Consider the following 122,087-nt stretch of genomic DNA (forward strand, 5'->3'; position numbering starts at 1 on the left):
GGCTTTACAGGTAAGTGTGCAGAGAAGTACATGCTGATGTAGGGCAGAATGATTTGAACAAGAGATTCAAACTACCACCCTGGGGGGCACATCTGGATTGCTGTATATGTTACAGATTTCAGTTTGAGCTGAATGTCCAAAGAATTTGATACAATATCTCTGTTCTCTGTTGCAGTTCTTCTTCCGAGCCAGCGGGACTGCCAGTGTACCATCTGACCTACCCAGCTGAGCACATCATGAGCCTGGGCCGTCCTGGGGTGCGACCAAACTTGGCTGTGGCTGGGACCGAGAAGCTCAACCCATCTTTAGTTCTCAGCACTTGGCCAGTCGTAACAGCCGCACCACATCCAACTGGGTCCACATTGACATGGGACACCACCTGGTGTTCACACCTGCAAAAACTGAGGACTCGAGTAATTTTGACATTACTGAAAACATGTTTATTTGTTTCTGTAGAAGTTTAATTTCGTGTTTGTTGAGTCTGAATGATAATTTTGGTTTAGGTGTCTACTACTGCTGGCTGAACGGACATCGGGCAGCTGAGATTCGTCTGCTTGTCTACCTGTATTTAAGACCACGTCAGTCGGTGACCTCACACCCTGAATTCTTGTTAGCTCTCAGGACTGTGTTGATGTCATATGTCGCCATTACAGCCCTGTTTTGTGTGGTCCTGTTGATCAGGATTGGAATCCAAATTTTCAGAGACTCTTGTCAAAGAACATTCTGATTAAACTTCACATTCTGAAAATGTCTAAACAGTTGTGCGAGCAGTTGAGTGAAAAACCAGAACAGATAATGAATGCAGATGTTCTTCACATATGCACTGCATGGTGCAATTAAGCATCACACTTCTAATCAGGAACTGCATGTGTAAAATGTTGAACACGCCCAGGAATGAGGGCGTGTATTTTGGAAGAATGATCTTCCACCTGTCCAGTCGAGGTCCAGAATGAGATGAGAAACACAAACGTTCCCCTTAATAAATTAATTTCCACAATGTAATATTTGATGATTTCATTGGTAACAGACAGCAGCTATAATGAACATGCATGTAAATCCATTGAGATGTTGTCTGCAGGTGTCTTAGAACTTTTAATGATGCTGCATGTCATTATTGTAAATAAGATTTTTTTTTTTCTTAATAACTTACCTGGTTAAATAAAGGTTAAATCAAATATGTTCAATACATTCTCAACGCTGTGTTATATGTCGGACGCAGCCCGGAGAACCGACCAGCGTTTGAAGGACCCAGTATGAAATAAGCAGAGCACGGTACAAAGGCTAACTGAATTTAATACATAACAGTAATACAAAAATAACAGAAAGTGCGGTCTGGCGTGGTGCGCTCCCAGCAGCGCTAACGGTCCGGAGCCAGAAGCTGTTCGGACCCAAGGACCCCGCCGACACCCCCCAGGTGGCCGCAACAAACCGAGTCTGTGAAAGAAGGAACCATTATGCGAGTCCACACTCTACACACAGAGAGAACACTTAAAGGTGTACAAACAGCAAACACTTCCTGGCTTGATTACTAATCAGCTTCCCAACCTGCAGGCATGGAACATCCAGTTCACAAAACTCCACTGCAGTGGAAGCCGATACATGACTAACATACAGCTCAATATAATAAAGGTGTGAGGGACACCACATTTACTGACTGTATAAATGTTAGTCACAAAATCTAACGTACCTCAGGAAGTGTGCTGACGAGCGTGAGACCTCACCCCCTCCTCTTTCACAGACCGTGCATCACACCCTGGACGTTCTCTGCATCCACTGATGATGAGATGGCTCCCGAGACGACGATCTCACCCGTCTGGTCACAAGGTCGAGTCTCTGGCAAATACACACTGTATACTCCAGTCTTAAATGCCACCATGTTCCAATCCATATAGATGCACCTCAGCTGTGAGTCCTGACGAGCCGCAGGTGATCAGGGTGAGGTCCTGATAAACTCAGCTACACAGCCACTCAGTCCCAAATGCAAGCCACCTGGAAGGAAAAACAAAAGACAGAAACAAAAAGGCAGCCAGGCCCCCCCAGCCATACAACACGCTGAGCTGTTCAGTCGCTATCCAAGAAGTTTTATCTGTACTTTGCAAACTGTGGTACTGTGTATTTTGCACTTAACCTGGGTAAAATTTGGTCTGTGTGTCTCAGTGGCAGGAAAATATCAGAATCTGAGGAAATAGTTTAAACAAATTTTCAATTTGTAATGAATATTCATGAATATAAAACAAAAATCACATAAATGCCTTCAGAATTCAGTTTCAATTGCTCTAGGTCAAGATGGGGACAAATACCTTTATTCTGTCTTCAAATCATTGACTAATTTACATTCTGTTTCTACTTTCTTTAATTAAATACTATGTTTCCATGGAAATCATCAATCAGATGTCCATTATCCTGCCACATTTCCAGCCTGGTGTTTTTAATGTGTCAAGTTCTGGAATGGCCAGAGTGTTGGAATATGATCCAACAAAGAATCAGTTCATCATCAAGTTATTGTTGATATCAAACCAGATTAATTTGCATTTCATTGTGCATTGTGAACAAATTTAAATTACAGCAGGTGTAATACATATAGCTCTGAAGACATTTTATTAGAAACTGAACTACTCAGAATAGCATTTGCTGGAGTACATCTTTCAAGACCCAAAATACTTCAGATACACTTTTAATGGCTGAATCCAGGAAGTGTGTATCCTAGTCCAGATTCAGGACCATCACAAACCCAGAAACTCAAGGTTAAATATTAATTCAAAAGTCCTACAAGTTAGTGGGATCTGATGGAATCAGGAGTACACCAAAAGAGATTGTAGAACACTTCATTCTCCCATCTGCTGACAGGTCTTATGGAGATGCTGATTTCCTCTTGCAGCAGGACTTGGCATCTGCCCACAGTGCAAAAATTGCTCATATCTGATTTTATGACCACGGTATTACTGTACTTGAGTGATCCCACAGACAATCTCTCACAGATTTTCTGTGGGGTATTGTCAAGAGAAACATAAGAGGCACGAGAACCAACAATCCAGATGAGCTGAAGGCTGCTATCAACTCAACCTTGGCTTCTACAACACCTCAGCAGTGCCAGAGGCTGATCACCTCCACCCTCCACCTTGCACTGATGCAGGACTTCATTCACAATATGCATAAATGAACATACTTTTCAGAAGTTAGACATTTCTGTATTATGAATCCTTTTTAATCTCTCACACACACTCATCTTCAACTGCTTAATCTAATCAAGGGTCGTGGGGGGCTGGAGCCCATCCTAACCTGCATGAAAATACAGTAAGGTATATTTTATATATTATATTCCAATTCTAAGGTGCTTTGTATACTATGCCAGTATACAAAGGTATATCTAAATGTATAAAAAGGAAGAGTAAAATAGGAGAGTAGAAAAAAGTAGAGCCATAGGTGCCTGGTCTTGAGAACCAAGGATAGTAGGTTAAAAAGCTTTTTTATCCCATGGGAACTCTCCTTACCCATCCAAGCAGCTCAAGAAAAAGGGAATATATAATATAATAAGTAATAAGACATAAGAAGGATAAGACTTCACAGGAGAAGATTGTTATCAAAGGAACCAACTATTTTGTAAGCTACAATGAATGTTGCTAAGGCCGGCTAGATATGTCTTTGGATGTGGGAAGAAACCAGAGCACCCAGAGGAGACCCACGCAAACATGGGGAGAACATGCAAACTCCACACAGAAAGGCCACAGGTGGAAATTGAGCCCATGACCTTCTCGCTGTGAGGCAACAGTGCTAACCACTAAGCCACCGTACTGCCCCCCTTTTTAAACTGTTCTTCTGAAATATTCTAATATTTTGAGATATGGATTTTTATTTTTAGAGCTATAGGCCGTAATTCATTTTCAAAATTAAAATTAAAAAAATGAAACATTTTAGTTTCTATGTGCTGAAACTACTCACTCAGGTCACGGGGGGTGGAGCCTATACCAGCAGGTATTCAAACGAAGTAAAATTTTCACTCTCTGAAATACCTAAAAAAAAAAAAAAACTTTTTGAAGATTTTCTATTTTGTTTTTTGTTTTTTTAGATGCATTATAGTTGTGACTTTGATTTTGTATTAGGATAATGAGTTCTGCGTTCTGTAGAGTTTCGTATTTCGGATTGGTTTGTAACTTATTTTATATTTTAGTGATTTAAACGTGGTTCCTCAGCAGGATGCGCGCTGCAGAGTGCACGTTGTCCCGCGCCGGCGTGGCTGAAGCTCTGATCTTGGACACTTTCTACATCGTGCTCTTGTCACCGGACACAGAGGTCCGAGTCCAGCATCATTAACGGAGGTGAGAGCTGCCGTCTGCGGCACGTGGCGCGGACGCATCACTTTTGGAACTTCCGTGCGTCCGACCCGTGCACGCGTCTTTGGACTTTTTTTTTCCAACTCGGATGTTTGACTTCACTACATTTTGATTTCATGGATCACTGCTTTGTAACGTGGATGAGCCCGCGAGAACGTGTGCGTTTTTGAAAACGTGAGCAAAGAAGAGGACGATGGAGGGCTTGATTTTGACTTTTGTCCTCTTTTTTGTTAAAGAGAATCGAGCGTTTCGTTTGGGCGACGATCTTCAGCCCTACATGTGAGAAAACGTTTATTATACATCTACTCATGTCTAAACTTTCTTTTTTCCTGAAATGTTTTTTGTGCTGCCGTATAGTTTTCATCTCCTTATGGACAGTGTTTCTTTTAAAATTCTTTATGTTATCATGAGTGACAGATATTTTAAAACCCATGAGCAGGTGGAGGTCGATTCCTGTTCTGAGGTTTTTTGTGTGCTGGTGGAAATGTGTCAAACATTCAAAGTTCATGTTGCAGTGAGGGTCAGGATTTTTTTGGATCTTCTGTGCAGAGCCGCACAGTCTGAAGAAGACAACAGTCAGACAGACTGAGGTCCACAAAAACATCACAGAGGAAGGATCTGGTGGTGAAAATAATACCTTTTTCCTGTCATTTAGTCTTCTGTCATCACAGAAATAATGTTATTGTGGCTTCTTTACTCTATTAATCTATTTTAATACAATGTGTGGTGAAATTACTGTTCTATTCATAGGAGTATGACGGGAGGCGGGGGGGTTTGCTTCTGAAGTCCACACAAAAGTAGATTTTTCTGAGTTTCCAATAAAAATGGGAAAAATGCTACCAATAGGTGGTGCTTGACATCATCTTGAGTTAATCTGTCTTCCAGCTTCACTTCTGCTCTGCTCAGTCACTGTTATAAATGGAATGGTAAATGGACTGCATTTATATTGCGCTTTTCCATCTGCATCAGATGCTCAAAGTGCTTTACAATTATGCCTCACATTCACCCCGATGTCAGGGTGCTGCCATACAAGGCGCTCACTACACACCGGGAGCAATAGGGGATTAAAGGCCTTGCCCAAGGGCCCTTAGTGATTTTCCAGTCAGGTGGGGATTTGAACCCATGATCTTCTGGACTCAAGCCCAACACCTTAACCACTAGACCATCACTGTTCCAGCTTAAGGCCCCTTTAAATAAAAAAAAAAAAAAAAAAAAAACATTAGTTTATTATCCTTGATATCAGAAAGTGATGAGGGAGGGCAGGTTTAAAAAATAAATATACGTATTTTTATTTTTTTAGTTTTCTCTGATATAACAAGAGAGAAGGATTTTCTTCAAAAGAAGGTGTGAAATTTCAGCTTCAGTTTGCCAGAAGGCACACGGAATAGATTGTGTCAACACAGACCTACAAATCCCTGCGGAAAAACTCACCTTGCACCCCTTGTACTTAGTGTCCACGCTACCTCCATTGTCAAGAGTTTAAGTTCTGGGCCCAGATCAGTAAACTTCGGCTGTCTTCAGCCAAAGCATACTTGTCACCTAACGGATGTGCCGGTTCTTGCACCAGCTGTACCGCCATCAATAAAATTCAACGGAAAAAAAAAAGATGCGGGCCAATTTCGGCATGCAGGCGTGAATGATAAACTATTGTTTTTTATGGGACCTAAGAGCTGATTCAAGTAGTTCTATCCTCCACAAATATGACACAGATAATCTCAAAAACAGTACTTCTGATACTGCAGTCACATGAGAGAACAATGGAAAATTCTACCTCTGGTGCTGACAGCAGCAGCCACATGTGGCAATGGTATGTGCCATCAAAATTATTTTTGTTTATTTATTTGTTTTTTACACTTGCTGCATTGACAAATTCAAACCAAATTACAAATTATGCCAGTCCAGATTCGAGATCAGTTGGGAGAAAAAATCCTATTCATACAGGGGGTAGCTTCATTCCTTTCTTGCTGGTAATGATGGAGAAGCATTTGTCTTCTCATCGGTTAAGAAATTAGCAATTTTCTTTACCTACTTCATTCGGAAAATGGGGATCTCAGAAGGTCCTAATTTCCCAAGATACAGAGACCTCATTGCAATGCACAAGCTCTGCTTATATTTTGAACAGGCCCAGCGCCAGAAAAAAATATTAAGGCCCCTCCCCCCAAAAAAGTGCGCACCGGAGGGGACGTGCCTCTGAGCGTGCGTAATGAATTGGGTGCACTCCTGGAAAGCTTGTGTATTTAGGCTACACCGTTGTAAGAGACGGGTCAAAGATAAACCTTTCATGTAGATATATTTACAACACTACATAACTTTAATATCTGTCATTGTGGGCGACTGGCCATGAACAGAGGGACTCAGAAAATGCATGCCGTACGACAACAGCATGTTATTTACATTATTATCACTTTTTACTGAGATACACAACACGTAACGCGTACATAAAAAGTTGGCTCACTTAACTTCTGCCTTGTAGCCTGGTGCGCGCGCTGCTGTACAAATTCAGCAGGGCGTCCTCGCTGGCTGCTTTAGCTGCTGTTCATTGTCGTACTATCCTTGAGAAAATCATCCGGAATATCCATATTGGGGCCAAAACACACTTCTCGCCTTTTCATCTTTTCCTCTGCGTACAGTTTCTCTCCTCTGCAGACAGTTCTTGGGCTGCGCACGCTATGATGTCATTTGTTTACACATAGCGGGCGGGTATAGCCAGGTACCATTGACGTAAATCTACGATACCGGCCCAGCAACGCCCCGGTAAAGTGATAATAATATTGAATAACTAATATTTTGCTATATTTTCCAGTATTTCTTTTTCTTTCTTTTTTATTTTTTTTGATAACTCTCACATCCGAGGGGGCGGGATTGATGACGTGAGGGGGCGTCGTTGCCTCTCATAATGGGCCTCATGTATCAATGTTGCGCACTTGTGGCGTAAATTTACGGCGTAAACTTGAAATACATCAAAGTTGCCGTGACATGTATCAAGCAGTGTGCACGTGCCCATTTCCGGCGTACGCCTGACGTGACCTTGATAAATGCGGCGGGTGGAAACGATCGTGATTATAATAAACACGCCCATAAATATTCAGACTCCGCTTCAGACACACCCTCATTTTACGACATGGAAGCCAGGAAGACGGCAAAGAAAAAGAACTCCACCAATCACGACGCGTGCCAATAGAGCATCAAAAGCGGCTGTCATATCAATTGTTTTTTAGTTGTTTTTTCTCTTGTGTGTAAACACTGTCAAAGTTCAAACCTTAGTAGGAAAAACTGTTTTCAGGCCCAAACATTTGTTTGAGAAACAAAAATAGAACGTATTCCTATAAATAATTATGATGGCATTTAGAACTAACGAATTTAATTTTAACGATCAACGAACGAGGTCGGACACATAAGAAATTAATAATAGTGACTCGCCAGTATGTCACAGATCGGGCCTCTGCGTCCTGACGCTGCGCCTTTTTCCACTCACACCTCGCTGCAGCAGGTGTCCGTTTCCGTGTGACAAACTCAGTTATGAGTACAGTTGTTATTATCAATTTGATTGTCTAAAATGATCACACCACATAAAGTTAAGCTCAGCGCTGCTCTGGCTCCAGGCTCGACATCTGGAGAAAAAGGTGAGCAGCGCTTTCTTTGCTGTCAGCGCTGTGGCCACGGATCGTGCTCGATAGACCAGCAATCCCGCAAAAGCGGGATTTGTATTGATTATTATGTAGTATGATCAGGAAGGTGTTATTTATGTAACATATGCATTGATTTGTATGATGGCACTGTTTATCATATTTTATTTTATTTTTTAGCACTGTTGTCGTGTGTTACCTGTGCTGGTACACAGCCTGCCCAGTGGATTTTTATTTTATTTTTTAGCACTGTTGTCGTGTGTTACCTGTGCTGCTCCACAGCCTGTTCAGTGGATTTTTATTTTATTTTTTACCACTGTTGTCGTGCGTTACCTGTGCTGCTCCGCAGCCTGTCTAGTGGATTTTTATTTTATTTTTTACCACTGTTGTCGTGTGTTACCTGTGCTGCTCCACAGCCTGTCTAGTGGATTTTTATTTTATTTTTTACCACCGTTGTCGTGCGTTACCTGTGCTGCTCCACAGCCTGTCTAGTGGATTTTTATTTTATTTTTTACCACCGTTGTCGTGCGTTACCTGTGCTGCTCCACAGCCTGTCTAGTGGATTTTTATTGTTTTTTGCCACCGTTGTCGTGCGTTGCCTGTGCTGCTCCGCAGCCTGTCTAGTGGATTTTTATTTTATTTTTTGCCGCCGTTGTCGTGCGTTACCTGTGCTGCTCCACAGCCTGTCTAGTGGATTTTTATTTTATTTTTTGCCGCCGTTGTCGTGCGTTACCTGTGCTGCTCCACAGCCTGTCTAGTGGATTTTTATTTTATTTTTTGCCGCCGTTGTCGTGCGTTACCTGTGCTGCTCCACAGCCTGGCTAGTGGATTTTTATTTTATTTTTTACCACCGTTGTCGTGCGTTACCTGTGCTGTTCCACGGCCTGTCTAGTGGATTTTTATTTTATTTTTATTTATTTTTTTACCACCGTTGTCGTGCGTTACCTGTGCTGCTCCGCAGCCTGTCTAGTGGATTTTTATTTTATTTTTTGCCGCCGTTGTCGTGCGTTACCTGTGCTGCTCCACAGCCTGTCTAGTGGATTTTTATTTTATTTTTTACCACCGTTGTCGTGCGTTACCTGTGCTGTTCCACGGCCTGTCTAGTGGATTTTTATTTTATTTTATTTTATTTTATTTTTTTTTACCACCGTTGTCGTGTGTTACCTGTGCTGCTCCACAGCCTGTCTAGTGGATTTTTATTTTATTTTTGCACCGTTGTCGTGCGTTCGCTGTTGCCGTGCGTTACTTGTGCTGCTTCATGGCCTGTCTGGTGCCTTAACTAAAGCACTCCTTCTGCTGAATCACCTCTAAATTATTTACACATTATTCACTTTGCGTGTTTTTAGGAATCCACTAGGTTGCGTAGCTACTAGCTTTTAGCCGATTTAGCATGGCGGCTTCTCCTGTCTCTCCCGCACTTTTCTGCTCTGGTTGTGAAATGTTTAGCTGTTCCTCGGCCTCCTTTAGCAGTAACGGTACTTGTAATAAGTGCAGCTTATTCGTAGCTTTGGAGGCCAGGCTGGGCGAATTGGAGACTCGGCTCCGCACCGTGGAAAATTCTACAGCTAACCAGGCCCCTGTAGTCGGTGCGGACCAAGGTGGCTTAGCCACCGTTAGTTCCCCCCTGGCGGATCCCGGGCAGTCGGGAAAGCAGGCCGACTGGGTGACTGTGAGGAGGAAGCGTAGCCCTAAACAGAAGCCCCGTGTACACCGTCAACCCGTGCACATCTCTAACCGTTTTTCCCCACTCGACGATACACTCGCCGAGGATCAAACTCTGGTTATTGGCGACTCTGTTTTGAGAAATGTGAAGTTAGCGACACCAGCAACCATTGTCAATTGTCTTCCGGGGGCCAGAGCAGGCGACATTGAAGGAAATTTGAAATTGCTGGCTAAGGCTAAGCGTAAATTTGGTAAGATTGTAATTCACGTCGGCAGTAATGACACTCGGTTACGCCAATCGGAGGTCACTAAAATTAACATTAAATCGGTGTGTAACTTTGCAAAAACAATGTCGGACTCTGTTGTTTTCTCTGGGCCCCTCCCCAATCAGACCGGAGAGTGACATGTTTAGCCGCATGTTCTCCTTGAATTGCTGGCTGTCTGAGTGGTGTCCAAAAAATGAGGTGGGCTTCATTGATAATTGGCAAAGCTTCTGGGGAAAACCTGGTCTTGTTAGGAGAGACGGCATCCATCCCACTTTAGATGGAGCAGCTCTCATTTCTAGAAATCTGGCCAATTTTCTTGGATCCTCCAAACTGTGACTGTCTAGCGTTGGGACCAGGAGGCAGAGCTGTGGTCTTATACACCTCTCTGCAGCTTCTCTCCCCCTGCCATCCCCTCATTACCCCATCCCCGTAGAGACGGTGCCTGCTTCCAGACCACCAATAACCAGCAAAAATCTATTTAAGCAAAAAAATTCAAAAAGAAAAAATAATATAGCACCTTCAACTGCACCACAGACTAAAACAGTTAAATGTGGTCTATTAAACATTAGGTCTCTCTCTTCTAAGTCCCTGTTGGTAAATGATATAATAATTGATCAACGTATTGATTTATTCTGCCTAACAGAAACCTGGTTACAGCAGGATGAATATGTTAGTTTAAATGAGTCAACACCCCCGAGTCACACTAACTGTCAGAATGCTCGTAGTATGGGCCGGGGCGGAGGATTAGCAGCAATCTTCCATTCCAGCTTATTAATTAATCAAAAACCTAGACAGAGCTTTAATTCATTTGAAAGCTTGTCTCTTAGTCTTTTCCATCCAAATTGGAAGTCCCAAAAACCAGTTTTATTTGTTATTATCTATCGTCCACCTGGTCGTTACTGTGAGTTTCTCTGTGAATTTTCAGACCTTCTGTCTGACTTAGTGCTTAGCTCAGATAAGATACTTATAGTGGGCGATTTTAACATCCACACAGATGCTGAGAATGACAGCCTCAACACTGCATTTAATCTATTATTAGACTCTATTGGCTTTGCTCAAAAAGTAAATGAGTCCACCCACCACTTTAATCATATCTTAGATCTTGTTTTGACTTATGGTATGGAAATAGAAGACTTAACAGTATTCCCTGAAAACTCCCTTCTGTCTGATCATTTTTTAATAACATTTACATTTACCCTGATGGACTACCCTGCAGTGGGGAATAAGTTTCATTACACTAGAAGTCTTTCAGAAAGCGCTGTAACTAGGTTTAAGGATATGATTCCTTCTTTATGTTCTCTATTGTCATATACCAACACAGAGCAGAGTAGCTACCTAAACTCTGTAAGGGAGTTAGAGTATCTCGTCAATAGTTTTACATCCTCATTGAAGACAACTTTGGATGCTGTAGCTCCTCTGAAAAAGAGAGCTTTAAATCAGAAGTGTCTGACTCCGTGGTATAACTCACAAACTCGTAGCTTAAAGCAGATAACCCGTAAGTTGGAGAGGAAATGGCGTCTCACTAATTTAGAAGATCTTCACTTAGCCTGGAAAAAGAGTTTGTTGCTCTATAAAAAAGCCCTCCGTAAAGCTAGGACATCTTTCTACTCATCACTAATTGAAGAAAATAAGAACAACCCCAGGTTTCTTTTCAGCACTGTAGCCAGGCTGACAAAGAGTCAGAGCTCTATTGAGCTGAGTATTCCATTAACTTTAACTAGTAATGACTTCATGACTTTCTTTGCTAACAAAATTTTGACTATTAGAGAAAAAATTACTCATAACCATCCCAAAGATGTATCGTTATCTTTGGCTGCTTTCAGTGATGCCGGTATTTGGTTAGACTGTTTCTCTCCGATTGTTCCTTCTGAGTTATTTTCATTAGTTACTTCATCCAAACCATCAACATGTTTATTAGACCCCATTCCTGCCAGGCTGCTCAAGGAAGTCCTACCATTATTTAATGCTTCAATCTTAAATATGATCAACTTATCTTTGTTAGTTGGCTATGTACCACAGGCTTTTAAGGTGGCAGTAATTAAACCATTACTTAAAAAGCCATCTCTTGACCCAGCTATTTTAGCTAATTATAGGCCAATCTCCAACCTTCCTTTTCTCTCAAAGATTCTTGAGAGGGTAGTTGTAAAACAGCTAACTGATCACCTGCAGAGGAATGGTCTATTTGAAGAGGTTCAGTCAGGTTTTAGAATTCATCATAGTACAGAAACAGCATTAGTGAAGGTTACAAATGATCTTCTTATGGCTTCGGACAGTGGACTTATCTCTGTGCTTGTTCTGTTGGACCTCAGTGCTGCTTTTGATACTGTTGACCATAAAATTTTATTACAGAGATTAGAGCATGTCATAGGTATTAAAGGCACTGCGCTGCGGTGGTTTGAATCATATTTGTCTAATAGATTACAGTTTGTTCATGTAAATGGGGAATCTTCTTCACAGACTAAAGTTAATTATGGAGTTCCACAAGGTTCTGTGCTAGGACCAATTTTATTCACTTTATACATGCTTCCCTTAGGCAGTATTATTAGACGGTATTGCTTAAATTTTCATTGTTACGCAGATGATACCCAGCTTTATCTATCCATGAAGCCAGAGGACACACACCAATTAGCTAAACTGCAGGATTGTCTTACAGACATAAAGACATGGATGACCTCTAATTTCCTGCTTTTAAACTCAGATAAAACTGAAGTTATTGTACTTGGCCCCACAAATCTTAGAAGCATGGTGTCTAACCAGATCTTTACTCTGGATGGCATTTCCCTGACCTCTAGTAATACTGTGAGAAATCTTGGAGTCATTTTTGATCAGGATATGTCATTCAAAGCGCATATTAAACAAATATGTAGGACTGCCTTTTTGCATTTACGCAATATCTCTAAAATCAGAAAGGTCTTGTCTCAGAGTGATGCTGAAAAACTAATTCATGCATTTATTTCCTCTAGGCTGGACTATTGTAATTCTTTATTATCAGGTTGTCCTAAAAGTTCCCTAAAAAGCCTTCAGTTAATTCAAAATGCTGCAGCTAGAGTACTGACGGGGACTAGCAGGAGAGAGCATATCTCACCCGTGTTGGCCTCTCTTCATTGGCTTCCTGTTAATTCTAGAATAGAATTTAAAATTCTTCTTCTTACTTATAAGGTTTTGAATAATCAGGTCCCATCTTATCTCAGGGACCTCGTAGTACCATATCACCCTAATAGAGCGCTTCGCTCTCAGACTGCAGGCTTACTTGTAGTTCCTAGGGTTTGTAAGAGTAGAATGGGAGGCAGAGCCTTCAGCTTTCAGGCTCCTCTCCTGTGGAACCAGCTCCCAATTCAGATCAGGGAGACAGATACCCTCTCTACTTTTAAGATTAGGCTTAAAACTTTCCTTTTCGCTAAGGCTTATAGTTAGGGCTGGATCGGGTGACCCTGGACTATCCCTTGGTTATGCTGCTTTAGACGTAGACTGTGGGGGGGTTCCCATGATGCACTGTTTCTTTCTCTTTTTGCTCTGTATGCATCACTCCGCATTTAATCATTAGTGATCGATCTCTGCCCCCCTCCACAGCATGTCTTTTTCCTGGTTCTTTCCCTCAGCCCCAACCAGTCTCAGCAGAAGACTGCCCCTCCCTGAGCCTGGTTCTGCTGGAGGTTTCTTCCTGTTAAGAGGGAGTTTTTCCTTCCCACTGTTGCCAAGTGCTTGCTCACAGGGGGTCGTTTTGACCGTTGGGGTTTTTCATGATTGTTGTATGGCCTTGCCTTACAATATAAAGCGCCTTGGGGCAACTGTTTGTTGTGATTTGGCGCTATATAAAAAAAAAGTTGATTGATTGATTGATTGATTTCTATGTGGATTCCAGCGCTGGTTCATTTTGGTGTATAATTTACGCCACCTCTCGACCTGGTGTATATTTTCAGCGCAGCGTACGCCAACGACCAGATTGATAAATGCCAAGTGGCGCAGCCGTTTTGGCGTACACCCCATATATACTCAAATATCACCGTACGCAACGTTGATACATGAGGCCCAATGAGTGGAGTTAAACTAGCAAATGTGTAGAGAAACACACAGGAAGGTAAAAGTGTAATTAAAGAATAGATAGAATGTGTGGCTGGGGATGGTGCCAAAGTGTTTGCCGTTACTGCATATTACTAATGGCTAACTTGAAACACTGCTTTGAAACTTTCACCTGTTTCACTGTTCCAGAGTTTGCATATAATGGAAACCATCACCAAAATGTACAACAGAACAGGAAAGTAAAACAGTAATAAATGAAGAGAGAGAGCATGTAGTTGAGGATGGGGCAACATTTTAATCTGTATTGCAAATGAGCCATTGTATATTGTATATTAACTACTGCATATATTGCTGCATTGACAATAAACAACAACCAAAATATTGTTCCTTTTTTGACAGACAAAGTTGCATTTGCCAATCCCAGTTTTGGAATTATTCCTATTCATACCATTGCTTTTATGGCCTTTTTACCGTTGCTTTGACCATGCTAATCAGAAACAAACATTTTTAGATAAGATAGGTAATTGTTTTTTATGATCCGTGTTTAGACTGACGACATTAAAGGAATTTTCCTCCCAAGTCTTTTAAAATAAAAAATATAATGCAATGCTAAAGTACCCTCGGCCGTATTTTCTTTGTAATTTGCAGTTGTTTAATTAATTATTAAGGTCCTATTTTCTGATGTACAATTTGTAAATGTTCAATAAAGCCCCTCTATCAATCAATCAATCAATCAAAAACAATATTTATGTTTTAAGAACAGAAGTTGTGAAATCAAGGAATATTTGTAGATCACCCTCTGTGCATTTGCAGGTATTAATGAGCAGTGATGCCGGTAACGCGTTACTTAGTAACGCGTTACTCTAATCTGACCACTTTTTTTAGTAACGAGTAATCTAACGCGTTAATCTTTCCAAATCAGTAATCAGATTAAAGTTGCTTCTCCAAGTCACTGTGTGTTACTATTATTTTTGCATTATGGGTCGATAGCAGCATTAAACTTGTTCCGTGGGCAGGGGGTCGGGGTTTGACTGAACTGCCCACTTTAAGAGAGCTGTGAGCTTTTCATCCGTGTTTTTCTGCAACAGCTACAACTCGTCCTCACCTCTTAAAGTGCGGTGACAACAGCACACCTGCACTGAGCTTTACAAAGACATTTTTATGCTTTTTTCCCCCTCTGAGCCGCTCCGTATCTGCTGCTAAAAACAGCTGATCCTCCGCGACGTGTCAACCACAAACACTATTTTCCACTCAAATGCACCTAAACTTTCTTTCTGAGGACCACATGATGTGAAAACGCAATAAAACTGTCTTACCTGTAACTCTGGTCATGTTTTCTGCATAAATAAATGTTATCCATTCTTTGTGCTCAAACGCCAAAGCAGGGGCGAATCCAGATGGAATGGGGGTGTGGGGCAAGGATGTGCCCCCCCCCACAACACCCCTAGATTAAAGGTCCAGTTTTGAATCTTTTTTTACTACAGCTACTAATACTACTTAAAATAATAATAATTTCGACAAGTAAAATGTTTAGAGAGAATTTAAATGTTAGAAAAATGTTAGAATGAATTTAATAGTTACATTTATAAACAATGTAGGTTAGAAATTGCAAGTTTTACTGTTACAGTGCTGTCAACAGTTAAATATGAGGTCAAGAAAGATGTCTTTATTTTACTTTTTATAAAACAAGTATTTATTTTCATTGAAGCCAAGAAAGGGTGACTATAAAGTGAGTTTTGGCAAAACAAGTATCATTGTCATGTTGAGGTGGCAGAGGGTTGTTGTCGGCAGCTGGAGAAAGTAACTAAAAAAGTAACTAGTAATCTAACTTAGTTACTTTTCCAATTGAGTAATCAGTAAAGTAACTAAGTTACTTTTTCAAGGAGTAATCAGTAATCAGTAATTGGATTACTTTTTCAAAGTAACTGTGGCAGCACTGTTTAACTCCATAGAAAGTTAGCTTTGAATTAGTGGAAGTTAGCATGCACACTAACATCTGCAAAATGTCTTGTAGAGACAGAGGTGTTATCAGGTTACATAAACAGCGTTTTCAGTTTTAGAAGTGTTTATTTCTCTCTAGCTTTTACATAACATATGACACAGAGGTTATATTTACACACAAAACTGAGTTTTGTAGCTAGGTACCAGCCTGTGATGTCACCACGCTAAAGTCCATGAAATGTCTTGTAAATACGTTCAGAGGTGTTATTAGGTTCCAAAAACATCGTTTTCAGTTTTAGAAATGTTTCTCGCTAGCTTTTATGTAATATATGAGAATCATATATAAAACACAAAATGAAGCAATTTTGGAGAGAGCAGCCACTAATGTCACAGTGCAGCTCTACTCTGATTGGGTGTCACGCCCGTCACTCAAAAACAAAACTGAACAGATTGAAACTAGGCATGTGAATCTCATTATTGACAACGATTCGATACGCACCTCGATACACTACCAGCGATACGATACATATAGTGATACATGACGATACTGATAATACAATTCACCCCTGTTCCCGATTTGGTGCGATTTGATATGTATTTGATGGTGATTAAATTTGTCGCAATGTGATATGATGCAATTTGGTGCGATACGATTAGGGATAGGTATCGATAAGATTTTATCGATACCGATGCCATTATCAATTCTGCTTATCATTCAGATTCTTTATTGATTCCCTTATCAATACCTTTTGTGAATTTTCTGTGTACTAAAAGTAAGTTTTACAGATTTTCTGTGTCAACAACATTTTATTGAGTCTTAAAGTAAATAAATATGAAATTGGTCACTGGATCCTTGATCACTGGACATGAATAAAAATCAATAAAATGTGTACATGGTCACTAGATCCTTGATGTAAATGATGGATCCTTGATATCTGAACAGAAATAGAAATAAAATCTTTAGTTTTTGTCAAAAGCATTTCCTTTCAGATATTATGACACAAATGTAACTCCATAGACTCTGAGCTGAGCTCTTCAGCCGGTTGCGCTGCACATCAGGATGTACAGTGGGGTAAAAAAAAGTATTTAGTCAGTCCCTGATTGTGCAGGTTGTCCTACTTAGAAAGATGAGAGAGGTCTGTAATTTTCATCATAGGTGCACTTCAACTGTGAGAGACAAAATGAGAAAAAAATTCCAGGAAATCACATTGTAGGATTTTTAAAAAATTCATTTGTAAATTATGGTGGAAAATAAGTATTTGGTCAATAAAAAAATTTCATCTCAATACTTTGTAACATAATCTTTGTTGGCAATGACAGCGATCAAACATTTCCTGTAAGTCTTCACCAGGTTTGCACACACTGTAGCTGGTATTTTGGTCCATTCCTCCATGCAGATCTCCTCTAGAGCAGTGATGTTTTGGGGCTGTCGCTGGGCAACACAGACTTTCAACTCCCTCCACTAATTTTCTATGGGGTTGAGGTCTGGAGACTGGCTAGGCCACTCCAGGACCTTTAAATGCTTCTTACAGAGCCACTCCTTCATTGCCCGAGCGGTGTGTTTGGAATCATTGGCCTGCTGGAAGACCCATCTTCAATGCTTTCACTGATGGAAGCAGGTTTTGGCTAAAATCTCACAATACATGGCCACGTTCATTCTTTCCTTAACACAGATCAGATTGTCCTGTCCCCCTTACAGAATAACAGCCCCAAAGCATGATGTTTCCACCCCCATGTTTCACAGTAGATATGGTGTTCTTGGAATGCAACTCAGTATCCGTCTTCCTCCAAATATGACTAGTTGAGTTTTTACTAAAAAGTTCTGTTTTGGTTTCATCTGACCACATGATATTCTCCCATTCCTCTTCTGGATCATCCATATGTTCTTTGGCAAACTTCAAACGGGCCTGGACACTTACTGGCTTAAGCAGGGGGACACACCTGGCACTGCAGGATTTGAGTCCCTCTCTGCGTAGTGTGTAGCCTTTGTTACTTTGGTCCCAGCTCTCTGCAGGTCATTCATCAGGTCCCTCTGTGTAGTTCTGGGATTTTTGTTCACCGTTCTCATGATCATTTTGACCCCAACGTGATGACATCTTGCGTGGAGCCCCAGATCGAGGGAGATTATCAATGGTCTTGTATGTCTTCCATTTCGTTACAATTGCTCCCACAGTTGATTTATTCACACAACCTGTTTGACTATTGTAGATTCACTCTTCCCAGTCTGGTGCACATCTACAATTTTCTTCCTGGTGTCCTTTGACAGCTCTTTGGTCTTGGCCATGGTTGAGTTTGCAGTCTGACTGTTTGAGGCTGTCGATAGGTGTCTTTTATACAGATAAGAGTTACAACAGATGCCATTAATACAGGTAACAGGTGGAGGACAGAAGAGCTTCTTAAAGAAGAAGTTAGAGGTCTGTGAGAGCCAGAAATCTTGCTTGTTTGTGGGTGTTTCTGTGTAGGCTCTCAGTTGTCCAGGTGGTTTCCATAGTAGAGAAGCTTGAATCTTGGTAGGAGGGGTCTGGTTAGGTTTAAAACTCCAGCTTTTGTGACTTCTTGATTATTCTTCTCTACAAGAGTCAAGACAGAAGTCAGACCACCAGAGCAAGAATTTTAGCTGAGGAAGCTTCTGCGATTTGAAGCGAAACGTCCTCGCGTCAAGCAACCCAGTCCAGTCGAAGATTCAAACTTCTCTAGTATGTTTGTGGGTGACCAAATACTTATTTTCCACAATAATTTACAAATAAATTATTTTAAATCTAAAATCTTTCTATAATGTGATTTCCTGGAATTTTTTTCTCATTTTGTCTGTCATAGTTGAAGGGTACCTATGATGAAAATTACAGACCTGTGTCGTCTTTCTAAGTAGGAGAACGTGCACAATCAGGGACTAACTAAATACTTTTTTACCCACTGTAATTCATAAAAAATGAAGGACGTCTCATTTTGGGAAAAAAACGGGTTTGGTCAGTTGTAATTTATTGTTTGTATTATAACATTTGAAAAGAGGTGTCATTTGATTTTAAAATGGCGATTTGCTCAGAAGTTATTAATTCTGACTGAAATCTGCACGGCTCTTTGGAGCTGTGCACTTAGTCCCACGATATTATTATTTATTATTTCCATTACCTGATGGACAACTTCAGTTTACTCTTTGGTGCTTAGTTTGGTGCTCAGGCCAGTGGACTTGCCACTTCCAAAAACCAGCGAACAGTGGGTCGAAGCGCTGCTTCGTTGCTTCAAGTTTCAAACAGACCCATTGCAGTCTGCAATCAATGTAGAGAAATGATCATTTTCCAATAAACACCCTCAAAAACAATGGCCACTCCAGTGTCCCAAACGTAAGCACAGATAAGGAAATCTTTAAGCAAAAAGGCTTTTGATGTTATCGTGTTTGTTGTGGTAGAAATGTGCTTTCTGGCTTCCATCCGTGGTGCATTCAATCTGCATCGGAAAAAAAATCGATGAAAGCAGGCAGCAAGCGATCCATTGCGATTCAACCTGTCAAATGACTCAATGCACACTGAATGAATCGATGCACTTGCATCGCACACGTTTGAAGCTAGATACGGATTCGTATGGATTAATCTCCACATGCCTAATTGAAACAATATGAGTTTTTAACTTCTTAAAATACGTCAAGGTTAGCCATCTTTGAACTTGTCCAAGGTCTGTGTCCGAAGAATGTTCCCTGTCAATTTGAAGTCTCTGAGAGTAATAGGACTGGACTTATGCTGAGCACAGACAGACAGACAGACAGACGGATGCAAAGCCTTCGCAATACCCGATGGCATATCTAATGGCCATCGGGTAACAAATGGAAAAAGTATAACCGTGTTAAACACAATACGCTTGTGAGCATTATGTTCTTGACAACCATATTTCTTATGTCTTCATAAATTACTCCTCTGCCATCTGTACATCTGTAAAACAACTCAATAACAGTTTGACACGTTAAGTGTTTTTCTTTTAGGCCAAATGTGTGTGTGGAGAGGGAGCTGGCGCTGGTAGCCCAGAGGCAGCCGTGCGTGCAGGCTTTCACACGTATGGTTAAAGTGTGGAAACAAGGCTGCGTGGGACAGACGTGGTGCACAGGCTATGAGAGGAGGTGAGTAATAAACCTCATCGGTAGTCTCCTGATCTCCACCTACTATCTACTCTGTTTTGCTCCAAGCCTCACCTGACGGGTATGCAGTGTTCTGTTTAGAAAAATCTTTTAATGTTTTGTAGTGTTCAGAAGACATTCACCTTCTGCTGCTCTTGCCCAATCCATGGGTGTGGATCTTCCCCTGCTTCCTCTCATTCACCGGTCTGGTAGCTTTTGAGGTGTATTTGCCTGCTTGGGATGGTGTTACATAATGAGGTGTTGTTACATAATGGGGTGTAATATGTGTGCCTCCTGCACTTACTGGGTGTTACTGGGAACAGTAACACCTTGGGCATGCTAACTGGGGCACATCAGGCCCCTGCATTGTTTGGCTAGGGGTTCCCGTTTTTATGGCTCTCAGGGTTTGGGACCCATCTGAGGTCTTGAGGTTCCTCTGTAGCACTGGAAAATGGTGTTACACTTCTGTTCCCTTCAAGCTGTTACATCACTGTCCTAACTCAATATTCAATTCTTCCAATTGTTTTTATCTACTTTCTTTAATATTGTTTATTCTCACGTGATTTGGATTTGCTGTCAGTGTTTCAGATGTTACTTTTCATATGTTTCTGTGAACTACTAGTGGTGATGTTTCCTCTTTTAGGCAAATTACTTTTTATTGTAATTTGTGTGCACCCTAACAACGCTAAAAAAAACAACAACCAACCAACCAACCAACCAACCAACAAAACAAACAACAACAACAAAATCACTGTTGTGTTGTGTTGGTGTCAGAGAATTTTCATGTCATGTTGGCACCTTTCCGATCACCTCCCAGTCATGCAGCCTGCATTTTGTGCAAATAACTAAAAACTATTGGAATGTACAAAACCCATGTAGGAAAAGCATCTTTAGACAGTGTGGCCACTTCTCAACCTTCTCTTTGCTCTATCTTTTTATTTCTCAGGCTCTGTAATAATGGCTTTGAGCCTCTCATACAGTTAAGTACAAGGTGTTGTTCCACTTCGTCGACTGTCACGGCTATTTGGCGCTAGGCTAACATGTTAGCCTGTGTTTGTGAGTCACCTTCGCGCTGCACCTCTCTGCTCATTTTCTCTGCAGTATTTGTTGTGTGACAAAGTCAAAGTGAGCTTTGCATGCAGCCAAAGCCACAATTAGTTGCTGTAAACAAAACATGTTTCTCCAGTGTGTAATGGATGTGAAGAAATAATAGGGGTCCCAAAGTACAGGGACGCGCACCCTTCTCTGAAGTGGAGTCTAGCATTCACGCTGACACTTAAATCAGGGCTTAAGTCTGGGAAAATGTTGTCTTAATTGCATGCTTCTGAGAGGACTGCCAGTCATTTGAACAGATTACTACCAAAGCTTTGTTTGTTTTTCTGTGATTTACCAAAATCCAACCACATAAAACATCAGAATTGTTATGTCTTACTTAAAAGTTAAATATAGTCCTAATAAAACATGCTCACACGCTATTATTTTGGAGTGGAATGCTAAAATTAGTGTTTTATTTTCCATTTCCATGCCTTGATAGAGTTTTCTTTGTTAGATGTGTTTTATACCTTTATTTCAGCAGGTTTAGTTGAAAGATTTATAACTTAATGTTTATCTTGGCAACAGGACGGTTTACTACACAGCGTACAGACAAGTGTACCGACAGGATTACCAGACTGTGTATAAGTGTTGTCCCGGATGGTCTCAACTCAATGGAGAGGCAGGGTGCCTGTACCGTAAGTAATCTCATTTATTAATACTCTCTGTGATGCATGGAAGAGAAAATCACTACTTTTTTTTTCCGTAACTGAGATTCTGTTTTGTGCCGTCACTTTGTGTTCCTGCACTCTGGCACATATGCATCGCTTTCGGCTGATGCAAACAAGAAGCACCAATAGGCACCCCAGCCATCTCAGGAGTACGTAAAGGGCTTGTTATGCAGTGTTGCCAACTCCTCAGTAAAAAAAAAAGTAGCTATTGGCTGTCCAAAAATGTCATCATCTAATCTGCATATTATTTGCATAGTATGATGTCATAACAGATGATGCTGTAGGGAAAAAAAAAAGTAGGATAGACCATTGAAAACATTATCAACCTTTTAATATTGTTTGGTAAATTCCATATTCATATTCAGGGTTGAAAAGGAATTTACACGGACTTCTGGCTGAATTTGAACAATATATAAGCAGACTCTCCCAAATGTCACTTTTAAAAAAGAATTAATGTTAAAGAATCCCTTTACTTTTGTTACTGTACAATTTATTTTATTTTCTATCTCTTTCTATTTATAATAATCCTGTGAATGTTATTGTGGCCTTAATTGTTTATTTACTGTTTGTTAATGTATTTGTTGAAATAAAGTTTTGAAGAAAAAAAAACAGTGTGTTAGAGACAAAAAGTGAGCAAAACCACCTTCAAAATATTTTGAACCACAAATAAACTTGATTCTTGGTTTGTTTATTTATTTTGCCATTAAAATTGAACTTCTCAAAATAAAATAACTTCTCAAGGCCAGGGCTTCTCAGTCTGGAGACTAATTAGTCAGCACAGCAAACGACGCATCACGTGGGAGTGTTTGAGCGCGGAGGATTGTAGATGTCCCTCTGCTCAGTGCTTTACAGTCAACTGCGGCGGAGGTGACAACAGAGACTTTCACTTTTGAGTTGCCAAACAACAGAAAAGTCTCCACTGAAGCCAGGACAAGTAGCTAGATTTATTGCTAGTTGCTTTTGAGAAAATAAGTCGTAAAGAGGTTTTCAAAAGTCGCCAGTTTTAGCAAGAAAGTCGCCAAGTTGGCAACACTTGTTATGACTTCTTCTTCTTCTGGCTGCCATCAGGGATCATGACCGCAGATCATTGTTCTACATCTCAGCCTGTCCTGTCCTCTGCATCTTGTTCAGTCACATCAACAACCTGTATGTTCAAACTCATCACATCCTTAAACCTCCTCTTTGGTCTTCCTCTTTTTCATTTACCAGATGGCTCTATCCTCAGCATCCTTCTCTCAGTTTACCTCGCAACCCCCTTCTGCAGGTGTACAATCTATCTCAATCTCACCTCTCTCACTTTGTTTCCAAACCATCCTCCCTACATCTTCGCTCTGATATGATCATTTGTAATCTTGTCCATCCTTATCACTACCAAGGACAATCGTAGCATCTTCAGCTTGGCCACCTCCAGTGAAGGTGTGGGATAGGCATATAATCTCATCCATGACAACGCTTCGATACGCACCTGAATACACTACCAGCGATAGGATACATATTGCAATACATGACGATAGTTACGACACGATGCAATATGATTCACCCCTGTTCCTGATTCGATGCGATTTGATATGTATTTGATGGCAATTCAATTCCTCACAATGCGATACGATGTGATACAATTAGGGATGGGTATTGCTAAAATTTTATCTATCAGTGCCATTATCAATTCTGCTTATTGATCCGATTCTTTATCAGTTTCTTTATCAATATCTTTTGTGAATCTTCTGTGTACTAAAAGTAGGCCTTACAGGTTTTCTATGTCAACAACATTTTATTGAGTCTTAAAGTAATTAAATATGAAATTGGTCACTGGCAGTGGTGGGCACAGATAACAAAAAAATTAACTTCGATAACAGATAATCAGATAACTGAAAAGTTATCTTTGATAAAGATAAACTGATAAACCACCCAAAAATGTATCGGAAGTTACAGATAATCGATAAATTGCAGTGTTGTCTCTGGTACATTTGCAACTACTAACAAGCTGAATTTGAGTTTTAACACCACGATCACTTTTGGAAACGATATAAGACTCAAACAAGTCAGCATTTCTATGTTTGAACATGCTGCCCTCTGCTGGAAGCTACACGGCTACAGCACTGAAGCACCCTGAGAGCAGTCACAAAGCCAGCTCTCTACCAATCACAATGCTTCGGTCAGGCGGAGGTCTTGAAAAATAAAGGCATCCTGACTTATGGTTTTGTGTGAATAGTGATAGAATAACTCCATTAATGTAAATTCTGTCATTTGTACAAAGTTAAAATATAACATATATCTTTTAATGTTGAATAATGCTCTAATTCTGAGGTTTTGTAACACACACAGACAGATCGCAAAGGATTCTGGGTAAAATGTGCCTCTGCTAAACACTGATTGATTCAATCATTCATTATGTAAACCAACACGTTAATGTGACGTATGTCGTGTGTTGGTGTTTACAGATAATTGAGATAAATGTGCTTTTGTAAAATATTCCATTTTTTATTTGTAAAAACAGGCATTTTTACGGAGCCCTGGAAGTGTCATCGCAAAATCTTTTACATGTGGAGAGAATGTGCGCACGTTTTATGATGTTGTAAAACGTGCACTCAATATTGATACATAAATGTTGGCTTTACACTGTGCAAGAGAATTTTTTGGACCGAGTTTCAGGTTAATTGCGCATCCTGCATCTTGTAGTGTACATGGAGTAACTAGCTGCGTTTAACATCTGACAACCACCTCCTGATCGCGGATCGTATGGTCAAATGAAAATCAAACCTGTTTGATATTATTCTGGTCAGCCGTCGTGAGGGTATCCTGCTGCTGCAGAGCTACAAGTGTCCAACCGCTCGCACTGTGCCTGTGCAAACACCGCAGAGCTGTCTTGTAATGGTTTTTGTTGTTGTTGTTGTTGTTGTTTTGTTTTTAAACTTGGCCAGTAGATGGCAATAGAGGCCTTGAAATCTTTCCAAAACAAAATCCCAGATAATCCGTCTGCTACATTTAAGATGCGTGGAATTTAACAAATGCAAATACAATAATGTCTATAAACCCAGAGAATATATTCACAAGAGTTTTAGGCACTAGAGTTTAATGCTGCTGGCCGTGGAGCCTGAACAGAGTGTCTGAAATACATTTGTCCTGTCGTGAACACCCTGTCCTACTCATAATGCACTGCTGGGCTCAGCATGTGCTCACAAAACCTTAAAATTTAGCACATTATTTTAAAACTAAAACATACGAGGTCTGTGAGAAAAGTATCCGACCTTATTATTTTTTAAAAAACCACATGGATTTGAATCACGTGTGATTACATCAGCCAAGCTTGAACCCTCGTGGGCATGCGAGAGTTTTTTCACGCCTGTCGGTGATGTCATTCGCCTGTGAGCACGCCTTGTGGAAGGAGTGGTCCAGCCCCCTCGTCGGAATTCCTTTGTCTGAGAAGTTGCTGAGAGACTGGCGCTGTGCTTGATCAAACTTTTTTCAAAAACTGTGAGGCACATCCGAGTGGAGACCATTCGAGAAATTCAGCTGGTTTTCGGTGTAAATTTTAACGGCTGATGAGAGATTTTGGATTGTTTCTATCGCTGTAAGGACTTCCCACGGAGCGGGATGTCGCGCAGCACTCCGAGGCGACGTCGTCATCCTGTTTCAAGCTGAAAACCTCCAAATTTAAGCCTCTGTTGACCCAGGACGTCATGAGAGAGAACAGAGAACTTTCAGAAGAGGTCGGAATCAGCAGTTTATCCGGACATTTCACTGTTAAAGGAGATGCCCTGCTGTTAAACAATTTCTCAGATACTCACTCAACTGAAAGCCACCAAAACCCGCCTGGATTTTACAAATGGTTATCAACACAGAGGTGTTTTTCTCCATCCGCACGTCTTTCATTAAAAAAAATCTCCTTTAACAGTGAAATGTCCGGATAAACTGCTGATTCCGACCTCTTCTGAAAGTTCTCTGTTCTCTCACGACGTCCTGCGTCCGATTGCCAGCGTATCAGTATGGTGTTAAAGGAAATGTTTTTTTGTTTGTTTTTTTGTGACTAGTTCTCCTTTGCCTGCAGAGGTAGAGTGGTATTTCCTGGAAGTATCTCTCTACTGTTTGCAGAGGGTAGAACTATATACATCTGTTAGGAAACTTTTAACAGGTAGGTCTGAACTGATTTAAAATTTTAAAAATGTTTGCTGTTGTTCAGCTGGGTTTACTGCATTATCGGTCTAAAAGTTATCGGAGGACAATTCATCGGAAGTTTTTGAAGTTATCTAAAAAGATAATCTGATAAAGAAAACATTATCTTCGAAAATTATCTGTTATCGGATTATCAGAAGTGTGCCCACCACTGGTCACTGGATCCTTGATCTGTGCACATAAATAAAAATCAATAGAATCTGTACATGGTCACTGGATCCTTGACGTACATGGTGGATCCTTGATCTCTGGAAATAAATATAAATAAACAAAATCTGTAGTTTTTGTCAAAAGCATTTCCTTTCAGATATTATTGATACAAATGTAACTAGGGATGTCCCGATCCGATCATGTGATCGGAAATCGGGACCGAGCACGTGGTTTCAGACTTGATCGAAATCAGACGTTGCATCCTGATCAGGAATCCAATATAGATTTTATCCTCATTATTTTGATCAACGCTATTTCTGTTGTGTGGGCTGCTGAAGAGGAGGTACTGCTGGCCCACCACCACCAGAGGGCGCCCTGTCTGGAGTGCGGGCTCCAGGCACCAGAGGGCGCTGCCGCCTCACAGGAGCAGCCGGGGTGACAGCTGTCACTTATCGCCTACAACAGCTGTCACCAATCATCCAATCAGCAGTGGTATATCAGCAGGACGACATCTCCACCTCTTTGCCGAGATATCGCTCTACCGAGGAGGTAACGTACTCAGCCGACTTTGTTGTCTTCCTGACAGGAATACCTGTTACTTTGTGTGTTGGATAGCAGATATTTTGTTTCCTTTTTTCCGACGAGAGGTGGAGGTGGTTTTCCACCATACGTGTTGCTGGGTGCAGACGCACCCACATCTAACTGTTTTTGTTCCTCGCCAGCAGTACCAGATCCGACAAGCGGAGGCAGTGGCCACCTGGGAGTTCGGGACTTGGCGGCTCCAGTATTCCCGGGGTTCGGTGGCGGAGGAAATCATGTGGTTCCGGTTCTGCTTTGGACAGACGTCTCTTATCTTCGAACCTGCCCACGCGACACATTTTTGTGAATTGACTTCATTGACTATTATTGTAATCTGCTGTGTTTGTTGTGCTTATTCACAACGGTAAAGTGTTGTTATTTGACTTCCTCCATTGTCCGTTCATTTGCACCCCCTGTTGTGGGTCCGTGTCACTACACTGTCCCAACAATTTCAAGCTCATTATTGCAGATTAATGGACATAACAAGTTCAACCCAATCCAACTTTCGACGCTCTGAGCTGTGACGTAGCTTTGCGCTGTCCAATAGGAACGACGCATTGGGCCAAAACACGGAAGACTAGTGGCAGAAACTACTGATCTGTACAAAACAGATCGGTGCAGAAACCACTGATCTGTACAAAACAGAAACTTGTCACAGGACTGCTCATTTATGGAGCAGTTTTCTGAAGAAAAATCCTTGGAAATGTTTTTTTGTTGTTGTTGTTTGTTACCTCAAAATTTCTGATTACTGTTTAAAAAAAAGTTTAGAACACTAATTAAAATAGCTAAATCAATAAATCGTTCTTTAGAAACCTTTCATCTGTAAATTAAAACCACCTGTTATTTCAGATTAGATAATTTCTTGTTTAACATAAGGAACCTTGGACATTTATTATTAGACAAATAACATGGAAATTTGTACATTTTTTAAGTCTAGTAGATTATTACTTGATTGTTCAAGATACCTCAAGGAGAAGTGCACTGTATAAGTGATAATAAAATAAGATGATTAAAATGAAAATATTATATATTTAGCATTTGTTCATTGTTCATTCAGTTTTTTAAAGAATTGGATCGGGCCTCGGTATCGGCAGATACTCAAAATCAGATGGCTCGGAATCAGATCAGTGCCAAAAAAAACCTGATCGGGACATCCCTAAATGTAACCCCATAGCGTCTGAGCTGAGCTCTTCAGCCAGCTGCGCTTCACGTCAGGATGTAATTCATAAAAAACACAGGATGTCTCATTGTGGGTGAAAAAAACCCGGGTTTGGTTGGTTGTAGTTTATCCTTTGTATTATAACGTTTGGAAAGAGGTGTCATTTGATTGAAAACAGTGATTCACTCTTAAGTTATTAATTCCAACCGAAATCTGCGCAGCTTTTTGGAGCTGCGCACTTAGTCCCATAAAACAAAGGATGTTATTATTATTACTGTTATTACTATTATTATTATTATTTCCTTTACCTGATGAACAAGTTCAGTTTACGCACTTGGCTGGTGCTCACGCCAGCACACCTCTGAAAACCAGCGAAGCACAGAACCAGTGAACAGCGAGTCAAAGCGTTGCTTCAAGCTTCAAGCAGACCCGCTGCAGTTTGCAATCAGCGTAGAGAAATAATCCTTTTCTCGATAAACAACCTCAAAACAATGGCCGCCTAATGTCCCAAACCGTCCGTGGTGCATTCAATGTGCCTTGGAAAAAAAATCTACTGAAGCAGGCAGCGAGTGATGCAACAACTATTCAACCTGTCAGTTGGAGTGATGCACACTGAATGAATCGATGTACTTGCGTTGCGCATGTTTGTATCTAGATACTGATTCATATCGATTAATCTCCACATGCCTAGTGTGGGAGGAAAAAGTGTACACTGAAGTAAACTGGCTAAATTCAAAAGTACTATTTACAGTGCATCCGGAAAGTATTCACAGCACTTCACTTTTTCCACATTTTGTTACATGACAGCCTTATTCCAGAATGGATGAAATTTTAAATCTCTTGCATAAATACTGTAAATCAGTGAAATGTCTCCCTTAATCTGAACTGAAAAGATGCTAATTAGCATTCCTGCTATCCAAAACACATAGTCATAAAACTGCATGAAACTATAAAAGACAACACAATTTGAGCTAGGCACTAAACATGACATGAAAAGAAATAACTACAAACCTTGTGCCTTGATCAGCCAGGTGATAATTCAACAATATCTCTTTTCTTCCCGTCATCAGCAGCCACACTTAAACTATACAGGAACACTGATGATAAAACTCCAGATGCTTCTGTCTTCCGGTGGGATGCTTTTCAAAATAAAAGCAGCAAATTTACTGTGTGTTATGATTGAAGAAATAATAACCTGACCTTAAAGAATGCTCAGGAAATGAATGAATAAACGTAAAAAAAAAAACACAATCAGAGATTTCTGATGCCTGCCAATCTGGATCCAGATCACCTCCAAAATTCAGTGGAGTCTTCCATACCCACATATCTATCTGTGGTGCAAACTTGGTGGGAATCCGTTAAGTAGTTTTTAAGAAATCTTTCAAAGCCTATATAAAGGGAAATCTTGATCTACAATCTGGATCTGGGCCCAGATCACTTCTGAAATTCAATGAGTCATGTCCTAATATGTATCTATGTTAAAAGTTTTGTCAAAATCCGTGCAGCAGTTTTGACATAATCCTGCTAAAGGTAATCCTTCAAAGCCTATGTAAAGTGAAACGTGATCCAGAATCCGGATCCGTATAACCTCCAAAATTTAATGGATTCTTCCATCGCCAACTATGTATCTGTGGTGAAAATTTTGTCGAAATCCGTGCAGTAGTTTTGACGTAATCCTGATAACAGACAGACAGACAAATAAATAAACTCAATGATTTTATTACGTCCTTGGCGGACATAACATATTTTTAGAAATAGTCTGTTTATACTAAAGGTCATTTGCACTGGGTATTTAATTCACTAATATAGCAGCTCCCCACCTTGTTCCTGATAAAGTTAATTTCAGAATAATGCTACCCTGAGTTCAGAACTGTCAGTGATACATTGTGTTCTCTTCTTACACAACTTGGCGACCTTCTCGTTAAATCTGGTGACTTTCGAAAATCTCAGATTTTAAAAAACACTTTTGTTGGTTTTGGTCACTGAATTGTTCCCACAATCCGTGCCGCAGTGCAAAGCTCACTGACTGATCCGTATGGAATGGCATCAAGTTTGTTGAAAACCTCATGTGCTCAATTAGGAAATCTTCTCAAGTTTGGAATTGTGGCATTTTTAGGCCACAGTATACCGTGAAATCAGTAATTGGCCCCTACCTACTTACACTGAGGATATGGAGCCATGTTTTCCAAAATCCAGTACATCTTTTCCTGATTCTACAGGAGGGAGAAATGTGAAAAGAAATGTGAGAAATGTGAAAGTGTTTTCAGTGGGAAGCCAAAGGGTCAAGAGGTGCTTTGGTCATCCAGAGTGCTCTGCAGATGTTATCTCTCAGTGCCATGTCCTCGCTGCCTCTGTTGTTCCAATAGTCCGACAAGATATGCACACTAGAATAGCTCAGCATTGAAAGCACACAAGTGTTGACATTTGGGGCATCCTAATGATCTCACACAAATTCCATATAACTGCAGTTTTGCTGGTTTGATTTCTACGTCGTATCCAGAAAGTATTCACAATGCTTCACTTTTTCCACATTTTGTTATGTTACAGCCTTATACCAAAATGGATGAAATTCATTTTTTTCCCCATTATTCTACACATAATACCCCATAATGACAATGTGAAAAAGTTTTTTTTTTTTTTTTTTTTTTTTTAGATTTTAGCAAATTTACAAACTAGGACTACAAGCAGTCATACTCGGGCCCTAGTGCCGCGTGACTGCCTACCCAGGCCAGCGCATCCCCTTGTGACTAGATGTGGGTAGGTGCATACAGGGGCCAACCCTCATCACACAGTTCAAGTTTCAAGCAAATCAGACAATGCATCAATCAATCAATCAATCAATTTTTTTATATAGCGCCAAATCACAACAAACAGTTGCCCCAAGGCGCTTTATATTGTAAGGCAAGGCCATACAATAATTATGTAAAACCCCAACGGTCAAAACAACCCCCTGTGAGCAAGCACTTGGCTACAGTGGGAAGGAAAAACTCCCTTTTAACAGGAAGAAACCTCCAGCAGAACCAGGCTCAGGGAGGGGCAGTCTTCTGCTGGGACTGGTTGGGGCTGAGGGAGAGAACCAGGAAAAAGACATGCTGTGGAGGGGAGCAGAGATCGATCACTAATGATTAAATGCAGAGTGGTGCATACAGAGCAAAAAGAGAAAGAAACAGTGCATCATGGGAACCCCCCAGCAGTCTACGTCTATAGCAGCATAACTAAGGGATGGTTCAGGGTCACCTGATCCAGCCCTAACTATAAGCTTTAGCAAAAAGGAAAGTTTTAAGCCTAATCTTAAAAGTAGAGAGGGTGTCTGTCTCCCTGATCTGAATTGGGAGCTGGTTCCACAGGAGAGGAGCCTGAAAGCTGAAGGCTCTGCCTCCCATTCTACTCTTACAAACCCTAGGAACTACAAGTAAGCCTGCAGTCTGAGAGCGAAGCGCTCTATTGGGGTGATATGGTACTACGAGGTCCCTAAGATAAGATGGGACCTGATTATTCAAAACCTTATAAGTAAGAAGAAGAATTTTAAATTCTATTCTAGAATTAACAGGAAGCCAATGAAGAGAGGCCAATATGGGTGAGATATGCTCTCTCCTTCTAGTCCCCGTCAGTACTCTAGCTGCAGCATTTTGAATTAACTGAAGGCTTTTTAGGGAACTTTTAGGACAACCTGATAATAATGAATTACAATAGTCCAGCCTAGAGGAAATAAATGCATGAATTAGTTTTTCAGCATCACTCTGAGACAAGACCTTTCTGATTTTAGAGATATTGCGTAAATGCAAAAAAGCAGTCCTACATATTTGTTTAATATGCACTTTGAATGACATATCCTGATCAAAAATGACTCCAAGATTTCTCACAGTATTACTAGAGGTCAGGGTAATGCCATCCAGAGTAAGGATCTGGTTAGACACCATGTTTCTAAGATTTGTGGGGCCAAGTACAATAACTTCAGTTTTATCTGAGTTTAAAAGCAGGAAATTAGAGGTCATCCATGTCTTTATGTCTGTAAGACAATCCTGCAGTTTAGCTAATTGGTGTGTGTCCTCTGGCTTCATGGATAGATAAAGCTGGGTATCATCTGCGTAACAATGAAAATTTAAGCAATACCATCTAATAATACTGCCTAAGGGAAGCATATATAAAGTGAATAAAATTGGTCCTAGCACAGAACCTTGTGGAACTCCATAATTAACTTTAGTCTGTGAAGAAGATTCCCCATTTACATGAACAAATTGTAATCTATTAGACAAATATGATTCAAACCACCGCAGCGCAGTGCCTTTAATACCTATGGCATGCTCTAATCTCTGTAATAAAATTTTATGGTCAACAGTATCAAAAGCAGCACTGAGGTCTAACAGAACAAGCACAGAGATGAGTCCACTGTCCGAGGCCATAAGAAGATCATTTGTAACCTTCACTAATGCTGTTTCTGTACTATGATGAATTCTAAAACCTGACTGAAACTCTTCAAATAGACCATTCCTCTGCAGATGATCAGTTAGCTGTTTTACAATTACCCTTTCAAGAATTTTTGAGAGAAAAGGAAGGTTGGAGATTGGCCTATAATTAGCTAAGATAGCTGGGTCAAGTGATGGCTTTTTAAGTAATGGTTTAATTACTGCCACCTTAAAAGCCTGTGGTACATAGCCAACTAACAAAGATAGATTGATCATATTTAAGATCGAAGCATTAAATAATGGTAGGGCTTCCTTGAGCAGCCTGGTAGGAATGGGGTCTAATAAACATGTTGATGGTTTGGATGAAGTAACTAATGAAAATAACTCAGACAGAACAATCGGAGAGAAAGAGTCTAACCAAATACCGGCATCACTGAAAGCAGCCAAAGATAACGATACGTCTTTGGGATGGTTATGAGTAATTTTTTCTCTAATAGTTAAAATTTTGTTAGCAAAGAAAGTCATGAAGTCATTACTAGTTAAAGTTAATGGAATACTCAGCTCAATAGAGCTCTGACTCTTTGTCAGCCTGACTACAGTGCTGAAAAGAAACCTGGGGTTGTTCTTATTTTCTTCAATTAGTGATGAGTAGAAAGATGTTCTAGCTTTACGGAGGGCTTTTTTATAGAGCAACAGACTCTTTTTCCAGGCTAAGTGAAGATCTTCTAAATTAGTGAGACGCCATTTCCTCTCCAACTTACGGGTTATCTGCTTTAAGCTACGAGTTTGTGAGTTATACCACGGAGTCAGACACTTCTGATTTAAAGCTCTCTTTTTCAGAGGAGCTACAGCATCCAAAGTTGTCTTCAATGAGGATGTAAAACTATTGACGAGATACTCTATCTCCCTTACAGAGTTTAGGTAGCTACTCTGCACTGTGTTGTTATATGGCATTAGAGAACATAAAGAAGGAATCATATCCTTAAACCTAGTTACAGCGCTTTCTGAAAGACTTCTAGTGTAATGAAACTTATTCCCTACTGCTGGGTAGTCCATCAGAGTAAATGTAAATGTTATTAAGAAATGATCAGACAGAAGGGAGTTTTCAGGGAATACTGTTAAGTCTTCTATTTCCATACCATAAGTCAGAATAAGATCTAAGATATGATTAAAGTGGTGGGTGGACTCATTTACTTTTTGAGCAAAGCCAATAGAGTCTAATAATAGATTAAATGCAGTGTTGAGGCTGTCATTCTCAGCATCTGTGTGGATGTTAAAATCGCCCACTATAATTATCTTATCTGAGCTAAGCACTAAGTCAGACAAAAGGTCTGAAAATTCACAGAGAAACTCACAGTAACGACCAGGTGGACGATAGATAATAACAAATAAAACTGGTTTTTGGGACTTCCAATTTGGATGGACAAGACTAAGAGACAAGCTTTCAAATGAATTAAAGCTCTGTCTGGGTTTTTGATTAATTAATAAGCTGGAATGGAAGATTGCTGCTAATCCTCCGCCCCGGCCCGTGCTACGAGCATTCTGACAGTTAGTGTGACTCGGGGGTGTTGACTCATTTAAACTAACATATTCATCCTGCTGTAACCAGGTTTCTGTTAGGCAGAATAAATCAATATGTTGATCAATTATTATATCATTTACCAACAGGGACTTAGAAGAGAGAGACCTAATGTTTAATAGACCACATTTAACTGTTTAAGTCTGTGGTGCAGTTGAAGGTGCTATATTATTTTTTCTTTTTGAATTTTTATGCTTAAATAGATTTTTGCTGGTTATTGGTAGTCTGGGAGCAGGCACCGTCTCTACGGGGATGGGGTAATGAGGGGATGGCAGGGGGAGAGAAGCTGCAGAGAGGTGTGTAAGACTACAACTCTGCTTCCTGGTCCCAACCCTGGATAGTCACGGTTTGGAGGATTTAAGAAAATTGGCCAGATTTCTAGAAATGAGAGCTGCTCCATCCAAAGTGGGATGGATGCCGTCTCTCCTAACAAGACCAGGTTTTCCCCAGAAGCTTTGCCAATTATCTATGAAGCCCACCTCATTTTTTGGACACCACTCAGACAGCCAGCAATTCAAGGAGAACATGCAGCTAAACATGTCACTCCCGATCCGATTGGGGAGGGGCCCAGAGAAAACTACAGAGTCCGACATTGTTTTTGCAAAGTTACACACCGATTTAATGTTAATTTTAGTGACCTCCGATTGGCGTAACCGGGTGTCATTACTGCCGACGTGAATTACAATCTTACCAAATTTACGCTTAGCCTTAGCCAGCAGTTTCAAATTTCCTTCAATGTCGCCTGCTCTGGCCCCCGGAAGACAATTGACTATGGTTGCTGGTGTCGCTAACTTCACATTTCTCAAAACAGAGTCGCCAATAACCAGAGTTTGATCCTCGGCGGGTGTGTCGTCGAGTGGGGAAAAACGGTTAGAGATGTGAATGGGTTGGCGGTGTACACGGGGCTTCTGTTTAGGGCTACGCTTCCTCCTCACAGTCACCCAGTCAGCCTGCTTTCCCGGCTGCTCGGGATCTGCCATGGGGGAACTAACGGCGGCTAAGCTACCTTGGTCCGCACCGACTACAGGGGCCTGCGCTAACTGTAGAATTTTCCACGGTGCGGAGCCGAGTCTCCAATTCGCCCAGCCTGGCCTCCAAAGCTACGAATAAGCTACACTTATTACAAGTACCGTTACTGCTAAAGGAGGCCGAGGAATAACTAAACATTTCACACCCAGAGCAGAAAAGTGCGGGAGAGACAGGAGAAGCCGCCATGCTAAATCGGCTAAGAGCTAGTAGCTACGCTAAGCTAGCGGATTCCTAAAAACACGCAAAGTGAATAATGTGTAAATAATTTAGAGGTGATTCAGCAGAAGGAGTGCTTTAGTTAAGGCACGTAAAGATTACACTGGGAAACAAATCGTAATCTAGATAACTAGATCAATCTAACTGCGCAGATTAAACAGCTAACAGATACAGAAAAACACCGCTGTGCTCCGGAACAGGAAGTGATACAATGCCGCAGTGAGAGCCAACCACCAGTAGAGGCAAGCAAGAGGATGCATGAAGGAGTTATGACAAGTTGATGGTTCATACACTAGGGGACGCTCAGTGCACAAACAGAGAGGCCAGTTGTGTTGACCCTCATTACACATGTGAAGTTTTAAGTCAATCAGGCAATGCATAAAGGAGTTATCATGACTTGAAGTTTCAAGGCGAAGGGTCAAAATATCGGCGCGATAGCGGCCACACCCTTCGACATCGAGAAAAGCTTTCGACAACTTTTGATCAGTATAGTCTCTGGATGATCTGAAAGAAATTTTAAGTGCTTTGGACAAAATCCCTAGGAGGAGTTTGTTCAAATACAATGTGTGGAAATCACGTCAAAATGACACGAAAATTCAAAATGGCTGACTTCCTGTTTTGAGTAGACCAATGGTGCAAGAGACTTTTTTGTACGTCTATGCAGGTCACACGTGTACCAATTTTCATCTCCCTACTCCAAAAAAACTCCTATGGGGAAGGTTTTTTGAATGATTCAAGGGGGCGCTATTGAGGCATTTTGCCCCGCCCATGGGCGAAGCCCCTATGAATTGTATGAGGTTGTCATGCTTGACCTGTGTATCAATTTTCATGATGATATGATAAAATTAAAGCCGTCAAAAAGAAGAATGTAATTTCATGGGGAAAGGGAGATATTCGGCATGCCGCCACATGGATGCCATTACTCGTAACTTCACAGCGATCATCGCCATGTTCACCAACTTGTTCTGCATGTTTTAGAAGTGGAATGAAGTTGATGGTGTTAACTATGTGACATCAGGACCTGTTTAAGTATAATGTTCCATGGCGAAGGGTCAAAATGGTGGCACCATCGTGGCCACACCCTTTGACATAGAAAAAAAGCTTTTGATAGCTTTTGATCAGTATCATCTCTGGATGATCTGAAAGAAGTTTTAAGTGCACTGGACAAAATCCCTAGGAAGAGTTTGTTCAAATACAACGTGTGGAAATCACGTCAAAATGACACGAAAATTCAAAATGGCTGACTTCCTGTTTTGAGTAGACCAATGGTGCAAGAGACTTTTTTGTACGTCTATGCAAGTCACACATGTACCAATTTTCATCTCCCTACTCCAAAAAACCCCTATGCAGAGGGGTTTTTGAATGTTGCAAGGGGACCCCATTGAGGCATTTTGCCCTGCCCATGGGTGACGCCCCTTTGAATTGTAAGAGGTTGTCGTGCTTGATGTGTGTATCAATTTTCATGATGATATGACAAAATTAAAGCCGTTAAAAGGAAGAACGTAACTTCATGGCGACGGGTCGATATTCGGCACGGCGCCACAAGGACGCCATTACTCATAACTTCATGGTGATCATCGCCTACATTCACCAACTTGTTCTGCATGTTTTAGAAATGGAAATAAGTTGATGGGTTTAACTATGTGACATCAGCACCTGTTAAAGTAAAAATAGGACATTTCCTGTTACCACCGGGGAGTGCTATGCGTTAGGTGGGGGGTTAATATATGCAGACATTCAGGGCGGAACCCTCATCATGTCCAGCAAGTTTGAAGGATCTACAATGAAATATGTGGGCATGACAGCCGTTCAAAGTGAAACGGCTTGCTCTGAAACGCTCGCCAAAGTTTGATGAACCCTAGCAACCACACCTTTTGACCTACAGAAATTCTTTTGATAACTTTTGATCAGCATGGGATCATGAAGATATGGACCAAATTTGAAGATGATTGGATGAAATCCCTAGGACAAGTTCATTCAAATGTAAGTACTGGAAATGACCAAAAATGGCAAAAATTACCTCAAAATCGAAACTTAAAATCAAAATGGCTGACTTCCTGTTGATTTTTCACCATGACGTTGAGACTTTTTTGTGCATCTTAGCATGGTAAATATGTGTACTGAATTTCATGAGGCTACGATAAAAACCCCCAATGCGGAGGGTTTTTTGAAAATTTGTAGGGGGCGCTATTTTGCCATTTCACTGTGCACATCGTCACCCAAAAAATATCAAATTTCGGATCCAGCCGTTAGACTGGAAAGTTTGAGTTGTGTCAAGAATAATAAATAATAATAATACAAAAACAGCACAATTACAATAGGGTCCTCGCAGGATGTCCTCCTCGGGTCCTAATAAGAAATCACATGTATTCACAGCCAACATAAGTATTCACAGCCTTTGACATGAAGCTCAAAATTGATCATTCTTGCTTAATTGGAGTCCACCTGCGGTAAATTCAGTTAATTGGACATGATTTGGAAGTCACACACACCTGTCTACATATAAGGTCCAACAGTTGACAGTGCATGGCAGAGCACAAACCAAGCATGAAGTAAAGGAATTGTCTGTAGACCTCCGAGACAGGGTTCTCTCAAGGCACAAATGTGGGGAACGGTACAGAAACATTTCTGCTGCTTTGAAGGTCCCAATGAGCACAGTGGACTCCTCTTCTTCTTTGTCTTTCGGCTGTTCCCGTTAGGGGTTTGCCACAGCAGATCAATCGTTTCCATCTCACCCTGTCCTCTGTATCTTCCTCTGTCACACCAACCACCTGCATGTCCTCTCTCAGCACATCCATGAACCTCCTCTTTGGTCTCCCTCTTCTCCTCCTGCCTGGTGGATCCATCCTCAGCATCCTTCTCCCTATATACCCTGGGTCCCTCCTCTGCACATGTCCAAACCATCTCAATCTCGCCTCTCTGACTTTGTCTCCAAACCGTCCCACTTGTCAGCACATTACCATGTGCATCTTTTACCACCCTAACCTGCTGCACATCCTTTCCAGCTCTGTCCCTTTGTCTGGCCAATCGGTACAAGTCCTTTTCTCCTTCCTTACTATTCAACTTCTTGTACAGCTCGCAATATGCCTTTTCCTTTGCTTTTGCCACTTCTCTTTTCGCCTTACGTCGCATTTCCTTGTACTCCTGTCTACTTTCTTCATCTCTCCGGCTATCCCAATACTTTTTCGCCAACCTCTTTCTCCTTATGCTTTCCTGGACCTCTTCATTCCACCACCAAGTCTCCTTGTCTTCCTTCCACTGTCCAGATGTCATACCCAGTACTGTCCTAGCTGTCTCCCTCACCACATCTGCAGTACTTTTCCAGTTGTCCAAAATTGCTTCCCCTCCAACCAGTGCTTCTCTCACCTGCTCGCTAAATTTCACACAACAGTCTTCCTCCTTCAGCTTCCACCATCTGATCCTTTGTTGAGCTCTCACTCTCTTCTTCTTTACCTATAAAGTCATCCTACAAACAACCATCCTATGCTGTCTAGTGACACTCTCTCCTGCTACCACCTTTCAGTCTGTGATTTCTTTTAGCTTGCATCTCCTATAAAGAATGTAGTCCACCTGTGTGCACCTTCCTCCACTCTTATATGTTACCCTGTGCTCCTCCCTTTTCTTAAAGTAGGTATTCACCACAGCCATTTCCATCCTTTTTGCAAAATCAACTACCATCTGTCCTTCCCCATTCCTATCCTTGATACCATATCTACCCATTACTTCCTCATCACCTCTGTTCCCTTCACCAACATGCCCATTGAAGTCTGCTCCTATCACCACTCTTTCATGCTTGGGCACACTCTCCACCACCTCATCTAACACACTCCAGAAATCTTCTTTCTCCTTCATCTCACAACCTACCTGTGGGGTATATGCACTGATGATATTCATCATCACCCCTTCAATTTCCAACTTCACACTGATCACCCTGTCAGACACTCGCTTAACCTCCAACACACTTTTAACATTACTCTTCCTTTAAAATGACCCCAACACCATTTCTCTTCCTGTCCTCACCATGGTACAACAACTTGTACCCACCGCTGATGCTCCTGTTCTTACTTCCCTTCCACTTGGTCTCTTGCACACACAATATGTCTACCTTTCTCCTCTCCATCATATCAGCCAGCTCACTCCCTTTACCAGTCATACTACCAACATTCAAAGTCCCCACTCTCATTTCCACCCTTCTAGTTTTCTTCTTCTCCCACTGTTCGTGGCAACGTTTTCCTCCTCTTCTTCATCGTCTTCGCCCAGCAGTAGCCCAATTTCCACCGGCACCCTGTTGGGCAATAGCACCGGTGGCGGACGTTGTTAACCCGGGCCGCGACCGATCCGGTATGGGAATTCGATTCTGAGTCTGCATAGTTGGGTTGGCATGTTTTACGCCGGATGCCCTTCCTGACGCAACCCTCCTCATTTATCCGGGCTTGGGACCGGCACTCAGAATGTACTGGCTGCACACCCCATGTGGCTGAGCTGGACTCCATCATCCATAAATGGAAGAAGTTCAGTTCAACCAGGACTCTTCCTAGAGCTGGTTGCACGTCTAAACTGAGTGATCGGGGGAGAAGGGGCTTAGTCAGGGAGGTGACTAAGAACCCGATGGTCACTCTGTCAGAGCTCCAGCAGTCCTCTCTGGAGAGAGGAGAACCTTCCAGAAGGACAACCATCTCTGCAGCAATCCACCAATCAGGCCTGTATGGTAGTGTCCAGACAAAAGCCACTCCTTAGTAAAAGGCACATGGCAACCCACCTGGAGTTTGCCAAAAGGCACCTGAAGGACTCTCAGACCATGAGAAACAAAATTGTCTGGTCTGGTGAGACAAAGATTGAACTCTTTGGTGTGAATGCCAGGTGTCATGTTTGGAGGAAACCAGGCACCATCCCTACAGTGAAGCATGGTGGTGGCAGCATCATGCTGTGGGGATGTTTTTCAGCAGCAGGAACTGAGAGACTAGTCAGGATTGAGGGAAAGATGAATGCAGCAATGTGCAGAGACAACCTGAATGAAAACCTGCTCCAGAGCACTCTTGACCTCAGACTGGGGTTCATCTTTCAGCAGGACAATGACCCTAAGCACACAGCCAGGATATCAAAGGACTGGCTTCAGGCCAACTCTGTGAATGTCCTTGAGTGGCACAGCCAGAGCCCAGACCTGAATCTGACTGAACATCTCTGGAGAGATCTGAAAATGGCTGTGCACCGACGCTCCCCATCCAACCTGATGGAGCTTGAGAGGTGCTGCAAAGAGGAATGGGCAAAACTGCCCAAAGATAGGTGCACCATGCTTGTGGCATCATATTCAAGAAGATTTGAGGCTGTAATTGCTGCCAAAGGTGCATCAACAAAGCTTTGAGTAAAGGGTGTGAATACTTATGTACTTATGATTTCTTAGTTTTTGTATTTTTAATAAATTTGCAAAAAATAAAAAATAAAACATCATGGGGTGTTGTGAGTAGAATTTTGAGGGAAAAATGAATTTAGTCCATTCAGGAATAAAGCTGTAACATAATAAAATGTGGAAAAAGTGAAGCGCTGTGAATACTTTCTGGATGCACCGTATGTTGCAGGAAGCTTCCACAGTCACTCACTCCTATCCAATACCCTTGTCACTAATGCATAGCACATTTTAAATGCAATAATGCAACCTCCTGAGTTCAATGGTATAATATCTCTTGAGGTGAAAGATGGAATGTTCCATTCAACGAGGTGAATATTCATTCCATTAAAAGAATGTAAAAACATTCATTATTTGTTTTATATAACGGCTAAAATCGATCCTTGTCATTTGATATTTTATTAATTTATAAACAGAAAAGGGACTTACATTTTGGTGTTCCACTGGTGCTTAACAGTTCAACACAAACTTTAAATTGGAGTCCAAAATTGCAACGATGTAGTCCGTGATGCTATGCACTGACATTGTGCACTTCCAAAAAAAAAAAAAAAAGACTTTGTGTAGTTCCTCAGTCCAGCAAAAAATCACATCAGAAATCTGTCCAGCTTTTCATCCTAACAGCTCTTCAGGCTTACAGTGTAGTGGATTTGTTTTTTTGTGTTAGAAGAATTAGCAGCGTCAATTAGCTCCTTCAAATCTTTGTCCATCAGTAAAACAAACTCCACTATGTTTAGCTAAATGCCGCCCCTGGTAGTGTGAGCATGCGCAGTGGTTGGGGCGTGCAATAGCACATTTCATATAGCACCAAAATTGCACGCTAAAAAAGGACTATTGCATGGTCAATGAAACACAATGGTGAATGGAAAGAATAATCCATGTCAGGTGACATACAAGCCATCAATCAAATGATCCACTCAGCCATTATACAGTAGTGTTCAGAATAATAGTAGTGCTATGTGACTAAAAAGATTAATCCAGGTTTTGAGTATATTTCTTATTGTTACATGGGAAATAAGGTACCAGTAGATTCAGTAGATTCTCACAAATCCAACAAGACCAAGCATTCATGATATGCACATTCTTAAGGCTATGAAATTGGGCTATTACTGTAATAATCTACGAAAGTAGTCAAGGTGAGACCAAAGCTGGGCACAAGTACTACAACAACTACAACATTCATTCATTTGCTATACCTGCTACCTGCTTGCTCCAGTCAAAGGTTCACAGGGGGACACTGGAGCCTATTCAAGTAGGCATAGGACGAGAGGTGGGGTTCACCCAGGACATGACAACAATCTATTGCTCTTACATATATAGTCAGATAAACTCATTCACAACCACATGCACACCTATGGTCAGGAAATGTGGAAATGGGAGGAAGCCAGAGCACCTAGAGGGAACCCACATGAACATGGGGAGAACATGCAAACTCCACACAGAATGGCCCAGGCGGGAACCAATCTCAGGTCCTCCTTCCTGCTAATACCCCTATTCCACTTTACTATCCCTCACGATCCAGAAAAAGTGCAAAACAGGATGAAATGGCTTACTCCAGCATGCCTTCTATCAGACTGGCTTATAAAGTACAGACCTGGCAACTGGCTGACTTATAAAGTGCATACTTGGCACTCGAAAATGAAAGTAAAGTTGCACACGGCTGCGTTCTCAGACAGACCCGCAACAAACGCTGCTTATGCTTCACACTTTTACCTCAGTGGAACACAATCAAACAAGTATCAAGCTGTACTGTATAAAGATGTTTGAACATGACTGAAGCTGTTAAGACTCTTTTATGGTTATACCCCTATTCCACAGAGAGATGTTCCTTTTGTTGCATTCTGAATAGCAAATCGGGGCATGTTTTGAAGCATCACAGTAACTTCTTGATCCATCTTTTGTCAGTCTTGAACATACTTGGTATACGTAGTAGTTTCGGCCCTCATTGGCACCAGTTTTGAAATCAGGGTGAAATTTTTGAGCTGTTAAAAAATTTCATCCCCATTTGGCAAATAGGCGCTAGTATGTGGTACGTGCCAGGTGTTTGTAGTCTTACTTTCATTTTTGGGCAGATGGCCAGGTCTGCACTTTATAAACCAGCCAGTTGCCAGGTATGCACTTTATAAGCTCGTTAGGAGGCAAGCTGGAGTAAGCCTGCTTTTGTACTTTTTTTTTAGATTATGGGCAATCGTAATAGAACGGTACCCTGTGGAATAGGGGTGTAAGTAGTGGTGGGCACACTTCCGATAACCCGATAACATATAATTATCGAAGATAATGTTTTCTTTATCGGATTATCTTTTTAGATAACTTTAAAAACCATTATCGGACCAATTATCTTCCGATTAATTTTTGTCCGATAACTTTTAGACCGATAAACAAAGTAAATAAAGCTGAACAGCGACAAGCATTTTTAAAATTTAAAATCAGTTCAGCACCTACCTGTTAAAAGTTTTGTAACAGACGGACAGTTATACCCTCTGCCAGTGGTGGGCACACTTCCGATAACAGATAATTATCAAAGATAATGTTTTCATTATCTGATTATCTTTTTAGATAAATTTAAAAACCATCATCGGACTAATTATCTTCCGATGAACTACCGTCCGATAACTTTTAGACTGATAATGTACTAAACTAAGCTGAACAGTGAAAAACATTTTTAAAACTGTTAAGACCTATCTGTTAAAAGTTTCCTAATAGACATGTTGTTCTACCCTCCGCAATCAGAAACCACTCTATTGTCTGTAAGCAACGCAGAACTAATGACAAGACAAAAAAAAAAAAAAAAAAAAAAAAAAAAAAAAAAAAATCATTTCCTTTAATACCATACTAATATAATCGCAATGTCACCAAGTCATCCACAGGCATACATGTTTAACTTATGGTTCAAATTTTAACCACTCATTTTAGACAAGTTATTTTGGTTATCACTGGGTGTAAGTCATTGTGCGACCCAGTACTACAGCACTAGCCACAAATGATTCCATCTCTTTCAATTACGACAGTGGTGACTGTCTCATGTATTAATCAAGGGTAAAGTGGTGTCAGTAGATGGAGCTAAGTTTTTTTTATTTATCATTATTCAGGCCATTCTTCAACTTTATTAAGAGTACGAGGTCTGTCCAAAAAGTATCGGACCTTTTTATTTTTTGCAAAAACCATATGGATTGGAATCACGTGTGATTGCATCAGCCAAGCATGAACCTTCATGCGCATGCGTGAGTTTTTTCACGCCTGTCGGTTGCGTCATTCGCCTGTGAGCAGGCTTTGTGTGAGCAGTGGTCCACCCCTCTCGTCGGATTTTTATTGCGAATAAATGTCTGTATGATTTGGAGCTTTGCTGCATCAAATTTTTCCAGAAACTGTGAGAGACCTCCAGGTGGACACCATTCAGAAAATTTAGATGGTTTTCAGCGACGATTTTATGGGGATTACACAGATTAAGGAGTGCTCCAGCCGGTTTAAAGACCGCCCACAGCGTCTCACATGTCCTGTGAGGCTTCATCACGGCGTTGCTTTGCGCCATGCAGCTCTGCCACGACGCACGGAATTCCTCCGCACGTCTGTCTCAATGTGCCGAAAAAGTGCTGATGTCCACGTCTTCCACAATTCCTGTGGTAGTCAGACAACATACCGGATCAAGACAGCGTCCAGTTTAGAAATGAACGGCACATTCCACTGTTACAGGAGTTTTTGTCATGGAAAGAGGAGCGGAGGAATTCCGCGCGTCGCGGCGGAGCCGCATGGCGCAAAGCAACGCCATGATGAATCCTCACAGGACATGTTGGGGCATGTCCAGCTCATGCACAATTTCTCGGATACTCAGACGACTGAAAAGCAACTGGAAGCCGTCTGAGCCATCTGAACGCCGTCCTGTGAGACCAACACGGAGGTGGTTTTGTCCCGCGCCATGAGCGGCACGGTGGCGCAATCTTCCGCTTCTCTTTCCATGAAAAAAACTCCTGTAACAGTAGAATGTGCCGAAAAAGTGCTGATGTCCATGCCTTCTGCCTTTTTTGTGAAAGTCAGATGACATCCCAGATCAACAAAGCCTTCACGTTGGAAATGATCTGGTTGTTTGAGCGGGGTTTGAGCCTGTCGATCAGCGCTCGGAGCGCGGCGCGCTCTCAGACGCTGTAGGCGGTCTTTAAACCGGCTGGAGCACTCCTTAATCTGTGTAATTCTCATAAAATCATCGCTGAAAGCCATCTAAATTTTCCGAATGATGTCCAGCTGGAGGTCTCTCACAGTTTCTGGAAAAATTTGATGCAGCAAAGCTCCAAATCGTTCAGACATTTATTCGCAATAAAAATCCGACGAGAGGGGTGGACCAGTGCACACACAAAGCCTGCTCACAGGCGAATGACGCAACCGACAGGCATGAAAAAAACTCACGCATGCGCACGAAGGTTCAAGCTGATGGCTGATGCAATCACACGTGATTCAAATCCATATGGTTTTTGCAAAATATAAAAAGGTCGGATACTTTTCTAACAGACCTCGTATTTTTTATTTTTTTGTCCTTGGAAGACAATTTAACAGCAGCTCATCTCTGTGTGGATAAGATTAGCTTCATATCACTGAGATGGCGTTGTCTGCTGTGTTGGGGTTTTACAACCTCACATCACACAGTCTGCATACCATGGAGTGCTATAAGCACTTTCTCACCTGTGAGGCTGGTCAGAATGTTCCCACTTTCATATTCTGTGTGTTCTTCCCGAAACCAGCTTGCACAAATGGGTGCAGTCTCAGAGAGAGTCCTCTGAAAGGATGGAGAGCGAGAGATGATCTCCTGGATGCACCTGTCATCAGTGTCTTATTATGGCATCCGTACTCTGTTGAAAGCACTCTTTGTTCCCACAGAGAAGGTTACAGTGTTAAATTATACACCGAAACATTACATTAGGCTGATTGATGTTCACCGAGCCTGTTTTAATGAACGCTTAAAGAAACACATTCCTCAGGACGGCCCCGTGTCTCCATGCCGCCCCTCACTTGAATCGATGAGGGGATTTGTTTCTGTTTTTCTTCGACAGTGTCCGCTGTCTTCTGCATGAGGCAGCACTTTTATCTTCGTAACCAAAGATGTGGCAGCACTTTGAGATGGTCCAAACTAATCGCCCTTTTCTCTGAGCCATTGAAGTAGGATAAAAGGCAGCTCACACCAGAAAGCTGCCTCTCCTACTCCTGCGTGCTTTTTGGCGTTATCTGCACTGTTCTTCATTCAGCACAATGTCATCAGCAGCAGCTACAGTGTCCAAAACTAATAATCAGTTTTGTCAAGTGGACAGAAAATCCTTTGAAAAGGCCTAAATTAGAGGAAGATGGGAATGCTTTGTGTTGAGATAGTGATTCAGTGTCTGTTCTTTTTCTTTCTTTGTCTGTGTTCCCTAATAAAATGTCAGTGAGAAGAAATTAGGTGAACGAGCTGCGGCTGTAAAAACAGCCCACGTGGTGCCTTGGAAGTGACTCGATGTTAAATAGTTGATTGAAGTTGCTGTCTGTGGTAGATCTGTGTTTCACAGTTGGTTGCATGCTTACTAAAACTGTGCTGCCCTGAAAGAATACCACAGCACAGAAACTGTCTACTTAAGGTGTGAACCCACCTACAACAACAAACCTAGATGCACCTTGACTATTTTTTTCCATGATGTGCCCGACATATTTGTCTTGTAGTCGTGTGTCTATAGAACTGTAAATTACCTTTGCCCAAGGCACTGACACAACCCCATACATGACAGACCCTGGATTTCAGACTTGTTGCTGATAACAGTCTAGGTGGTGCTTTCATCTTTGGTCCATAGCACAAGGTCTCCATTTCTTCAAAAAAAAGATTTGGAATACTACTTCATCTAACCACAATGCACGTTTCCATTATGTGATGTCCAATCCGGACGCCACTGAGCCCAGAGAAGTAAATGCCACTTCAGGGTAAGTCAATATGAGGCTTCTTTTTTCATTCATTCATTTTCTATACCCATTTACTCCAATCAAGGGTCATGTAGTCATAGGGCATGAGGCGAGGTACACCCTGGACAGGTCGCCAGTCTATCACAGGGCTAAATATAGACAGACAGAAACACTCAGACTTGCACACAAACCTATGGTTTATTTAGAGTCACCAGTTCCCAGGACCTTCTTGCCGTGAGGCCACAGTGCTAATCTCTAATCCACTATGCCACCAGTTTCTTTTTTGCACAGTAAAAATTTTAAGTGGCATTTTTAATCTAATTCCATACTGCAGTGCCTGACAAAGGGTTCCCAAAGTAATCCATTACTCATGTGATTATATCAGTTGTTGATTAATGAGGGTTGAGGAAATTCTTTTTCAACATTTCAATTATTTTCTCATGCATCTGTTGACAAACTGGAGATTCTCTGCCCAGCTGTGCTCCTCAAAGATCTTCTGTGGATAATAGTTTTATAACTAATCACCTGTTTGAAATAACATCATCATTATTATTATTATTTTGCCTCATTACTTGCCCTCAGTTCCCCTGGTCCCAACTTTTTTGGAAAGTGTTGCAGGCGTGGTGTTCCAAATGAGACACCTGAAACCCTGGTTTTGTGTCACTCTCTAACCGGAGCCCACAGTAGATAAAGGGGGCAGGTCCAGCTGAACGCGGCAATCGCTAATACTTGGAATGCAGGAATTGATATATTAAGAAATGAAAATAAACAGAATCAGTGTTTTTTCCCCATTTTCCAAACAGTCCCAAATTGTTCTGATTTAGGGTTGGACATTTAACGTATCAATCTTCTCTTTGTTGGTAGAATTTCAATTTAGTTATTCCTGAAACACAAATAAACCATATTATGCACAAACCGTCCAAAACTGGTTTTATAGAAGAGTTATGGTGCATTTATGGCACTACACCAGAGGTCATTTTGGAGCTGTATTACTTGTACAATATGTAAAGTATGTTCCCATTCATGCACATGCCAGCGCTTCCTTCCAAAAAAATTACCTATAATCTCAACTTTCAACATGTCCAGCTACATGGAAACAATGGTAATTGTAGTTGGAAAACTGAAGGAGGACACAGTGTTTTTTAAACATTTCAAAACACTGTGATAACCGTTCACCTGCTGCAACCTCATTGTGATGTAGAGATCAACTGCAACAAGAAACATGGGCTTATTTACAGTTTATTACATTTCTTTTGTAAAGTTTATTATTAAAGATCTTAGGCAGGTGTATTCTAAAATTTACAAAACATTCCTGAAAACCTCGTTTTACCTTCAAAAAGTCGGTCAGTTGACATTGGAAGTGATACAAGTTAAGTTTAGAACACTTAATTAAACGTAATTAAAATAGCTAAATCAATAAATGGTTCTTTAGAAACCTTTCATCTGTAAATTAAAACCACCTGTTACTTCAGATTAGATAATTTCTTGTTTAACATAAGGAACCTTGTACATTTATTTTTAGACAGATAAAATAACATGGAAATTTGTACATTTTTTAAGTCTGGTAGATTATTACTTGATTGTTCAAGCTACCTCAAGGAGAAGTGCACTGTTTAAGTGATATATAATAAAATAAGGTGATTAAAATTAAAATATTATATATTTAGCATTTGTTCATTGTTCATTCAGTTTTTTAAAGTATCGGATCGGGACTCGGTATCGACAGATACTCAAAATCAGGTGACTCAGAATCGGATCGGGGCCAAAAAAACCTGATTGGGACATCCCTACATAATGACGATCTGGTTCTCTCAAAATTGCAACACTCATCTTGACTTTGTGATGGTGGCTTCCTCTTCTTAAATGTCAAGAGGACCACTCATTCAAAGAGTAAAATGTTGGCCTCAGCAGATACTTTTGGTTGGCTGGGAACAATCGGTTATGTTGATTGATGGTAGTAAAGACTTTTATGATGGGCTGAGGAGCAGGGACAATAGATCCTCCAGTTTCTCATTCAGCTGATGAATAGGACCCAGGACTCCTTTTGTGGTGGGACCAGCTTGGCGAAGGTAGCTACTGGTGAAATGGGCCCAGTGGAGGTACTTTCAGGCCATGGGTGGTCTTTGTGTGAGTGTGTCATTGAACTCCGCACCAACTATTCAGTCTTCATTGGGGGCAACGGAGACTCTATCACTCACAGAATGTCACAGAGGAACTGACCACTATGTCAAGCAGTATCGTAATTTGCTAAGTAAAAACACTGTAATACGTTGTACTGACAATCAGTATGGTGCAGTAGATGTAGCAGTACTGGTACTGTTTTGTCCTCGAGGCTGGTGCAGTCTCTAATTGATCTAATTTGATATGCACCCCGAGCAAATGTCACCAAAACATCAAGAAGTGCACTCCAGCACCTCTGGCAATGTGAAAAGGTTATCACATCCATCTGTTGTCCAGCATTTTTAGGTCTTGATCTTACCTTCGATCTTGACTGATGAACTTTGATCTTGACCTTTGATTTTGTTCAATCGACTCTGATCCTGATTGCTGAGCTTTGACTTGTGAACCTCACCAATAAGATTATGTTTTCATTGCCATTCATCAGTCTCTGTTGCCTTAATCCTTCATCTCATAGGCTGGACTTTGATCATTTATCTTTGATGCTGGACCTCACTGCTAAACTTTGACCTTGGTCATTTATCCTGATGTCTTATCATTGGTCCTGATTGCTGAGCTTTCATTTTTGAACCTCACCAACAACATTATGTTTTCATTACCATTCTTCTGTCTGTCTTACTTTGATCCTGATTACAGATCAAAGAATGAAGCTTAAGGGGAAGATCCTGGCCTTTATGTAGATCCTGACCTTTAACTGTTAGACCCCAAAGAGTATTTTCTCAATTTTACCATACCTTCAGTAATTTCCCTTTTAAGGTACTTGCATGTAGTATAATACCATGTGTGAGTGTGTCACTGAACTCAGCAACAGCTATGTAATCCTTCATCGGGGCAAAATGTTCAGAACAAGCTCAACTTTCTGAATGTAAGAAATATATTTGTATAGAAAACTGTTTCAAGATATATAATATAATATAAATAAAAATCTTTGAAGCCCCCAAATCCCCTTAGTGCAGCAGATAACTGAATCGTGCAAATGGTGATACAAGCACTAAAGTTGGTACAAATACTCTTTAGATATTACTCTTTTGAACAAATCGACTGGCCACTTGAATTTTCAATAAGCGGCCAGGTAGGGGTCAATTGAAGAATTACACAGGGGTCAAAATTAAAAATGCTCAAATCATTTTGAAAGCTACACCACATTATTTGTCTGATTGTAAAGATTCCAAAAAGGTATAGTTTGGACTACCTATGACTGAATGATCAGGAGTTATGGGGTAAAAACAGCAAAAATGGTGACAAAGGTCAGTTTCAGTTTGTACAGGGGTCAAAAGTTAAAGTTCCTTCAATTTTGGTAAAAAGTGATGCAAATTATTGGTTGAGCTAATAGGATTAATAAATGGAATAGTTTTGATTGTGTTGAATGTTTAGTCTCCAAAGTAAAGGTCAAACAAGGTCAACGTCCATTGGATTCTTTGACATGTGACATATGTTACCCCGTAACATGATAACTAAGCATGATACATGGTCCAAACTATTCCTTTTTAAAACCCTGTTAACTCAACTAATAATTTGCATCAAATTGGAGCATCTTTAACTTTTGACCCCTGTACAAACTGAAACTGACCTTTGTCACCATTTTTGCTGTTTTTACCCCATAACTCCATAACATTCAGTCATAGATAGTCCAAACTATACCTTTTTGGAATCTTTATGATCAGACAAATAATGTGATGTAGTTTTCAAAATGATTTGAGCATTTATAATTTTGACTCCTGTGTAATTCTTCAATTGACGCTTACCTGGCTGCCTATTGAAAATTCAAGTGGCCAGTCAGTTTGTTCAAAAGAGTAATATCTAAGGAGTATTTGTGCCAATTTTGGTGCTTGTATCACCATTTGCATGATTTTGCTCTAAATATTCTCTTAGCTGCTGCACTACCTTCATTTTGTACAACTATGGTCATAACAGTCCCTAGTTGCACAAGCATTTCACAATTTATATTTCTATTACATACAGTAATTTATGATGGCACAATCACATTATACCACAAGTATATTATTAATGTCTTTAAATGAAAATATAGTCAAAAATTTCAAGATGCACATAGAACCTTTGTTATTTAACATACATAACAGTGCCTGACTGTTTCATTGCTCCATGAAAGTGCTATGTTAAAAATTGCCCAGCAGATGTCACCATATTAAATTGTATCAAATGCTTCGAAACACAACCATTTCAACACAATTGCTTCATATTGATTCAGAGGCTCAAAATGCTTTGGTTTCTCCGTCACTAATATTAGCAATAAAATGCATCAGTAACCACACATTTTTAGCGCATGTGCATGGATAGACTTACAATCATGAAGACTTACTAACCAGGACATTAAATAACGTGCAGCATGCCCTTTAAATGACCTAGCCCCTACATATATCGCACATCAGACGTTTACAACTGTATCAACACACAATTGGACTGATTAGGCTACGTCTGTCATGACAAAGGACCCAATTTTATTAGATAACAGATTATTTGATTTGTTAGGCTATTTATTGGCTTACCTTGTCATCCAAAAAGTGGTCGACTTAGAAACAAGCTTCAAAGCTATGCTCGAACGTTTTTCAGGGAATTAACGATAAGAGAATACTGTAGTCAGAACGCTGTAAGCAGATGTTAACAGCTGTTTTGTGTGTGGGCCTTAAACTCCTCTCTTTTCATTAAGAAATAATGCGCTGTGATCTGATCTGCGCTAATCTAGTCATCAACAGAAAATTAACGGGAGCCATTTTAATTTTGGTGTGACATTTCTTGGTTGCGTGAAAGTTGGCAACCCTACGTAGGGTGCATCATTAGGGCTCTAAGGGTTAATGTCACTGAACTAATCAGCAAACCAGACTTTAAGGAATCATGATGAAATATGAATGAATGAATGAATGAATGACTGAATTTATTCGGCACAGAAAACAATAAAAAAAATTCACATCACAACAAATCATCTCAGCAACAAACCCGTGTGACCGAAAGGGTGAAGGCAGAAGCAAAGCTTATAAAAAATCCACCCCTTATGCCATAAAAATTAGAAATGTATACTAAATCCGTTAAGGCTAAGAGCTAAGCACATCATTCTGCAGTTTGTATATGTCCGTAAATGTTAATAAAGCCATTTAATAAAACCAAGGCTGGATAGTCCATGACAACGACCAACCCGGAAGTAAACAAAACTGTCGCGCATGGAGCTGTCTCTCGGCAACAGCACACATGAGGCCGTTATGCCAGTGAAAACAGTCAACTAAGGTAAGACAGCTAATCTGCAAGTTTAGCTATCGATGTGAAACGGTGATTAGACGGATAATGTTGGGTGACTAACTGTAGTCCACTAAGAAAGTTTAGTAGACTGAAAGATTAGGTTGCTTCATGAAACCGGGCCCAGATGCAAAACAAAAGCTCCTAATATTCACATTTTAAGCTTCTGCAGCAGAGTTCATTCTGACATTGTGCACAAGTCTTTGAAAGAAACTGCCAGAGCTGCCTCTAGTTTCCAAAACAAACCTTTGTAATGACAAATTCTTCGGCAGAGCAAAACACGACGTGTTGCCTCAAAATGTGCTTCTTGTGCCGAGCGTTGGGTCTTTGTGTCTACGAGCAGCGCTGAAAGCGGTCTCCCTCTGAGTTGCACTCTGGGGGTTTCACAGCTCCGCACAGGCGGGACAAACCCACTGATATGTGCAGAGTTTTTGAGGGTGACACCAGCTGATTAGTTTTCACTTTTTCTACACGGGTTTGTGACCGTTGCTCTCTCAGTGTCATTTTTCTTTTGTAGGCGCTCCTAATTCTCTCAGAGAAGGTGTCTTTGTAATACCGGAGGCATTTGCTGTGACAGATGACAGTGAGTTTTGTGCCACACTGCATGCCAGATTAAGGAATCATTTCAGGGAAGATTAAACAGCGTTGAGGGGTTGAGGATGGGAACAGCTTAAAAATGCTGTGGGAGCTGCCAGTTCTCTCTCTGCCTCATAACACAGAATGGGGATGTACAGAGACGTCTGACCTTTTACTTTATTACTGGTGATTTGGTTAAATTGGGCTTTTCGCCACAATTTGGGAGCAAAGCAAGTGCTTCCTACAGTGCACGACCCGCCAGATCGCAAGATGAAACTCTCAAGGAAATATCTGAACTGGTTTTGTATCGTGATGATTTTGGTGTCAAATCATTCCCAGCATACAAAAATATTTACTTGTCTGCATTATGTCACCACAAATGGAAATCTAGTTATTCTTTCAATTCTATTAAAAGGTCCATAATAATTCATAAATTTACTGATCTGCTCCTAAAATATATCAAGGTCAAAGATCAAATCGGGAAGTACTGATCATTTTAGGAAGTAAATTCTATACAGGTCCTGAGGTTCATTGGTGCTAGTGTTAATCTCTGAACACCACAGTGTGAAGTTGATGAGACTCCAGGACTGCCCCTGAATGGGACGCCAGTCCATTGCCGGTTACCTCCTCAACCAAACCTGGAATCGTTTCCAGCTGGGTGGACTGGGACAATGCAGAGAAATTTAGACTATGACCGGTGCATCCAACATGCAATGACAAGTGGACAGATGGAAAGTTGGGCATTTGGTTTATTCAGGTTGGTGAGATAGCCTCATTGGTATGCTGGTCCTGCAGTTTTGCATCAGTTTAGACTTTCACAGCAGATTGCATCATGGGGCACAATAATTTGGGCAGAATGAACCAGACTTTCTTTGGCTCTTTCATCATCTGTTGCTCTCATGACATCAGAATGTTCTCACGTTATGTAGTCACAGTGGAGATACTTGTGTTATTTTGAAGTACAGAGTATGCAGCCGTACACTGCTCATCACTGCAGATAACCAGTTAAAAGACGATCTTCCTGTTGGAGTAGAATTTCAGAGATTTTGAAGTGGGGATTTTTAGATTTTTTTAAGTTCATGGGCGTAAGAACATGGGTGATGCAGACAAAATGCATCAGTTTTGTCATGTTTGCTGGGATGTTTAGGTTTTGGGGTTGTGGTTTTTGTACAGTACGGCCAGTGTGTATGTGAGAGTTCTTTGTTTTACACTAGGGAGTCCAAATGTGGCACAGGTGTCTGAGTATGGAGCCAGATGACAAGGGGATGTTTAGACTCAGTATTTGGTCTCCAAGGAGTGCTCTGGAGCTCCGGAGCAAACTGCATGAAATGACTTTGGCTCATCTGTGATGATTTGAGAGAACACTTATGTTGACCCTCTTTGCCTCTAATGGTTAGATCATTTCTAGTGGAGGAAGTGCTCAATGTCATACTGTAGACCAGGGGTCACCAACCGTGTTCCTGGAGGGCAACTGTCCTGCATGTTTTCCACGTCTACCCACTCAAGTGACACCTGATTTTTTTTTAAAAGCAGTGTCTTCCAGTTCTGGATAGGCTGAGCACACTTGATAGAGTTAATTGCCTGGGAATGGAACAGGGAGAGTTAGAAAACATGCAGGGCAGGTGCCCTCCAGGAACAGGGTTGGTGACCCCTGCTGTAGACACATGGGATATACATCCCCAAAAACACAATTTAATTCCCTGAGCACAGTGACTGTATCTCTCTCTGTTTTAAGTATTCAGAGTGGATACAGTACGAGGTCTGTCAATAAAGTAACAGTCCTTTTTATTTTTTCAAAAACTATATGGATTTCATTCATATGTTTTTACGTCAGACATGCTTGAACCCTCGTGCGCATGCGTGAGTTTTTCCACGCCTGTCGGTGACGTCATTCGCCTGTGAGCACACCTTGGGAAGGAGTGGTCCCGCCCCCTCGTCGGATTTTCATTGTCTGGAAATGGCGGAATGAAAAGGACTTTTTTCCATCAGAATTTTTTCAGAAGCTGTTAGAGACTGGCACCTGGAAACCATTCGAAAAATTTATCTGGCTTTCGGTGAAAATTTTACGGGCTTCACAGAGAATAAGGACTGTTACTACAGCTTTAAGGACCCCTTTAAGGATGCTCGGCGCGTCGCGCTCCGAGCTGTGACGACGCGGCACAAGCCACCGGACCATTTCTAAACGGATGGCTCTGTGGATACAAGACCGTCGTATACTCTTTCTCTGGTTATCACAAGAGCTGGACATGAGCCATTTTCCGGCAGATTTCACTTTTAACAAGAGATTTTGTCATGGAAAGCCGCGCGGAGGCTTCACGCGTAAAGACCGATTCGCTTTGGAAGCGAGACAACGGAACACCTCCGTTTCGGCGTGTCAGAGGACAAGTTTGGACGTGTCCAGCTCTCCACAATTTATCTGATACTTACTGGACTGGTAAGCATTGAAAGCCGAGATGCATTGATTACAGAGGGCTGAACGAGATCACGGTTCGCAACCGATACCCGTTACCTCTGTTGGATTCAGTGTTCACGCCCCTGCATGGAGCCCAAATTTTCACAAAATTGGATCTTAGGAATGCTTATCACCTGGTTCGGATCCGGGAGGGAGACGAGTGGAAGACGGCATTTAACACCCCGTTAGGTCACTTTGAGTACCTGGTCATGCCGTTCGGCCTCACCAATGCGCCCGCAACGTTCCAAGCATTGGTTAATGACGTCTTGCGGGACTTCCTGCATCGGTTTGTCTTCGTATATCTAGACGATATACTCATCTTTTCTCCGGATCCTGAGACCCATGTCAAGCATGTACGTCAGGTCCTACAGCGGTTGTTGGAGAACCGGCTGTTTGTGAAGGGCGAGAAGTGTGAGTTCCACCGCACTTCTTTGTCCTTCTTAGGGTTCATAATCTACTCCAACTCCGTCGCCCCTGATCCGGCCAAGGTTGCGGCGGTGAGAGATTGGCCCCAACCAACGAACCGTAGGAAACTACAACAGTTCCTCGGTTTTGCAAATTTCTACCGGAGGTTCATCAAGGGCTACAGTCAGGTAGTTAGCCCCCTGACAGCCCTGACCTCCACAAAAGTCCCCTTCACCTGGTCGGATTGGTGCGAAGCCGCGTTTAGGGAGTTGAAACGCCGGTTCTCAACTGCACCGGTTCTGGTGCAGCCCGATCCCAAGCGCCAGTTTGTTGTTGAAGTGGATGCCTCTGACTCAGGGATAGGAGCCGTGCTGTCCCAGAGCGGGGAGTCCGACAAGGTTCTCCATCCATGTGTCTACTTTTCCCGCAGGTTGACCCCAGCTGAACGGAACTATGACGTCGGCAATCGGGAACTTCTTGCGGTGAAGGAGGCTCTTGAGGAGTGGAGACACCTGTTGGAGGGAGCATCGGTACCATTCATGGTTTTCACGGACCATCGGAACCTGGAGTACATCCGGACCGCGAAGCGTCTGAACCCCAGGCAAGCCCGCTGGTCGCTGTTCTTCGGGCGTTTTGACTTCCGGATCACCTACCGCCCCGGGACAAAGAACCAACGATCTGACGCCCTGTCCCGGGTGCATGAAGAGGAGGTCAAGACCGAGCTGTCAGACCCCCCTGAAACCATCATCCCAGAGTCCACTGTCATGGCCACCCTTACCTGGGACGTGGAGAAGACCGTCCGGGAGGCCCTGACACGGAGCCCGGACCCGGGGACAGGTCCGAAGGACAAACTGTACGTGCCACCAGAGGCCAGGGCTGCGGTCCTTGACTTCTGTCACGGTTCCAAGCTCTCCTGTCACCCAGGGGTGCGAAGGACCGTGGCAGTGGTCCGGCAGCGCTTCTGGTGGGCATCTATGGAAGCCGACGTCTGGGAGTATGTCCAGGCCTGCACCACCTGTGCCAGGGGCAAAGCCGACCATCACAATTTGGGAGCAAAGCAAGTGCTTCCTACAGTGCACGACCCGCCAGATCGCAAGATGAAACTCTCAAGGAAATATCTGAACTGGTTTTGTATCGTGATGATTTTGGTGTCAAATCATTCCCAGCATACAAAAATATTTACTTGTCTGCATTATGTCACCACAAATGGAAATCTAGTTATTCTTTCAATTCTATTAAAAGGTCCATAATAATTCATAAATTTACTGATCTGCTCCTAAAATATATCAAGGTCAAAGATCAAATCGGGAAGTACTGATCATTTTAGGAAGTAAATTCTATACAGGTCCTGAGGTTCATTGGTGCTAGTGTTAATCTCTGAACACCACAGTGTGAAGTTGATGAGACTCCAGGACTGCCCCTGAATGGGACGCCAGTCCATTGCCGGTTACCTCCTCAACCAACCCTGGAATCGTTTCCAGCTGGGTGGACTGGGACAATGCAGAGAAATTTAGACTATGACCGGTGCATCCAACATGCAATGACAAGTGGACAGATGGAAAGTTGGGCATTTGGTTTATTCAGGTTGGTGAGATAGCCTCATTGGTATGCTGGTCCTGCAGTTTTGCATCAGTTTAGACTTTCACAGCAGATTGCATCATGGGGCACAATAATTTGGGCAGAATGAACCAGACTTTCTTTGGCTCTTTCATCATCTGTTGCTCTCATGACATCAGAATGTTCTCACGTTATGTTCTTCGGGGCGTTTTGACTTCCGGATCACCTACCGCCCCGGGACAAAGAACCAACGATCTGACGCCCTGTCCCGGGTGCATGAAGAGGAGGTCAAGACCGAGCTGTCAGACCCCCCTGAAACCATCATCCCAGAGTCCACTGTCATGGCCACCCTTACCTGGGACGTGGAGAAGACCGTCCGGGAGGCCCTGACACGGAGCCCGGACCCGGGGACAGGTCCGAAGGACAAACTGTACGTGCCACCAGAGGCCAGGGCTGCGGTCCTTGACTTCTGTCACGGTTCCAAGCTCTCCTGTCACCCAGGGGTGCGAAGGACCGTGGCAGTGGTCCGGCAGCGCTTCTGGTGGGCATCTATGGAAGCCGACGTCTGGGAGTATGTCCAGGCCTGCACCACCTGTGCCAGGGGCAAAGCCGACCATCACAAGGCCCAAGGCCTCCTCCAGCCTCTGCCTGTGCCTCGTCGCCCCTGGTCTCATATCGGCCTGGACTTTGTCACGGGCCTCCCAGGGCAACACCACCATCTTAACGATAGTGGACCGGTTCTCCAAGGCAGCCCACTTCGTGGCCCTCCCGAAGCTCCCGACGGCCCAGGAGACTGCAGACCTCCTGGTCCACCACGTCGTGCATCTGCATGGGATTCCAGCAGACATTGTCTCAGATCGTGGTCCTCAGTTCTCCTCCCAGGTCTGGAGGAGTTTCTGCAGGGAACTGGGGGCCACCGTCAGTCTCTCGTCTGGGTACCACCCCCAGACGAACGGGCAGGCAGAGCGGACGAACCAGGAACTGGAGCAGGCCCTCCGCTGCGTGACCTCCGCGCACCCGACAGCCTGGAGTGACCATCTGGCCTGGATCGAGTACGCTCATAATAGCCAAGTTTCATCTGCCACCGGCCTCTCCCCGTTTGAGGTGTGTTTGGGGTACCAGCCCCCATTGTTTCCGCTAGTGGAGGGAGAGGTCGGGGTGCCCTCGGTCCAGGCCCATCTGAGGAAGTGCCGTCGGGGGTGGCGTACCGCCCGCTCTGCCCTGCTCAGAGCCCGGATGAGGGCTAAGGCCCATGCAGACCGCCGGCGTTCCCCGGCCCCTGCATACCAGCCCGGGCAGGCGGTTTGGTTATCCACAAAGGACATACCTCTGCAAATGGAATCCCAGAAGCTGAAGGACAGATTTATAGGACCCTTCACCATCGTGAAGGTCCTCACTCCAGCCGCAGTGAAGCTGGCAGCTTCAGCTTCACTGCGGATACATCCAGTATTCCATGTCTCCAGACTCAAACCCTGCCACACCTCTCCCCTCTGTGCCCCCGGACCGGCGCCGCCGCCTGCCTGGATCATCGACGGGGAGCCAGCTTGGACTGTGCGCCGACTCCTGGACGGTCGTCGAAAGGGCCGGGGGTTCCAGTATTTGGTGGACTGGGAAGGATATGGACCCGAAGAACGCTCCTGGGTGAAGAGGAGCTTCATCCTGGACCCGGCCCTCCTGGCCGAATTCTACGCCCGGCACCCGGACAAGCCTGGTCGGGCTGAGGGGGGGGGTCCTGTTGTGTGGGCCGCTGAAGAGGAGGTACTGCTGGCCCACCACCACCAGATGGCGCCCTGCTTGGAGTGTGGGCTTCAAGCACGAGAGGGCGCCGGAGCCACTGGGAGTGACAGCTGTCACTCATCCTCAGCACCAGCTGTCACTCATTCATCTCATCACCATCACCATAAAGGCCGGACTGCAACTCCACCTCCTCGCCGAGAAATCAGCTACCATTCAGGTAATTTTCTCTGCTGACTCAAAACATTGAGTAATAATCTGAACTTCTTTGCAGCCGTTTTCCTGTGGTGTGTCCTTATCTGTGGGATTGGCGTTTGGTGTGATCAGCGACGGCTTCGCTTCACACCCCAACCAGATAAGTGGTTAGACAGGAGCTGCACGAGTGTGTGATTGGAGGTGGAGGTGCTCCCTCCTAACTAAACACTGACTGTGGGATTACTGAGTGTGCAAACTCACACTCATCAGGACTGTCTCTGTTTTCTGCCAGCAGTACCGGGTCTGACTGCTGAAGACAGCGGCCACCTGGGGTGCAGGGCTTGGCGGCTCCGGTGTTCTTCAGCTCCATTGGTGGTGGAAGCTGTGTGGGGATCCGGCTCTTCTCTCGCCAGGCGTCTTCTATCGTCGAGCCTGCCCACACCTCACCTGGTGTATGATTGACAGTCCACCATATTGTTATTGTCTGTACGTCGTTGTGCGATTCACAACATTAAATTGTTACTTTTGGCTTATCCATTGTCCGTTCATTAACGCCCCCTGTTGTGGGTCCGTGTCACGACACTTTCACAACAAACTGGCTTTTAACACCTAGTGGGGAGGTGACGTTCTGTTTTTTATGTGCTGTTTTAAAATTTTATTCTATATGTGTTTTATTTTTGTGAATTTGTGTTTTTTTTTTCTTTTTACACAAACACAAAACAAAAACAGAACCAGATATATAACAACAACAACAACACCCCAGCTCAAAATCAAAAATACCAAACTCAAACTTTGATAAAATGACCTTTGTACATCACAGAAAGCCCCGCGAAAAAATAGCTGCCAAATCCAGACCAACATACCGCAAATAAGGGTCCCATATTTTATAGAACGCATCTTCCATATTATGTAGCTTACTCGTTAGGAAGTCCAATGAAATATATTCAAGAACAGTCCGCTGCCACTGTGTTCTTGATGGGGCTTTGTCTATAATCCAGTTCGAGAGGAGACATTTCCTAGCACAGAAAGTAAGCATCATGTAAAGTTGTCGTTCACATTTCTTCTTAATGTTGTTATTTGTCATTCCCAGCAACATATACAATGGGTTACATTCAGTAATAATAGAAAGGATCTTGTCCAATTCACCTTTTATACTAAACCAAAATTGTTGTATTTTCCTTCAGGACCAAAGACAGTGAGTGAGGTTACCCACCTCTGTTTTACACTTAGGGCAGAGCGGAGAAAGGTCTGAATTAAATCTGTGACGCTGAGAAGGAGATATATGAACACGATGCAAAATCTTAAGTTGCATTGCTTTTACCCTATTACAAACACTCAAAGACCCTGCGTTCTCCCAAGTTTCATTCCAGGCCTCGTCACTGATCACCAAAGCTAGCTCCCTCTCCCATGTCCCCTTCAAATGAGTCAAATCTGAGCCTTCATATTCTCTTAATAAACCATAGCAAGTCTTAATAGAGCTTTTAAGTTTAGGCTGAAATAGTTGTTTTTCACAATCAGTGACAGTTTGGTTGGCAAGTATAGTGGTGTTCTTTAAGATATAATCTCTCACTTGCAGCTACCGAAAAACGTCACGTCTGTGAATTCCATATTTATTTACTAACTGGTCGAAGGACATTAGGTTTGATCCATCCATCAAATCAGAAAGGGTAGAGATACCTTTTTCTGCCCACACAGGAAAACCAGAGTCCAAAGTCCCAGGCCGGAAAAGGGGATTGCCACATAACGGAGTGAAGAGAGATGTTAAGTGAGACCTACCCTCCATCTTTTGAATTATTTGCCAAGCTCTGACAGTACATAAAGTGAGAGGGTTACTACGGAATATTTTTAGAATTTTACTTTTTTCAGGAATAGTAAATTTTTCAGAGGGAGGTTGGACATGGAACTTTCTATATCAAGCCAGAGAGAAACAGGTTCTTCCACCCAGTCCGCCGCTACACACATATGGGCACTGAGCTGATACTTTCTTATGTCTAGGAGATCAAGCCCCCCCTTTGAAGATGAGAGGCATAACGTAGATATTTTAAAGCGAGGCTTTCTCCCCGCCCATATAAACGCACTAAACCAGCCATTCAAAGTCTTAGAGTCTTATGTGAAAAAATAACTGGGACCATCCGAATCAGATATAATAGCCTGGGTAAGATGTTCATTTTAAGAAGAGCAACTCGGCCGAGCCAGGACAAAGGCAAAGTCTTCCACCTCTCCAAGTCCAATTTAATGTGCTCAAACAGAGAGGTGAAATTACATTTATACATCTGATCAAAAGCAGGTGTAATCTTAATCCCTAAATAGACAAAGCCCTCTGGAGACCAATTAAAAGGAAATGGAGAAGGGACCTGAGGTTTTTCTTTTAAAGTGCCCAGCGGCATCGCTTCTTATTTATTAAAATTAATTCTGTAACCTGAGATGTCGCTGAATTTGTTAATGGTCTCGATAAGTGAGGGCACAGATATTTCAGGTTGGGTCAATACAACCAGAACGTCATCAGCATATAAAGTGATTTTATGCTGTCTTTGTCCTAGACTCAGGCCGTAAATGTCCTTCCGGCCTCTCACCGCCTCCGCTAGTGGTTCTACTGCCAGGGCAAAAAGTAAGGGGGAGAGGGGGCAGCCCTGTCTAGTCCCCCTCAAAACACAAAAGTTTGGGGACTGCAACCCATTAGTAAGAACTGCTGAACAGGGATTGCTATACAGAAGCCTAATGTTGTGAAAGTGTAGGAACACGGGCCCACAACAGGGGGCGCAAATGAACGGACAATGGAGGAATCAGATAACACTGTTTTACTGTTGTGAAAAAGGCACAACGAATACAATCGATTACAATATGGAGATAGAGTCTAATTACAACGGTGTCGTGTGGGCAGGCTCGACGATAGGAGACGTCTGTCCAAGTCGAACCGGAACCAACCCGATTTCCTCTGCCACCGAACCCCGGGAATACTGGAGCCGCCAAGTCCCGAATTCCCAGGTGGCCACTGCCTCCGCTCGTCGGATCCGGTACTGCTGGCAGGAAACAGAAACAGTCAGGTGTGGATGCAGCTGCACCCAGCAACACGGAGGGTGGAGAGTCCACCTCCACCTCTCGTCAACAACAATCAAGAAATGTAGTACTTATCCACACGCTGTCTGGTAGTCAGCTGTCCTACAGATAATCACAAGAACACAATTAAAGTCACACGTATGTGTAGGCTGAGTTTGTTACCTCTTTGGTAAGGCGATATCTCGGCAAATGAGGTGGAGATGCCGTCCTGCTGATATACCTCCTTATTGATTGGGATTAGCTGTCTCCAGTGATGGGTGACAGCTGTCATCCTGGCTGCTCCCGTAAGGCGGCAGTGCCCTCCGGTGCCTGGAGCCCGCACTCCAGGCAGGGCGCCCTCTAGTGGTGGTGGGCCAGCAGTACCTCCTCTTCAGCGGCCCACACAACAGGACCCCCCCCCAACGGGCGCCTCCTGGCGCACGACCGGGTTTGTCAGGGTGGCGACGGTAGAAGTCGGCCAGGAGGGTCGGGTCCAGGATGAAGCCCTTCTTCACCCAGGAGCATTCTTCGGGGCCGTACCCCTCCCAGTCCACCAGATACTGAAAACCCCGGCCCATCCGTCGGACGTCGAGGAGCCGGCGCACGGTCCAAGCCGGCTCTCCGTCGATGATCCGGGCAGGAGGTGGCGCCGGACCCGGAGTGCAGAGGGGTGAGGTGTGATGGGGTTTAATCCTGGAGACGTGGAATACTGGATGAATCCGCAGTGAGGCTCCAGCTGCCGGCCTCACTGCGGGATTGATGACCTTGAGTATTTTGTACGGGCCGATGTATCGTTCTTGCAGTTTTGGGGAGTCCACTTGAAGGGGAATGTCCTTGGTGGACAACCACACTTCCTGCCCAGGACGATACGTGGGAGCCGGGGCCCGCCGCCGGTCTGCATGGTTCTTCGCCCTCGTCCGGGCCCTTAACAAAGCAGAACGGGCGGCTCGCCACACCCGACGGCACTTCCGTAGGTGGGCCTGGACCGAGGGCACACCGACCTCCCCCTCAACCACCGGAAACAACGGGGGTTGATACCCCAAGCACACCTCGAAAGGGGAGAGGCCGGTGGCTGATGACACTTGACTGTTGTGGGCGTACTCGATCCAGGCCAGGTGGGTACTCCAGGCCGTCGGGTGCGCGGCTGTCACACAGCGTAGGGTCTGCTCCATCTCCTGGTTGGCCCGTTCTGCTTGTCCGTTGGTCTGGGGGTGATACCCGGACGAGAGACTGACCGTGGCCCCCAGTTCCCGGCAAAAGCTCCTCCAAACATGCGAGGAGAACTGGGGACCGCGATCGGAGACGATGTCTGATGGTATCCCATGCAGACGGACGACGTGGTGGACTAGGAGGTCCGCTGTCTCCTGGGCCGTTGGTAGCTTCGGGAGGGCCACGAAGTGGGCCGCCTTGGAGAATCGGTCCACTATCGTGAGGATGACAGTGTTTCCCTGGGACGGCGGGAGACCCGTGACAAAATCCAGGCCGATGTGAGACCAGGGGCGATGAGGCACGGGCAGCGGCTGTAGCAATCCCGATGTCTTGCGGTGGTTGGCCTTGCCCCTGGCGCAGGTGGTACAGGCCTGGATGTAACCCCGGACGTCGGCCTCCAGGGACGCCCACCAGAAGCGCTGCCGGACGACTGCCACGGTTCTTCGCACCCCAGGATGACAGGAGAGCTTAGAACCGTGACAGAAGTCCAGAACTGCAGCCCTGGCTTCTGGTGGGACGTAGAGTTTGTTCTTCGGTCCGGTTCCGGGGTCCGGGTCTCGTGTCAGGGCCTCCCGGACGGTCTTCTCCACGTCCCAAGTGAGGGCGGCCACGATAGCGGACTCCGGGATGATGGGATCCGGGGGATCCGACGACTCCGTTTTGACCTCATCTTCATGTACCCGGGACAAAGCATCCGATCTTTGATTTTTGGTCCCGGGACGGTAGGTGATCCGGAAGTCAAAACGGCCGAAGAACAGTGACCAGCGGGCTTGCCTGGGATTCAGCTGCTTGGCGGTCCTGATATACTCCAGATTCCGGTGGTCAGTGAAAACCGTGACTGGCACGGACGTTCCCTCCAACAGATGTCTCCAATCCTCAAGAGCCTCTTTCACCGCAAGGAGTTCTCGATTGCCGACGTCATAGTTCCGTTCGGCCGGGGTCAACCTGCTGGAAAAATAGGCACACGGGTGAAGGACCTTATCGGTCTTCCCGCTCTGGGACAGCACGGCTCCTATCCCTGAGTCCGAGGCGTCCACTTCAACCACTAACTGGCGACTAGGATCGGGCTGCACCAGAACAGGTGCAGACGAGAAGCGCCGTTTCAACTCCTTGAATGCGGCATCGCACCGATCCGACCAGGTGAAGAGGACTTTTGGTGAGGTCAGGGCTGTCAGGGGGCTAACTACCTGACTGTAGCCCTTAATGAACCTCCTGTAGAAATTAGCAAAGCCTAGGAACTGTTGCAACTTCCTACGGCTTGTGGGTTGGGGCCAGTCTCAAACCGCCGCAACCTTGGCCGGATCAGGATCGACGGAGTTGGAGGAGATGATGAACCCCAGGAAGGACAAAGACGTGCGGTGGAACTCACACTTCTCGCCCTTCACAAACAGCCGGTTCTCCAACAACCGCTGCAGGACCTGACGTACATGCCGGACATGAGTCTCAGGATCCGGAGAAAAGATGAGTATATCGTCTAGATATACGAAGACGAACCGGTGCAGGAAATCCCGCAAGACATCATTAACTAATGCTTGGAACGTCGCGGGGGCGTTTGTGAGGCCGAACGGCATGACCAGGTACTCAAAGTGACCTAAGGGGGTGTTAAATGCCGTCTTCCACTCGTCTCCCTTCCGGATCCGAACCAGATGATACGCATTTCTAAGATCGAGCTTTGTGAAGATTTGGGCTCCATGCAGGGGTGTGAACACCGAATCCAACAGGGGCAACGGGTATCGGTTGCGAACCGTGATCTCGTTCAGCCCCCTATAATCAATGCATGGACGTCTGTCCAAGTCGAACCGGAACCAACCCGATTTCCTCTGCCACCGAACCCCGGGAATACTGGAGCCGCCAAGTCCCGAATTCCCAGGTGGCCACTGCCTCCGCTCGTCAGATCCGGTACTGCTGGCAGGAAACAGAAACAGTCAGGTGTGGATGCAGCTGCACCCAGCAACACGGAGGGTGGAGAGTCCACCTCCACCTCTCGTCAACAACAATCAAGAAATGTAGTACTTATCCACACGCTGTCTGGTAGTCAGCTGTCCTACAGATAATCACAAGAACACAATTAAAGTCACACGTATGTGTAGGCTGAGTTTGTTACCTCTTTGGTAAGGCGATATCTCGGCAAATGAGGTGGAGATGCCGTCCTGCTGATATACCTCCTTATTGATTGGGATCAGCTGTCTCCAGTGATGGGTGACAGCTGTCATCCTGGCTGCTCCCGTAAGGCGGCAGCGCCCTCCGGTGCCTGGAGCCCGCACTCCAGGCAGGGTGCCCTCTAGTGGTGGTGGGCCAGCAGTACCTCCTCTTCAGCGGCCCACACAACACCTAATCCAACTTATAAAATTTTCACTTAAACCAAATTGCCGCAAAGTAAAAAACAAATAGGACCATTCAACGCGGTCGAATGCCTTTTCGGCATCAAGCGAGACCACTATGCCAGGCACTGATTTTTGATTAAAAAACTGGATTATATTCAACAGTCTTCGTACATTGTTATGCGAACTACGACCCTTAATGAAACCTGTTTGATCTTTTTTAATTAGAGAGGGAAGTACATGTTCGAGACGCCTCGCGAGAATTTTGGAAAGGAGTTTCAAATCCACGTTCAGTAAAGAAATTGGCCTATAAGAGGCGCAGTCTTCAGGCGCTTTACCCTCTTTCAATATAAGGGATATATTTGCCTCTCTTAAAGAGCTAGGTAGCAGGCCTTTCTTAAAAGAGTCATTATACATATTAAGCAATGGGTCAACTAGTATATCTCGAAATTCTTTATAGAATTCAGCACCAAGGCCATCTGGCCCAGCTACTTTGCCTGCCTGCAACTCTTTTATGACATCCAGTACCTCCTCTTTCGATATGGGACAATCCAAGTTTAACTTCTGGTCTTCAGTCAATTTAGGAAGATTAACAGAGGAAAAAAAGGCATCCATTAACTCAGGAGCATTGATATGTATTTGAGATTTGCAAAGATTTTCATAGAATTTTTTAAAGACGTCATTAATTGTGGCAGCATCAAAAAATTGTTTTCCATTTGCATCTTTAATTGAAGAAATAGCCTGGGAGTCTGATTTCTTCCTTGTCAAATATGCCAAGTATTTCCCCGGCTTGTCACCGTGTTCATATAACCTTTGCCTTGCGAATCTAATTTTAGTCTCTGCTTCCTTTGTCAATAGACAATCCAGTGATGAACGGAGAGCATCGATTTCTTTAAGTTTATATGCTGAGGATTTTTTAAGGTATTCCTCTTCCGCACATTTCAGTTTACTTTCTAAAATCGTCCTCTGTTCAGCCTGTCTACGCCTTTTATTCTTTGTATATGAAGTAATGAGCCCTCTTGAATAAGCCTTTGATGTCTCCCAAAGTAATGACGAATTATCTGTGGAAGGTATTTTAATTAATAAAAACTGTTTGAATTCTTCAGTAAAGTAAGTTATGAATTTGTGATCATACAAAATGGAGGAGTCGAAGTGCCAACGTCTATTCTGAGGGGACACGCTCCCAGTATTACAATTAATGAAGACTGTAGTGCGGTCAGATATGACTATGTTACTGATCGAGCTGGACAAGATTGATGGTAATATACGGTTCGGAACAAAAAAATAATCTATTCTCGTATAACACGAGTGCACTCTGGAGAAAAAAGTGAATTCTTTGTCTACTAAATGTTGTGTCCTCCACACATCTACGTAGTCCAGCTCCTCACATAAAGTGGAGAGAGCTTTGGCGTGGGGTAGAAGATATGATTTACCCTGAGGAGATTTATCCATAATTGGGTTTAGATGACAGTTGAAATCACCTCCAACAAAAGAGTTCCTGACGTTTAATTCTACCAGCTTTGTAAAAGCAGATACCAGAAAGTCCCCAGGGTGACCTGGTGGGTGATAGATATTCATAAAAGCAACTTCTTCTCCATATAAAACACTTTTCACAATCACATATCGACCACCTGTATCTTTTATGCAATCAAGAAGTGTAAATGGTAAGTTTTTCCTAATTAAAATCTCTGTGCCTCTGCTCCTTGATGTAAACAATGAAAAAAAGACATGTCCAAAACCTCCCTGGGCTAGTTTAGAATGTTCTATAGAGTCCAAATGTGTTTCCTGTAGTAGGGCTATGTGAACCTGTTCCCTCTTGAGATAATTCAAGACCTTTCTCCGCTTAACAGGCATGTGAATGCCATTTATATTCCAAGTACATACATTTAAAGTTGACATACTAGTATTATATGCAAATAAACAAGATGAGCTCTAGGCCTCCTTCCAATATTTAGCCATGGCAAGAAAACAAACAAACAAAAAAAAACTAACAAAAAAAAAGAAGAGCTGGGGTGGCACACAACAAATGTCTAAAACAAGACAAACAAACAAAGCCTAACATTGGCAAAAAAAATAAACCAACACTGTTCTACTCCTAAAATGGAGAAGTTAAGTGTAAAGGTTTTCTAACAGCAAAAGAGAAACACCTAGTCAAAAAAGAAAAAAAAAACACCGTAAAGGTGGCTGCAACACCAGTAACAACCCACAAATAGAAACTTCAAAATAAGAGGGGATGTAATAAAATGTCATCAGCGTACAGTTATTCACAGCATGACGTAGGGGATCTAAAGTCCACAAGAGAGCGGGAGCAAATCCAGTCCGACGTTTACTCACCATCCACAACAGGGGTTACGTCCAACGACTCAGTAAAGTCTTTCACATCAGAAACCTCCTTGAAAATCTTAGTCGAGCCACGGTGGGTTACTTTCAACAAAGCGGGGTACATCTGTCTGTAATCTGCCCCGATAGCACGAAGACGTCTCTTCACCTCATCAAAACTCTTCGGCTTACGCACGACAGCGGCCGAAAAATCTTGAAATATCATCACAGTGGCGTTCTCGTACTTCAGGGGTCGGTCATTCCTACTCATCTCCCACGCTGCGTTCATGATCCTCTGCTTATCCTGGAAATTATGTAGTCTCACCAGCGCGGGACGCGGTCTCTGGCCAGTGCGTGGGACCAAAGTTGTAGTGCGGTGCGCTCTATCCACTTTAAGCCGGCCCGCTTTTGTCTTAATGTTCAAAAGTTCAGGTAACCATCTCTCAAAAAAACAAGTAGGCTCGTTACCCTCAGCGCCTTCTGGAAGGCCAACAATGCAAATGTTATTCCTTCTTCCCCTGTTTTCCAAATCATACACGCGCTCCGCGAGCTCCGCAACCCGCTTCTCCAAAGCTCCGAGCCTGTCCATGGTCGGGACCGCGTCATCCTCCACAGCTGAGATCTGGGTCTCCGCCTCCTTCAAACGCACCTCATGGTCCTCCAGTTGCTTCCCCTGTGCTTGTAGAAGCAAAGAAACCGGCCCAAGCTTGTCCTCGATAACTTTAGTGAGATTCACAGTCACCTCACGAGTCACCACACGGATCACCTCGCGAAGCGCTGGGTCCATTCCCTCTGGCCCGGCGCCGGCCTCCATGCTAGCTCCCTCGTTAGCCTCATTACTCTGCAGACTGGAGCTCTCCGCGGCATCGACTATTGGAGCTTTCCTACGCGGCATGTTGTCAGACTGTTTCAAAAAGTAATTACTGATACTCATCACAGATTCCCCAATAACAAGTGTCCGTATTGTAGCTCTGTTTGTGGGTTATAAGTGTAAAATCAGAGAAGTGGCGTGCTAGCTCTCCCAGACACAGCCTCACTTCAAGCCGCCATTTTGAAAACCCCCCTTTGTGAATTTGTGTTTTTAATGTTAAGCATTTTGGACACCAGTCGGTGCTGTAAAGCGCTTTATAAATAAATGTTGATTGATTGATCTAAACTCTATAGGAGGTGTGATGTGGAACTGTATCGCCAGGATGTGACAACATTATTAAACATGAAACTCACTTCCAGCACAGATCCAGGAAAAATAAATCCCATGCGATAATCTCTCCGGCATCACGGTGTACAGAGTTGTGTTGTGCTGCTGAAGGCTACGTCTGAAGAGTGGTATGAAAGCGTGTGTGCACCGTGCACTCGCGTGTGCGCTACATGCTTAGTGGCTCATTCAGCTGTTGTGAACACACACACAACTGAGTGATCATTTGATCATTTCAAACACCTGGTCTACGCATGCACACCCACGTGAGTCTGTAGCACTGGAAAGGAGAGGACGGGCACAGATGTGATTGCATGAGTGAGTGAATGAGTGAGTGACCGCACCGGTGCCAGCTTTGACACACATGGCATGAGTCCGGTCCATACGTTGGTTGTACTGCGATGTCCAGTACCATCAGGTCCTGTGCAAAGGAAGGACACGGCGCTGCCTCCCACTCCGGTCCCATGTTTGCCATCCAGATGTTTGTACATCGGGCAGTCATCACCGCCTTTTATGGGCATCTGACAGCAGTCTGTATTATCAGCTGTTGTCTAAATATGCTTTGGAGCCAATTGTGCAAGTGTGCATGAGGTAGTTTGGATGGGATCTGCTCACAGTCTACACACCTCTTTCCCTCCTGTCTGCGTCCGGATTATGGCCATATTTGCCGTGTTGGGCTCGTTCCTGCAGATGTTGCCAGTCTGCAACAGTAAGATGGATGAAAGAGATACCAGATGAGATGTGCAGGATGGTAGATTTAAGTGTATGTGTGATCTCCACACATTCTTACACATTCAGATTAAAGAATCCATATAATAAAAGGGAAGTAGCCTCGGTGTGTTTGTGTATCCGGAGCGTCAGTTGAAATCCAGAAAGAGCTGATTTTTGTCCTTTGGAATACTTATGTATTTTTTCATGAGGATTCAAGTCGTGAAAACAGCAACATCATCAGACCAATATTTTTTGAGAAATCAGTCACTTTTGAAAATAACAGCCTGTTTATGTTGCACTTCCACAATAAGAGCCTGTATTTCAAAAGAAAAGCATGTGAGGTTGCTGCAGAGCTGACAGAATTCATCAGTCTGTCCATTCTCCAACATCCCAGACAGCAGATTCAAATCTGGACATTTTCTGTATTCATGTGATGCCAAACCCAGAATTAACATGTTCACACTCCGTACAAAACAGCAGAACTGTGTCTCACACAGGCCAAAAAAAAAAAGAAAAAAAAAAGAAATTTGATCTAATGTGAAGGCTGTCACAGTGCAAATATATATTTCAGTTATTCCTAATTTCTAATCCAATTACATTTGTTCTGCAAATCTGATTGGTTAATCATGTAAGATTTCAGACCATAAAATATCACATAGACGGTGGGAAAATATTCAACCGTTTCACATTTGATGTGTTACTCTGCGCCCTGACCGCGTTGCTACGCGGGTGTCAATAATGGCACTCTCAGATGAAAGTGACAGAAACCAGTGCAGCGACGATGATGCCAAAATGCGTGGCTTTAATGGATTTAACTGAATTGATTGATGGATTTAACTCACTGCAGCTGACGAGATGGAGAAATCTGTGGGTCGTCTCACAGAATTCACAGATTTACATGAAGACACTGTTGGTACAGTAAGTTTTGACGAGCCGACCACACCCTTTCACAACGATTCGCCAACCAAATTACTTACAGAAAAATAAAGCGTGCAATGGGAATAACCCTGTTGCCGGTAAAACTCAATTTGCAACTGTAAAATCTAGCATGAACATCCGCTATCATCAGACACAACAGGGTTATTCCCTAATGCTTTACATGGAATATTGTGCTGGTTAAACAGCTTCAGAGAAGTTTATTGATGACAAAAATCATTTTAGAAAATTTGAGACAATTGAAAAAGATTAAACCTTCAATAAGACTTTTATAGAAACCAAGAAATTTTTCTATGTCAATACGTAAAAATGTAGCATAACTTTAAACAGACTGTCCCCAAAAGTCAGCTGTCCTCAGTATACGTGGGCTGTCCGTAAAGTATCGGTCCTTTTTATTTTTTTTAAAAACTATATGGATTTCATTCATATGTTTTTACGTCAGGCAAGTTTGACCCCTCGTGCGCAATGCGTGAGTTTTTCCACGCCTGTCGGTGATGTCATTCGCCTGTGAGCACTCCTTGGGAAGGAGTGGTCCCGCCCCTCGTCGGAATTTCATTGTCTGGAAATGGTGGAATGAAAAGGACTTTTTTTCCATCAGATTTTTTCAGAAGCTGTTAGAACACTGGCACCTGGAAACCATTCGAAAAATTATCTGGCTTTCGTTGAAAATTTTGCGGGCTTCACAGAGAATAAGGACTGTTAACTGTCGCTTTAAGGACCCCTTTAAGGACGTCGGTGCACCGCGCTCCGTGCCGCGATGACGCGGCACAAATTACTGGATATTTCTAAGCTGATGGCTCTGTGGATATGAGACCGTCATGTGCTCTTTCTCTGGTAATCACAAGAGCTGGACATCAGCCATTTTCCGGCAGATTTCATTTTTAACCAGAGATTTTGTCATGGAATGCCGCGCGGAGGCTTTGCGCGTCACGACCGATTCGCTTGATGAGACAAAGAACGCCTCCGTTTCGGCGTGTCAGAGGACAAGTTAGGACATGCCTATCTCAGCTTTCAATGCTTACCAGTCCAGTAAGTATCGGAGAAATTGTGGAGAGCTAGACATGTCCTAACTTGTCCACTGACACGACGAAACGGAGGTGTTCTTTGTCTCAGCTCAGTCCTTATTCTCTGTGAAGCCCGTAAAATTTTCACCGAAAGCCAGATAAATTTTCAAATGGTTTCCAGGTGCCAGTTTCTAACAGCTTCTGAAAAAAAAATCTGATGGAAAAAAAGTCCTTTTCATTCCGCCATTTCCAGACAATGAAATTCCGACGAGGGGGTGGGGATCACTCCTTCCCAAGGCGTGCTCACAGGCGAATGACGTCACCGACAGGCGTGGAAAAACTCACGCATGCGTACGAGGGTTTCAAACTTGCCTGACGTAAAAACATATGAATGAAATCCATATAGTTTTTAAAAAAAATAAAAAGGACCGATACTTTACGGACAGCCCACGTATAGTACAAATGACCACATCTAGGACCTGTGGTTCCCCACGGGTCAACATCCTATTGATGATGATTAATGTTGCTTATGTGATGCTGCACCTCTGAAGTCCAATCATATGTGCTAAAACTATCCAGTGGGTCTCAATGTTTATAAGCTCTGGATTCCATGAGGTTCACATCTCAACAACAGAAAGCAGTTTGACTTAGAGGGATTTATGAGGACACGTACCGGTTGCATGACTTTTTTTTTGTCATCACGTGGTTTTGATTTATTATCTGAAAGTGAGTGAGTGTCAGAGTGAGTGTGCTCTGTGTCATTGCGGAAGGTTCTTGGTTCAAACCCCACCCCTACCACATTTCTACATGTAATGTGGAGTTGTGTCAGGAAGGGCATCCGGTGTAAAACGTGTGGCAAATCAACATGCAGATCCACCTTAGATCTGCTGTGGGGACCCTGAGTGAAAAAACAAGGTAGCAGCTGAAGGGACTTTCTGTCTCCTTGTGCACTGTTTGTGTGAATGTCGGAGACTCAGAGTCCACAGTTAGTGTGTTGATGATGGCGGGAGGTCAGTGTTCGAGGCTCGACGCTCACATGTGAGGATGACAACAGCCAGGTGTCTCTGCTTCACTCACCTCTGATGTTTGTCCTTTTTCCACACCTCGTCTTCTGCACGTGCAGCCGTCTGCAGGTACGGTGTGTGCTTCAACGGAGGCCGCTGTCGAGGGGGAGCCGCTCATCTGTGTGACTGTCCGCCTGGCTTCAACGGGCCCAGCTGTCAGTATGGTGAGTACAGACACCATCAACATGTTCTGTGTTCAAAGGCTCTGTGTTTTTGTCAGGAGAAAATACCACACAGTTTTTTAACCTGTCCGTCTGTCTGTCTGTCCGCCTGTCTGTCAACTATTTCATTCTTAAGGTGGCCTGATCGTACCTTAAGATTTCAAACTGTAACCAAACTAGGGGAGGGCAATATGACTTATGATTCAAATCATGGTATTTTTCACTTTGTAGACAGCGACATATTAAATCACAGTACTACTAGTATTGCACAGTATGCCCCCTTTAATAATCATCTTTTTTCCGAGCAAGAGTTTAATCTGGACTGTTTTCATTTTCTAATCTGCTCCTTCAAAGTTAAAATGTGGGTGAAAAACTAAGTGAATCAAAGATTTTCTACCAGGTCCACGGCTGTATCAATTAACGATTATTAAGATGTAAACAAGTCTGCAGTACAAAAATCCACTGGGTCAGGTTAACCAATTCCATGACTACTATGTGTTATTGTGAAAAATACTTTATAATGAGTTATGCCTGTAATAAAAATATTTTAACAGGTGTTTTGACTCAGCAGAACTTGAAAAACCACCTCCGTCTGCGGCTGTGATCACAGCCCCAGCACTGCACTGAAATGTTTATTGATCCCAAAATGAATGGATATTTGGCATTGTTTTTCATTATTTTGTCTATTATTTTTCCTTAGTGTATACAAACAGTTTGCCCAATGTGTGTTCTGCATTATCACTGTCTTCACAGTATTGCACAATGCATATAGGGGGCACTATCACACCGGTGATGACTGTGACACCAGTGTAAAGGCCCCCTGACACTTGCAGGACTTTGATCCATGCACTTGCACGCACTCTGCCGTGTAGGAGAGTAACTTGTCTCAAAATTGTTGTAAAGCGTTGTAAACTGTGCGTGGCTTCGTGTATGTGTGCAAAGAAAATTTTGACATGTTTAAAATCTCCATCACGCATTAATTATGTGAACTTCACATGAACATTGCGCAAAACAATAAAAAACAGTGTGTGTGAATGTAAGTGATTGCGTCAGCGCACCGCATCAGAGCGCAGCTCGTCTGATCGATTATACAAGATGCTAAATCCGTGTATCATAAACATACTTTTACAGCTACTTATGAGAAAGAAATGAACATGCAACTGTTTTACCAACCAGTTACAATACAAACATACTTACCTTTTAGAAGGTTCCAATACGTTCTCCACCTCATTAAGCGTGCACGCACGAGAGAGAAAAGCGGCAGCTGGAATAGTCCTCTGTGATTCTGGAAGCGATTAGAGGCGTTTTCAACAGCCAACTTGAAGAGAAAATGATTAATCTGCTATGAAATAATTATTTTATATATACAGCGTCCAGCGCACAACGCATGGCATCCAGCGGAACAAAGCGCGGCGTCCAGTGGGGAACACAACGGATGTTAGTCACAACGAAGTATGTGCAAGTGTGCGGATCAAGTCGTGGAAATGTCAGGGGGCCTTTAACAATGTTTTCCTTTTATATGTAATGTTAATGTATTAACTCACTCATCTTCAACTACTTATCCAGAACTGGGTCACGGGGCAACAGCTCCAGCAGGGGACCCAAAATTTCCCTTTCCTGGGACACATTAATCACCTCTGACCGGTGGATCCCCCACACCAGTTTGGAGATATAATCTCTCCACCTAGTCCTGGGTCTTCCCTGGGGTCTCCTCCCAGATGGACATGCCTGGAACACCTCCCTAGGGAGGTGCCCAGGAGGCATTCTTACCAGATACCTGATCCACCTCAGCAGGCTCCTCTCAACATGAAAGAGCAGCAGCTCTACTCTGAGCTCCTCACGGATGACGAGCTTCTCTTGGTCCCCACGATCTAGTTCTTTCAGTCAAGACCCAACCCTCATGACCATAGTGAGAGTGGAACGAAGATTGACCAGTAGATCGAGAGCTTTGCCTTTTGGCTCAGCTACCTGTTTGTCACAACAGTAACGGTAGAGCAAAAAGCAACCACCGCCCCTGCTACCACCAATCTCACGCTCTGTTGTCCCTCACTTGGCGAACAAAACTCCAAGGTACTTGAACTCATTCACTTGGGCAAGACCTCATTTCCTACCCAGAGTACCATCCATCGGTTACCTGCTGATGTATTAACTGGATCTAAGAATTTATTTCTATGGCGACTAATCCTAATCTAATTTATTATCAACAATTCGATAAAGTAACTTCTGAGGCTATGTTGTTAGCTGCACAAGCATTGCTGGCCCGCTGTCACCTACAGGAAGGACTCCGGAGCGCGCATAAATGTGCAGGTTTCATAAACTCATAACTCTTCCAGAACGATCCGACCCGTATCCTTATTGAGAATAGAATTACAGGATGTCGGGTTGTGTTGCAGTGTGAAAAGTTATGAGATGCTGTTGAAATTTTGTCATGCTCTTTGGCTGTTGAAAAAGTCAAATTACAGTCTTTGCATTACTCTGGATGAAATACAACTTGACTGATGTTCAAGGTCACATTCATTTTTACCTTAAACGCAAAGATCAATTGAGTTCACACCACTCACAGGAAGTGCAACAGATTGATTTTACCTTTTGCTTTGTTAAGCTGGTGTGATTAAAAATGGGTTGTAAGAGCGAAGGAGAATAGCACCACCTAAAGGAGAGACTTAGAGTTGTTTCTGTCTTGACTGCGCCATTTGTTGTTATGTTTATACTTTTTCCTACATTTAAAAAATGGCTCTTTGGATTAACTCAGTTCAATTATGTGCAGGATTTCCATCTAATAAATATATGTAGCCCCAACTCAAATAAAACACATCCATGCAAGATAATGTAATTTAATTGAGTTGGGACTACATATATTATTAGATGGAAATCCAGTCCAGTGAGTCAGTTTTTTGAGTCTATCACACAAACAAATGACTCATTAGATTAACTCAATTCAGTTATGGGCAGGATTTCCATATAATAAATATTTAGTCCCAACTAAATTAAATTAAATGATCTTGCATGGATGCACTTTATTTGAGTTGGAGCTACATATTTATGAGATGGAAATCTTGCCCATAATTGAATTGAGTTCATCCAGTGCATCAGTTTTTTGAGTGTACTTGCACTTACTTGCCAGGTCAGATCTGGGAGCATTTTCTGGTGCTGTGTAATGCCACGACACCACAGAAATGCCTTGGGTCTTGGATAGCAACCACTCAGGCAGACAACCGGTCCATCCCAGCTCTCAAAATTATACATCTATGTTGTAGCCAGTTGAAACATGGGTGTTACCTTGACCTTCTCCAGGCATTGGGGCCCTCAACACCGAGGCACCTGTGTGCTGTCAAGAAAAATAGACCACATGGCCAAAATTTCACAACTGATGTTTCCTCCTAATGCAAGTGATACATCTCATCTGACTATCCCTATGTGACTGTTTGACACAAAGTCATTCCAGTGGTACCCTAAGATCCTCCAAAGACACCTAGCTCCAAAGACATCAAGTTGATTCCATAAGTCACTGGTTTGCATTCACTTGCATTGGTGAAAAAGGTGGTTGTTATGACTTTTGAATAACAATTGCCGTTGTTAGTTTGATGTGTTGTGCATTGGATCTGTGAATTAACATGTATGTCAGGAATTTGAAATCTATTTTCAAACGTGTTTGCACATTTACAACAAACAATACCTCGTCATACCCAAATCTAGCCCCACTAAGAAATCATCTCTGGAGCCGCCGCTGATTAAACCTTGTTTTGACCTGGTACATTACAAGATCTTCCATGCCTAATGAGAAAGCACCAAAAGAATTTAAAGTATGGTGAGCCTGGTGTGAAACTGACTGACATCCACTGCAGATTCAGTTTGTTAGCTACACTGTCAGATGAAGAAACTATTTACAAAAAAGTAACAATGTGCACTCTTCATTGTTACTGCCACCACTGACATGTTTTCCACCAGTGCAGATGGATTTCTTTGTTTATTGTCAGCAGAATTATTCAAAAACATGGGCTGATTTTTAGGAAACTTGATGAGGCAATGACAACAAGTGGATAACTTCAAGATTCTGCTTAACTTCATACACTTGTAATTAACAAATGGCTGCATATGTGTATACACCCATAATTATAATGGCATACACTGTAAATTGGCACTGGTAGCAAACCATATTTGGGTTGGGCGATTTTTACTGAATTGGCATGTCATGATGTAAATCATCATACAGTAAAACATCGCAGTGATGCTTGACATCATGATGGCGACTAAACACTGTGTGTTGGTCAGCCACTCCTGAAGGATGAATGGATCATTAAACTGCCTCACCTTAAACCAAAAACTATGTCTTTTATATACGTGCTGTGGTTTTTCCCTCACAAAACAGGATGGGGAGGAGGGGGTTCTAATTTTGTTATTTGTCACTCTTTATCATTATATTCTTCAATATTATAATTAAACCAACTAATGTTTTATCAAAAATCTGTCATTGTGCACAACTTCCTGAAATCTGCGTCCCGTTGTATTTTTGTATCAAGGCCTTCTGAGCGTTTTATCCATTTCCAGTTGTACATTTTTCCACTAATGTCAGTGTAGGAATTGCAGGAATTTGGAATAAATAAGCAGGAATTGTCAAAAGTCTTCATGGATGCCGAGCTGATTGGATGTGAAAGCAGCTGGTTTTTTTGACTCATGGCTCTGCTTTGGCTTTTCCCTGGGGCCTTTCATTCTGATTTGTTGCTCTCAGGTCTCCAGTGCTACCCGCTGAACTCTGCTTGAGTGTTCGCTTTTGTATACGAGTGACTGTAAATCTTCTCACATCAGCAGTTGGCTTCGTTAACAACAGCCAAAGTATTTTATCAGCAACCCCATTGTTGGACGTGAAGCAACACTGTGGTGGATGTTGTTGTGTTTCTGATAACACCACACGACAGGAAATTCCGCCTCGTGTCCACTTAGACCAGACTCAGCCATCTTTCTGTCACATGAGACGTCTCAGACGCCACTTTGTTGCATGAAGTTCAGTCCTATGGAGACCTCTGAAAATTAGCCTTCCAGTCCATCTCCAAAATGTAAGTTCCTCATGAGCATGTGCTTGTACCTCGAGGTCTCTCACCCACTCATCATAAAACCTGATAAAGTTAGTGTAATTTCTCCCAGTTCTTTATGTAATATACTGCCCTTACATAGAAGGAATCTTTATTCCTCAGTTTGAATTTATTAAAAGTCACTTTGAAAACAGGCCTGGGTCTCTACAGACAGACTGCATCTTGTGTAAGATGGTTTGCACAACAGTTTTATACAATACAATGTGTGCGTTACAGTGGGTGTGTTTTAATCTCACAGTCCTAATGTTACTGGCTCTCGGCAGACAGGGGGCGCCCTCCCCTTATCTGGAACTTGCACATGTGCAATAGAAGTGAAACTTATGTTGAATCGGGTTCCAGGCACTTCCAAACAGATAACAAAAGCAAATACTTGATAACTAACATAAAATAAGGAATTAGCACAGATATTATCTAACAGTTAGTCCAACACAAACAGTCTGACAAAACTAATTTCCTCAAACCAATTAAGTTTGGCTAACTCAAGCCGCAAATTAACTCTTTGATTTGTGTTGAATAAATGTAATTATATGAATTCAATTGCAATAATTTAATTGAATATTTTCTATATCTTTGCACTCATTCATAATACTACAATGACTTTAATATATGATCAGATTCCTTCCATCCAGATACTGTTCACACACTGACCACCTACGTCTTTTAATGTGGGTGGGATTTGGACCACTTTGGGGATTAGCATTTTTTTTCCAAGGATTGTTTGACATACACACATACTCAGATATTGATCCGCCAAAAACAGGCTTTGTCAAATGCACCATTATCCCTAAACAATACAGCATCTTTTTTTCCACGTCCCAACAGCCAGGGGCTGTGAGCATGGACCGGGCCGCCGGGCCACCCCCCTCGACCGCCACCCAATCTTCTCTGCACCCGACCCCCATGGCCCCCTCTGCAGGTGGTGAGTCCACAGGATGGCGGGCCCACGTCGCTCTTTCGGGCTGAGCCCGGCCGGGCCCCATGGGCTAAGGCCCGATCACCAGGTGCTCGCGCGTGAGCCCCAGCCCCAGGCCTGGCTCCAGGGTGGGGCCCCGGCTCCGCCATACCAGGTGACATCTCGGTTCTTGATTTTTTACTGGTCATGGAGGTTCTGAACTGCCCTTAGTCTGACCCGTCACCTAGGACCTGTTTGCCTTGGGAGACCCTACAGGGAGCACAAAGCCCCCGACAACATAGCTCCTAGGATCATCCGGGTACGCAAACTCCCCCACCACGATAAGGTGGCAGCTAGAGGGGGAGTTCGCCCAACCAGTCCACATGTGTTTTGTGGATCTGGAGAAGGCCTTCGACCGTGTTCCTCGGGAACCCTGTGGGGAGTGCTCTGGGAGTACGGGGTCCGGGGTCCTTTGCTAAGGGCTATCCGGTCCCTGTACGACCGCAGCAGGAGCTTGGTTCGCATTGCCGGTAGTAAGTCAAACCTGTTTCCAGTGCATGTTGGCCTCCGCCAGGGCTGCCCTTTGTCACCGGTTCTGTTCATTATTTTTATGGACAGAATTTCTAGGCGCAGCCAGGGTGTAGATGGGGTTTGGTTTGGGAACCACAGAATCTCGTCTCTGCTGTTTGCGGACGATGTGGTTCTGTTGGCTTCATCAAATCAGGACCTTCAGCGTGCACTGGGGCGGTTTGCAGCCGAGTGTGAAGCGTCCGGGATGAAAATCAGCTCCTCCAAATCTGAGGCCATGGTTCTCGACCGGAAAAAGGTGCTTTGCCCTCTTTGGGTCGGTGGAGTGTCCTTGCCTCGAGTGGAGGAGTTTGGGTATCTCGGGGTCTTGTTCGCGAGTGAGGGACGGATGGAGCATGAGATCGATAGATGGATCATTGCGGCATCTGCAGTGGTGTGGTCACTGTGTCGGACCGTTGTGGTGAAGAGAGAGCTGAGTAGGGGGGCAAAGCTCTCAAATTACTGATTGATCTATGTTCCCATCCTCACCTATGGTCATGAGTTTTGGCTCATGACCGAAAGAACGAGATTGCGAGTACAAGTGGCCGAGATGGGTTTCCTCCGCAGAGTGGCTGGGCGCTCCCTTAGAGATAGGGTGAGGAGCTTGGTCACTCGGGAGGAGCTCGGAGTCAAGCCGCTGCTCCTCCATGTCGAAAGGAGTCAGTTGAGGTGGTTCGGGCATCTTTTCCGGATGCCCCCTGGACGCCTCGCTGGAAAGGTGTTCCGGGCATGTCCCATTGGGAGGAGGCCCCGGGGAAGACCCAGGACACGCTGGAGGGACTACATCTCTCGGCTGGCTTGGGAACGCCTTGGGGTTCCCCCGAGGAGCTGGGGGGTGTGTGGGATCGGGAGGTCTGGGCGGCTTTGCTTGAGCTGCTGCCCCCGCGACCCAACTCCGGATAAAGCGGAAGAAAATGGATGGATGGATGGATGGATGGATGGAATACATCATCTTTACACAAATGCTTAGTCGAATTGTTACTGTAGAGTGTTGTGGGTGTACAACTTTAAAGTAGATTGATTTGGTGGTAATGAAAAAGCCTCTGCTGTCGTTTCTGTTGGTGAGGGTTTAGATTTCAGCAGCCTTGTTGATCCACCACTGATTTTTACCCGAGGCCAAAATATGACCATTGGGTATTACAAAGACTTTAAATCCATCCCTCTGCCTACCTGTCTGTGTTCAGCATAAGGCCAGTCCTATTATTGCCAGGGTCTTCAAATTCACAGAGAACATTTTTGGGTCACAGACCTTTGACAAGTTCAAAGACGGGTAACCTTGACCTATTCTAAGAGTTCAAAAGGTCACATTCTTTCTACACACTCAGCATAACTCCATTCCTATTACTGCCAGGGTCTTCTAAAACTGAAAACACTGTTTGTGGAACCTAAAAACACCTTTGAAGTGATTTAAAATTATTTAGCGGACATTAGCGTGCACACTAACAGGCTACAGCTCCTGCCTTCAGTTCTCTCACGATTGTTGCATGTTAAATAAAGTCCATTAACTCCTGTGCACATGGAAATAATGTATTCTGACTTTTTCCAATGTAACAAATCCATCTCCATGTCAGGAAGTCTGTTAAAAACAGCCTCATGCAGACGTCCCCACGTCCATGCACATAGCTTCAGTAAACCACCATCCAACCACACTTTAAGTTCCAAAATCCAGCACTCTGAAAAAGTTGAGTTTTACACATGAGCAAGACGCGTTACAAATGTAATTTTTCTGTCATTCGTGACACATTCCTGACATTCTTAATGTGACTTAACGCATCTGAATAGATTTCTTAAGGGCGTGTTGGTGCGTGATATTCTTGATATTCGTGGAGCATGTTTTTGCCTGTCAAAAAATCTTCCACGAATGTCATACACCACCCTCATTTCATCTCACGTCGTGGAGGTTGCAACTGAGTGTATTGATCCGTCTTGATGAGTATTGATCCTTAATAGAACGTGACAATGTTCGTAGTGGTTCCTGTGATGGTTCTTGGAGCCCAAACTGTCACACATTATTACGAAGTGACATGGAAACTGTCAAGTTTTGACACGACTTGTAACGCGGCGTCAGATTTCACTGCACTCCATGACGAATCAGTTTTCTGTCACGTGCGCACAATTAAACTCAGCTCCAAATGTCATTCCACAGTTCCTGCTGAAGCTCCTCAGGACGCTCCTGCAGGTGTTCCACCTGCTGTTGTAACCGATGAGCAGGAGAACGAGTCTGAACCAGAGGAGCGAGAGGAGACTCACGTGCAGCCAGACATCTCTGCACCTCCTCCAGTCCAGCGGAGGAAGAAGCGTGCGCACAATTAAACCCTGCTGCACCGCATTCAGTTTGATTGCTGACACCAAGTCGGCTAAAAGTCAAATTTCAGTGCTCTTCAGCGCGCTCCTGCAGGTGGAACACCTGCTGCATGTGCCTGATGTTTGGGGAAATGCGCCAGACGAGAGCCGCATGAAGCCACACATCTCGCTCTGTCCTCGTCCTCCTCCTCTCTGCACCACTCCATGGCACAGAGCCCAACTACGCATGCAGTCACAAAGTTCTTCTGAAAAACTGGAGCGATCTGAATTCGGTTGGATGAATATGGGGTGTGTGTGGAGACAATTCCTCGTTCACAACGTGACAGAACTTAACGATGCGCTGTTACGCGCAATAGCGCGCGATAGCGCGTTGACCGTGCGTAATGGTTCCTGATAATTCTCTGGCAACATGTGCCATTAATCGTAACGTGTGGTAACAGGTTGCAGCAGTTCTGAGGACACCTGACGCCTCTGCCCTGAATCATCACATCGTGATCAGCGGCCAAGAATGTGTACTTCGTGGCATTCGTGACTTGTCGTTGTTATGTGTAAACGCAGCATTAGGGTGAAGTGTGTCGTCTCTGTCTATAAATCTGTCTGTATCTCCTTTGAACAAAAGCTCAGAAGTTTTGTTTTCAGACGGAGCAGGTTTGTTTCCCTCTGTCGGTCAGTCATCGGGTGTTTTGTCATTGTAAAATGTATGTCACATGCTGAAAAATGCAGAGAATTCCCAAGTGAGATGTTTTCCGGAAATGCACCTGCTAACAGTCAGAGTGAGAGGAATAAAATACATCAGCGATCACTAATTATTAGTGCATGTGTGTGGAGAGACTTACAGTCATGAGTACTTTTATGTTGTCTTGTTAACTGGGATGTAAGAAATGTATGACATGTCCTTTAATTGGAGTCCACCTGCGGTAAATTTAGTTGATTGGACATGATTTGGAAAGATACACACCTGTCACAGTTGACAGTGCATGTCAGAGCACAAACCAAGCATGAAGTCAAAGGAATTATTATTATTATGTAGACCTCCGAGACAGGATTGTCTCAAGGTACAAATCTAGGGAAGGGTGCAGAAACATTTTTGCTGCTTTGAAGGTTCCAATGAGCACAGTGGACTCCATCATCCATAAATGGAAGAAGTTCAAATCCACCAGGACTCCTCCTAGAGCTGGCTGCCCGTCTATTCAATCATATGCCCTGTGATGTCGGCTAGCAATAGAACAAGCTGCAGCACTAACTACTGAATTAAATCTGAAATGTTACACACAAATAAAAAGTTGCATAGTGCTGCACCGATTCATTTTTAAAGGAACGCAGTGGTGGCAGCCATCCAAATAAGAAACGCTTCAAACCAAATGGTTTGAGTGATAACTGTGGAAGGGGCTTGAACACATGGACAGATGTGCAGAACCCCCTGCCCTGATCCACCCTCTATTCATGGTCATCTGTCTGTAATGATTGTGGCAGTTATATTGCTCTGTGATTGTCACTGAATGGTGGGTGGGGCTCTGAGTGACACTTTGTACGGTGGAGATTTTGCAGACACTAGCGCGCTCACGGCTGACCCTTTTTGTAACCCTGTTGCCAAGTACAGGTCTCTTTTCAAGTAACTCTCGGGCCTCGGGGCAACTGAAGACAGCGGCCACCTGGGGTGCAGGGCTTGGCGGCTCCGGTGTTCTTCAGCTCCATTGGTGGTGGAAGCTGTGTGGGATCCGGCTCTTCTCTCGCCAGGCGTCTTCTATCGTCGAGCCTGCCCACACCTCACCTGGTGTATGATTGACAGTCCACCATATTGTTATTGTCTGTACGTCGTTGTGCGATTCACAACATTAAATTGTTACTTTTGGCTTATCCATTGTCCGTTCATTAACGCCCCCTGTTGTGGTCCGTGTCACGACACTTTCACAACAAACTGGCTTTTAACACCTAGTGGGGAGGTGACGTTCTGTTTTTTATGTGCTGTTTTAAAATTTTATTCTATATGTGTTTTATTTTTGTGAATTTGTGTTTTTTTTTTTCTTTTACACAAACACAAAACAAAACAGAACCAGATATATAACACAACAACAACACCCCAGCTCAAAATCAAAATACCAAACTCAAACTTTGATAAAATGACCTTTGTACATCACAGAAAGCCCCGCGAAAAAATAGCTGCCAATCCAGACCAACATACCGCAAATAAGGGTCCCATATTTTATAGAACGCATCTTCCATTATGTAGCTTACTCGTTAGGAAGTCCAATGAAATATTCAAGAACAGTCCGCTGCCACTGTGTTCTTGATGGGGCTTTGTCTATAATCCAGTTCGAGAGGACACATTTCCTAGCACAGAAAGTAAGCATCATGTAAAGTTGTCTTTCACATTTCTTCTTAATGTTGTTATTTGTCATTCCCAGCAACATATACAATGGGTTACATTCAGTAATAATAGAAAGGATCTTGTCCAATTCACCTTTTATACTAAACCAAAATTGTTGTATTTTCCTACAGGACCAAAGACAGTGAGTGAGGTTACCCACCTCTGTTTTACACTTAGGGCAGAGCGGAGAAAGGTCTGAATTAAATCTGTGACGCTGAGAAGGAGATATATGAACACGATGCAAAATCTTAAGTTGCATTGCTTTTACCCTATTACAAACACTCAAAGACCCTGCGTTCTCCCAAGTTTCATTCCAGGCCTCGTCACTGATCACCAAAGCTAACTCCCTCTCCCATGTCCCCTTCAAATGAGCAAATCTGAGCCTTCATATTCTCTTAATAAACCATAGCAATCTTAATAGAGCTTTAAGTTTAGGCTGAAATAGTTGTTTTTCACAATCAGTGACAGTTTGGTTGGCAAGTATAGTGTTCTTTAGATATAATCTCTCACTTGCAGGTACCGAAAAAAGTCACGTCTGTGAATTCCATATTTATTTACTAACTGGTCGAAGGACATTAGGTTTGATCCATCCATCAAATCAGAAAGGGTAGAGATACCTTTTTCTGCCCACACAGAAAACCAGAGTCCAAAGTCCCAGGCCGGAAAAGGGGATTGCCACATAACGGAGTGAAGAGAGATGTTAAGTGAGACCTACCCTCCATCTTTTGAATTATTTGCCAAGCTCTGACAGTACATAAAGTGAGAGGGTTACTACAGAATATTTTTAGTTTTACTTTTTTCAGGAATAGTAAATTTTTCAGAGGGAGGTTGGACATGGAACTTTCTATATCAAGCCAGAGAGAAAGGTTCTTCCACCCAGTCCGCCGCTACACACATATGGGCACTGAGCTGATACTTTCTTATGTCTAGGAGATCAAGCCACCCCTTGGAAATGAGAGGCATAACGGAGATATTTAAGCGAGGCTTTCTCACCGCCCATATAAACGCACTAAACCAGCCATTCAAAGTCCTTAGAGTCTTATGTGAAAAAATAACTGGGACCATCCGAATCAGATATAATAGCCTGGGTAAGATGTCATTTTAAGAAGAGCAAACTCGGCCGAGCCAGGACAAAGGCAAAGTCTTCCACCTCTCCAAGTCCAATTTAATGTGCTCAAACAGAGAGGTGAAATTACATTTATACATCTGATCAAAAGCAGGTGTAATCTTAATCCCTAAATAGACAAAGCCCTCTGGAGACCAATTAAAAGGAAATGGAGAAGGGACCTGAGGTTTTCTTTTAAAGTGCCCAGCGGCATCGCTTCTTATTTATTAAAATTAATTCTGTAACCTGAGATGTCGCTGAATTTGTTAATGGTCTCGATAAGTGAGGGCACAGATATTTCAGGTTGGGTCAATACAACCAGAACGTCATCAGCATATAAGTGATTTATGCTGTCTTTGTCCTAGACTCAGGCCGTAATGTCCTTCCGGCCTCTCACCGCCTCCGCTAGTGGTTCTACTGCCAGGGCACAAAGTAAGGGGGGAGAGGGGGCAAGCCCTGTCTAGTCCCCCTCAAAACACAAAGTTTGGGGACTGCAACCCATTAGTAAGAACTGCTGAACAGGGATTGCTATACAGAAGCCTAATGTTGTGAAAGTGTAGGAACACGGGCCCACAACAGGGGGCGCAAATGAACGGACAATGGAGGAATCAGATAACACTGTTTTACTGTTGTGAAAAAGGCACAACGAATACAATCGATTACAATATGGAGATAGAGTCTAATTACAACGGTGTCGTGTGGGCAGGCTCGACGATAGGAGACGTCTGTCCAAGTCGAACCGGAACCAACCCGATTTCCTCTGCCACCGAACCCCGGAATACTGGAGCCGCCAAGTCCCGAATTCCCAGGTGGCCACTGCCTCCGCTCGTCGGATCCGGTACTGCTGGCAGGAAACAGAAACAGTCAGGTGTGGATGCAGCTGCACCCAGCAACACGGAGGGTGAGAGTCCACCTCCACCTCTCGTCAACAACAATCAAGAAATGTAGTACTTATCCACACGCTGTCTGTAGTCAGCTGTCCTACAGATAATCACAAGAACACAATTAAAGTCACACGTATGTGTAGGCTGAGTTTGTTACCTCTTTGGTAAGGCGATATCTCGGCAAATGAGGTGGAGATGCCGTCCTGCTGATATACCTCCTTATTGATTGGGATTAGCTGTCTCCAGTGATGGGTGACAGCTGTCATCCTGGCTGCTCCCGTAAGGCGGCAGTGCCCTCCGGTGCCATGGAGCCCGCACTCCAGGCAGGGCGCCCTCTAGTGGTGGTGGGGCCAGCAGTACCTCCTCTTCAGCGGCCCACACAACAGGACCCCCCCCCCAACGGGCGCCTCCTGGCGCACGACCGGGTTTGTCAGGGTGGCGACGGTAGAAGTCGGCCAGGAGGGTCGGGTCCAGGATGAAGCCCTTCTTCACCCAGGAGCATTCTTCGGGGCCGTACCCCTCCCAGTCCACCAGATACTGAAAACCCCGGCCCATCCGTCGGACGTCGAGGAGCCGGCGCACGGTCCAAGCCGGCTCTCCGTCGATGATCCGGGCAGGAGGTGGCGCCGGACCCGGAGTGCAGTAGGGGTGAGGTGTGATGGGGTTTAATCCTGGAGACGTGGAATACTGGATGAATCCGCAGTGAGGCTCCAGCTTCCGGCCTCACTGCGGGATTGATGACCTTGAGTATTTTGTACGGGCCGATGTATCGTTCTTGCAGTTTTGGGGAGTCCACTTGAAGGGGAATGTCCTTGGTGGACAACCACACTTCCTGCCCAGGACGATACGTGGGAGCCGGGGCCCGCCGCCGGTCTGCATGGTTCTTCGCCCTCGTCCGGGCCCTTAACAAAGCAGAACGGGCGGCTCGCCACACCCGACGGCACTTCCGTAGGTGGGCCTGGACCGAGGGCACACCGACCTCCCCCTCAACCACCGGAAACAACGGGGGTTGATACCCAAGCACACCTCGAAAGGGGAGAGGCCGGTGGCTGATGACACTTGACTGTTGTGGGCGTACTCGATCCAGGCCAGGTGGGTACTCCAGGCCGTCGGGTGCGCGGCTGTCACACAGCGTAGGGTCTGCTCCATCTCCTGGTTGGCCCGTTCTGCTTGTCCGTTGGTCTGGGGGTGATACCCGGACGAGAGACTGACCCGTGGCCCCCAGTTCCCGGCAAAAGCTCCTCCAAACATGCGAGGAGAACTGGGGACCGCGATCGGAGACGATGTCTGATGGTATCCCATGCAGACGGACGACGTGGTGGACTAGGAGGTCCGCTGTCTCCTGGGCCGTTGGTAGCTTCGGGAGGGCCACGAAGTGGGCCGCCTTGGAGAATCGGTCCACTATCGTGAGGATGACAGTGTTTCCCTGGGACGGCGGGAGACCCGTGACAAAATCCAGGCCGATGTGAGGACCAGGGGCGATGAGGCACGGGCAGCGGCTGTAGCAATTCCCGATGTCTTGCGGTGGTTGGCCTTGCCCCTGCGCAGGTGGTACAGGCCTGGATGTAACCCCGGACGTCGGCCTCCAGGGACGCCCACCAGAAGCGCTGCCGGACGACTGCCACGGTTTCTTCGCACCCCAGGATGACAGGAGAGCTTAGAACCGTGACAGAAGTCCAGAACTGCAGCCCTGGCTTCTGGTGGGACGTAGAGTTTGTTCTTCGGTCCGGTTCCGGGGTCCGGGTCTCGTGTCAGGGCCTCCCGGACGGTCTTCTCCACGTCCCAAGTGAGGGCGGCCACGATAGCGGACTCCGGGATGATGGGATCCGGGGGATCCGACGACTCCGTTTTGACCTCATCTTCATGTACCCGGGACAAAGCATCCGATCTTTGATTTTTGGTCCCGGGACGGTAGGTGATCCGGAAGTCAAAACGGCCGAAGAACAGTGACCAGCGGGCTTGCCTGGGATTCAGCTGCTTGGCGGTCCTGATATACTCCAGATTCCGGTGGTCAGTGAAAACCGTGACTGGCACGGACGTTCCCTCCAACAGATGTCTCCAATCCTCAAGAGCCTCTTTCACCGCAAGGAGTTCTCGATTGCCGACGTCATAGTTCCGTTCGGCCGGGGTCAACCTGCTGGAAAAATAGGCACACGGGTGAAGGACCTTATCGGTCTTCCCGCTCTGGGACAGCACGGCTCCTATCCCTGAGTCCGAGGCGTCCACTTCAACCACTAACTGGCGACTAGGATCGGGCTGCACCAGAAACAGGTGCAGACGAGAAGCGCCGTTTCACTCCTTGAATGCGGCATCGCACCGATCCGACCAGGTGAAGAGGACTTTTGGTGAGGTCAGGGCTGTCAGGGGGCTAACTACCTGACTGTAGCCCTTAATGAACCTCCTGTAGAAATTAGCAAAGCCTAGGAACTGTTGCAACTTCCTACGGCTTGTGGGTTGGGGCCAGTCTCAAACCGCCGCAACCTTGGCCGGATCAGGATCGACGGAGTTGGAGGAGATGATGAACCCCAGGAAGGACAAAGACGTGCGGTGGAACTCACACTTCTCGCCCTTCACAAACAGCCGGTTCTCCAACAACCGCTGCAGGACCTGACGTACATGCCGGACATGAGTCTCAGGATCCGGAGAAAAGATGAGTATATCGTCTAGATATACGAAGACGAACCGGTGCAGGAAATCCCGCAAGACATCATTAACTAATGCTTGGAACGTCGCGGGGGCGTTTGTGAGGCCGAACGGCATGACCAGGTACTCAAAGTGACCTAAGGGGGTGTTAAATGCCGTCTTCCACTCGTCTCCCTTCCGGATCCGAACCAGATGATACGCATTTCTAAGATCGAGCTTTGTGAAGATTTGGGCTCCATGCAGGGGTGTGAACACCGAATCCAACAGGGGCAACGGGTATCGGTTGCGAACCGTGATCTCGTTCAGCCCCCTATAATCAATGCATGGACGTCTGTCCAAGTCGAACCGGAACCAACCCGATTTCCTCTGCCACCGAACCCCGGGAATACTGGAAGCCGCCAAGTCCCGAATTCCCAGGTGGCCACTGCCTCCGCTCGTCAGATCCGGTACTGCTGGCAGGAAACAGAAACAGTCAGGTGTGGATGCAGCTGCACCCAGCAACACGGAGGGTGGAGAGTCCACCTCCACCTCTCGTCAACAACAATCAAGAAATGTAGTACTTATCCACACGCTGTCTGGTAGTCAGCTGTCCTACAGATAATCACAAGAACACAATTAAAGTCACACGTATGTGTAGGCTGAGTTGTTACCTCTTTGGTAAGGCGATATCTCGGCAAATGAGGTGGAGATGCCGTCCTGCTGATATACCTCCTTATTGATTGGGATCAGCTGTCTCCAGTGATGGGTGACAGCTGTCATCCTGGCTGCTCCCGTAAGGCGGCAGCGCCCTCCGGTGCCTGGAGCCCGCACTCCAGGCAGGGTGCCCTCTAGTGGTGGTGGGCCAGCAGTACCTCCTCTTCAGCGGCCCACACAACACCTAATCCAACTTATAAAATTTTCACTTAAACCAAATTGCCGCAAAGTAAAAAACAAATAGGACCATTCAACGCGGTCGAATGCCTTTTCGGCATCAAGCGAGACCACTATGCCAGGCACTGATTTTTGATTAAAAAACTGGATTATATTCAACAGTCTTCGTACATTGTTATGCGAACTACGACCCTTAATGAAACCTGTTTGATCTTTTTTAATTAGAGAGGGAAGTACATGTTCGAGACGCCTCGCGAGAATTTTGGAAAGGAGTTTCAAATCCACGTTCAGTAAGAAATTGGCCTATAAGAGGCGCAGTCTTCAGGCGCTTTACCCTCTTTCAATATAAGGGATATATTTGCCTCTCTTAAAGAGCTAGGTAGCAGGCCTTTCTTAAAGAGTCATTATACATATTAAGCAATGGGTCAACTAGTATATCTCGAAATTCTTTATAGAATTCAGCACCAAGGCCATCTGGCCCAGCTACTTTGCCTGCCTGCAACTCTTTATGACATCCAGTACCTCCTCTTTCGATATGGGACAATCCAAGTTTAACTTCTGGTCTTCAGTCAATTTAGGAAGATTAACAGAGGAAAAAAAGGCATCCATTAACTCAGGAGCATTGATATGTATTTGAGATTTGCAAAGATTTTCATAGAATTTTTTAAAGACGTCATTAATTGTGGCAGCATCAAAAAATTGTTTTCCATTTGCATCTTTAATTGAAGAAATAGCCTGGGAGTCTGATTTCTTCCTTGTCAAATATGCCAAGTATTTCCCCGGCTTGTCACCGTGTTCATATAACCTTTGCCTTGCGAATCTAATTTTAGTCTCTGCTTCCTTTGTCAATAGACAATCCAGTGATGAACGGAGAGCATCGATTTCTTTAAGTTATATGCTGAGGATTTTTAAGGTATTCCTCTTCCGCACATTTCAGTTTACTTTCTAAAATCGTCCTCTGTTCAGCCTGTCTACGCCTTTTATTCTTTGTATATGAAGTAATGAGCCCTCTTGAATAAGCCTTTGATGTCTCCCAAAGTAATGACGAATTATCTGTGGAAGGTATTTTAATTAATAAAAACTGTTTGAATTCTTCAGTAAAGTAAGTTATGAATTTGTGATCATACAAAATGGAGGAGTCGAAGTGCCAACGTCTATTCTGAGGGGACACGCTCCCAGTATTACAATTAATGAAGACTGTAGTGCGGTCAGATATGACTATGTTACTGATCGAGCTGGACAAGATTGATGGTAATATACGGTTCGGAACAAAAAAATAATCTATTCTCGTATAACACGAGTGCACTCTGGAGAAAAAAGTGAATTCTTTGTCTACTAAATGTTGTGTCCTCCACACATCTACGTAGTCCAGCTCCTCACATAAAGTGGAGAGAGCTTTGGCGTGGGGTAGAAGATATGATTTACCCTGAGGAGATTTATCCATAATTGGGTTTAGATGACAGTTGAAATCACCTCCAACAAAAGAGTTCCTGACGTTTAATTCTACCAGCTTTGTAAAAGCAGATACCAGAAAGTCCCCAGGGTGACCTGGTGGGTGATAGATATTCATAAAAGCAACTTCTTCTCCATATAAAACACTTTTCACAATCACATATCGACCACCTGTATCTTTTATGCAATCAAGAAGTGTAAATGGTAAGTTTTTCCTAATTAAAATCTCTGTGCCTCTGCTCCTTGATGTAAACAATGAAAAAAAGACATGTCCAAAACCTCCCTGGGCTAGTTTAGAATGTTCTATAGAGTCCAAATGTGTTTCCTGTAGTAGGGCTATGTGAACCTGTTCCCTCTTGAGATAATTCAAGACCTTTCTCCGCTTAACAGGCATGTGAATGCCATTTATATTCCAAGTACATACATTTAAAGTTGACATACTAGTATTATATGCAAAAAACAAGATGAGCTCTAGGCCTCCTTCCAATATTTAGCCATGGCAAGAAAACAAACAAACAAAAAAAACTAACAAAAAAAAAGAAGAGCTGGGGTGGCACACAACAAATGTCTAAAACAAGACAAACAAACAAAGCCTAACATTGGCAAAAAAAATAAACCAACACTGTTCTACTCCTAAAATGGAGAAGTTAAGTGTAAAGGTTTTCTAACAGCAAAAGAGAAACACCTAGTCAAAAAAGAAAAAAAAAACACCGTAAAGGTGGCTGCAACACCAGTAACAACCCACAAATAGAAACTTCAAAATAAGAGGGGATGTAATAAAATGTCATCAGCGTACAGTTATTCACAGCATGACGTAGGGGATCTAAAGTCCACAAGAGAGCGGGAGCAAATCCAGTCCGACGTTTACTCACCATCCACAACAGGGGTTACGTCCAACGACTCAGTAAAGTCTTTCACATCAGAAACCTCCTTGAAAATCTTAGTCGAGCCACGGTGGGTTACTTTCAACAAAGCGGGGTACATCTGTCTGTAATCTGCCCCGATAGCACGAAGACGTCTCTTCACCTCATCAAAACTCTTCGGCTTACGCACGACAGCGGCCGAAAAATCTTGAAATATCATCACAGTGGCGTTCTCGTACTTCAGGGGTCGGTCATTCCTACTCATCTCCCACGCTGCGTTCATGATCCTCTGCTTATCCTGGAAATTATGTAGTCTCACCAGCGCGGGACGCGGTCTCTGGCCAGTGCGTGGGACCAAAGTTGTAGTGCGGTGCGCTCTATCCACTTTAAGCCGGCCCGCTTTTGTCTTAATGTTCAAAAGTTCAGGTAACCATCTCTCAAAAAAACAAGTAGGCTCGTTACCCTCAGCGCCTTCTGGAAGGCCAACAATGCAAATGTTATTCCTTCTTCCCCTGTTTTCCAAATCATACACGCGCTCCGCGAGCTCCGCAACCCGCTTCTCCAAAGCTCCGAGCCTGTCCATGGTCGGGACCGCGTCATCCTCCACAGCTGAGATCTGGGTCTCCGCCTCCTTCAAACGCACCTCATGGTCCTCCAGTTGCTTCCCCTGTGCTTGTAGAAGCAAAGAAACCGGCCCAAGCTTGTCCTCGATAACTTTAGTGAGATTCACAGTCACCTCACGAGTCACCACACGGATCACCTCGCGAAGCGCTGGGTCCATTCCCTCTGGCCCGGCGCCGGCCTCCATGCTAGCTCCCTCGTTAGCCTCATTACTCTGCAGACTGGAGCTCTCCGCGGCATCGACTATTGGAGCTTTCCTACGCGGCATGTGTCAGACTGTTTCAAAAAGTAATTACTGATACTCATCACAGATTCCCCAATAACAAGTGTCCGTATTGTAGCTCTGTTTGTGGGTTATAAGTGTAAAATCAGAGAAGTGGCGTGCTAGCTCTCCCAGACACAGCCTCACTTCAAGCCGCCATTTTGAAAACCCCCCTTTGTGAATTTGTGTTTTTAATGTTAAGCATTTTGGACACCAGTCGGTGCTGTAAAGCGCTTTATAAATAAATGTTGATTGATTGATCTAAACTCTATAGGAGGTGTGATGTGGAACTGTATCGCCAGGATGTGACAACATTATTAAACATGAAACTCACTTCCAGCACAGATCCAGGAAAAATAAATCCCATGCGATAATCTCTCCGGCATCACGGTGTACAGAGTTGTGTTGTGCTGCTGAAGGCTACGTCTGAAGAGTGGTATGAAAGCGTGTGTGCACCGTGCACTCGCGTGTGCGCTACATGCTTAGTGGCTCATTCAGCTGTTGTGAACACACACACACAACTGAGTGATCATTTGATCATTTCAACACCTGGTCTACGCATGCACACCCACGTGAGTCTGTAGCACTGGAAAGGAGAGGACGGGCACAGATGTGATTGCATGAGTGAGTGAATGAGTGAGTGACCGCACCGGTGCCAGCTTTGACACACATGGCATGAGTCCGGTCCATACGTTGGTTGTACTGCGATGTCCAGTACCATCAGGTCCTGTGCAAAGGAAGGACACGGCGCTGCCTCCCACTCCGGTCCCATGTTTGCCATCCAGATGTTTGTACATCGGGCAGTCATCACCGCCTTTTATGGGCATCTGACAGCAGTCTGTATTATCAGCTGTTGTCTAAATATGCTTTGGAGCCAATTGTGCAAGTGTGCATGAGGTAGTTTGGATGGGATCTGCTCACAGTCTACACACCTCTTTCCCTCCTGTCTGCGTCCGGATTATGGCCATATTTGCCGTGTTGGGCTCGTTCCTGCAGATGTTGCCAGTCTGCAACAGTAAGATGGATGAAAGAGATACCAGATGAGATGTGCAGGATGGTAGATTTAAGTGTATGTGTGATCTCCACACATTCTTACACATTCAGATTAAAGAATCCATATAATAAAAGGGAAGTAGCCTCGGTGTGTTTGTGTATCCGGAGCGTCAGTTGAAATCCAGAAAGAGCTGATTTTTGTCCTTTGGAATACTTATGTATTTTTTCATGAGGATTCAAGTCGTGAAAACAGCAACATCATCAGACCAATATTTTTTGAGAAATCAGTCACTTTTGAAAATAACAAGCCTGTTTATGTTGCACTTCCACAATAAGAGCCTGTATTTCAAAAGAAAAGCATGTGAGGTTGCTGCAGAGCTGACAGAATTCATCAGTCTGTCCATTCTCCAACATCCCAGACAGCAGATTCAAATCTGGACATTTTCTGTATTCATGTGATGCCAAACCCAGAATTAACATGTTCACACTCCGTACAAAACAGCAGAACTGTGTCTCACACAGGCCAAAAAAAAAAAGAAAAAAAAAGAAATTTGATCTAATGTGAAGGCTGTCACAGTGCAAATATATATTTCAGTTATTCCTAATTTCTAATCCAATTACATTTGTTCTGCAAATCTGATTGGTTAATCATGTAAGATTTCAGACCATAAAATATCACATAGACGGTGGGAAAATATTCAACCGTTTCACATTTGATGTGTTACTCTGCGCCCTGACCGCGTTGCTACGCGGGTGTCAATAATGGCACTCTCAGATGAAAGTGACAGAAACCAGTGCAGCGACGATGATGCCAAAATGCGTGGCTTTAATGGATTTAACTGAATTGATTGATGGATTTAACTCACTGCAGCTGACGAGATGGAGAAATCTGTGGGTCGTCTCACAGAATTCACAGATTTACATGAAGACACTGTTGGTACAGTAAGCTTTGACGAGCCGACCACACCCTTTCACAACGATTCGCCAACCAAATTACTTACAGAAAAATAAAGCGTGCAATGGGAATAACCCTGTTGCCGGTAAAACTCAATTTGCAACTGTAAAATCTAGCATGAACATCCGCAAATCATCAGACACAACAGGGTTATTCCCTAATTCTTTACATGGAATATTGTGCTGGTTAAACAGCTTCAGAGAAGTTTATTGATGACAAAAATTCATTTTAGAAAATTTGAGACAATTGAAAAAGATTAAACCTTCAATAAAGACTTTTATAGAAACCAAGAAATTTTTCTATGTCAATACGTAAAAATGTAGCATAACTTTAAACAGACTGTCCCCAAAAGTCAGCTGTCCTCAGTATACGTGGGCTGTCCGTAAAGTATCGGTCCTTTTTATTTTTTTTAAAAACTATATGGATTTCATTCATATGTTTTTACGTCAGGCAAGTTTGACCCCTCGTGCGCATGCGTGAGTTTTTCCACGCCTGTCGGTGATGTCATTCGCCTGTGAGCACTCCTTGGGAAGGAGTGGTCCCGCCCCCTCGTCGGAATTTCATTGTCTGGAAATGGTGGAATGAAAAGGACTTTTTTTCCATCAGATTTTTTTCAGAAGCTGTTAGAAACTGGCACCTGGAAACCATTCGAAAAATTTATCTGGCTTTCGTTGAAAATTTTGCGGGCTTCACAGAGAATAAGGACTGTTAACTGTCGCTTTAAGGACCCCTTTAAGGACGTCGGTGCACCGCGCTCCGTGCCGCGATGACGCGGCACAAATTACTGGATAATTTCTAAGCTGATGGCTCTGTGGATATGAGACCGTCATGTGCTCTTTCTCTGGTAATCACAAGAGCTGGACATCAGCCATTTTCCGGCAGATTTCATTTTTAACCAGAGATTTTGTCATGGAATGCCGCGCGGAGGCTTTGCGCGTCACGACCGATTCGCTTGATGAGACAAAGAACGCCTCCGTTTCGGCGTGTCAGAGGACAAGTTAGGACATGCCTATCTCAGCTTTCAATGCTTACCAGTCCAGTAAGTATCGGAGAAATTGTGGAGAGCTAGACATGTCCTAACTTGTCCACTGACACGACGAAACGGAGGTGTTCTTTGTCTCGCTCAGTCCTTATTCTCTGTGAAGCCCGTAAAATTTTCACCGAAAGCCAGATAAATTTTTCAAATGGTTTCCAGGTGCCAGTTTCTAACAGCTTCTGAAAAAAAAATCTGATGGAAAAAAAGTCCTTTTCATTCCGCCATTTCCAGACAATGAAATTCCGACGAGGGGGTGGGATCACTCCTTCCCAAGGCGTGCTCACAGGCGAATGACGTCACCGACAGGCGTGGAAAAACTCACGCATGCGTACGAGGGTTCAAACTTGCCTGACGTAAAAACATATGAATGAAATCCATATAGTTTTTAAAAAAAATAAAAAGGACCGATACTTTACGGACAGCCCACGTATAGTACAAATGACCACATCTAGGACCTGTGGTTCCCCACGGGTCAACATCCTATTGATGATGATTAATGTTGCTTATGTGATGCTGCACCTCTGAAGTCCAATCATATGTGCTAAACTATCCAGTGGGTCTCAATGTTTATAAGCTCTGGATTCCATGAGGTTCACATCTCAACAACAGAAAGCAGTTTGACTTAGAGGGATTTATGAGGACACGTACCGTGTTGCATGACTTTTTTTTTGTCATCACGTGGTTTGATTTATTATCTGAAAGTGAGTGAGTGTCAGAGTGAGTGTGCTCTGTGTCATTGCGGAAGGTTCTTGGTTCAAACCCCACCCCTACCACATTTCTACATGTAATGTGGAGTTGTGTCAGGAAGGGCATCCGGTGTAAAACGTGTGGCAAAATCAACATGCAGATCCACCTTAGATCTGCTGTGGGGACCCTGAGTGAAAAAACAAGGTAGCAGCTGAAGGGACTTTCTGTCTCCTTGTGCACTGTTTGTGTGAATGTCGGAGACTCAGAGTCCACAGTTAGTGTGTTGATGATGGCGGGAGGTCAGTGTTCGAGGCTCGACGCTCACATGTGAGGATGACAACAGCCAGGTGTCTCTGCTTCACTCACCTCTGATGTTTGTCCTTTTCCACCACCTCGTCTGTCTGCACGTGCAGCCGTCTGCAGGTACGGTGTGTGCTTCAACGGAGGCCGCTGTCGAGGGGGAGCCGCTCATCTGTGTGACTGTCCGCCTGGCTTCAACGGGCCCAGCTGTCAGTATGGTGAGTACAGACACCATCAACATGTTCTGTGTTCAAAGGCTCTGTGTTTTTGTCAGGAGAAAATACCACACAGTTTTTTAACCTGTCCGTCTGTCTGTCTGTCCGCCTGTCTGTCAACTATTTCATTCTTAAGGTGGCCTGATCGTACCTTAAGATTTCAAACTGTAACCAAACTAGGGGAGGGCAATATGACTTATGATTCAAATCATGGTATTTTTCACTTTGTAGACAGCGACATATTAAATCACAGTACTACTAGTATTGCACAGTATGCCCCCTTTAATAATCATCTTTTTTCCGAGCAAGAGTTTAATCTGGACTGTTTTCATTTTCTAATCTGCTCCTTCAAAGTTAAAATGTGGGTGAAAAACTAAGTGAATCAAAGATTTTCTACCAGGTCCACGGCTGTATCAATTAACGATTATTAAGATGTAAACAAGTCTGCAGTACAAAAATCCACTGGGTCAGGTTAACCAATTTCCATGACTACTATGTGTTATTGTGAAAAATACTTTATAATGAGTTATGCCTGTAATAAAAATATTTTAACAGGTGTTTTGACTCAGCAGAACTTGAAAAACCACCTCCGTCTGCGGCTGTGATCACAGCCCCAGCACTGCACTGAAATGTTTATTGATCCCAAAATGAATGGATATTTGGCATTGTTTTTCATTATTTTGTCTATTATTTTTCCTTAGTGTATACAAAACAGTTTGCCCAATGTGTGTTCTGCATTATCACTGTCTTCACAGTATTGCACAATGCATATAGGGGGCACTATCACACCGGTGATGACTGTGACACCAGTGTAAAGGCCCCCTGACACTTGCAGGACTTTGATCCATGCACTTGCACGCACTCTGCCGTGTAGGAGAGTAAACTTGTCTCAAAATTGTTGTAAAGCGTTGTAAACTGTGCGTGGCTTCGTGTATGTGTGCAAAGAAAATTTTGACATGTTTAAAATCTCCATCACGCATTAATTATGTGAACTTCACATGAACATTGCGCAAACAATTAAAAAACAGTGTGTGTGAATGTAAGTGATTGCGTCAGCGCACCGCATCAGAGCGCAGCTCGTCTGATCGATTATAACAAGATGCTAAATCCGTGTATCATAAACATACTTTTACAGCTACTTATGAGAAAGAATGAACATGCAACTGTTTTACCAACCAGTTACAATACAAACATACTTACCTTTTAGAAGGTTCCAATACGTTCTCCACCTCATTAAGCGTGCACGCACGAGAGAGAAAAGCGGCAGCTGGAATAGTCCTCTGTGATTCTGGAAGCGATTAGAGGCGTTTTCAACAGCCAACTTGAAGAGAAAATGATTAATCTGCTATGAAATAATTATTTTATATATACAGCGTCCAGCGCACAACGCATGGCATCCAGCGGAACAAAGCGCGGCGTCCAGTGGGGAACACAACGGATGTTAGTCACAACGAAGTATGTGCAAGTGTGCGGATCAAAGTCGTGGAAATGTCAGGGGGCCTTTAACAATGTTTTCCTTTTATATGTAATGTTAATGTATTAACTCACTCATCTTCAACTACTTATCCAGAACTGGGTCACGGGGCAACAGCTCCAGCAGGGGACCCAAAATTTCCCTTTCCTGGGACACATTAATCACCTCTGACCGGTGGATCCCCACACCAGTTTGGAGATATAATCTCTCCACCTAGTCCTGGGTCTTCCCTGGGGTCTCCTCCCAGATGGACATGCCTGGAACACCTCCCTAGGGAGGTGCCCAGGAGGCATTCTTACCAGATACCTGATCCACCTCAGCAGGCTCCTCTCAACATGAAAGAGCAGCAGCTCTACTCTGAGCTCCTCACGGATGACGGAGCTTCTCTTGTCCCCACGATCTAGTTCTTTCAGTCAAGACCCAACCCTCATGACCATAGGTGAGAGTAGGAACGAAGATTGACCAGTAGATCGAGAGCTTTGCCTTTTGGCTCAGCTACCTGTTTGTCACAACAGTACGGTAGAGCAAAAGCAACACCGCCCCTGCTACCACCAATCTCACGCTCTGTTGTCCCCTCACTTGCGAACAAAACTCCAAGGTACTTGAACTCATTCACTTGGGGCAAGACCTCATTTCCTACCCAGAGTACGCAATCCATCGGTTACCTGCTGATGTATTAACTGGATCTAAGAATTTATTTCTATGCGACTAATCCTAATCTAATTTATTATCAACAATTCGATAAAGTAACTTCTGAGGCTATGTTGTTAGCTGCACAAGCATTGCTGGCCCTGCTGTCACCTACAGGAAGGACTCCGGAGCGCGCATAAATGTGCAGGTTTCATAAACTCATAACTCTTCCAGAACGATCCGACCCGTATCCTTATTGAGAATAGAATTACAGGATGTCGGTTGTGTTGCAGTGTGAAAAGTTATGAGATGCTGTTGAAAATTTTGTCATGCTCTTTGGCTGTTGAAAAAGTCAAATTACAGTCTTTGCATTACTCTGGATGAAATACAACTTGACTGATGTTCAAGGTCACATTCATTTTTACCTTAAACGCAAAGATCAATTGAGTTCACACCACTCACAGGAAGTGCAACAGATTGATTTTACCTTTTGCTTTGTTAAGCTGGTGTGATTAAAAATGGGTTGTAAGAGCGAAGGAGAATAGCACCACCTAAAGGAGAGACTTAGAGTTGTTTCTGTCTTGACTGCGCCATTTGTTGTTATGTTTATACTTTTTTCCTACATTTAAAAAATGGCTCTTTGGATTAACTCAGTTCAATTATGTGCAGGATTTCCATCTAATAAATATATGTAGCCCCAACTCAAATAAAACACATCCATGCAAGATAATGTAATTTAATTGAGTTGGGACTACATATATTTATTAGATGGAAATCCAGTCCAGTGAGTCAGTTTTTTGAGTCTATCACACAAACAAATGACTCATTAGATTAACTCAATTCAGTTATGGGCAGGATTTCCATATAATAAATATTTGTAGTCCCAACTAAATTAAATTAAATGATCTTGCATGGATGCACTTTATTTGAGTTGGAGCTACATATATTTATGAGATGGAAATCTTGCCCATAATTGAATTGAGTTCATCCAGTGCATCAGTTTTTTGAGTGTACTTGCACTTACTTGCCAGGTCAGATCTGGGAGCATTTTCTGGTGCTGTGTAATGCCACGACACCACAGAAATGCCTTGGGTCTTGGATAGCAACCACTCAGGCAGACAACCGGTCCATCCCAGCTCTCAAAATTATACATCTATGTGTTGTAGCCAGTTGAAACATGGGTGTTACCTTGACCTTCTCCAGGCATTGGGGCCCTCAACACCGAGGCACCTGTGTGCTGTCAAGAAAAATAGACCACATGGCCAAAATTTCACAACTGATGTTTCCTCCTAATGCAAGTGATACATCTCATCTGACTATCCCTATGTGACTGTTTGACACAAAGTCATTCCAGTGGTACCCTAAGATCCTCCAAAGACACCTAGCTCCAAAGACATCAAGTTGATTCCATAAGTCACTGGTTTGCATTCACTTGCATTGGTGAAAAAGGTGGTTGTTATGACTTTTGAATAACAATTGCCGTTGTTAGTTTGATGTGTTGTGCATTGGATCTGTGAATTAACATGTATGTAGCAGGAATTTGAAATCTATTTTCAAACGTGTTTGCACATTTACAACAAACAATACCTCGTCATACCCAAATCTAGCCCCACTAAGAAATCATCTCTGGAGCCGCCGCTGATTAAACCTTGTTTTGACCTGGTACATTACAAGATCTTCCATGCCTAATGAGAAAGCACCAAAAGAATTTAAAGTATGGTGAGCCTGGTGTGAAACTGACTGACATCCACTGCAGATTCAGTTTGTTAGCTACACTGTCAGATGAAGAAACTATTTACAAAAAAGTAACAATGTGCACTCTTCATTGTTACTGCCACCACTGACATGTTTTCCACCAGTGCAGATGGATTTCTTTGTTTATTGTCAGCAGAATTATTCAAAAACATGGGCTGATTTTTAGGAAACTTGATGAGGCAATGACAACAAGTGGATAACTTCAAGATTCTGCTTAACTTCATACACTTGTAATTAACAAATGGCTGCATATGTGTATACACCCATAATTATAATGGCATACACTGTAAATTGGCACTGGTAGCAAACCATATTTGGGTTGGGCGATTTTTACTGAATTGGCATGTCATGATGTAAATCATCATACAGTAAAACATCGCAGTGATGCTTGACATCATGATGGCGACTAAACACTGTGTGTTGGTCAGCCACTCCTGAAGGATGAATGGATCATTAAACTGCCTCACCTTAAACCAAAAACTATGTCTTTTATATATACGTGCTGTGGTTTTTCCCTCACAAAACAGGATGGGGAGGAGGGGGTTCTAATTTTGTTATTTGTCACTCTTTATCATTATATTCTTCAATATTATAATTAAACCAACTAATGTTTTATCAAAAATCTGTCATTGTGCACAACTTCCTGAAATCTGCGTCCCGTTGTATTTTTGTATCAAGGCCTTCTGAGCGTTTTATCCATTTCCAGTTGTACATTTTTCCACTAATGTCAGTGTAGGAATTGCAGGAATTTGGAATAAATAAGCAGGAATTGTCAAAAGTCTTCATGGATGCCGAGCTGATTGGATGTGAAAGCAGCTGGTTTTTTTGACTCATGGCTCTGCTTTGGCTTTTCCCTGGGGCCTTTCATTCTGATTTGTTGCTCTCAGGTCTCCAGTGCTACCCGCTGAACTCTGCTTGAGTGTTCGCTTTTGTATACGAGTGACTGTAAATCTTCTCACATCAGCAGTTGGCTTCGTTAACAACAGCCAAAGTATTTTATCAGCAACCCCATTGTTGGACGTGAAGCAACACTGTGGTGGATGTTGTTGTGTTTCTGATAACACCACACGACAGGAAATTCCGCCTCGTGTCCACTTAGACCAGACTCAGCCATCTTTCTGTCACATGAGACGTCTCAGACGCCACTTTGTTGCATGAAGTTCAGTCCTATGGAGACCTCTGAAAATTAGCCTTCCAGTCCATCTCCAAAATGTAAGTTCCTCATGAGCATGTGCTTGTACCTCGAGGTCTCTCACCCACTCATCATAAAACCTGATAAAGTTAGTGTAATTTCTCCCAGTTCTTTATGTAATATACTGCCCCTTACATAGAAGGAATCTTTATATTCCTCAGTTTGAATTTATTAAAAGTCACTTTGAAAACAGGCCTGGGTCTCTACAGACAGACTGCATCTTGTGTAAGATGGTTTGCACAACAGTTTTATACAATACAATGTGTGCGTTACAGTGGGTGTGTTTTAATCTCACAGTCCTAATGTTACTGGCTCTCGGCAGACAGGGGGCGCCCTCCCCTTATCTGGAACTTGCACATGTGCAATAGAAGTGAAACTTATGTTGAATCGGGTTCCAGGCACTTCCAAACAGATAACAAAAGCAAATACTTGATAACTAACATAAAATAAGGAATTAGCACAGATATTATCTAACAGTTAGTCCAACACAAACAGTCTGACAAAACTAATTTCCTCAAACCAATTAAGTTTGGCTAACTCAAGCCGCAAATTAACTCTTTGATTTGTGTTGAATAAATGTAATTATATGAATTCAATTGCAATAATTTAATTGAATATTTTCTATATCTTTGCACTCATTCATAATACTACAATGACTTTAATATATGATCAGATTCCTTCCATCCAGATACTGTTCACACACTGACCACCTACGTCTTTTAATGTGGGTGGGATTTGGACCACTTTGGGGATTAGCATTTTTTTTCCAAGGATTGTTTGACATACACACATACTCAGATATTGATCCGCCAAAAACAGGCTTTGTCAAATGCACCATTATCCCTAAACAATACAGCATCTTTTTTTCCACGTCCCAACAGCCAGGGGCTGTGAGCATGGACCGGGCCGCCGGGCCACCCGCCCTCGACCGCCACCCAATCTTCTCTGCACCCGACCCCCATGGCCCCCTCTGCAGGTGGTGAGTCCACAGGATGGCGGGCCCACGTCGCTCTTTCGGGCTGAGCCCGGCCGGGCCCCATGGGCTAAGGCCCGATCACCAGGTGCTCGCGCGTGAGCCCCAGCCCCAGGCCTGGCTCCAGGGTGGGGCCCCGGCTCCGCCATACCAGGTGACATCTCGGTTCTTGATTTTTTACTGGTCATGGAGGTTCTGAACTGCCCTTAGTCTGACCCGTCACCTAGGACCTGTTTGCCTTGGGAGACCCTACAGGGAGCACAAAGCCCCCGACAACATAGCTCCTAGGATCATCCGGGTACGCAAACTCCCCCACCACGATAAGGTGGCAGCTAGAGGGGGAGTTCGCCCAACCAGTCCACATGTGTTTTGTGGATCTGGAGAAGGCCTTCGACCGTGTTCCTCGGGGAACCCTGTGGGGAGTGCTCTGGGAGTACGGGGTCCGGGGTCCTTTGCTAAGGGCTATCCGGTCCCTGTACGACCGCAGCAGGAGCTTGGTTCGCATTGCCGGTAGTAAGTCAAACCTGTTTCCAGTGCATGTTGGCCTCCGCCAGGGCTGCCCTTTGTCACCGGTTCTGTTCATTATTTTTATGGACAGAATTTCTAGGCGCAGCCAGGGTGTAGATGGGGTTTGGTTTGGGAACCACAGAATCTCGTCTCTGCTGTTTGCGGACGATGTGGTTCTGTTGGCTTCATCAAATCAGGACCTTCAGCGTGCACTGGGGCGGTTTGCAGCCGAGTGTGAAGCGTCCGGGATGAAAATCAGCTCCTCCAAATCTGAGGCCATGGTTCTCGACCGGAAAAAGGTGCTTTGCCCTCTTTGGGTCGGTGGAGTGTCCTTGCCTCGAGTGGAGGAGTTTGGGTATCTCGGGGTCTTGTTCGCGAGTGAGGGACGGATGGAGCATGAGATCGATAGATGGATCATTGCGGCATCTGCAGTGGTGTGGTCACTGTGTCGGACCGTTGTGGTGAAGAGAGAGCTGAGTAGGGGGGCAAAGCTCTCAAATTACTGATTGATCTATGTTCCCATCCTCACCTATGGTCATGAGTTTTGGCTCATGACCGAAAGAACGAGATTGCGAGTACAAGTGGCCGAGATGGGTTTCCTCCGCAGAGTGGCTGGGCGCTCCCTTAGAGATAGGGTGAGGAGCTTGGTCACTCGGGAGGAGCTCGGAGTCAAGCCGCTGCTCCTCCATGTCGAAAGGAGTCAGTTGAGGTGGTTCGGGCATCTTTTCCGGATGCCCCCTGGACGCCTCGCTGGAAAGGTGTTCCGGGCATGTCCCATTGGGAGGAGGCCCCGGGGAAGACCCAGGACACGCTGGAGGGACTACATCTCTCGGCTGGCTTGGGAACGCCTTGGGGTTCCCCCAGAGGAGCTGGGGGAGGTGTGTGTGGATCGGGAGGTCTGGGCGGCTTTGCTTGAGCTGCTGCCCCCGCGACCCAACTCCGGATAAAGCGGAAGAAAATGGATGGATGGATGGATGGATGGATGGAATACATCATCTTTACACAAATGCTTAGTCGAATTGTTACTGTAGAGTGTTGTGGGTGTACAACTTTAAAGTAGATTGATTTGGTGGTAATGAAAAAGCCTCTGCTGTCGTTTCTGTTGGTGAGGGTTTAGATTTCAGCAGCCTTGTTGATCCACCACTGATTTTTACCCGAGGCCAAAATATGACCATTGGGTATTACAAAGACTTTAAATCCATCCCTCTGCCTACCTGTCTGTGTTCAGCATAAGGCCAGTCCTATTATTGCCAGGGTCTTCAAATTCACAGAGAACATTTTTGGGTCACAGACCTTTGACAAGTTCAAAGACGGGTAACCTTGACCTATTCTAAGAGTTCAAAAGGTCACATTCTTTCTACACACTCAGCATAACTCCATTCCTATTACTGCCAGGGTCTTCTAAAACTGAAAACACTGTTTGTGGAACCTAAAAACACCTTTGAAGTGATTTAAAATTATTTAGCGGACATTAGCGTGCACACTAACAGGCTACAGCTCCTGCCTTCAGTTCTCTCACGATTGTTGCATGTTAAATAAAGTCCATTAACTCCTGTGCACATGGAAATAATGTATTCTGACTTTTTCCAATGTAACAAATCCATCTCCATGTCAGGAAGTCTGTTAAAAACAGCCTCATGCAGACGTCCCCACGTCCATGCACATAGCTTCAGTAAACCACCATCCAACCACACTTTAAGTTCCAAAATCCAGCACTCTGAAAAAGTTGAGTTTTACACATGAGCAAGACGCGTTACAAATGTAATTTTTCTGTCATTCGTGACACATTCCTGACATTCTTAATGTGACTTAACGCATCTGAATAGATTTCTTAATAGGGCGTGTTGGTGCGTGATATTCTTGATATTCGTGGAGCATGTTTTTGCCTGTCAAAAAATCTTCCACGAATGTCATACACCACCCTCATTTCATCTCACGTCGTGGAGGTTGCAACTGAGTGTATTGATCCGTCTTGATGAGTATTGATCCTTAATAGAACGTGACAATGTTCGTAGTGGTTCCTGTGATGGTTCTTGGAGCCCAAACTGTCACACATTATTACGAAGTGACATGGAAACTGTCAAGTTTTGACACGACTTGTAACGCGGCGTCAGATTTCACTGCACTCCATGACGAATCAGTTTTCTGTCACGTGCGCACAATTAAACTCAGCTCCAAATGTCATTCCACAGTTCCTGCTGAAGCTCCTCAGGACGCTCCTGCAGGTGTTCCACCTGCTGTTGTAACCGATGAGCAGGAGAACGAGTCTGAACCAGAGGAGCGAGAGGAGACTCACGTGCAGCCAGACATCTCTGCACCTCCTCCAGTCCAGCGGAGGAAGAAGCGTGCGCACAATTAAACCCTGCTGCACCGCATTCAGTTTGATTGCTGACACCAAGTCGGCTAAAAGTCAAATTTCAGTGCTCTTCAGCGCGCTCCTGCAGGTGGAACACCTGCTGCATGTGCCTGATGTTTGGGGAAATGCGCCAGACGAGAGCCGCATGAAGCCACACATCTCGCTCTGTCCTCGTCCTCCTCCTCTCTGCACCACTCCATGGCACAGAGCCCAACTACGCATGCAGTCACAAAGTTCTTCTGAAAAACTGGAGCGATCTGAATTCGGTTGGATGAATATGGGTGTGTGTGGAGACAATTCGCCTCGTTCACAACGTGACAGAACTTAACGATGCGCTGTTACGCGCAATAGCGCGCGATAGCGCGTTGACCGTGCGTAATGGTTCCTGATAATTCTCTGGCAACATGTGCCATTAATCGTAACGTGTGGTAACAGGTTGCAGCAGTTCCTGAGGACACCTGACGCCTCTGCCCTGAATCATCACATTCGTGATCAGCGGCCAAGAATGTGTACTTCGTGGCATTCGTGACTTGTCGTTGTTATGTGTAAACGCAGCATTAGGGTGAAGTGTGTCGTCTCCTGTCTATAAATCTGTCTGTCATCTCCTGTCCTTTGAACAAAAGCTCAGAAGTTTTGTTTTCAGACGGAGCAGGTTTGTTTCCCTCTGTCGGTCAGTCATCGGGATGTTTCTGCTCATTGTAAAATGTATGTCACATGCTGAAAAATGCAGAGAATTCCCAAGTGAGATGTTTTCCGGAAATGCACCTGCTAACAGTCAGAGTGAGAGGAATAAAATACATCAGCGATCACTAATTATTAGTGCATGTGTGTGGAGAGACTTACAGTCATGAGTACTTTTATGTTGTCTTGTTAACTGGGATGTAAGAAATGTATGACATGTCCTTTAATTGGAGTCCACCTGCGGTAAATTTAGTTGATTGGACATGATTTGGAAAGATACACACCTGTCACAGTTGACAGTGCATGTCAGAGCACAAACCAAGCATGAAGTCAAAGGAATTATTATTATTATGTAGACCTCCGAGACAGGATTGTCTCAAGGTACAAATCTAGGGAAGGGTGCAGAAACATTTTTGCTGCTTTGAAGGTTCCAATGAGCACAGTGGACTCCATCATCCATAAATGGAAGAAGTTCAAATCCACCAGGACTCCTCCTAGAGCTGGCTGCCCGTCTATTCAATCATATGCCCTGTGATGTCGGCTAGCAATAGAACAAGCTGCAGCACTAACTACTGAATTAAATCTGAAATGTTACACACAAATAAAAAGTTGCATAGTGCTGCACCGATTCATTTTATTAAAGGAACGCAGTGGTGGCAGCCATCCAAATAAGAAACGCTTCAAACCAAATGGTTTGAGTGATAACTGTGGAAGGGGCTTGAACACATGGACAGATGTGCAGAACCCCCTGCCCTGATCCACCCTCTATTCATGGTCATCTGTCTGTAATGATTGTGGCAGTTATATTGCTCTGTGATTGTCACTGAATGGTGGGTGGGGCTCTGAGTGACACTTTGTACGGTGGAGATTTTGCAGACACTAGCGCGCTCACGGCTGACCCTTTTTGTAACCCTGTTGCCAAGTACAGGTCTCTTTTCAAAGTAACTCGGGCCCTCGGGGCAAACAGGAAGACTGCAGACTCAGTCCAGAGCAACTCATTGTAGAAAAGCAGTAACACCTCTTGTAATGAACTGTTGTCTGATATATTGTGCAGTCAATATGGAGAGCCCTCGCTCTACCATTTAGTTGTAACTGCTACACTGCTGATCCCTAAATAAATAAACTTGGCGTCCTTTATATGCACCACAGCGCTGTCATTCACCGGCTTGTGTGTTTGTGCAGAAGCTAATGCTGCAGTAGAGGATGTGGCTGCAGAAAAGCTGTGCTTCCTCAAAACATTCACTCGATTGATTGCTTGAGTGTGTTTTAAGCGATGTAACATTCCTGTGCAGTCACATGTGGTAACACCAGTTTTGATGTGGTCCAGCAGTGTTTGTGTGCAGCAATCAGTCTGTGTTTACGTCGTTCATAGGGGCCAATTAACTCTAAATACAAGGTCTATTAGAAAAGTATCGGACCGTATTATTTTTTTCAAAAACAATATGGATTTGAATCACGTGTGATTACGTCAGACAAGGTTGAACCCTCGTGCGCATGCGTGAGTTTTTCCACGCCTGTCGGTTGCGTCATTCGCCTGTGAGCAGGCTTTGAGTGAGGAGTGGTCCAGCCCCTCATCGGATTTTTATTGCCATGAAATGGCGGAATGATTTGGGCTTTTTTTCCATCAGAATTTTTTCAGAAACTGTTAGAGACTGGCAGCTGGAAACCATTAGAAAAATTTATCTGGCTTTTGGTGAAAATGTTATGGGCTTGGTAGAGAATAAGGAGTGTTACTGTCACTTTAAGGACGGCCCCCAGCGGCTGTGGGGCGCGCCGCGCTCCGAAGCCGCCATCGACAGGCTGAACGACCATTTCATTTCTAAACGGATGGCTGTCTGGATCCGTGACCATCGTGTGCCATTTCTCTGGTTATCACAAGAGCTGGACATCAACATTTTCCGGCAGATTTCACTTTTAACAAGAGATTTTGTCATGGAAAGCCGAGCGGAGGCTTCGCGCATCACGATGGATTGCGGCATGCGGACATGCGGCACCACCGTGATGCGCGAAGCCTCCGCTCTTCTTTCCATGACAAAAACTCCTGTAATAGTGGAACGTGCCGTTCATTTCCAAACTGGACGCTGTGTTTTATCCGGGACGTCGTCTGACAAGCACAGGAATTGTGAAAAGACGTGGACATCAGCACTTTTTCGGCACATTGAGACAGACGTGCGAGGGAATTCCACGCGTCACATGCCACGCATGGCACACAGCAACGACGTGATGAAGCCTCACGGGACATGTTCTGGCATATCCAGGCACATCCACAATTTCTTGGTTAATCACTCGATGGAAAAACCACTGACAGCTGTCTGAACGCCATCTTCGGAGCGCCCCACAGCCGCTGGGGGCTGTCCTTAAAGTGACAGTAACACTCCTTATTCTCTACCAAGCCCGTAACATTTTCACCGAAAGCCAGATAAATTTTTCTAATGGTTTCCAGTTGCCAGTCTCTAACAGTTTCTGAAAAAATTCTGATGGAAAAAAAGCCCAAATCATTCCGCCATTTCCTGGCAATGAAAATCCGACGAGGGGCTGGACCACTCCTAACTCAAAGCCTGCTCACAGGCGAATGATGCAACCGACAGGCGTGGAAAAACTCACGCATGCGCACGAGGGTTCAAGCTTGTCTGACGCAATCACACGTGATTCAAATCCATATGGTTTTTGAAAAAAATAATAAGGTCGGATACTTTTCTAATAGACCTCGTAGTTACCTGAAGTCATCATCTGTGTGTTTTATAGTGACAGCGTATCAAAGTGACGCAACACTCAATAATTACATTGTTTTTCTCATTTTTAATTTACTCTGGGATAAGGTGAGGATGGTACCAAGAGGCTTGTTATGACCTCACAAAGGTGATAATTCACATTCTCTAAATGGGATTTCTGCCTTAAACCAGTCATCATACACCAAAACCCATGATGTTAAAGGGTTCATTTTGATAGCAGTGTTCACTCTTAAAAAAAACTGATGTTCCTATGTACAGTTATTTGTGAGTTATGTTCAGCTTGTGAGGTTCGCTCATTTATACAACCCCAATTCCAATGAAGTTGGGACGTTGTGTAAAATTTAAATAAAAACAGAATACAATGATTTGCAAATCCTCTTCAACCTATATTCAGTTGAATACACCACAAACACAAGATATTTAATGTTCCAACTGATAGACTTTTTGTTTTTGTGCAAATATTTGCTCTTTTTTAAATGGATGCCTGCAACACATCTCAAAAAAGCTGGGACAGTGGTATGTTTACCACTGTGTTACATCACCTTTCCTTCTAACAACACTCAATAAGCGTTTGGGAACTGAGGACACTAATTGTTTAAGCTTTGTAGGTGGAATTCTTTCCCATTCTTGCTTGATGTATGACTTCAGTTGTTCAACAGTCCGGGGTCTCCGTTGTCGTATTTTGCACTTCATAATGTGCCACACATTTTCAGTGGGCAACAGATCTGGACTGCAGGCAGGCCAGTCTAGTACCCGCACTCTTACTACAAAGCCACGCTGTTGTAACACGTGCAGAATGTGGCTTGGCATTGTCTTGCTGAAATAAACACGGACGTCCCTGAAAAAGACATTGCTTGAATGGCAGCATGTGTTGCTCCAAAACCTGGATGTACCTTTAAGCATCGATGGTGCCATCACAGATGTTTAAGTTGCCCATGCCATGGGCACAAACACATCCCCATACCATCACAAATGCTGGCTTTTGAACTTTGTGCTGGCAACAATCTGGATGGTCTTTTTGCTTTGTTGTCCGGAGGACACAATGTCCATGATTTCCAAAAGCAATGTGGAATGTGGACTCATCAGACCAAAGCAGACTTTTCCACTTTGCGTCTGTCCATTTCAAATGAGCTTGGGCCCAGAGAAGGTGGTGGTGTTTCTGGATGTTGCTGATGTATGGCTTTTGCTTTGCATGGTAGAGTTTTAACTTGCACTTGTAGATGTAGTGATGAACTGTGTTAACTGACAATGGTTTTTTGAAGTGTTCCTGAGCCCACATGGGAAAATCCTTTTCACAATGATGTTGGTTTTTCATGCAGTGCCGCCTAAGGGATCGAGGTCATGGGCATTCACTGTTGGTTTTCGGCCTTGCTGCTTACGTGTAGAACGTTCTCCAGATTCTCTGAATCTTCTGATTATATTATGGACTGTAGATGAATGAATCCCTAAATTCCTTGCAAATGAACATTGAGCAACATTGTTCTTAAACTGTTGGGCTGTTTTTTTCATGCAATTGTTCACAAAATTGTGATCCTCGCCCCATCTTTGCTTGTGAATGGCTGAGCCTTTTGGGGATGCTCCTTTTACTCGTATACCCAATCATGACACTCACCATTATCCAATTTGGTGTTCTTTGGGTATTCATCAACTTTCCCAGTCTTTTGTTGCCCCGTCCCAACTTTTTTGAAATGTGTTGCAGGCATCCATTTCAAAATGAGCAAATATTTGCACAAAAACAAAAAAAATCTATCAGTTTGAACATTAAATATCTTGTCTTTGGGTTGTAGTCAGTTGAATTTAGGTTGAAGAGGATTAGCAAATCATTGTATTCTATTTTTAATTTACATTTCACACAGCGTCCCAACTTCATTGGAATTGAGGTTGTACTTTGTTTTTTAGCCCTGCTATTAAGTATAGGAACAGCCCCCCGATACAGTAGGCTGCAAAGATGCGTTGTTGATACTCCCAGAGGATGCAGTCAACATTTAACTTTTTGGGCATGGAGACAGATTGCACTTAGCAGCAAGAGGCTGGCACTGAGGTCTTTTGAGAATGACAACAAAATGCACAGATAAATAAATGGCCCAATGAATGTTTCATTGCTGGTAGTTTGAGGATTGTAGCTAAAGCGGTAGTGCAGGATTAAATATGCTCAATCATGTAGTTAGAGTTAAAAAATAAAATTCATATGCCAATTATACAGTAGAAAGTGCCCATGTCTGCAAGTTGTCATTATATTTTTTTAATGAATATAATGTACTAATAACATGAATTGTTTTTGTTCAGAAGCAGTTTGAAAGTGTTTGCAGTGGACCTGGGTTACTTGGTGCGCTGAGTACGATGTATTCAGCCTGTCATCAGCAGACATGTGAGATCGTTGGCGGTCAACAGCTTTCAAAGCTTTTAGACCACTGACAGAGCAGATGTCATCTGGGCTCCAGCACAGAGAGACATGGAAATGCTATCTTTTTAATGTGATATCTTGTCTTAGTTAATGACACTTAAATTTAGGTGGCAGGCAAAATCAAAGTTAGTTAAAAGTGTAAAAAAACATACGCCTTAAACCCCCCCCCCAAAAAAAGGATTTTGGCAGTTCGTTGAATCTGGCTCACAACGTTTACAGTAAGTGTTTGTTTCTGTGTTTTTTTTTCCCCCCATTTCTCTGTATCAGTGATTTCTGTATCATAATGTCATATCTTGGCTGAGTTTGTGGTCAGTGATACTAGAGGTTGTTCCTGACACTGTTCCAATGTGTTGTGGTCCTTATTGCTGTTCTGTAGTGTTGCTTCAAATCTTCCAGACAGGTTTCTGCTGCCAGCCATATTACTTTTGAAGTTTACTGTTATTCAAAACATAAATGCATGAAATAAATTCTGTACAGAACATTTTTCATGCAGTCGGACCCACTTCATGGTGTAGCACTTTATTACTAATACTATTGTGTCTCTTCTGGTGTGTTTTGAAGGAGCATCTGAAAGTTACCTGTGAGCACTTATGTGGAAGCTCTTAAAAAAGGCCACGCTTGTTACGAAAGGTTGTAAGGGCAGGGCAGCAGCCCCCGGGACTATGTTGGGAATGCAACAACTTGTTAAAAGAAATGGGAGTAGCACTCTGCTGTTAAAGAAACCGTGGTGATCAGTCTGAGGGACTGAGTGTAGAAAATATAGTGGTGTCTTCGATCAATATGATGCATGAATGATGGCTGAAACAAACTGTAATATGTGTTTATAACAGACTGTGTTTACAACAGTATGCAATAGTAAATGTGTTGACTGTTACATATGTCACAATCAATCAGATCTCACATTTTTTGCGCAGGTATCACACAGCTTTCTAGATGTATTTTGAAAGTGGATACTTTATTTTACCCACTAAATTTTCCTTTGGTCTTGATAAATTGTGTTGTGCGTGCGAACCTCACCTATTTGTATCTTCTCTCTCTTAACACCCCTGTCACACCTTGACAATTTAGCCAGCATATGCCGACTGTATTAAAAATGCTGGCGTTGTTATGTGGGCCGCTGAAGAGGAGGTACTGCTGGCCCACCACCACCAGAGGGCGCCCTGCTTGGAGTGCGGGCTCCAAGCACGAGAGGGCGCCAGACCCAGAAGAAGTGACAGCTGTCACTCATCACACCAGCTGTCACTCATTCACACCACCTACATAAGCCGGACTGCAACTCCACCTCCCCGCCGAGAAATCAACTACCGAAGAGGTAATTTTCTCTGCTGACTCAAATCGTTGAGTAATAATCTGAACTTCTTTTACAGCCGTTATCCTGTGGTGTCTGCCTTATCTGTGGGATTGGCGTTTGGTGTGATCAGCGACGGCTTCGCTTCACACTCCAATCAGATAAGTGGTAACAGGAGCTGCTAGTGTGTTCCTACTTGGAGGTGGAGGTTCTCCCTCCTAACTGTGTACAGACTGTGGGATTACTGAGTGTGCGAATTCACACTCATCCATCCTGTCTTTGTTTCTGCCAGCAGTACCAGGGTCGACAGCCGAAGACAGAGGCCACCTGGGGACTCGGGACTTGGCGGCTCCGGTGTTCTTCAGGCCGTTGGTGGTGGAAGCCGTGTGGGATGCGGCTCATCTCTCGTCGGGGGTCTTCTATCTTCGAGCCTGCCCACACGTCACCTGGTGTTAATTGTCTATTTATATTTTGTGTGAATTTAGTTGTGTGTTGTCACAACATTAAATTGTTACTTATTGGCTTATTCATTGTCCGTTCCTTTGTGCCCCCTGTTGTGGGTCCGTGCTACAACACCTTCCCAACAGGCGTACATCTAACAAGTTATGAGTAAGTTTTTTTTATAAGTTAAGAACACGTTGAAGCACACTGATACATATCGTAATATGCAGAGTATCTCAAAAAAATTGCGCAGACTTCCTCATGCAGTGTTCGCTCGTCTTTTCACAGCGTCCTGTCATGTACGAGTCAGACGCCAGCCGGGTGGCTTATGTTATTAATCTGCTTCGAGGAGAGGCACGCGCCTGGGCTACGGCGCTTTGGGAGCAGAATTCATGGCTCCTAACGTCTTATGCTGGGTTTGTACGGGAGTTCAAACAAGTTTTTGACCATCCCAACAGAGGCGAGGCCGCTTCGAGCGTGCTGCTGTCAATGAGACAGGGGCGTCACAGCCGAGTATGCAGTCGACTTCCGCATCGCGGCAGCGAGGTCCGGCTGGAATAACGTTGCGCTCCGCGCCGCCTTCGTAAATGGACTGTCTCCGGTCCTGAAGGAGCACCTGCTGGCTAAGGAAGAACCGCGGGATTTTGACGGGCTTGTGGATTTGGTTATACGCTTAGACAACCGTTTGAATGAGCATCGTCGGGAGCAGGCCGGGGGGCGTGACCGGGCACGAGCCGTCCCTCCCCCTTCCGGTTCCGAAAATGTGACGTCGTCCCCACGCTTCACTGCCAGAGGGCTCCGTGTGGCTACAGCTCCCCCTGCTGAGGAGGCTATGGACACGAGCAGGGCCAAAGTAAAGACAAACGTCAGACAAAGGAGGCTGGCCCGCGGGGAGTGTATTGTCTGCGGCTCTTGTGAGCATATGCAGAAGGACTGCCCCAAACGGTCAAACTACAACGCCCATCCTTAGAAACTGGGCTAAGGGTGGGCCATAACACGCACGCGGGGAAACCCTGCAAATCTGCACGAATCCCAGTAACGATCCTTTGTGGGGATCTAACCCTTCACGCCCCAGCACTGGTAGACACGGGGTCGGAAGGGAATCTGCTGGATAGCAGATGGGCAAAGGAAGTAGGGCTCCCCCTGGTGGCTCTGCCGTCACCATTGCAGGTGCGAGCACTAGATGGCACCCTGCTTCCGTTAATCACACATCAGACACAGCCTGTGACCTTGGTTGTGTCTGGAAATCACAGGGAGGAGATTGTGTTCCATGTAACACCCTCTACCTCCCGAGTGATTTTGGGATTTCCGTGGATGGTGAAGCACAATCCCCGGATAGATTGGCCATCCGGGGTTGTGACGCAGTGGAGCGAAACCTGCCACCGGAAGTGTTTAGGATCCTCGGTTCCTCCCGGCATGACGGCTAATGAGGAGGTTAAAGTCCCCCCCAATCTATCGGCAGTGCCAAAGGAGTACCACGATCTCGCTGACGTCTTCAGCAAAGATCTGGCGCTCTCTCTTCCCCCGCACCGACCGTACGATTGTGCCATCGATTTGGTCCCGGGCGCTGAGTACCCGTCCAGTAGGTTGTACAACCTGTCACGTCCGGAACACGAATCAATGGAGACCTACATCCGGGACTCTTTAGCTGCCGGGCTGATCCGGAACTCCACCTCCCTGATGGGTGCTGGTTTCTTTTTTGTGGGCAAAAAGGACGGTGGACTCCGTCCATGCATTGATTACAGAGGGCTGAACGAGATCACGGTTCGCAACCGATACCCGTTACCTCTGTTGGATTCAGTGTTCACGCCCCTGCATGGAGCCCAAATTTTCACGAAGTTAGATCTTAGAAACGCGTACCACCTGGTTTGGATCCGGAAGGGAGACGAATGGAAGACGGCATTTAACACCCCGTTAGGTCACTTTGAGTACCTGGTCATGCTGTTCGGCCTCACTAACTCCCCCGCGACGTTCCAAGCTTTGGTAAATGACGTCTTGCGGGACTTCCTGCATCGGTTCGTCTTCGTATATCTGGACGATATACTCATCTTTTCCCCGGACCCTGAGACCCATGTCCAGCATGTACGTCAGGTCCTACAGCGGTTGTTGGAGAACCGGCTGTTTGTGAAGGGCGAGAAGTGCGAGTTCCACCGCACTTCTTTGTCCTTCTTGGGGTTCATCATCTCTTCCAACTCCGTCGCCCCTGATCCGGCCAAGGTTGCGGCGGTGAGAGATTGGCCCCAACCAACAAGCCGCAGGAAACTGCAGCAGTTCCTCGGCTTTGCAAATTTCTACAGGAGGTTCATTAAAGGCTACAGTCAGGTAGTTAGCCCCCTGACTGCCCTGACCTCCACCAAGGTCCCCTTCACCTGGTCGGATCGGTGCGAAGCCGCGTTCAAGGAGTTGAAACGCCGGTTCTCGACTGCACCAGTTCTGGTGCAGCCTGATCCTGATCGCCAGTACATAGTGGAAGTGGACGCCTCTGACTCAGGGATAGGAGCCGTGCTGTCCCAGAGCGTGGAGGCTGATAAGGTTCTCCATCCTTGTGCCTATTTTTCCCGCAGGTTAACCCCAGCTGAACGGAACTATGACGTCGGCAATCGGGAGCTCCTTGCGGTGAAGGAGGCTCTTGAAGAGTGGAGACACCTGCTGGAGGGGGCGTCGTTGCCTTTCACGGTTTTCACGGACCATCGGAACCTGGAGTACATCCGGACCGCCAAGCGGCTGAACCCCAGGCAAGCCCGCTGGTCTCTGTTCTTCGGGCGCTTTGACTTCCCGATCACATACCGCCCCGGGACCAAAAACCAAAAATCGGATGCGTTGTCCCGGGTGCACGAAGAAGAAGCCAAGGCGGGGCTGTCGAACCCCACCGAGACCATCATCCCCGAGTCCACTGTCGTGGCCTCCCTCACCTGGGACGTGGAGAAGACCGTCCAGGAGGCCCAGGCAAGGAGCCTGGACCCGGGGACCAGCCCCAAGAACAGAATGTACGTCCCACCAGAGGCCAGAGCTGCCGTATTGGACTTCTGTCACGGATCCAAGCTCTCCTGTCATCCCGGAGTGTGTAGGACCGTGGCAGTGGTCCAGCAGCGCTTCTGGTGGGCGTCCCTGGAAACCGACGTTCAGGACTACGTCCAGGCCTGTACCATCTGTGCCAGGGGCAAGGCAGACCATCGAAGGACCTTACCGCCCCTGGTCTCACATCGGCCTGGACTTCATCACGGGCCTCCCGCCGTCCCAGGGCAACACCATCATTCTTACGATAGTGGACCGGTTCTCCAAGGCGGCCCACTTCGTGGCCCTCCCGAAGCTCCCGACGGCCCAAGAGACGGCAGACCTCCTGGTCCACCACGTCATGCGGCTGCATGGGATACCATCGGACATCGTATCAGATCGTGGTCCCCAGTTCTCTTCGCAAGTTTGGAGTTTCTGTAAGGAGCTGGGGGCCACCGTGAGCCTCTCGTCCGGGTACCACCCCCAGACAAACGGCCAGGCAGAGCGGGCTAACCAGGAGTTGGAGCAGGCCCTTTGCTGCGTCACCTCCGCGCACCCGGCGGACTGGAGTCACCATCTGGCCTGGATCGAGTATGCCCATAACAGCAAAGTCTCGTCTTCTACCGGCCTCTCCCCTTTTGAGGCATGTTTGGGGTACCAGCCCCCATTGTTCCCGCTGGTGGAGGGAGAGGTCGGTGTGCCCTCGGTCCAGGCCCACCTCAGGAGGTGCCGCCGGGTGTGGCGGACCGCCCGCTCTGCCCTGTTAAAGGCCTGGACGAGGGCCAAGACCCATGCGGATCGCCGGCGTTCCCCGGCCCCCCACATACCAGCAGGAGGTGTGGCTTTCGACAAAGGACATCCCTCTCTGTGTGGACTCCCCAAGTTGAAAGACAGATACATAGGACCATTCAAATCCTCAAAATCATTAACCCGGCCGCAGTGAAGCTCCACTCCCAGCTTCACTGCGGATCCACCTGTGTTCCATGTGTCCCGCCTCAAGCCACACCACACCTCGCCCCTCTGTACACCTGGACCTACGCCGCTCCTGCCCGGGTCATTGACGGGGAGCCTGCTTGGACAGTCCGCAGGCTCCTGGACGTCCGTCGTAAGGGCCTGGGGTTCCAATATCTGGTGGACTGGGAGGGGTATGGACCTGAAGAACGCTCCTGGGTGAAGAGGAGCTTCATCCTGGACCCGGCCCTCCTGGCCGATTTCTACAAGAGACACCCAGACAAGCCTGGTCGGGCGCCAGGAGGCACCCATTGGGGGGGGGGGTCCTGTTATGTGGGCCGCTGAAGAGGAGGTACTGCTGGCCCACCACCACCAGAGGGCGCCCTGCTTGGAGTGCAGGCTCCAAGCACGAGAGGGCGCCAGACCCAGAAGAAGTGACAGCTGTCACTCATCACACCAGCTGTCACTCATTCACACCACCTACATAAGCCGGACTGCAACTCCACCTCCCCGCCGAGAAATCAACTACCGAAGAGGTAATTTTCTCTGCTGACTCAAATCGTTGAGTAATAATCTGAACTTCTTTTGCAGCCGTTATCCTGTGGTGTCTGCCTTATCTGTGGGATTGGCGTTTGGTGTGATCAGCGACGGCTTCGCTTCACACTCCAATCAGATAAGTGGTAACAGGAGCTGCTAGTGTGTTCCTACTTGGAGGTGGAGGTTCTCCCTCCTAACTGTGTACAGACTGTGGGATTACTGAGTGTGCAAATTCACACTCATCCATCCTGTCTTTGTTTCTGCCAGCAGTACCAGGGTCGACAGCCGAAGACAGAGGCCACCTGGGGACTCGGGACTTGGCGGCTCCGGTGTTCATCAGGCCGTTGGTGGTGCAAGCCGTGTGGGACGCGGCTCATCTCTCGTCGGGGGTCTTCTATCTTCGAGCCTGCCCACACGTCACCTGGTGTTAATTGTCTATTTATATTTTGTGTGAATTTAGTTGTGTGTTGTCACAACATTAAATTGTTACTTATTGGCTTATTCATTGTCCGTTCCTTTGCGCCCCCTGTTGTGGGTCCGTGCTACGACACCTTCCCAACAGGCGTACATCTAACAAGTTATGAGTAAGTTTTTTTATAAGTTAAGAACACGTTGAAGCACACTGATACATATCGTAATATGCAGAGTATCTCAAAAAATGTTGGGCATGCACGTATGCCAGCGTATGACTCGTACATGTGGGGCTTAAGTTGTAGGCAAGTTATGTGATTGTTGACACACATTTCTTGTAATTTACTCATAAGTCAAAATATTTCAAATATTAAAACCATTCACACACTGAGTAAATATAAAGTCTTAATCTTACCTGTTCGTTTCAGTCGGATTCATCATCACATCCTGACGAAAACTTATCCACATAAAACATCCTGATTTTAGAAAATGACATCTGAAAATACTTTAGTTCCTTGTTGTGCCTGAAGGAACATAGTGTTTATAAAGAAGTCCCTCTGTGGTTTTTCTGCTCCAGGTATGTTTCTCAGTCTGAGAAAGCCGGTGTCGCAGTCTGATCGGTCCCCTCATCTGATCAGTTAGACGGGGAGTCAGGGGACTGATCAGACTGTATGGGGGGACCAATCACACCAGCACTTTAAAAGTTGAAAGAGTCACAGCGCTTCATTCATTCATTCATTCATTCATTCATTCACATCAGCATTTACCACAGCCATCAGTCAACTCATTAGCATTCTGCATGCGCTGAAAATAAATCTCATGGTCCACCAAGACAAAAATTAAATAAAATAATGTTAAATTACTCAATTTTGCCTCAGTGTGGAGCGGAGACGCTGCGCGTATGCTGTCGCACGGTGGATGACGTGCTCATCAATATTTAAGTGTTCCACCTGCCAGACAAAAGGGTTCTGCCAGCGGTAGAAATGCACACCAAGCCAGACTTAACGCTTCTGATCTGCACCACACCGTGTAGTACCGACCTCGACCACTCCGTGGAAACGGGACTGTCAGCATACGCTGACTAAATCGTCAATGTGTGACAGCTGCATAATTTATTAGATGTACGCCAGCATAATGCCATCATTTTTAATACGGTCAGCATACGCTGGCTAAACCGTCAAGGTGTTACAGGGCCTTATCTTGTGCACTTGGGTGGACAACCCCAAATTGCATATTCACGAGGCAAACACACCAAATTGTAAGTACTCGCTATTTTGCACATTTGAAACAGACAGTTCTCCATGCATTCTACTAGTAAATCAACATGCATGTTTTTTTGAAAATGTGTGTTTGTGCATGTTTTAACACATGCAAACCTTTATTAAGTCAGGCCCTTTGTCTTCCTTTGAGACACACGTGGGGACCCCTGTTCTCCAGCAGCTTGATTTGAAATGCTGAGATTAGACTGAACCATAAAAGTGCAGCTGTGTGTGAATTCAGACGAGGCTCTAATGAGATGGAGCGCAGCCTCTAATGAGAGTTGGAGGGTGGGGTACATGTTTGCCCACCTACCTGCTGCTGCATCCTCTGCAGCTCCCTAATCTCCCATAATTGTGCTAAACCTCGGCTCCCACCCCATCTCATTAGGCCCTTTACAACAGTCCTGATGAAAGGTCGCTCCTGGCTGTGTTGGAGGTGAAACAGTCACCTTTGTATAAATTGGAAGTGACAAGAGTTGGGAAAATACAGCTAGACTTAGTCACCATGGGCTAATCCCTCTGTCTCCTTATCTCCATTAAATCTTCCTCAGATTGACAGAATCTTTGTTCTTATCACCTTGAAGGTGTGTATTCCAGCATGCAACCATTTACAGTGCAGACTCTTCTGTGGTGTGTTTTCCATGACCACACTCGGCCTGACGGTCTTCGCTCTCAGCATACAGTCGGTGCTTTATTTTAGTGATACTTCATGTCGTGAAGTTGGACAGGGACATGATTATTCAATAATGTGTAGGGTGCTAAACTATTTATTCCCTGTGATTAGCAAGGTGAGAATAGGAATCATCACATCAGTCAGTCAGTGGCTCTGCAGAATTCTGTAACTAACTCTGTAAAAAGTATTGTGTACAGTAAAACTTGCATATAATGGATTCAGGTGGCCCTGCCTTTATAATCAAAATCTGCTATAAATTTTAATAAATTATTCCTGCTGGCCTCCACATGTTGTCCCAGGCACTTGTGTTTCTGAGAACAGGGTTGGAAAAAACAGGTCTCAACAGGTACACCGCAAATACATTGCATGCAAAGGGTCAGAGGGCCAATCTCAGAGATCCTAAAGGTATTTGCTGTTGCTGTTCGTGTGTGTAGCTTATATAATGTTGTCTAGACTTTGAGGCTCAGTGATCTGTGCAGATAATAATCTGAAGCACTGTTCATATTTTCACATAAGTGCTGGGGAGTCGCTCCTCTTAAATTGGCACTACCGGATGAGTTTGACTCTTTTGCCTCATCAACACTTTACTTACTAGAGGAATTATTTAGAAACAAAATATAAGAAGATAACGAGAGAACTTTTGGATGTTTGAAATTCTGCTCATCTGAATTTTCACATGAGAAAATGAAGAAAAACACCACAGCTGAACTAAAAAATATGCAATAACAAATTTAAGTTGAACAGATGCGGTTTTTAGGGCGGGCGAACCGGGCAGTCACCCGGGGCACATTTTTTTCATGACACATATGGGGGCGGCACATCAAGCACTTAAAAAAAAACAGTCTGCATCGCAAAGCGGTTATCATATCACTGTGTGAGGAATTGGCAAATTGACACCACGTGTACCAGCTGTAGTCAGGCGCCCTGCATGCTGACGTGCACAGAACAGAAGCAGTGACAGCTGTTCGGACAGGAGCTCCGTTCACATTTCTAGCTGAAGTGACTTGAATCTGACTTTTTTGTGTGCCTGCAACAGCTGGAAACTCTCTTTTCATTGTCATGTACATTGACAAAATAATAATAATAATAATAATAATACTCACACACACACTCATTTTCAACTGCTTAGTCCAATTAAGGGTCGCGGAGGGCTGGAGCCTATCCCAGCAGTCATAGAGCATGAGGCGGGGTACACCCAGGACAGGACGCCAGTCTGTCACAGGGCCACATACAGACAAACAAACACATTCACACCCACTAGCACACCTACGGACAATTTAAAGATTCCAATCCACCTAACCCGCATGTCTTTGGATGTGGGAGGAAACCGGAGCACCTGGAGGAAACCCACGCAAACACGGGGAGAACATGCAAACTCCACACAGAAAGGCCACAGGTGGGAATTGAACCCATGACCTTCTCGCTGTGAGGCAACAGTGCTAACCACTAAGGCACTGTGCTGCCCATAATAATAATAATCATAGTGAAATTTAAAATGAGGCTTATCTTCATAATTAACTGTTTTATTTGATGGAGAAAAAGAATCACATTTGATTTTATTGGCATGGGAATGCTGGCAACATTTCAGTTTAGATTTTCTTTTGACCCACAGATGAAGACCAACAATTAGGGAGAAAAAGGATGAACACTGCATTATCAAATTTCTGTCAAACCTAAAACTTTTGCAGATTAGTTAATGTTATGTATTTACACATTTAGCCTAATATTTACAAACATCAAGCCAAATATTAAGCTAAATGTTGAGACAAATATGCACCGTAATGAAAGAGCTAATTGTTCCTCCCTGAAAGACAGATTAATAAAGAGTTCAATCACAGACGTTTAGCATGTAAGGGCATGCTTATTCAAATTTGCAGTTCATGGACTTTTTGTATAAGAGTTACATTGTAGCCTGCACGCTTCGGATATCAATTTCAATTGCAATTTCAGGGGCACTTCACCTGGGGAGGCAAAAATTCAGTGTTGAACCACCACTGAAGTTGAATATTGATAAAAACCATTTCTTGTCATGACTTTATGTTTCAAGTACGACTACAACTAACAATACTTTATCAGTGATTCATTGTTTATCTTTGCAACT

At 44.3% G+C, this 122,087-nt stretch overlaps 1 protein-coding gene across 1 annotated transcript; it reads left to right on the forward strand.

Annotated features, from left to right (window-relative positions):
- Positions 1-4,327: 4,327 nt before the first annotated feature.
- On the forward strand, positions 4,328-73,445 carry LOC117507751 (multiple epidermal growth factor-like domains protein 6). Its single transcript, XM_034167562.1, has 5 exons — positions 4,328-4,610; positions 19,820-19,954; positions 21,572-21,681; positions 72,520-72,675; positions 73,375-73,445. Exons 1-5 carry the CDS (start codon positions 4,525-4,527, stop codon positions 73,443-73,445), a joined length of 558 nt encoding a protein of 185 aa, XP_034023453.1. The 5' UTR covers positions 4,328-4,524.
- Positions 73,446-122,087: the final 48,642 nt, after the last annotated feature.

The sequence above is a fragment of the Thalassophryne amazonica genome, chromosome 3 (assembly GCF_902500255.1).
Source record: "Thalassophryne amazonica chromosome 3, fThaAma1.1, whole genome shotgun sequence".
In the NCBI taxonomy this organism is placed as follows: Eukaryota; Metazoa; Chordata; class Actinopteri; order Batrachoidiformes; family Batrachoididae; genus Thalassophryne; species Thalassophryne amazonica.

Bases quoted from the DNA above. Each gene is read 5' to 3' on its own strand.
- LOC117507751 (XM_034167562.1), top strand. From the start codon at position 4,525: ATGGAGGGCTTGATTTTGACTTTTGTCCTCTTTTTTGTTAAAGAGAAT. The intron at 4,611-19,819 runs GTGAGAAAACGT...TTTTTCTTTTAG, and splicing joins GACGATCTTCAGCCCTACAT to GCCAAATGTGTGTGTGGAGA. The intron at 19,955-21,571 runs GTGAGTAATAAA...TCTTGGCAACAG, and splicing joins TGCACAGGCTATGAGAGGAG to GACGGTTTACTACACAGCGT.